The sequence below is a fragment of the Diplotaxodon limnothrissa genome, linkage group LG14, assembly GCF_057381915.1.
Source record: "Diplotaxodon limnothrissa isolate DT_005_m linkage group LG14, D_limnothrissa_male_GT1.1, whole genome shotgun sequence".
Lineage (NCBI taxonomy): Eukaryota > Metazoa > Chordata > Actinopteri > Cichliformes > Cichlidae > Diplotaxodon > Diplotaxodon limnothrissa.
The window spans coordinates 21029864-21174042 of NC_140609.1; the positions used below are offsets into that span (position 1 = coordinate 21029864).

The 144179-nt window shown below is 39.4% G+C and overlaps 1 protein-coding gene across 1 annotated transcript; it reads right to left on the minus strand.

Moving 5' to 3' along the window:
• Positions 1–41562: 41562 nt before the first annotated feature.
• LOC146618781 (leucine-rich repeat and fibronectin type III domain-containing protein 1-like protein) lies at positions 41563–115390 on the minus strand. Its single transcript, XM_085369996.1, has 8 exons — positions 115198–115390; positions 112770–112921; positions 112381–112634; positions 111981–112224; positions 111697–111854; positions 110539–110919; positions 47086–47732; positions 41563–41615 (listed from the first exon to the last, which is right to left on the minus strand). The coding sequence occupies exons 1-8, from the start codon at positions 115388–115390 to the stop codon at positions 41563–41565; spliced, it is 2082 nt and encodes a 693-aa protein (XP_085226122.1).
• Positions 115391–144179: the final 28789 nt, after the last annotated feature.

A 144179-nucleotide genomic window follows, 5' to 3' on the forward strand; every position in this document is an offset into this window, starting at 1 on the left:
GATAGATAGATAGATAGATAGATAGATAGATAGATAGATAGATAGATAGATAGATAGATAGATAGATAGATAGATAGATAGATAGATAGTATCATTAAGACAAACAAAGAAATAACAGTGCTTGAAATTTTATCAGGTGATATCACTGCTAAGGCTCTAAAGGCACCCAGAGCAAAATGAACATGATAAATGGCTTTGCCAGAGAAGACTGTCAAAAAATGCAGTAATAACAAAATAAATATACACTGTCTAGAGAACAAAGCAAAAACCATTTATTAATATTTAAAAGGTCAGGCTGTGTTCATTAATAATGTACTTTTTGTTTGCATTAGAATGAATGCAGTGTAGTTGTTTGTGTTCCTTGTATTAGTCTGTAAAATGACGTTTTTTAAAAACTTGATGTTGATGTTGCCTAAAACAGGCAAGTGTTTTTTTCTAGGTAGGTAAAATAAACCATGGTGGTAAACCCAGGGACGCAAACAACAAGAGACAACACTGAAACCATTATCAGCTGTGTTTAACCACATTCTCACTAATTAAGGTGTGTAGTAATTATTCATTTATTTGTTTATGCTGCTTGTTTTTAGTACTACTAAGTTTAATTGATGGTATAATTCCCCAAAAAAACCCATTCCATTTTTTTTTAAAAGGCCATGAGATTAAAATAACATAAAAAAGAAGAAAAATAAACAAACAGAGCTTTTTCACATCAGGCATTTTTACTAGAGTAATCATAGGACCAGTGGAATTAATGTCTCCATTAAAAGTACCAGTCAATTCTATCGCTGAACCAGCATGTACAAAAGCAAGACCTCTTCTAAGTAGAATGCAGCCACTATGAATACACCTGTGGTTCCCTTACTGTGACAATTCAGAATGCCTGCGAGGTTTAAGGGATAAGAAAAGCTATGTCAAAAAGATTAAAGTAGGAATACCATGTAATATGGATTTAACCTGATCTTTATGGAGGGAGTATTCACACTGCAGGATCACAGATGAGTTTTAAAAGGTTTGAGCAAAAAAGATTTAGTATTATGAATGTTGTATTATATGAGTGACACAGGCAGAAATAAATCCTAACTTTAGAAACATCCATCCATTCTCTTCCGCTTATCCTTTTTAGGGTGGCCAGGGGGCAGGGCTAAAACACACTCATATTCACACCTATGTGCAATTTGGAGTTTCCAATTAACCCATACATGTCTTTGGACCATGGGAGGAAGCTGGAGAGAACCCACACAAACATGGGGAGAACATGCAAACTCCACACAGAAAGACCCCGGTCTGAATTGAACTCAGGACCTTCTTGCTGTGAGGCAACAGTGCTAACCACTGTGCCACATTGCTGCTTTAGAAGCAATGTTTTACTTCATGATCATACTAATTGCTACTACATGGGCTATCTTTTTTTTTATATACAGATAAGCTTTGTAGTATCCAGTCAGTCTTTTAATTACACAAGTATCGTAAACACTAAGTCTGAAACTGGCAGACATGATATCACAGTGGATTAAACCATGCCTGCTACATGATGTGAACACAAAAGCAAAGCCTGTTCTTTATAAGAAAACTTATGTAAAACTTTCTTCTGCACTCAGGCTCATATTTCAGCTCCGTTCTCACTCAGCTACACATTGTGATTGTGGTCTGTGAGCTGCCGTGTTGAAAGAGTGATTAGCAAAAGGTTACAAAATTAGGGCTGGTACAAATGGCTTTTATACTAATTGGCAAATTTTGGATGGACGTAATGAAGGAGGTGCTGTTTGTAAAAGGAATTCATTTATGGAGTGCAGTAAACACACAACGTTCAAATTAAACACGTGATGCTGCACTCCATACAGAATGGAGGTAAATGCAAATTTCAGATTTTTCACAACAATGTTTGGACAGAAAAAGTAAAAAAGTTCATTGGTTCTGAGAACTGATGAACTCATTTTTGGTAGGCTGCCCTGTTCTCACTAAATTATTACTAAATTTCTTCTGCAGTGGCAGACATTCAGGCTTACCCAGCCAAGTTCAGTAAAGGCAGCAGTTAATTAGGGAGGGCTGATGATTAGAGAACATTTCCTAATGCTAGACAACATGATTTCAAGTCCTGCATGTGTGTGCCTCTGTAAGCGTGTATTTGCATTTGCCCCGTGAATATTACTGCAGTGTACTCATTAAGATATAATAAAGGAAAAATAGTGAGACGTTATTATGAACCAGTAATAGCTGCATGAATCAGCCTGCAATACTGGAGTGCTTTCAAACTAATAAACATAAAGAAACAAAGCAGGTGTCAAAAATCACATTATTTTGCAATGTTTTTTTCTTTGTAAACTTTAAATGCTCCTCCAGCCTGTGCTGCTATACAACAGTTATGTTCAGCCTTATTAAAAAAAAAAAAAGAAACATGAATCGATCTTCAAAGGAAAACACAGCTCAAAGAAAATGTAAAAGTGTATCTAAAGAAATTACAGTAAGATTAAATAAATAGTTGTCATGCCGGAAAAGAAACGTCTTGTCAGAGGTGTGGACTCGAGTCACATGACTTGGACTCGAGTCAGACTCGAGTCATTAATTTTATGACTTTAGACTTGACTTGAAAAAATGTTCTAAGACTTGTGACTTGACTTGGACTTTTACACCAATGACTTGGGACTTGAATTGGACTTGAACCGGTTTACTTGAAAAGACTTGATATTTTACCCCAAATATAAAATTTAACATGCATATTATATAGAGATTGAAAATGTGACGTCATTCACGGGTAGAACCACAAAGGATTCTGGGAACTCGTGGCAAGCGGTACTAGCGCACGCAGGCTTTCAATTAAAATCAGTCACACAGCGATAAAAAGAAACACAAAAATGTCAAGAAGCTGTTGTATTATTAACTGCAATAGCCGGTCGCATGACAGCCACGGGAAGCCGACGGGTAAAGAGATCGGTTGTTATCGGATTACGTCGTTGAAGAGAAATTGTTCGAGCCATGTTTCCGAAGTAACAAAGACGTGACGGGTGGCCTGGATTGCAGCCATTCAAAGATCAAATATAACGTCCCAGAACACTCCAGCTCACAGGTTAGTCTGCTCCAAGCATTTACACGAAGGTCAGTGTTTTTTAGTAGTTAATACGTCATTTTCATAACATAATTGGTGATATAGGTTACAAGCAAGTCTGGCGCTGGCCAGAAATTGTGGCGCTATGCTCCTTTATTTATTGTGCATAAATAGTGAATTGTCCTGACACAATATTGCGTTTCGCTTATGTTATTATGGTACATTGACAAAAACATATACGTTTATTCACAGGATAAAACAGGTTTTTTTGTATCACTAATTGCCCAGTACGATTACAGCATACAATATTGTTGTCACTGCTACATTTCTGTGATGAACCAGAAATTATTTCCACTACTAATTAATTACCGTTGAGCTCAAAGGTTATATTAATAAACGGTTAAGGAATGTGTATTTATGACGACGATTTGTGAGATTGGTAAACTTATGATACGTACGATGGTCTTTCGTTCTACACGGTGCATTTCAAGGTCCTGCACCCATCCGTCGGTAAACTGTACCTGGACTTGTTGCAGTGACCGGAAGTTACTAAACTTCATGAGTGTATGCACTCACTCCAAGAACCGTATGATTATTAATATGCATATAAATAAAGAAGCTATTTTGTGCAAAGATGTCAACTGTAAGAATGCTGTGCATAAACATTTACTCTGCTCCATGTATGATGATATAGTGACTGCTCTGTATAAAAGTGGCACACTGCTTGATAAACAATATAAGCATAAGAAACCTAACATCAGACCTGGCTGGAAAGAACATGTATCCATGTACCATGATGAAGCTCGCATAGCTTATAAATGTTGGGCCATGGCTGGAAGACCTAAACAAGGCCCAGAATTTGAACAGAAAAAATGTGCGAATGCCAGATATAAGTACGCTGTTCGCTTTATAACTAAAAATGAGCAAATGCTAAGAGCAGATTCTTTGGCCAGGAAAATGCTGTGTAATAATACGGCAGATTTTTGGAAAGAGGTGAAAGCTCTTAATAACTGTAAACCATCTCTACCATCAACTGTTGAAGGTGTTTCTGGGGCAGATAACATTGCAGCATTATGGAGACAGCATTACAGTGCGTTGTTTAACTGTATAAAAAGTGAACCATATGAGGACAATCTTGACATGAGTAATGACACAATAAGTGTAAGGACACATGAAGTATATGAAGCCATTCATAGGTTGTCTGATAATAAATCCTCTGGTTTGGATCACATCACTGCAGAACATTTAAAACATGCTAGTGTAAGGCTAGCTCCTCTTTTAGCACTCTGTTTCACTGGGTTTATGATTCATGGCATATTACCAGACTCAATGCTGTGTATTTTACTGGTACCAGTTATGAAGGACAAAGCTGCAAAAGTGAGCTGCTTGGATAATTACAGGCCGATTGCACTAGCCAGTATTTTATCTAAGGTGTTAGAAAGAATCTTGTTTGACAGAGTTAGTGTGTTCATCTCTTCTCTGGATAATCAGTTTGGCTTCAAAGCACGGCACTGACATGTGCATATATGCACTCAAGGAAATAATCAGTTTGTATAGGGCTAAAAATTCATCTGTCCTCATGTCTTTCATTGATGCCTCTAAGGCTTTTGATCGAGTGAACCACAGAAAACTTTTTGATAAAATGAAGAGATGGGGAGTTCCTCAGTACATCGTGAGGATTCTCTCTTACTGGTACGCTCATCAGAACATGCAGGTTAAATGGGGAAGCAGTATTTCTGCCCCCTTTGGTGTCAGCAATGGTGTTAGACAGGGTGGGATTTTGTCTCCAATTTTATTTAATTTGTATGTTGATGATTTGTCCATACAACTGAGAGCCTGTAACACTGGGTGTATATTAGGTAAAGCACTGATAAATCATCTTATGTATGCAGATGACCTGGTTGTTTTTAGTCCAAGCAGTGCTGGGTTACAGGATCTTCTTAATGTCTGTACTGAATATGGTGTGCAATATGACATTGAGTACAATGCTGCTAAAAGTGCTGTTTTGATATGTAGAACCAAGCAGGATAAACAGCTAAATTTCCCTTTGTTTAAACTGGCACAAAAAACTCTTGAAGTTCATAAAAAGGTGAAATACCTCGGTCACTTTATTACTGAGCAAATGAATGATGATGATGACATATACAGACAACGGTGTAAGCTCTATGTGCAGGCAAATACTATTGCACGCAAATTCAGCTTTTGTTCACTTCCAGTTAAAGTGGCTTTGTTTAAAGCGTATTGCACACCGCTATATACTGCCCCCTTGTGGTCATCCTACAAACAATGTAGCATGCAGAAGCTGCATGTTGCATATAATGATGCGATGAGAATCCTTTGCAGGATACCTAGAAGTGGTAGTGCCAGCCAGATGTTTGTAGCTGTGGGTGTTTGGACTTTTAAAGCACTTTTAAGGAAGCTAATGTTCAATTTTAGAGAACGACTGGATGGTTCGAGTAACAGTATAATTTTAGCACTCACAGATCCGACAGTGAGTGGTTCCCGTTACTCATCCAGTCTCAGAAAGCACTGGTTAAAGTGTTTGTGTATTTATTGATTTATTTTAAGTAATTGTGTTTTATGTATATTATGGTTTTATGTTTTTACAAATGTTTTAGATACTTATTTATATACATATATATATTTAATGGTGTATACCTTGTGTTGGGGGGGGGGGGGGGGGGGGGGGAGTGTTGTGTGTGTGTGTGTTTTTTTTTTGTTTTTTTTTTGTCTTGTTTTTATGGACATGAAGTCTGCCAATTAAGATTGAATTGAATTATAAAGATCCATTAGTGTGTTCATCATATCGTCCTATATCACTCTTAAATGTAGATTTAAAAATACTGTCAAAAACACTTGCTCTCAGGCTAGAGCAACATCTACCATTGTTAATTTCTCCAGATCAGACAGGTTTCGTGAAGGGTAGGCATGGTTTTTTCAACCTGCGCAGGTTTTTGAACATATTACACACCAAGTCAACTACAACCCCTGAAATTGCCTTATTACTCGATGCTGAGAAGGCATTTGACCGGGTGGAGTGGGATTATCTGTTTTATACTCTGCATAAATTTGGATTTGGCCCTAATTTCATTTCATGGATTCAGTTACTTTACTCCTCACCTATGGCACGTGTTAGAACAAATTCGTTATTCTCTTCTTATTTCCCACTTCTCCGTGGTACGAGACAAGGTTGTCCCTTATCCCCTCTTCTTTTTGCATTATCAATTGAACCACTGGCGATTAAACTGCGAGCTGACAGTTGCATTAAGGGCATCTTCAGAGGTGACCAGGAGCACAAAATATCCTTATATGCTGACGACCTCCTGCTGTATATGTCAGAGCCTTTATGCTCTCTTCCCCGTGCTCTTGCCATTTTTGAATGTTTTGGTAATATTTCAGGTTACAAGTTGAACCTGCATAAAAGTGAACTTCTCTGTGTCAACTCTATCTGGGGGTTAAGGTTACCCACTCATACAAAGATCTTTATGAAAGAAACTTTGTCCCGCTGCTTAAAAATACTGAGACAGATCTTCAGAGGTGGAACAATTTACCACTGTCATTAATTGGCCGCGTCAATTCTATCAAAATGAACATACTTCCCAAGTTCCTTTACTTATTTCAATGTATCCCATGCTACTTACCCAATAAGTATTTTATAACACTGAATAAGCATATCTCTGCATTTATTTGGAATGGCAAAAGTCCACGAATTCGTAAAGATTTCATGCAGAGGACTAGGCCAATGGGTGGATTAGCCTTGCCAAACTTTCAGTCTTATTATTGGGCAGCAAATATTCGTAATATGCTGTACTGGATGAGTAATGTTACTACAGAGACTCCAGCTTGGCTCCAAATTGAGTCATCCAATTGTGGCAAAATTTGCCTATCAGCTTTGTTGAGTTCAGCTCTCCCATTAGAACTATACACCTATAAACGTAACCCTTTGTTGTATGACTCGCTCAGAATCTGGGTGCAATGTAGGAAAAGGTTGGGGTTACACTTAATGTCAATTAAAGCACCTATCTGCTCAAACCATATGTTCCCACCCTCCATGATGGACTCTGCCTTTAAAATATGGGAAAGTAATGGCCTTAGAAATATCAAAGACCTTTTTGTAGATGGGATTTTTGCCTCATTCACGCAGCTCCTGAAGCAGTTTAATGTTCCTCGGCAACATTTTTTCCGCTATTTACAAATTCGTCACTTTGTAAAGAGTCGATTTCCTTCATTTCCGGAACTACCTGAGGAAACTTCTTTGGATAAAATTATTAATATAAACGTTCATAAGAGAGGGGCGATTAAAGAAATCTATGCTATACTATTAGATCTTCAATCTCCTTCTCTCTTCATCCTTAAAGCACAGTGGGAGAAAGACCTTGGGATGACTATAACAGATGAGCTCTGGCAATCTTTTCTCCAGAGGGTACACTCTTCTTCGATATGTGCCAGGCATGGGCTCCTTCAATTTAAGGTCCTACACCGATTACATATCTCCAAGGAAAAGTTAGCCAAGTTCTATCCAGGAGCTGACCCTCTGTGTAACAGATGTAAAGCAGAAACAGGTTCGCTCCTTCATACCTTTTGGACATGCCCCAATCTTCATACCTATTGGGTGTCTATATTTAACACTCTGTCAGAGATGTATAACGTTAAATATGAGCCTTCTGCTCTAACGGCTATCTTTGGGGTGATACCTCAAGACATCACTTTGCCAAAATGCTATTCGAATTCTATTGCCTTTGCTTCACTTATCGCAAGGCGCCTTATACTTTTAAGATGGAAGCAGGAAGCTCCTCCCACACATGAACAGTGGCTTGCGGAGCTCATGAGGTTTTTACATTTAGAAAAGATGAGATATACACTGGCAGGTTCAACCACCAAATTTCTTAGGGCATGGCAGCCATTCTTGATGTACATGGAAACATTTAAAATGACCACCTTATCATGACCAGATACCATATCTCTATATCGCTATCATAGCTAACTGTACGCTGAATGTCCCTTATACATTTTATTTTTCTATTTGTTTGTTGTTGTTTGTTTGTTTTTTGTTGTTTTGTAGGGGTTTCTTTGGTTTGTTTGTTTGTTTTTTCCTTCTCTATTTCTGTTATCTTTTGGGGTATTGTAAATACTGAACAGCAAACTACTGTATGTTCAATGTTTTGTTGTTAACATGCTGCTGTGACTGAAAATAAAATTTATAAAAAAAAAAAAAAAGATTGAATTGAATTGAATTGAAATAAATATGCTAAGATGAGATAGCTGACTTCATCTAACTAGCAAATGTTGTCCAGGCTATGTTGGTGATACAGTTTTTTTTAATGTGTATGATATTTTTGTCATGCGATTTTAAAGCTGGTCCTACAACCGCATCCAAGAATAACATGCAGCGTATCTCAGAACTGTCGGTGAAAATTATTCTTGGAGCTAGGTTTAATTGAGCTGCATTTTAAAGAGGTGCAATTTCACAATTTGTGTATATTTTCTAAGTTCACTATTTTGTCATGTGTTGAGAAAAACACAGATTTTAAAATTACATGGTCTAATATTTACATTTAGCATAACTGCAACATTATTTTTTCGTTTTTTTTTTTTTTTTTTAAAGACTCGAAAGGACTTGAAATTCAAAGTTTCAGACTTGTGACTTGACTCGGACTTTTACACCAGTGACTTGAGACTCGACTCTGACTTGCCTGACATTACTTGAGACTTGACTTGAGACTTGAGGATAAAGACTTGAGACTTACTTGAGACTTGCAAGACAATGACTTGGTCCCACCTCTGCGTCTTGTCAGATATCTCAGAAGTTAAGCAGCCTGTTCATCATATAAAATCCAGTGAAGCGTTGAGATTGATATGGCGGGCCACAGATACAGTCCTTTTATATAACGATAGGGATCAGAGTGAACGGTGATGGCAGATAAGAAATAGTGGCCTAAAAGGCACTCGCAAACATATATATATGTTGGCTTGAAATGACTTGTGCCACAGGCGGTCTAAAACAGGTCCCTCTGAGTCCAATCTCTGCATTTGCTATGATTGACTGACGGGATTGCTTATCTTTGACAGGATCATTTTGATAAAGTTGTCCTCTAACTAGGCTCTTCTTTGTCTGTTTTCTCTGCTTTCATCTTTTTCCTTTTTTTTTTTTTTTTTCATCTTTCATCTTTTCCACATCTGTCTTGTGAGTTAAATCTTGAAACTGCTCGCTACTGTTTATTTGAATGACTTTTCAAGCATAGCCATTGATGTGAAAGTTATTCCATTTAGCAAAATGGGAAAAAACTGAAATAAAAATCATATTTCAAAACACCAAATGTTTGAAAGATTCCCTGTTTATTGCTCTGTTGTGTTGGACAGCATATTGTGTTCTAATATTGCTTTTCTGTTACTCACAACAATCACCAACAAGATAACAAGGCCTGTCACTGTCTAAAACTATTATAGTTTAAAGCAAACATCTCTTTTTGTCTTAAATTAATTAAGAGAAAAAAATATGACTGAAGTTAAAGAATCAGTGTGAGTACACTAAACCCAGGGAGCTGGTGGAAATGTCTCACTTTTTTCTTTTTACTGCTTCCTACAAAACTGCATCCTGTACATCAGCCAACAACATGTTGCATCTTTTTATTCCTTAGTCTGACTGTAACCGTAAAAAATTTCACTCACATGTGAGATGGAGGGATTCAATTTGTTATTCAAGTAAGATTGGTGTCTGCCTGCCTCTATATTGTGCTGCACTCTGTGCTGACATCGGGTTTCACCAACTGTTGTCAAGTTTCCACTGAAGTGAAGCGAGCGGGAGCCACGACTTGATTATTTTCAGATTGTTGCAGAGAGACAAACCTGATAAAATTCCAAATTTGATGCATCTTCAGTACAGATATAGCTTTGTCGCGCAACTTTGTCAAACCAGTGATAAGTGATATTTCAAAATAACAGTGTAAAAGTAGTCCTGCAGAGAATATTCACTGGAATCTTCAGCTTTATAAGTGTCACGCCGCTGTTTTGCTAACAAGCCTTCAACTATTTTGGTTGGTTCTCACCTCCCTTACTTCCATTTTCAGTCCCTGCAGGGAGCTCTTTTTCAAAGATAATACTCTAAAAGCCACTTTTACGCTTTAGCACCAAACAGCAGAGACACAATTAGTGATTGACATAATGGGGCATGTAGCAGTTTGGAGAGAAAGTTGTGAATATTGCATTTCCACCCATCAATTGGCCAGAAAAACAACAGATATGATAAAACATATGATAACTGTTGGATTTGTAAATACTACTAATTCCATATGCAGATATATGCCCATAAACAAGAATAATTTGCATCAAAGGGACATATTTGCGATACTGACAACTTTCTGGTGTCCTTTTGAAGGAACCCTTGGAGTCGGGTGGCATGCAGAGATTGCATTTGCTGAAATGCCATCTTGAAAACAATGGATGTTATCTGAAGATGGAAACAGGGTTTCAAGAGAACCAGTGGAGAGTACCTTTGGACAGATCTTGCCTATCCCTGGCTTCCATCCTGTGGACGCGGCGTGGATCTCATCAAACCTCGCAGCCTTGCCCATGCTCTACATGTTAAGATCTACACCCTTTAAATGGCTTTGTTTGCTAGCAATCTAGCATTTAATAATTTTTTCAAGTCACAGCAGCTGGATTATCTGTATCTGACAGAAACGTGGCTTCAACGTGGTGAGTCTGTAGCTTTTTCTGAACTTCTTCCTTCAGATTGCTCATTCTTCAGGCTCCCTCGGATCTTGGGTAGGGGTGGAGGGTTATCTACAGTGTTCAACACCCATTTTCATTCTCCAGTTTCAGACTCTAGCTGTTTGAGCTACACCTGAACAGCCCTGTGCTGTGTGCTCTCATTTATTGTCCTCCTAAATGTAATAAGGACTTTATCCAGGAGTTTTCAGATTTAATGGCCAGAGTTGTTCTCAGTTTTGATAGTCTTTTAGTCCTCGGTGATTTTAATATTCATGTCTGCTGTGAGTCTAAACCTCTGGTCAAGGACTTTCTAAATGTTATAAACTCTTTTAACCTGACACAGTGGGTCACTGGCCCCACTCATGAAAAAGGACACATACTGGACTGGCTGCTGTCTCAGGGGTTGGATGTGTGCAGAAATATCTGACTTGCGTGTCTCTGATCATTTTCCTGTGCTGTTCACTATAATGTTACAATGCTCTGTAGATTAGCTTTGCACTCCAGCATGTAAAAGATGAGCGATTAATGGTTTAATGGCTCCTCAATTTTATGCCACATTTCTTGATCCTGGGATAATTAACTTAAGATGTGAAATCATCAAGGACTTTTCTGATATTTTTAATTCCACCTGCACTGATATCTTGGACTCAATCTAAGCCAATGTCAGAGCCATGGTTGAATAAATATATGCACACCCTTAGACGTGAATACAAACATGCTGAGTGGAGATGGAAAAACTACAGGTTGTATGTTTCTTTACAGATATTTAGGGACTGCCTCTCTGTTTACCAAGAGACTATAAAGACTCAGTTTATCTCAGACCTAGTGTCCACAAATAGAATATATTTTAACGTTTTTGTCTAAGTGCTTTGAATCTACTATTCACACATAGGATACATCAGCAACTTGCCCAAGGTTATTTGGCATGTAGACTGGAGCAGCCAGGGATCAAACCACCAACCTTTTGATTACTAGATGATCAACTCGACCTCCTGAGCTACAGCCACCCCAAAACCACCCTTGGAGCAGTCTGAGCCTGTTTCCTTGAATCATATAATTATGGTATTTGATCACCTAAGATCATCATGCTGTCCATCAGATTCTTCCCCCAAGTATGCTGACTTGGTTTGGGTCCTACTTATCTGGAAGGACCTTTTTATGAGAACATGGGCTAAAGCTTTAAAATAGTCCCTCTTAGTTATGGTGTGCCTCAAGGCTCAATTTTGGGTCCAGCCTTCTTTGCACTGTATATGTTGCCACTGGGGTCTATTTTTTTCAAGGTCTAACTGGTCATTTCACTGTTTTCCAAATGACTTGGAGATTTATTTGTGTTTAAAAGAAGGGATATCTTCAATTTAGCTGTTATAGGTTGCCTTGAAGACGTTAAACAGTGGGTGTTAAGTAGTTTAAAACTAAATGAAACTTATCCAGGGCCGGGTCATGGGCTGCTGCCCCTGCCGACAAGTGGAAGAAGATGGATGGACTAAATGAAAACAAAACACAAAATGTCATTTTTGGCAATTCTGTTAGTAAATATAAATTCAAATTCAAATTCAAATTTTATTTGTCACGTACACAGTCATACACAGTACGATATGTAGTGAAATGCTTGGACAACTGCTCGTGACCTAAAGAAAACAAAAAAGGAAAAGGCTATGAATAAGATAGGAAATAAATATGAAAAATTAAAAAGGGTAAATTTAACTAGGAAGGAATAAAATATAAATTAAGGTTAAAAATGAAATAACTGTACAACACAAATTAGAATGAAGGGTAAATTTAACTGGGAGAATAAGATAAAATATATAAATTAAAGTTGAAAATAAAATAACTGTACAACAAAATACACAATATAGAACTATATAAGAATGTATGAAGAAATATAAATAAATATATACACAATAACAGCAGCGTGATTTAAGTAATGAAGTGAAACAATGTCCAGAATGTCCAGTGTGTGTAAGAACTGTATGTGTGGGTCAGTACTGTGTGGTGGTGTGATTGAGAGACCGTATCGCCTGCGGGAAGAAGCTCCTCCTCAGTCTCTCTGTGTTGGTCTTCAGGGAGCGGAATCGCTTTCCTGACCTCAGCAGAGAGAACAGTCTGTTGTTGGGATGGCTGAGGTCCTTCACGATCTTCCTGGCCTTGGTCCAGCACCGCCTGCTGTAGATTGAGTGCAGGTCAGGGAGCTCGGAGCGGATGGTGCGCTCAGCTGACCGCACAACCCTCTGTAGAGCTCGTCTGTCCTGCATGGTGCTGTTCCCGAACCAGGTTAAGATGTTTCCCGCCAGGATGCTCTCTATGGTGCAGGAGTAAAAGTTCCTGAGCACCTTGGAGGGCAGTTGGAAGTCTCTCAAGCGTCTGAGGTGGTAGAGACGCTGACGGGCCTTTTTCACCACGGTGTTGATGTGACAGGACCATGACAGGTCCTGCGTGATGTGAACTCCGAGGTATTTGAAGCTGTCCACTCTCTCCACTGGGCACTCGTTGATGACGGGGGTCTGGTAGTTCCTCTCCTGCTTAGTGCTGAAGTCCACTATCAGCTCCTTTGTCTTACTGACGTTTAGAAGGAGGTTGTTCCTCTGGCACCAGTTCTCCAGATTCCTAATCTCCTTCAGGTAGGCCGTCTCGTTGTTATCAGAGATCAGGCCCACCACGACGGTGTCGTCAGCAAACTTGATGATGGTGGTGGAGCTGGTAGTGGCCACACAGTCATATGTGTACAAAGAGTACAGCAGGGGGCTCAGAACACACCCCTGGGGGGCTCCAGTGCTGAGAGTGGTGGAGGCTGAGACATGTCCGCCCATCCTTACTGCCTGTGGTCTGCCAGTTAGGAAGTTGGAGATCCACTGACACATAGATGAGCTGAGTCCCAGATGCTCCAGCTTGGTGGTGAGTGTGGAGGGAATTATGGTGTTAAATGCAGAGCTGTTTAGTCTATGAAGAGCATTTTAACATAATTCCCCCTTCTAGTGTCCAAGTGAGTGAGTGATGTGTGGAGGAGATGAGAGATGGCATCGTCTGTGGAACGATTTGGACGGTAAGCGAACTGTAGTGGGTCCAGTGTGTCTGGTAGTGAAGAAATGATGAAGTCTCTGACCAGGCGTTCAAAGCACTTCATCACTACTGAGGTGAGGGCTACAGGGCGATAGTCATTGAGAGAAGCAGGGTGGGGTTTCTTCGGGACAGGAACAATGATGGACTCTTTGAAGCATGTGGGGATCACCGACTGAGATAGAGAGATGTTGAATATCTCAGTGAACACAGGAGCTAGCTGGTATGCGCAGTCTCTTAGGATATTGACGGTGCTCTTGGCCCTTTATCTGCTCATTGTAAAACTAATGTTAAAAACCTCAGTGTGTACCTTGGCGATTCCTTTAAAGTGTGTAGGTGAGTGTAGTAGTCCAATCTAACCTTTTCCATTTCAGACAGCTAGCCAAGGTACAGCCATACTTTCCAGCTAATATCTTTGAACGTGTTATTCATCTGTTCATGACTTGCAGATTGGACTACTGCAACTCTACTTCAATTTGGACCAGTACTTTTTTTTTAAGCCTCAGTTGTTGTTGTTGATCTTAGTTGTTTTATTGCCTTATTGTATTATTCTTTCTCTTTTATATTTTTATTGCATCGTTGTCATGTGTTTTCCTTGTTTACTTGCCTTTTAGTTTATAAAGCACTATGTGCAGTATGAGCTGTTATAAATGTGCTATATAAATAAATTTGACCTTTACCTTGACCTTACTCTAAAGTCAGTGTCACTCTCCTATGCAACCATGTTATCCATATTATCTAAAGGAGACAAATTACTTGTGAAGTTATGTGCTTCCTGTATTGATAGAACTAGTTATTCTTGACTTTTAGTCCATTACACTTCACAGCTAGTAATGTTTTTTTTTTTTTTTAAACCCACTAATGCTAGCATTGACATGACACCTTACCTTACAATTCTCACAACCTTGTTAAATACACATAAAAGAAACATAACAAGCACACATTAAAATCATTAAAATATTATTAAATACGATTTGTGTGATCTTGAATTTTTTTATTTGTCACAGGGTTTTTTTAGTCATTCATGTAAAGGAACCTCATAAAATATGTTATTATTTTAAATTCATCAAAGCAGAACTCTGTCAAAATGAAAAATATGCTCTTTTATTTTCATTTTAAAGTCTTTTACTTGTGTTTTTAATATAGCGATAAGTCTGTCTTGGGCCACTGTCTATGTGTCTTTCGACACTGAAAGGAAACTGTAAGACCTCTCCCCCTTAAAAAAAATGCCTTTAATGAACATCAAGTCGTGAAGCCACACAAGGTGCAAACACATTCCAAAAAAAAAAAAAAAAGGTATGAACAGCTGCAGACAATAAGTGAAACATCTTTTAATTCTCCCTCTCAGAGTTTTACACACAATCCTAAGATTATGCACTTTCCATATTAATGTTGACAGTTGTTTTATGCAACCATTCTGTTGTGCAGGTGTGACACCAGATGTAATAAGTCCCAGTACAATGACAGAACTGCACAGAATAATGTGACACAAATCAGCATGCTGCACTGGTTGGACAGGTTTCCCCGCTGTTCCTTCAGATACAGATTTAGATCCCTGCAACCCCCCGCTACTTTCTGCCAAATGTGGACAAACACTGCATACTTTGACTAGATTTAGCCCCAATTAAGGAGTCATATGCATACAAATTCAGAAAATATTTTCAGAGTCCAACCATATCAATGTTTTTCCTTTGTGGTTTTTCTCACAGCAGCTCCCTCATCTGTAAAATTTGGGCTGGGAGAGTATGGTAACTTTGGGTTTAATTAGTTGAACTAAACTTGATGAGATCTTGTGGTGCGCATCCAAGCTAAGCTAAAACCAGGGGAGAGCTGAGTTTTCAGTTATCTTGCACCGTGAGCTGTCCTCATTAAAACACATCTGATGGTTGTCTGCAGAAGATTAAACGAAAAACACCATGAGGTGCTCTTATTATAAATACTGAGCTCTGCTGATTACAAACAATTGCCTACATCACCCCTGCTCTTTTTGCTTAGCAAGTAGATATCCTCTTTAAAGTCCATTTCCACTTTAATTATGGTTTAACTGTAGACACTGTGGAGTTTGTAAATTAAAAAAAAAAAAACAGAAAATCAGACAATGACACATTCAGAGTTATTCATAATCTGTTTAGCAAGAACAAAACCACCTATTTAGCCTTAATTCATTCAGTGACTAAACCACCAGCCTGACCCAGGTGAAATGCAGGCAGGTAGATGGAAAGACATTTTATTCATCCAGTGAGTCATTCTGTCACTTTTATAGCTCGAGTCGTTATGAAACACAAGGACACATGGGGCAGGGTGCATAAATGATGTGCATGCATAAAGCCCATACATATGCTCATTCCTCCACATAAACAGGTATTTATTAGGGAAGTCTGTGAATGTGCAAAGGTCTCGGATTCTTTAAATTATAATATTTTTTATAATATATTAATATTTATAATGATTTTTTTTAACACAACCCCAGCTTGATGTTGGGAAATATGTCAACAAAACATTTAATGTCGATTTATGTTCATTTTGGAAACTTCTTTTGTTCTTGTATTTTTTATAAGGTTGCTAGGAAAAAATAATACAAATTCTCCCTTTTGTGTGCCCACAGTTTAAGTTGGGAATCTACTGAGTGTTCAACAAATCCATCCAGCGGTGGCTCGGTTGCTTGGCTTGTGCAGGGAGTGCCATTAGTTGAACTTCATTTCAGTGGAGTGTTGACTTCCCTCCACTGTGAGAGGCAGCCTCCGTGTGATGTGTGATCTGCGTCACGTGGCGGACCACTGGCATGAAGGGGCAAAGAGGGGGAGTGCATTTGGTATAAAAACTGAAATGGCACAATGTCAACCCGTCACCATTTAATGCTCTGTTACTATGGAGACATCATAAAGGAGCGCTGTCATACCCAGTTAAAAATATGAAGTATTTACCACTCGTTGCCATGTTAGTTCATCCTCATTGTTTGGAATCGTGAAACGTAGACAAAAGGCTGAAGTCCTTGATGCAGCTAAAGCATGAGAGGATGAGAAATCCTCCGTGCAAACATGGTCCATGATTTCAACAGTTTTAAGCCTTTCTTCAAAAGATCCTTTTAAGAGAATTTAAAATGTAAAAACTTTTTAATGCAAAGAGGAAAATCATGGTAATGAAAGTATTATTTTTATAATCTTTGTAAATAATTTGGCTAGGAGATTATTTGCATACAATAAATGCAAATGACCAAGAGCTCAAAGCCTCTAGTCATTGATTGTCTTCTATACTGTGTGCACTTTATTATACTTTTAACAACTATGTAAAAAAATTAAAGCCAGCGTTATTACCGCCACTCAAAGTAAAGACATAAAGCAGATAACAAGTCAGAAGTCTGAAGGACTCTATCGCAGTTTCCTTCTAATTTCAAGCCCTGTGTAATTTATGATAATTCAAACAGATGGTAGAAGGTTTAGTAAATGTTAGCGTTGAGCAGTTTCAGCAGTGTCCTGACAGTTTATTCCTCCATGAAATTTGTGCATATATGTGGTATTTTGGTGCCAAGCACAGAACGCATGGTACACAGGTGGGAAGACAGGAAGAAAATAGGTAGGGGGTTGTTCAAATAAGGCAGTGCAAAGCTAGTTATTGGCATTCTGGCAGAAAACGTCTATTTTTGCATAGAAAATAGGAATATCAAACCTATGTGTGTTGTTGGCACCACTCTGATGATACTTTGCCAATGAATGTCTATAAAGAACGAAATCCAAAATGTAATTTGCAACGGATATGTATGGACTACAAAAATAACATTTATTGTGGACCTTGCTGAAAAAGTCTTTGCAGGAGCAAAGATTAGATCCTAGAATAGATGTTTGAAATAGGCTCTCAAAGAGCGTCATAAGAGACTATAACACTCTTAAACAAGGATTTGCAGTACTATCTAAAACTATCTGGTAATAAGGTGTAAAGAAGAGGGTAATAATTACTAAATTAACAACCAACTTATACATTGTATCACCAATGGTTAGTAAGGTAATACTAATTGAAGCTTTATTTGGGTAGCAACTTTTTAATAACGTGGAAACAGACATACAGCTGGCTAAGCACATTAATACGAGTATAGTTACATACTGGTAACAATATAATAATCTCTAGGTAATAAAACAGCAACATCTCTGTATTGGGATTTTCATTACCTGTAGTAACCTCAAGTTAATTGTGTATTGATTGATGTTTTAACATATTTGGACATTATTAGGATGTTATGAAGTTGGAATAAATGCTACCTTATGTCCACCAGCTTTCTTTACTGCTTGAAGGTAACAGTGTAAATATTATGTATTAATTCTTCTTGTTTTTTTTATTGTAAATGTTTTATTTACATGCGTTATTTATTTATTTATTTATTTATTGTTAATATGTGTTTTTGTATTTAATTTTATTTCCAGCTATGTTGCTTTTAAGGTGCTTTACAGTTGGGATGGACTGGATTGGATGATGCTGTGGCTTATCACCTGGAAACATGCGTGTTATGGCTATTTTATATTACAGCACTAGGAAGTAAACAGCTATACAGGCAATCATAGCTCAAAAAAAATTAATGGTGGGCCAATACAAAATGCTTTGGTTACATAAACACACTCTCATTAAGCCATAAGACCTATGATTGTAACCAAAAATACATTCTTTAAAAAGCACACACTTTAGCATCCTGACTATATGGAAGTTCAGTTTAGCTGCCACTGTAAACACTACTATAATGAACATATTATTATCATTATTATTATTACTAGTGTATAATGATGTCGTCCTTACTTAAAAGTAATCAGGACAAATAATCAAGTGTTGCTTTTCTCATTGACTTTGTTTTTATTACATAAGCTTAGTCCTTTGTTTTAGGTTACAAGACTAATTATAAGCACAAAATGATGACCATATGTAGGGCTTGACAGATGTGCTGTCCTAGCAGTTTTGCTAGTTTGTGCCTCTGCGAGTGCAAAACCATCTAAGTTTTCTTTATGTGGAAAATCCAGAAAAATAATGGGCAACACTGATTTGGCCTGCTTGTTTCCTGTGTAGACTGCACGGGAGAGAAGGGAGTCCTCACAGGCAAAACACATCCAGGTGTAACAATGGATGCCCCAAGTGTGAACGAGGAGGGGATGTTTAACACTTGCAAATGAGATTCCACCAGATGTCGTGGGTTTAAATCTAGCTTAGGATGTTGGCCACATGTCCTCCGATGCTTTCTTTTCCAGCATTTCTTGTATCAGTCCACTGAGACTAGATCAAGAAGGGAAAATATATTCAAAAAGAAACTCAAAACATCAAGCCACTGAGTGTGCAGGCAGTCTGGGGGAAAAAGAGGTTTCACAGTTAAATCATTCAGCCACACAAGTAGTGATGGTACATAAAGTAAATAATAAAGAAAATGAATATTAACAACCTTTAAAAATACATTTTTAACAAACCCTCATTCATATGCAAACCTTTCTCTGAATGTCTTTCCTTTCTGATTTTCTATCATTCAGGCCCACAGATGTGAGACATGAGGATCTAAGGTTGTTTATGGACCTTTCCTGTACTGTTTCTATTATACCCTACAGCACCTTGTACAATTCCTTTGAAAGGTCCAGTACAAACTTATTAATATTTATGTGGGTGTTTTTCAGATGCACACAATGCGTGGACTTCTTTATCTACTAATATGACTTGGTGTTGCATTTGTAAGAGGATTTTCAAGGCTCTCTAGTCAAGGCTAAAAGTCTCTATAAAGAAATGTTAGCATTACTATCTTTTTTTTTATAAGGTATCAGGCTTGCACTGACTCTGTGGTATATCTTCTAACCTATTAAAATTATAATTAGATTTTTTCCCTACTTTTCAAGGTTTAGATTTAACAAGCACTAGAAAGAAACACTCACTGCGGCTATGCTGATAATTTCGCGACCTGCCCAGGACACCACGATAAAAGTTCCTGCTCTTTGTATTTCTTCTTCTTCTTAATTCCATCGTGCTGACACATATCTGTGTGCACACTTTTGTTTTACTTTACTTTGTGTGAACATTAACTTGAGAACATGACAAGAATTCAACATGTACACTAAGTCTGGCCCCTGTAGAGAAGATGGTCTGATTAAATTTGGAGTGCCTTGCTGAATTGATTTACATATTAATAAATGTAAAAATAATTTTCCTGAAAGCACTAGGACTATTCAGTGTAAGATACAGTTTAGCTTAATACTTTCCCAAGAATGTTGACATGAGTATCTGCTTTGATTAATGAATTCGGCAACACAACTTATTACATTTATTATACAGTATCCTGGTAATTGTGATGGGGTGTTGTCATCTTAAATGCCTCTTGTTTTATTCATACTCCTTTCAGGAAAACTTTTGAACATGTACACATGCAAAAGTGACCGTTTATAAATAATTAATTCTTCGTGATGATAATGACTCTTAGGATGGTTTTGATTTTGTTTTGTATTGCGTTGTTCTACTCTGCTGATTTCCCGTTTTAATCACATTCGCTTCCTGCTGTAAAACTCCAAGAGTGAAACATGAATCCCAGTTTAATATTGGGTGCTTTCTCAAAAGGAGACTCCAGGTTCTACATTTTCTAGAGCCTCTCATAACATACAGGATGACATCTTTTTACCCCCTCTTTTGGCCCTTTGTTCCCTTCTGTAAATCTAGTAGTACGGATATATTTTTCTTTAACCTTCATTAAACTTCATCCATTGTAAGTCTTTATGCGTTATGAATAAAGACAAAAAAATATGGAATGGACAGGAAATAGAGTTAACAGGTGGTGATGAGAGTAAAGGAGAAGGGGGAGACAAGGATGTTGAAGAGCTGATCTGGCGATGGCTGCCTGCCAAGAACTACGGAGCAGAGAACTGAGAAATGGAGTAGATCAGGGGAGCAGAATGGAGTTGTAGAGATCAGACTGGGTATTACATATGAGAGGGAAAACAGAGCAGGGGAGAGATGGAGAGATGTGTGGCCTGAAAGTTGGGACAGTGCAGTATGAGGGAGAAAAGCAGTGGTGACTGAGGTGAATAGATGAAGGGAGGAGATAATGGGTGAGGAGGGAGAGGAGAAAAGCAGACAGATATATAGCATGGTAACAGGAAGCAATAAGTGGGATGGAGAAACGCACAGCACTTCACTTTTTGCAAATGGTCACCTCCCTTTTGAAGGTTGTAATGCTCTAGTATAATACAGTGTGTTAGTGTATTAGTCCCCATGTTGGATTAATCCATCTGTCAGCATATGCAAAAAATAATGTGAATAAATATGGATAAATTTGATTAGAATTTCCTACCAAAGCTTTGCTGATTTTTCATTTCGGACATCACAAACACTATAATTTAATACATGAAGCATTCCTCTACTCAGAAGTGCTTCTTTGTGAAGATTTAAACACTGATGAGTGTTGATCTGAAGGCATCTGAAATTTCTTTTTCTCCCTTTGCTTTTTCCTCTGAACTCAGCTGACAGGAGAATCGAATCGTGAATCTGTCTACGCCACGTCTGAAACAAAACCCTGGTCCCAACAGCAATCGTTGATCTCGGACATTCAATGTGAGCTCTAACATACCGCACTCCTGAATTTCATGCAATTGCTTTAATTAGTGTAATAGTATAGTAGTACTATTGCTTTTTGCTCAGTGAAAAGCTGGGTTAAGCTCCAGCCCCCCTCGGTGACCCTGAATTATTGGATAAGTGAATAAAAAATTGATTGGTTGAATAAACAGGTAGTAGTATTATATTCTCAGCCCAGAAATGAGAGCGAGTGACAAGAGAAGGACAGCTGCTGCTGCATTAAACAGCACACACACAAACACACAGACTCGCACAAACACTGTTTACACTGCCCAGCAGGTCTCTTGCATATATGTCAAAGTACTATAGCTCCCTCCACCTGTTATGATTACGTGTGAATGGAGAATAACAGAAAGCTCCATCTAAGACTGAATAAAATAACGCTGTACTGTCAAAAATGAGGGGTCTGTATGTAAAGGATGTAACTCTAATCCCCCCTTTATTTTACTTTTAATCTAACAGAATATTTCCTAATTATCTCATATTTTCAATCAGTAGATGTTCATTTTGTAAATGATATTACTAAATAGATTTAAAACACAATATGCCATCATATGTGCAGGTGTGCAGCATGCCCTAAAAATGTTAGTTTTAGTTTTTTAAGGTTCATTTTAGTTTTAGTTAACAACTACAGCTACAACAAAAAAATCAAATACTCAGAGTGGCCAGTCTGGAGAAGGTCATCCATTTTTGTTTAATTTTATTAGAAAATATCCACACACCATAAAAATTACATGTACAAAACTATAAGATTTGAAGTTGCTTTATGTACACATACAAAAGATAAAGCCCAAAGAAAAAAGTAAGAGGAATACAGGAAGGGGAAAAGTGAAGACAATGTGTTTTTATTTTTTTGGGTGGGGCGTGGGATGTGTTGCTTCTGGAATAGGTCAAAAGTTTTGAGGTTCTCCATCTAGTTCCTGGTCTTCTACCGATCTGCAGGGAGCTGTAATCATGACGATAATCATTATGGAATGGCTGGGAGTGCAATTCCATGCACAGATATGAATAATGCATATCCGTGATGCCGTATATATCACATATCCCTTTTTCACAAACCAGAGTCAAAGCACGAAAATGGTAAGGAGATGCTAGTAACAAGCACCTGGAATATTCTGATGATTAATATAAAGGGATATCTGCCAGACACATGAAGATGGAACTCCTCACAGATAGAACATTAGGTGAGATGTGGCCTGTTATCGCTCATGCCGTGTGCACGTAAATGCACTCCACTGTGGTAATAATGAAAGAGATAATGGAGATGTGCAAGGCCTAGATGACAACAGCTGAGCTATTAGCAATGTAAGTTGTGCAGTAATATACAGTCATACAGCATTTTTCTTCACATTAAACTATTCTGATTTGTAGTGCAGAACTCTTTTAGAACTCTTGTAAACTTATTCTGTGATGAAGGTTAAGGTTGATGATGTTTCGGATAAAAATCTTGGATGATATCAATAATGACTCATGATTTGGAACCCTGCTACTTGGCTTGTTTTCTCTTAACCATTAATTTGTCTTTCTGGACTTCAGACATGCGGCTTTCCTTCTGGTCACTGGGTCTGAAAGACAAAAAGAGAAAGAAATTAGTTTGGAATATAGACCCAGAATTGTTTTAAAATTTCAAATATACGAGGGTTTAAAATGACTTGTCCTACTTATTTCCTCACCACAAGACACGCTTTGTTACCACCTGATATGCACAGCAGCCATACTTTTAGCCTAAAGCTAAAGGAAATGTGCCTTTTATCTGAATAACAGCTGTTCTTATTGTGTCAGGGGCAACATATCTGAAATGTGTTTTTGTTTGTGTATAAAAAGATTTTTTCTAAAAGGCCACAGGGATTTGACCACTTTTTATTTTTCATTTCTTCTGTCAGTTACATCTCTGCGGATTAGATCAAGCCAAATCCACAGACGATTACACTTCAAATTGAAGAGAGCTCTTAAAAGAGGTATTTCCTGTGCAGCCCCAGTGAGAACACATCTGCATCCCGCATGGGTTGGTTGTGCCTTGTTCCCATAAAAAGAGACAAACTAGCAACTAGGTTAGTGTTAATACAATCACCACAAACTAGACAGCTTTGTCACTTTCAGTGCTCTAGAGCACATGGAAAATCAAGTGTTTGACGTGATAACAATGATAAACCTCAACTTTGTGCAGTCAACTTATCACGTACAGCTGTTAAACCTGCAAAATAGTTATTTAATATTAATGTGCGTTTCAAAAGCCCCTAATCTGACAACAGCTACAAAATTACATAATGGGGCCTCATAATCCCCTGTTTAAACAGAATGAATATGTGCGCAATACAGTATTAAATGACTATAGATTTATTGAGAAAATGTGAACAAAGGCATCATACTCTTTGTAAAACTGGCCTCATTAGTACTGTAATGTTAGCATGCTAAAATGATTACAGTAGTGGTCACACTGTAAGTATTCCATGTGGGGGAACCTGGTGCTCATTGATTGGAGTGTAGGAAAGAGACGATTTAATGGTGATGCTTAAAAATAAATACATAAATAAATATGGAAAAGGGGTGACCGACTGGACCGGTGGTTGGTGTGTGTAACACATGGGTGACAATGCCACAAGCAACGAGCAACAGGTTAGACACCTAATAAGTTACTGTGCACACCAATAGGGCCATATTGTGCTCTTTGTGAACACCTGAAAGACTCACCCTCCAACACCATCCACACCTATCCTTCCTAAGACAAGCACAAGAAATCAATCTAACGATGGGAGTTTCTCTTCTGCCTGCATGAGCAAATTATTTTCTTCTAAAAGATAAATGCAAGGGTTCTAACTTAAAGTCTGTCTAGTTGATAGATGTGCAAATGCTTTTTATACCACCGAATTCCTGCCACAACAGCCTGGCAAATGTGCGTGTGCGTAGCCTCGGTGACACCTCCTGCTGCAGGAACAACTGCAAAGATGTGTTTTAATCATTTTGCAGGTATTCATAAGCCCGGTTGCCCCGATAACTCCCCATCAACGTCTTTATCAGGTGTATAACAGTTTTCTAGTATGTAACATTAGATTTTCAAACATGGGTGCTCGTTAGCATCACAGATGGTCTCTTGTTTTTTTTTTATTGTCACTCTGCATTCAGACAAACACATTGCATGCATTATCCTGACTACTGTGTTTAAATGCTTGAAATGAAAGTTGAATTATCAACTATAGGTGACGAAGTTAATTAATGTCACACTGTATTAAAATGTATTGAATTTCTAATTTCTGTGAGTATAGTCATAGAAAAGCAATTAATCTGCATTCGCTATACTTTATCTTACTCTATGTACTAGAGCAATTACAGCCATGCAGAATTTCATTTATCGGGAAGAAAAATGCAAAGCTGTAGCTAATTACATGGAAATTGATCAAGGTGTTTTATGTTTTGAGTTGCCATTTTGTAACCTTCTGAAAAGCACTAACATATTAGTTTGTTTCTGTCCCCGACCCACTCCCCCCAAATGCATCCTGAAGGTGCACCATACATCAAACAGAGCTGTGGCCTGCTGATGAAATACAGGTACAGCTTTTGTGCGTTACTAGAGGGCGGGAGGGAGAGAGAGAGAGAAGATTCTTTTTATACACAGGACATATATAATTATATGTTCTATATCAAGTAATCAAGTAATGCTGAGCAGCAAATTTGCAGCATTCAATTATCGTTTTCCTTTTTCCAGCTACTGCTATTATAGGGATTGTCTCTCTCTCACTCGTGCTCTCTCTCTCTCTCATGTGCATACACGTTCCTCTGATGAAACACAGTTGACTTTTACAAGTCCGTGTATCACTAAATGTCAGCCAGTTTCACTTGCTATCATGTTTGATTTTTAACATGGCTATAAATATAATCACTGCTCCCACATGCGAATCACAGGCTCTCAGTGCCAATTAACGATTATTCGGCTGTCCTGAGTGCAGCGTTGTGCTGTATACGGCAGATAAAAACAAAACAAAAAAATGCCCACTGCCAACAAATCCATCCAGCAGATTTAAATAGTGTTGTCGATAAATGGTGAAACTCTGCCACGATTGCTGAGCGCTACAGTAATATTTATAAGCGGGGACCAGGTGAAGGTAAAATTACTGCTTTGCTTATTTTTAGCTCTGAAATTCATATTCCAAAAATCACTTGGTTTGATGTGATTGTGGTGGTAGGCTGTCGACACAAATTGACAGCAATGCTTTTAAATGGCTGATTATGCTACTGACCTTCACAAACTGACACTGGAGCATTTAGAGCAATCTCTTTTGCATAACAAATCCTGCTGGTGCTCAGATGTTGCATGAAAAAACCCCACACAAAACAAGAAAAACAATGGCTTTTAACATTCTGCAGCCCAGTCCTAAAAATGATTTTAGTACTGAACGTGGCCCAGAAAGATTAATTTTGTTATCTGAGGAATAGTTTACTACTCACAGACCTTGCTCCCAGGAATACAACAGGCTAAAATGCAAAAGTTTTGAACTGAATGACGCATGCACCAGTTAGCTGCGATATTAAAATGAACACAGGACCTCTGGGTATGTCCCGTGGTGTCTCATAGAGTGCTGGCAGTAGATCTTTCAGGTTCTGTGAGTTTGAAGGTGGGGCCATGGATTAGGCTTGTTCTGTCTAGCACATCTGGCATATGCTTAGAGCGGGCTCCTATTTTAAGCCATTTCTGAACAGGAACATTGTCCTGCACGTGTCATGGAATTATTGGTAAAAAAAAAAAAACTGAATAGTTGTTATATTCAATGAAGGACCTCTTCTTGGCATCACCTTAATATATTTGTAAATGTAAAAATTTCATTTTCTATACTATTAAAAACTTGCAACTCTTTTGGTTTAATTGACGAAGAGATGGTCTAGGAAACTGCAGGGCACGGCATGTAAAACCAGAGGTCAGGATGATACGGGCAACTGGCCAAACGGGCAGTTAGCCAAGCTAAGAGAAATGATGAACCAACCAATGCTGACGCTGGCCTGACAGCAGCCACTAGTGGGAATATGTATTTAGGTGGTCAGCTATATTCAAATGTTCTCATGAATGAAATGTCTGGTGAATGCCCTGAATTATTAAACTTATCTATTTTTTCAGAATTTGGTACAAATGTTGACTTAGACTCAAGAAAGAAATAATTAGGCGCTGTCAGTTAAAGATCAAGGTCAACGTGACACATCTGTCTCGTTCTTGCAAATCTCTCAGGAACACAGAGAGGAAATGTTATCACATCTGGCACATTTACCTTCACTTTGACTCACGGGTGAACAGATCAGAATTGGGAAGTCAGAGTGAGAAAACACATTTTAATAATTTTTCATTTTCTATTCGAAAAGGACAAAGACCAAGTCAACACTCTAATTTTCTGCAAGAACACATTTGTTTACCATTATTTGTTGGGAACAGAGGGGGTGGATTGTGACCATAAGTCAAAGCTGTTCAGATGTTTGGTGTCAACTTATTGCATTTTGCTTTAATTTATGTATATCAGTCTGGACAGATGTAAGCTGCAGCTTGACTGGTTGGTGGTGGCATCAGGGAGTAAGTAAGCAGAGAGCAAACTTATTTAGCCTCTGAAGTCTCATCGGACAATACACATCTTTTTTTCATCATTCACTTCTTCATCTAAACATATTCACCAGCTCTGCTAGCAATCTGTGGAGGTCTGGTGTACTTCACTGGGACATATAATTCGATATCTGTATCTTTCTAAGCATGTCTGTCTAACCACCTTAGGTGAATATTAGTAAAAAGACAAATCATCCAAGTTCACAAAAGCTGACTGGTGATTTTCCCTCGGATAACGCACTGTAAATGACTGATGTGCTAAAGTAGAACATTAGTCATCTGTAGTTTCTTTTAACTCTGTGTTGTTAATTACTTTCACCTCTGTGTAATTCCCCTCCTGTCATTCCCTCATCAGCCCTCAGTGTATAAGTAGTCCTGTCTCCCTCTTTGTCTGTCTATGGCAGTTTTTTTTAATATCTGCTTGTTACCCTTTAGAGTTTGTTTATTAGACTTTTTTTTTTAGCCATTTATTCTTGATTTTTGTTGAACCTTTGTACTGTGCATCTGGGTCCTTGCCTCTACACTCCACACACTGTGGCACAATGAGCTTCTGAAAGGAAAAGTGCTGAAGCCAATCTTTCATCCCAATTTATTGACACAGACCTGTGATGTTGCATGTTCTTTCAAAATGTTTATTTTTTTTCCATTTTGGTTACAGTTTTGTCAGATAAGCCCAACTGCTTACTCTCTATTTAACTTCCTGAAAAGAGCTATACTTCTTTCCAGAGCTTTAATCCTTCTATTGAGAAAGAGCTCGTGAATTATGACCAATATGGATTTAGGCATTAAAAATGCTCAAGATTTAAAATTTCTAACCACATTAAACACTTAAATTATTATTAGTTTTACAGTTTAAAATTACAGTTTATCAAATATTATGATTTGTGGAAAGACATCTGATAACACCACTCTCACTTTTGGGATCCTTCAAATATATTCTAGAGCTACTCCAATTCATTGTCACCTGACTGCAGCAGTACTGCCCTTCTCATTATTTAGCACTTCAAATGCAATAAATAATCTCATAAGAATCCAGCGTTTTATATTTTTAATAAAAAAGTGCCATTGTAAAACTCTTGGCTCACAGAACTTAATTATCAAGCTTTCATCCAAGTCCTTGTAAGTGATGAACCTTGGTGACAACCAAAGGTTGATAGGGAAAAATGTGTATTGCTGGAAAGCTGACTTTAGGTGCAAAGAGGTGTGAGAAGATGCACCAAAAATCTATCTAGGGACTGTTTGCAGTCAAATAGGCTTGTTCCATTCACACTACAGGCGACCAAAGCAATCTGGGAGTGACCAAAACAATAATTTGCAAATTACTCCTTCTACAACTTCTTGATGCCACCAACTAGGTTGCTGGCTATCTATTAGTTGGGTGACTGAGGTCAGGGAATATGCATTTTCCTCTAGCTGCTGGAGGTTGCCAAGGGGCTGTTGACCAAGCTCTGGAGATGTGTGATTGGGGGAAAAGTTATAAGATATATATTTAATTTTTTGGAGTATGACGTTAAAACCCTTGGTACTTATTAACTGTTTATGTATCTCTCCACTTCCACATGCCTTGATTTTACATATTTGATAGCAATGTGAACCATTCACCTAAAATATCTTTAAAAAAAGGGGGGGAATTCATTGTATTAGATTATTCTGTTATTATATGTTACCTTATATATATGTAATCAAAGTAGTTGAATTAGAATACTGCTGTAGATCATATTATACCCTTTAATATAGAGTGTGTGAGCTGTATGTAGTTTAGTTCTCGTTATACTTTTGAGTTAAAAGAACATATTCACTTATTAGTTTATTAGACAAGTGTGCATCACTCTGTATCCTTGATCTGCTGTGAATGTGTTACATGCTTAATTGTTGAATCATGAAGAGAAGATTGTAAGCAGGAGACTCTGTGTCTAAGACAGGGGAGATAGACAGACCACATTCCATACCCCCACCTTACAGAAAGCAGAGAAACAACTGCCGAGGTCATAACTTAGGCGCTGTAACAGAGAAAGAATGTGATGTTTTGGCTTTTACGACTAGATGGGGGCCACTAGAGACTATAAAAAGCTGAGCAACCCGTCACCATTTTGAGACTTGCTGTGACCCTCTTCAGGCATGTCTCCCCATCATGATGGTTCTTATGCTCTTAAGTGTTGAATTGTATGGAAATAAATGATTGTTGATTGAGCATAAATACACCGAGTATTGTCCTTCCTTCAGCCCAAAGATTCAAAGAATTGGGAGATTTCAACAACTTGGTGCCGTGACCCGGATCTTTGGTGTGCTGAGGAGGGGCAGATTTGGCCTTTGGTGAGATCGTGAGGCGAGGTGAACAGAGGACCGGTCCAAATATAAAAAGGTAAGCACAGCCTGTTGTATTATAAATACCAAATGTGCATATTGGGCTTTCCAAATTAATCTGTTCACTGAGTCACATGTATTTTCACAGTAAATTTGTCGGTGTCTGGTTTTTGGCGCAAGATACTAACAACATAAGTTGAGGCTGAATCCCAGTGTGTTAAATAAACTGCTTCTACCGAGAAACTAATAAGACACTACGTTGAGCTAGTTGCAGTAAACTGCTTCTACCGAGAAACTAATAAGATACTACGTTGAGCTAGTTGCAGCCACTTTACCTTCCACATTTAATTTTGTCTAATACTGGCTTCTGTAGCAATAATACATTAGAATTTCTTCTGAAGACGCGGCCATTAGTTCAGTACATTGAAGTCGAGGTTTGAAGTTTGTTTATGGTGTCGGTTACGTCCTGGCTCTTGCCGGCTATGAAATAGAAGTTGATTTAAGGAAAAGCAGATGCTGGCTCACGGTGCAGTTGAACGCTGGCAACGCGAGAGCGAAACACAAACTATATTTTGCCCAACACAAAAATATCTCCTCATGGTGCACTTGTGACAGAAAAAACACTGTCCCAATTAAAACTAGGAAAAATAAAGATGAGTGTTTTCTTGGGGGGGGAAACACCTATAATATGCCTCGTACGTTAGTGAAAATGCATGTTATAACATCACACAAAGAATGAAACATGCTCAGAATGTACTCGTTAAAATAGATGCACATATCCACTGCACGTGACATGACGTTTCCATAGGAATATCTCGTCTTGCTGAATGTGTGTCCACGTGTTCACACATTTGTTCATCTGTGCACATCATCTGCCTTGCAACAAGATCTTTCATTTGCCATCTAGAAGAGGCATCATACAATAAACACGCTTAAAAATAAACATGCATTGTGTGTATGCATTGTCATCTGTGATTCATACTATCATTTTTTTTCTTTCTGAGTAACCAAAGACACCCTTATAGCACAATACAGCTGTATCTCAATAGACACTGCATAATCCTCCACACATCCCACTTGCTGTTCTCCTGTCTTCTGTGTATTCTTTCTCCTTTCGTTCTCCTCCTATTTCACTCCTGCCCATCGCCGTCACGTCCTCTCTTCTCTCCTCTTCTTTTTCAAACTGTTTTTCTCCTTTCTGCTCTACAAAATCTTCATTTACGTAGCTTCTTATCATCCTCAGATTCTCCTTCTCATTTCACTCTTCTACCTAACAGTCCAGTTCAACAAGCCTTACTGGCAGGATAAAATCGTGCCTGAAGCACTTGTGTATACCAGAACACCACATTAGCCTATAGTGGAAAAGCATGCATGGATATTTTGAATTATCTCACGGAGCCCGCATTTCCTGCTGGTGTTAGCATTTCTTTCCTACATTTTCACATTATTCTCCCTCTGGTACATGTGAGCTTCTCTCACTGTTAGGACATGCTCTTGTAGGATTCTCTACTTATATCATTATGGATCAGACACCACAGTAGTACACACACACACACACACACACAGACACACACTCCATGCTCACAGCGTAGACATTTTGTGTATTAATTTTGTGTATTTTCCTTTTCTAATATCTTGAACAGCTGTTTTTAGATATGTAAGTGTAACTGACAGAGACCTCATTCACTTGTACAAATAAATCAAATATAATAATTTTGATGATGATGAATTTCTACCATTTTTGACATGCTTAAACTGATCAATATGCCTTTTTTTCACATAGAGATTATAATTAATGCACAAAAATAGGATCTTAGCATGCTATAATGACCTGAGCTTAACTTTAAACATAAAATAATGTCTTTCATTTGCAGAAACCGTCATTCACTTTAACAACTTACAGAATGGAAGGTAAAAAAAATGGCCATCGTTTTTATTAGTGAAGATAATGTTTTTTTCTTTGTTTCTTCCCCCAGCTGAACGATCTTGTCGTGGAAGGGATAAGCACTATATTCATGTAGGATGATAAACCAAACTGAGGTCATTAACATTAAACGTTAAGGATTATGTGAACCCCTGTCACATGAGAAAAAACAATGTCATAAATCAGTTTGACACGTCAGTTAACGAATTACATAAATTTGTTATCAATCATGTTGCATTATGTAACAATGCAAAAGACCAACCAATGCACTTTTGAGATAATGCTGTGCAGTCTGAAGAGGTCATTACAAAAATCAATCACTTTGTGTTTAATAACAGCGTGCTAATTGTTAATTATTATGATCAGAGCTGAGTTTGCTAGTGTCAGTGTTGCTAGTGTGCAACATTTGGCTTTTCACAAAAGCTGGAATGACATCAATACCCTTTATGTCATTGCAACAATTACAATGGAATGAATCAATTTCTGTAGTTCATCACACACTAACAAGTTGGCAAAGATTTAATGTGAATGTACAAAATAAAAAGAGCTTCAGCCAAAGGCGCTAAAGGCTAGTTGGAAGATAAAAGAAGAGAAATGTTCGCTTATCAGTTTTGTCTTGTTTCTCTCTCTCTCTCTCTGCGGACAATCATCAGCATCAATAGTCAGAGGAGATGCTTACGGGTGTCACGATCCTGGGTCTTATGACCCAGTGTTTTGAGTTTTAGTTCATTTTGATGTTTTAGTTTATGTAAGCCCTTCAGGTTCCTAAGTTCATTTGTTATCATGCTTAAGTGTTTCTAGTTCTTATTATTTCCCCCTCGTGTTTCCAACTATGGTAAATCTCCCCTGCTTTTCATGTGTTTCATGTCTGTGTCTTACATTGTGAAGTTTGGGTTGTCATGTCTACGTCTCATTATGTTTCCTGTTTTATTGTGAAGAGGTCTGGTGTTTCTGTGTTCATCGTGTTCAGTTTTACTCTTCCCCTGTGGCGTTGTTATGTTCATGTTGATCTACTGTGCCTTTCTGTTCCATGTTTCAGATCCCTATGTTCTGTCTCCCCCAGTCTGTTTAGTCCACATGTCTTGAGTTCCGTCAGTGTGTTTCCTGTTTTACTTTCACAGTCTGTTCTATGTTAATGTTTCTAGTTTTGCTTCCCTTGCCTCGTCCTGCTCAATTACTCTCAGCTGTGCTCTCCTCCTGTGGCTCATTCCCCCTTGTTATCCCTCAGTGTATTTAAGCCCCATGTTTCTCTTTGTCAGTGTTGCGTCCTCCATCATAGCTGTGTGATTTTTCCCTGTGGTTCTTTGTGCTTTAGTTTTCCCAGTTTAGTTTATTTTGTATTGTTTTTTCGTGTCCCACTTCACGCCAGCAATAAAGCTGTGTTTTTTGAGTTTACCTTTTGTCTCTGTGAGTTTGCGTTTGGGTCCTCTCCTGCCTGCCACACAGCCGAACTGTGACAGAAGGACGCAACCAGACAATGGACCCAGCAACTCATAATCCCTCCGCTGAGCTCCGGGAGGACATGATCTATGCGGTGGAGTTTCTATGCCAGGAATGGTTTGCGCTGCCCTTTGAAGAGTACCAGGAGGAGTTAGCCATCCGTTTGCAGAGGATGGTTTCTGGACTTCCCTGGCTATTTGGCACGCTAAACCCTCTCATCCAGGACTTCCTCGTTTCCACCGTACACATCCGCCCGGATCGGCCTCTCCACTATGAAGACTCGGAGGAGGTTCAGCCCGGTCCACTGGAGGATTCGCGGGCTGGCACGTCTCCTCCCCCTCCTTCCCGGAGAAAACGGCGTTCACGCCGTCAGCGATCCCGAGCAGCGGAGCAGTTTTCTTCCACTGCTGGAGGGCCCGAGGAGCCCGTCCAGCTTCATGCCACGTCAGCTGGAGGGCCCGAGGAGCCCGTCCAGCCTCAAGTCACGTCAGCTGGAGGGCCCGGGGAGCCCATCCAGCCTCATGCCTCGTCAGCTGGAGGGCCCGAGGAGCCCATCCAGCCTCATGCCACGTCAGCTGGGGGTTCAGGAGAACCGCACCAGCCTCATGCCACGTCTGCTGGAGGGCCCGAGGAGCCCTTCCGGCCTCATGCCACGTCTGCTGGAGGGCCCGAGGAGCCCTTCCGGCCTCATGCCACGTCTGCTGGGGGGCCCGAGGAGCCCTTCCGGCCTCATGCCACGTCTGCTGGGGGGCCCGAGGAGCCCTTCCGGCCTCAAGCCACGTCTGCTGGGGGGCCCGAGGAGCCCGTCCAGCACCACGCCACGTCAGCTGGCGGGCCCGAGGAGCCCGTCCGGCCTCACGCCACGTCAGCTGGCGGTCCCGAGGAGCCCGTTCAGCCTCGTGCTTCGTCAGCTGGAGGGCCTGAGGAGCCCGTCTGGCCACCTTCTGCTTCACCACCTGTGGCTGCCTCACTGTCACCTGGTTCTGCCTCTGCTACGCCAGGACCAGCTCCAGCCTGTGCTTCGTCAGCCGCAGCTCCAGCCTGTGCTTCGTCAGCTGCAGCCTCAGAGCCTTCATCCTCGCCCGGTCCGGCCTCTGCATCAGCTGCTCCTGCTCCACCTGGTCCGGCTCCGGCTTCAGTCTCAGAGTCTTCGTCCTCGTCCTCGTCTGGCCCGGCCTCAGAGTCTTCGCCCTCGTCTGGCCCGGCCTCGTCAGAGTCTTCGCCCTCGTCTGGCCCGGCCTCGTCAGAGTCTTCGCCCTCGTCTGGCCCGGCCTCGTCAGAGTCTTCGTCCTCGTCTGGCCCGGCCTCGTCAGAGTCTTCAGCCTCGTCTGGTCCGGCCTCTGCCTGTGCTTCTGCTACGCCTGGTCCGGCCTCTGCCTGTGCTTCTGCTACGCCTGGTCCGGCCTCAGCCTCTGCTTCAGCGTCACCTGGTCCTGTGCCCTCCAAGCCTCGGCCGGTACGCCTGACACTTGGGCGCCGCCGCCGCCTTCCGCACGGCCGGCCCCCTGAACGGTTCCCGCCCCGTCGCCTTCCGCACGGCCGGCCCCCTGAACTGTTTCCACGTCACCGCCGTCGAGGTCGGCCCCCTGAACCGTTTCCGTGTCGCCGCCGTTGCCGTCCGCACGGACGGCCCCCTGATCACATGAACTATGACTTTCTGGACCGTCACCCTCCGGGTCGGCCCCCTGAGGAGTCATGAACTGTTCCCTGCGCTCCTGTGATTTTGATGGACATTTTGTTTGTTTTTTTGTTTTTTGGCCTTGTTTCTGGCCCTCCGTCCTGGACCCCCACCGCCCGCCCTGGGCGGGTTGTTTTGGTTTTGTTTCGTGTTTGTTTCTTTGTTCATGGTTTTGGGCGTCTGGAATCCGCCCTTGAAGGGGGGGCTCTGTCACGATCCTGGGTCTTATGACCCAGTGTTTTGAGTTTTAGTTCATTTTGATGTTTTAGTTTATGTAAGCCCTTCAGGTTCCTAAGTTCATTTGTTATCATGCTTAAGTGTTTCTAGTTCTTATTATTTCCCCCTCGTGTTTCCAACTATGGTAAATCTCCCCTGCTTTTCATGTGTTTCATGTCTGTGTCTTACATTGTGAAGTTTGGGTTGTCATGTCTACGTCTCATTATGTTTCCTGTTTTATTGTGAAGAGGTCTGGTGTTTCTGTGTTCATCGTGTTCAGTTTTACTCTTCCCCTGTGGCGTTGTTATGTTCATGTTGATCTACTGTGCCTTTCTGTTCCATGTTTCAGATCCCTATGTTCTGTCTCCCCCAGTCTGTTTAGTCCACATGTCTTGAGTTCCGTCAGTGTGTTTCCTGTTTTACTTTCACAGTCTGTTCTATGTTAATGTTTCTAGTTTTGCTTCCCTTGCCTCGTCCTGCTCAATTACTCTCAGCTGTGCTCTCCTCCTGTGGCTCATTCCCCCTCGTTATCCCTCAGTGTATTTAAGCCCCATGTTTCTCTTTGTCAGTGTTGCGTCCTCCATCATAGCTGTGTGATTTTTCCCTGTGGTTCTTTGTGCTTTAGTTTTCCCAGTTTAGTTTATTTTGTATTGTTTTTTCGTGTCCCACTTCACGCCAGCAATAAAGCTGTGTTTTTTGAGTTTACCTTTTGTCTCTGTGAGTTTGCGTTTGGGTCCTCTCCTGCCTGCCACACAGCCGAACTGTGACAACGGGTGTAAACAATTTGTGATATCTAAACCACTTCTGCAATCACACTTTCACATAGAAAGTGAGTTCACATAGATGCACACAGACAATTACTACGGTCATAGGTATATAAAAACTGTTAACTGTGATTGAAGTACTCTTAACAGCCACTTTGGTTCTTGTGTTTGTGTGCCAGACCAAGAACACTGACTGATTCATTGCTGGTGCCATTACTGAATGAACAATGAAGGTGTCTGTGTCACTTTGTAATTGAAATGCAAATTTAAGCTGGAGACACCATCATTACTGGTTGTCCCTGCAACATCTCATAACCATCACTTACCAGAAGAAAATAACATCTTTGTTGTGCTGCCCAGTCAAAACACAGCAGAAATCACACATTTCCTGTTACATTTCCTTTAACGTTATATACAGGAGTAATTACATGTCTGTAACATTTTAAAAATTTCTCTTGTTTTTATTTTACTTACTGAATCCTGTGTTCAAACTGCAACTACATTTAGTTTCTGATGTAAATAAACTTAAACTGGACTAAGTAATTACTGTAGGAACCCCCCCCCCCCCCCCCCCCAAAAAAAAGCACAAGCACGTTCTTAGAAAACCATAGAAAAAACGTCAACACTTTCTCATATTCTTAATTTATTCTTAACTTTCCTATTGTTTCTATTGTTCGCATCTTATTCCCCAACTCATATCAGATCCCTTGTTACCTCATTTTAAGAGAAAAAGCTACTTATAGTTACTTATAATAGGAAAAAAGTCTTATTTTGATTAAGCTGGCAAGTCTATGGATGGCCATTTAACATTTTATGTGTATTTATTGCACTGTTTCCCCACAATCAAGCCAATTTCTCTCCATTTTTTATGATATTTATGATATCAAGAGCTATCCCTCACAGTGAGCTAATTTCCCTACATAAACACCACTGCAAAAGCAACTAATCAGATTGTGCTCTGCACAGAACTGCTGTTAAAGAAAATTATTGTTTGTTAAACGCAAAGGTAAATGCTCTCAAATTATGAGAGGAAATAATTCTGTTTGTATTTCATGGCAATTACACCACAGCCTTAAATTGCCTATTTTTTTGTGTAAACACAATAATTGGATCAGTTAAATTAAGACTAGTTGATAAAATGCTCTTTGTAGAATTATGAATCTCTTATAAGCAAGTTATTAAAGCAGTGTTTCCATCTGTGGCAAACAGAGAACAGTACATCTACTATTTGATTAAAATTCATTTGAAACAGTGTGGGTGCCATTGACACTACATGGCAGGGGGAAAGCCAAATTATGTGGAGAAAGATATACTTTCGATGAGCTAAAGCTGCATGACCATTCTAATCTCTGCTGTTTTTCATTTAAAGCCATTTAAGATAAAAGGGGCACTTTCTTTGTGCCTTTTTATCTTTTGTAGATTTCTGTCAAATAAAGATCAACATCGCTTTATGAAGTCTGGAACAAGATTTCTAAAACGACAACAACAAACAAATATTGTTGTGATTACCTCTAATAAGAGGATAAATTCAATCTATAAGTGAAGATCTCTTTTTAGGCTGAGCGCTGGATAAGTTCTGAAGCTTCAGACATCAGCTTCTGTGCTGACTAAGCAGATATTATTGACCCCCCTATCCTCCCATACAGGCAAAGACCATCCCCGGGGCTGTGCTGTTCACTCATAACCATATCCTCCTGCAGCATATTATATTCTCCACCAGTATTCAATCACAGGCTCAGGCGGGAAGGGAAAAAGTGATCTGATGGACAGAGGGAGTGATATGTATGAGATAAGGAGTGACTCAGACAGTAAAAGACCAAGAGACAAACAGGATGGGGAAGCATTTCCTGTCGCCTGTTGTGATATTGCCATAGGAGAGTATTAGGAAAGCAGATCGTTTAGCTAGGATAGCTCTCTAATTGTCTAGGTGACAGCAATTAGATAGGCACTCATTAAAGCATTGCCCTCATTAGGTTACAGACTACTCACTACAGGAGGAGACACTGTAGAATCTAAGTGTGTCTTAAACTCAGGGGCAGGACTGTGGATGGCCAAGGTGACTACTGGTGGCCTACCATATGTCACGCTAATTAATGAGCCTGGATCTTTGGGCTCAAGAACTTCTCATTTGGCTCCCACTTTGGCTAGGTTAATAAGCTAATTAGCAGATTACTCACCTGTTTAAGGGGGCGAGGAAAGATGTAAGGGAGGTTGGTAAGGGTTCATCAGGTCCTCACCTGTCCAGTGGAAAGCAGAAGACATAGAGGCCAGAGCTGCAGAATACACACACTAGACCCAAACCAGTCCTTGGTAATCTGGTACAGTTTAATCAGTATCAGAACTCTGATCACTGTACAGTTCTAGTTAAGGTCCTGTTGGGTCCAGGTTTTTCAATTCAGTTCAAGTTTTACTATGTACTGTTTTTTCCAAGGGTAACATTTTTATTAAAAAAAATCAGGGTCTGGTGAGTTAATGTCCATCTCCAGTTCAGCCCAGGAACAGTTTTGCTTGGTTCAATTTAATTGAATTATTTTATTCCACAGGGATAAACACTGGCGAGCGCCTTGAGCCAAGAAAGCTGTATATGTTCATGCCCAAAACAGACCCCTCCAGAAGCTTTTTTAAACTCTTTTTTTACCTGTTTATGCAGTCTATTGCATTGTATTCCTAGGCTGAATGTGATTGTCTATGCATTCATCTTGCTTGCTCACTGTTCGGCCTTTTCTGTCCATGCATGTCGAAGTCTTTGTCCATTCTTATGTTGAAACATATCCATATGCCCCTTTATACGTCTCCGCTTCAACACTGGTGCAGAGGCTATAAAGTAAAAACAAATCTCCTTCATGAAAACTGATTGGTATGTCACACTGCCAGCCAGATCTTGCACCAGCTGGCCAATCAGCAACCAAGCAGACACCAGGCCTTGACACAGTTGTCCAATCCAGAAATGAGAACCAGGAGAAGCACTCGAATGTAAACTGAAGACTACAGGTCTATAACCCTGTGATATTCATGGCGACAAATTAATGGGTACAGTGAACAGGAGATACAGGAACATAAGCTATAGGGCCTTTATTCTTCAGGTGGTTTCACCAGCTTTTCCCAGTGGGCAGCATCCAGTCTTCACACAACAACATCAGGGCTCTAAGAGAAAAGAAGATTGAAAACAAGGTTTGAAAATAGAACCGTGGGTATACAGTGTTAAGATTTGGAAAAAGCAAATTACTATCAGAACAAGAGCAGGTATAAAAATGGGTATCTAGAACCAGCAGATCTTTTTTTTTTTAGCTGCCTTAACTTAAAAGTTTAAGAAAAAAAAACTACTGATAAAAATTTCTGACAGTACCTCCTAGGGTAAAACACACATAAACTACTTTTATAGGTAGTGAAGGTTCAAATGTTATGTTGTTGCTGTCTTTGTTTTAAAATCACACCTGGCTTAGAGCCAGACATTTGAAAAGGACAAGGCTCCAAATCATGTTTGGATCAGTTTAGTGTTTCTAAAGGTTAAAGGATGCAATGTCTTCATATCAAAATGGCCCTTAAGAACAAATATGTACACATTAGTATTAAAAGCGTGTAGCTTGTGTTCTTTTGTATCTTAAGGTGCAACTGCTATTTGTCGAGAGATATAATAAATGCCCACGTAAGGAGGGTTTGCTGACAAGAAAAAGCAAAGATGAGCAATAGCTGGGAGAGTGATGAGGTTGTACTTGTTGTGGCAGTATGTTGCTGCAGGTGTTATTTGTAATGTGTCTGTTTGTCGGGAGAGCATTTCTTAACTGTATCTGTCAGCAAGAATATTTCATAACAGCATTTATGTACAGCCAGTGCTTATTGTGTCGGTTTAATAATGAAGAACAGTCTTTTTAATGCCTCGGACTGTATTCATCCATCACAACCACTGCATATCTCCACAGTTTTCTCCTCCATCATTCTGCACTCCACTCACCTCTTCTCCTCCATCACTCTTTGAGAGGAAAAGGTAGTATATGATGATCATAAAACAGTATGAGGGGTGAAACACAACCAGACAGACAGAGGTGTTATAAATTTAAAACAGAAAAGAAAGGAGACGTAATAATGGATAGAAGCAGTTTCAGCAAAACAGCAGCCAGGAGAAACAAGATGAAAGGAATGTCGGGAAGAAAGGAAGAAGGGAGCATAAAGTAAGAAAGACAACTACTTATTTATCCTGAGAATCACTCTATAGTTATACAGTACAATGCAAAAGTCTTAAGCCACCCATTATTTCTTTATATTTTGCTTCCAAGTACCCAGACTTTCTTGTAATTTTTTAATGTGGTCTTGAGCAATAATTCTCCAGGCTTTCTGGAGGCGATTCAAACTTTTTCTTTGAACATTGCCCTTTTTCCCTCTCATTTTCAGTCCAGTGCCTATATTTTACCATTTTCAGAGGACTTAACACTGACCTATAAAACATTCAAACATAAAAAGGCATCTAACTAAAGGGATGAACCGGTGTTGTGTCTACACATAACAGAAAACTTAGCAAAGTGAAAACTGGTGGAATTGGTGGAACCTATAAAAAATGCCAAAGATTGCACATGTTGACATGCATAAAATAGTATTTTTGTGCTAACAAGATGATTATGTACAGCAGATTAACAGCATCTAGAAGTCATATCTTTATGAAAAAGAAAATCCAACAATGATCCAACACACGCCCTGATAAAATGCATCTTGCTATGTAGCTGATCCATCTACTATGAAGCCTCTTAGAAATGGTCTCAGTGGACGGGTGATTGTCACGAAGCCATACTTACAGAAGAGAAGCAAAGAGAAAAGGCTTAAGTATGCCAAATTATACACCAAAACCAGGAAAAACACAAAAATCTTTCCAAATGTTCCCTGTTTACGCCAAACAACTACTGTTGTACTGCTGTCTGGGTAGAGACCATCAGCCATATCGTTCTGCAAATCTTGATTCTGTAGAAGACTGCCTATAGTTCTTAACTGCTGACAGGATGAGAAATTGTCTTCTTTTGGCGTTCTCTTTCTGGGACAGCCACTTTGCATCCTGTCTCTGAAATCACCAGTTCTATGGAACTTGCCCTTCAATTGGGGGATTTACCTAGGGCTCACTCCAAATAAAGCTGCAACTTGGTTTTGTGGAACATTAGCTTGAAGTTTTACAGTTGACCTATAGCATGGGCCCTATCCAGATTAGTCAAATATAGTATGCTTGGAGCAGATTCCATACTGTTGTAGCAGGGTCCATGCTCACAAGTGCTGGTAATCAGACACCAATAAGCCATCTGGGGCACCAGAAGCTCAAGACAAGAGTCAGTAGCAGAATACACTGTTTGGCATTGTCAGAGAAGATCTGGCAAGTTTTCATGGGTGCAACACACAAACTCAACTCTCCTGATCAACCCGCAAATGCATTTTCCTTACAAATGTCCCATCATTTAGGGGAAATACACAGGCTTTCAAGTGATTAAGATTAATGCCAAGAACGGTTGTTACAACAAATAATTTCCTTACTTTTCATAAACTAAGGGAAGTAAAGTTCATTAAATAATAAGGGATGACTCAAGATTTGTGCACATTCCCATAGCTGTCAACAATTAACCGATTATAACTAATAATTTCTCAGAATTGTTGAAATAGAATAAAAAAACGAAACAACCAAAAATGTGGTATAACTTTACTCAACAAGATTTTTCAAGTAACTGGCAAGTTTGTCCAGTAGCCAGAAATGTAGAGCATTTTCAGTTTACTTCCACACAGGTCTTTGAAAAGCAGCAGAATTTCAAAAATGATAAACAGTAAACAAAACGTGCTTACTTTAAAAATGATAATTAAGTAAAACACTATTTAAATTAAATGTGCCCTAATCGTCAGGGGCACATTTATTCGCACTAATCAGTCATCTAAGGGACTAACTATAGGTAACTATAGGTATTTTTATGATTTTAAGATGCTATTTTCAGTCATTATAATACAGCAGAGGCAGGAATTTCAAGGATACATCTCTCAAATGTCAGTACTCAAAATCACTAGATAATGAAACACAATTGTGGTTGCTGTTATTTAGCCGCAGTTGCTAAAGGGTCAGATTGCAGCATGCTGCAAAGACGTGAGGCTGCAGTAGGGAAAGACAAGTTAGGAATAATGACACAGGTAAGAGAAATGAAGAAACTGCTTGCTACAGGAGAAAACAAAAACCAGGGAGTGCTAAAATTTAAAGTGGCAGTCATTACTCTGTGTGTTGTAGTGGCGCAATCTCTTTGAGAGGCTGAGAGACCTTCAGATGTTAAAGTCCCTCCATTCCACACTACGAGGCCGCCTGTCGTCTGCTGCTGGAGGCGTCCAAGAGTCAGACAGAGAGAGGGGGAGAGAAATGGAGAATGAAACGGAGCCAAAAACAGCGAATGAGTGAAAGGACACAGAGAGAAAGAGGAAGCAGAGGAAAAACACTGATATAGATACAGCTAAACAGCAAAAGAAATAAAAAAAAAAATCTATTCAGTGGAGAGAGAGAGAACAAGCAACAATGTCAGGGCAGTTGGAAAATGGGTAAAGAAGATGAGAGAAAAGCATGTGGGAGCACTTGTGAACAGCGGGAGGGGAAGAGGCCTGGCCGATTCCAAGAGATGTATTCAGAGAGACAGACGGCAGTGAAGAATGAGGCCGGGCATATGGGATGACAGTGAAAGGAGTGATGATAGATTAAAATACACAGAGGACAGACAGGCTACAGGGTCATGGATGGGCCACGGGGAGAACACACACTTGCACTTCACACAGACTCGCACATCCTTGCGCTGTGCTTAAGTATTTTTCTATCCTGACTAACCTTGTGGGAACATATGTACTGGCTCAAGGCAGATAAACCTTGTACATAACCACACACAAATGCAGGCACAAACCTGCAGGGATTTAGTGACTGACCCTGAGCTTACATACACAAATTTTTTCCATCTCTTGTAAGGACACTGCACACTGCATTTGTTACCTGATGTCTTGTCCTTAAATTAACCTAAATGTTCAGTCTTAACCTCATAAAAGAAATGGTTTATCTGTTTTTTCCCCCCAACAATGTGTGCGTCTTTATGTGTTTGTGCTCTAACACACACACACATTCAGTGTTTGTTTGCCTGTTATTGAACTAATAATGCGTTGCTTGACATAATCATAATATGTTTGTGTCAAGCATATAATTACTACTAATCCAGATAGAAAATTCCCCACTTAGTATTCAGGTTAAAGAGCTGCTTCTAATCCTGAACCCACATGCTGCATCCTTGTACCATAGAGCTAAAAAGCAAGGTGACAACTTGACTGCTAAAATGATCTCTGATGTGCATTTCTTCTTTGATTCATTTTCAAATTCTGTGATAGTTTTACATTTTTCAAGTTGAAAGTGCCTATATTTTATTAATTTATGGAGTATTTATATACTGAACATTTCTATGAGAATATTGTTTATTGTTTTAATGTTCAAAAACCACGTTTATCTCGTAAGTGCATCTTTCCATTTAATGCCTCCCAACCAGAAAAGCCCATTTGGTTAGCTTTATTAACAGTTGTCACAGATAGTAGTAGCTTTGTTATGTTTAAAAGTGTGTCTTTTTTAGTCCAACACTGAACATTTTGTCTTTGTGCCATAATCGTGGGACTTCTCATCCATTTAATAAATAAATAAAATACTGCATTCAATTCCTATGAATATATAAGAGCAAATAGTCTTAAAGAATTAAACTACCATGAAGAAACATGTTTATTTTTTTCACAACTGCGGGCATTTAATGGGGTTTTCCTGTGTATCTGTCAGTTGCTCTGTTCCTCAGGCGCTCTGACTCACTGTGGCTCTCTGATCAGATCAATGTTGCCTTTCTCTGCAATGCAGCAACCAGTGAAACACATCACAGACACAGTTACACCCTGAGAAACTCCAACAGCCTTTGTACAAAGACATGGGTATTATCCCTCACTGTAGGTTTCCCTCAAAGTGCCAACGATCCTGGAATCAAAGGAAGGAAACAAAGAACATAAAAGGCCAACTGTAACTTTTTCCTCCTGGGTAAAATGTCAAAATAAAAACAATAATAATTGGTATGTTTGCATGTCTTTTAGTCTGGGATGTTGTTTGGAGGCTTCCCTGACTGGCATACTTCAGTTAGATAAGGTTGAGATAAGGTTAATTAGGCCTATAGGGGGAATATTTGAGTTTATGCATATGGTGTTACCTCAATGGTGCAACAAAATAAAATTCAAGGGTTTTTTTTCTTTCACAATTCCCAAAATTCTAACCAGTTTTAATGAGCGCTGCCTAACTCATCTACTTTGCAACCGCAATGTGGCCATCAACCTCCTGGCACACTTGCTGAACTGTATGTGTAAAGTTGTCGTCAAAGCTTTATTAGTATTAAAAAAATTAAAACAGCTTAAAACAATGTGTTTGAGTACAGTACGGTGCACAGCTGTGCAAAGCCTCATTTCTTCATATTTGGCTTCTAAAGATCCAGACTTTCTTGTAAAGTTTTAAAGTGAAGTTAACCAGCAGTTCTCCAGGTTTTCTGAAGGTCTTTGAACATTGAATGCTTTTTCTCTAACTTTCAATCCAATCCTTTTACCTGACCATTTTCAGAGGAACTCATAATTATGGGAAGAACATTATTTGTTTCAGAGAGACACATTTTGTGGATTTTGTTAAATCAACAAAATATGTCAGAGGCCGGCATAAAATTATATTTTTTGCACAAACAAGGTTATTTCCAAAGTGCTATCAGTACATTGTGCAGTGTATCCTTTAAACAAGTTAAAAAAATGGAACAAGTAACAGACAACAAACGTGGCAGGCCTAAATAAAAAAAAGTGTGTTAGAAAGTCATGTCCTTAAGAAATAGGAAGAAATCTAGCAAAGACCTGACACAGGACCTGAGACCTACTGTTCACTGAAGCGTGTTCAGAAATGGTCCCAGTTAATTACACGGCAACTGAACTGAAAATTCAAGAAATTCAAGAATCCTGGAGATCTATTCCTTAAAGAAATAAAAAGACTGTTCAGGCTGTGTTAAAGAATAAAGGTGGTCATATCACATATTGAGTTTGATGTTTGTTAGAATTGTGCAAACTTTTTTTTTTTTTACCTCATATACAGTATTTCAATGTACGTTATTTCCTATTTCCCATTATCCTGGCAATACAAGTGGGTGGCTTGAGATTTTTTGCACTATAATGTCCGAAGTCAAAAACCAATTAATATCAATGGTACATTTTTTGTTAATGCTGGACACAATGAATTCTGATAAAAGCAACATCTAACATTGTTGTATTAATATAAGAGAGACAACCAAACCGTCAAAATTGATGAAGGTGAAAGCGCTCCCTCACTTTGCTGGCTAAGCTCCTATACTCTGCACAGATCTCTCGTTTCCTCCCTGCTATCAACATGAGGCTCAATGACACCTCATTTCAGCTCATTCACAGAGGCCAATTGAATGACATATCAACCGCTGATAAAGTATTTCCACTCAGCTCTTTAAGCCCCTCATGTGAAATGATGTCTTCATTTATTCATTCCAATGAAACCCCCATTTCCTGAATGGATTAGTGTTAAAGGGGAAATGCACTGGAGTAGGCTTAGTACAGGGAAATTTTACTTCCCCCCAAATATCCACATGATTTTCTGGATTTATATTATAAGGGATCCATTGACGGTTTCAAGCAATCTCTGAGAACATGTGCAAGTCGTTTCAGAAGTTTGGAACAAGGAAGTGCTCTTGATTACACAAAGTAGGTTTTATCTAATAGCTGGCAAAGACTGTTACGTAAAAGCAATTTTCCACCAGTATCTTGCATGCTAAGAAAACTACAGTAGAATTATAATCGAGCAGATTTGTGCATTATTGCAATCATGTATTTTGCACTACTTGGATAATTTACTCTCTTCATTAAATGATTACAATGACAAATTATCTCTCTATCGTTCTATTTCTTTCAGACTGTCTAATAAAGCTATTTTCTGATGGCATGCCGAAGGCCACTGCTGTAAAAACTAAAAACAGTATTTTCAAGCTGGCACAAGAGGCCGATCGTTGATTAGACCAAAGAGCCCAGAGATAAAAAAAAAACAGTGAATGGAAGCCTAAAGCTCAAGTAGTACTAATGGTTCTGAGGATTTAACCAATTTCGGTTCAGCAAATTGGTCGTGACTAAGCTTAATTTCAACCCGTCATGTGGATCATGCATATCTTCGAAATGTCTTTTTCTTATTTCTATGGATCAAACAAGCACATTTAAATATTTAATCATTCATCTTCCCTCCTCTGTCCAAGGTAATCCAGCTTTATTTATTTACATTTCTTTGTTTTATATTCCTTCTTTTTGATTGTGTGTTTTAAACTTTCAATTATACATCATCATGAAGTACTGTATAAATAAACCTAGCTGTAGCTTTTGCTGAGTGTTTTTGCTGCTCACATGAGCTTGCATGCCTATTACACCAGATGAAAAGGTTGACAAGTACAAGTTGTTGTCTTATATAATTTTACATTCATTAATAATAGCTGTTTCTGCATTGATTACTTTCTGCATTATGTATAGTGTATTACTTCTATATAACACATGTGTGCCAGACTCTGATAATCCTGGAGATTCTTCAAGTAGACTTTTCATGAATCTGCTGTAAAACACATTTCTTGGATTCACATAAAATGGTCTGTTGCACGGTCTCCCCCTTTCTCCTCTCGCTCTCTGCAATACAGTATTTAAACTAATCTGGTTCTCTGTAGGGTCTTTAACACTGTAATAAATGTTTATTACAAAGAGGAAAACACAAAACTTTTATATACCCCCCCCCCCCCCCCCCCCCCCCCCCCAACAGATCTAGCATTCAGTGCTATTGAAGTCACATTTAACTTTATAAGTGACTTGGGCTTTTTCCAGCTTGATATTGAATGTAAGCCAGTGCATACAGCCTTTCTTTTGTACTGAAGTAGCTTTTTCACTCTTTAGCACTTGGGATGTGTCATTTCTAAAGGCAAGCAGGCTTTCTTGGAGTGCTTAAAGACTAATAGTTTGCAGCGCTCTAATGTGAGAGGTGTTAACTGGAATAATGTGTGACAGGTACTCCCACATGCATTATCAAATCCCTCTCTCCTCTAACACAAAAACATGAAGATTTATTTGGTTATTATCTGTTGTCTAGCCAAGCTTTCCAGAAACTAAAAAAAACTAAAATTTTGGCAACAAAGTTGCAGCATCATTCTTCATCTTCTTCACAAATTTAAAAACTTTGAGTCAGCATGTACCCCTTCTGAGCGTTCAACAGAAGAAGTCTGGCATTTGGAAAGAGCTGAAAACAAAAATAAATGAGCATGGGGAGGTTTTCAGTTCACTATAGGAAGGTTAATTCAAGACTTTTTTTCCATTCATTTTTTGGAAAAAAGGAATATGCAATCACACAGAAGAGATTTAAAAACAACTTGAGTTGCTGCTGCAGCCCTACAGACTGAAATTTGATGAATTGTCTCACCCTCTGTCTCTCTCTTACTTTCATTCTAGTGCACTAGAATGGGATCTCTCGTACTCATTTTCTCATTCACACAATGCTCTTCTCTTCATTATTATCTTACTCAGTTTTACACCCTGCATTTCACATTGTCTATTTCTCATCCACCAGCTTTTCCTGTTTGACCGAATTTCTTTGTGTCCCTCCTTTCCACGTTTTCCCCACTCCTACTCTGTCAACTTTTACTTTCTCTAAACTCTGCTCAGTTGCTTGAATTTGCTATGTCTGTATCTTTTCCACTAGCTCTCTAATACCTGCCAGTTCTTTGGGAGAGGTGGGCTCTTTGGCAACAGATGGCGGTCGAATTTTCATCTCAATGGCGACCCTGGAGGAGAAGCGGGACTTCGTGGGTGAGAGCAACTCCTCGTTTGCTGACGAGTCAGTCCTTGTCATTAGGCTCTGTCCACTGCTCTCCTCCTCGACCAACGTGACAGTGTCTCGCAGAGTGTTGCTAGGCGACATTGCCCTGGACGGTCCGAGGACTTGGTCGTCATGACTGTCAGTCATCTTTGAGGCAGAGCGAGGAAGGACTTGGACCTGACTGCCTCCTTGTCCATTGCTCTGCGGTCTTGGCGCAGTCGCAGTGATGGCTGCTTTTCCATGGCCTGCCCCTTGGTGGCTGTAAACCTTGTATCGTATCATTAAGATGATAATAAAAACAAGCACAGAAGCAACAATAATCCCTCCAATGATGATGATCATAGTACCACCCAAGAAGTGGCTGTGCAATGCTTGGCACTGGCTGAACTCTGTGTCTGTGGTAAATGACAGACAGCCCAAAGGACGAGTTGCAGTCAGCGATGTGATGACGTCATCAAACACGGCCAGGACACAAAGATCATAGCTACGTCCAGCAGCGAGGTCCCGCACCAGGAAGTCGTTGCTGCTGGATGGAATCATTCTGCCATGACAAGAAAGAAGAACACAAAGGAAAAGAAGATGTGAGTTCACCTTCACATATTTTTTCCCTACATGTAGAGCATGTTTAACTGATTTTTCTCTATTACAATTATTCATCTTACTCGCAAGTTTGTCCTCAGGCTTCATGGTTGGTATATATATGGTTAAGTGGACATGCAATTAGTGTGATACAAGCATATTTACTGATAGCTAATTAATTTCCTTGGATTTTCAGGCAATAGTATGACCAGCAAAAACGTATCAGCAGATAAACAAATTGGAGATAATTTATCTGAATTTCAAGGGTGGGACCACACCTTCCATGAGTACATATGCCTTCCTGCTCTATAGGCTGTTTATTTTGCATTTTTGTGCTCCACCCTGCTCCTCTTGTCTCAGTTCTCAAGCCTCTCGTTAGTACATGGGAATCTGCCCAGCCCAGGAGCCACTCTCTTTCATGAAACACCGTCAATCTAACTGAGGATGTGGTCCCTGCAAATGAAATGTTTGACAGAAATTGCCACAAGTGGGATACTGAAGACAACTTAAAAAAAGAGCATTTCTATTTTTATTTCATTGAGTCTGAAACTTACTTTATTTGAGGCTCTTACTTTGTGGCTTTTCACTGAAATAAGCATACAGATTTAAACAACCTTGTCTTGTAGAAAGATATTTCTATAAGCTAAAGGTCATCTCATTGAATAACTTGCATTTTTAATTACTTTGACGACAACAACAACACTGTCAGCCAGTTTATAGTTCAGACATGACATTTTGGTTTGAGTGGATAAAGTACTACAATTGTGAACTTCAGCAGAGTCATTAGGTGGTAGTTAGGGTAATTAACTTAATAAATTACAAGAAATGAACAGTTATATATTGGCTAATTGTTTACTAGTGTAAGCTATTGGACAGAGTGCCGCAATATCTTGCTTTGGTGATTTCAGTGACATTGCACAGCGCTCTCATCGGACCAACAGAAACCCGGTTTATCCAAACCTGTGACCATTTACTACTACACTGTACCAATTAAACCAGCAAGGAAGAGCCATGCAGCAAAAAAGTCCTTTCTGAAAATGATTTATGGATCTTCCTGTTTTGCTTCCTTGTATTTTTCTGTGTTATGTTATAAAAGCTGCACTGATGACACATGCACTATCATTAGATATTTCTGTGCTGCCTATGGCACAACAGTGACCTCAGTGGCCTAATTTCCCCAGAGAGTGGGAATTTATAAGTCTATGACTTGACTAACACAAAGAGTCATCCCTCACAGCTGTAGAATTCATCATTCTCTGATTAAACACTCCTGATTCTTCTCATTGTGCACTTCATAGAATAGAATAGAATAGAATAGAATAATCCTTTAATTGTCCCACAAGGGAAAATTTGGTTGTAACAGCAGCCAAAAAGACACATATACAAACAGAGAGTACACAGCACACAGAACAGAAACATACACAATTTTTCTTACATAGTTACATTAAGGACAATGGTTACTATATACAGAGTATTGTACAGTTATTAAATCAAATAAAAATAACTACAGATAAGAGGCAAACCAGGTTGTTGTGCGAATTGGTTAATTAACTTATTGCAGTTACAGCATTGATGTAAACATCTATGTTTGTTGGGAGCAGTTCTGATTGTACAGTCTGACAGCTGCAGGGAGGAAGGACCTGCGGAAACGCTCCTTCATGCATCTAGGATGCAGCAGTCTGTCACTGAAGGAGCTCTGCAGTTCACCAACATTTACATGCATGGGGTGGGAGACTCTGTCCTGTTCTTCAGTCTTTCTCTTCAGTCTTTGTAGGAGCATGGCATTGGCTGGTCCAGTCCCAATGCCAAACTCATCAATGGCATCAACCCCAACCACGAAGTACAACTTGACAGATAACACTCTGTGTGTCGTTCTATATTTGTGTGTGTGAGTGATTTCTCATGTGGTCGTGAACTGCTGTGAAAGGACCCCTGAACTGAGATCCTAAGAATCAAATCTGGAATCTTCAACAAATAATAGCATGATCTCAGATCACGCAAGGGGGTTGCTAAAAACAGGTACTTGTCCAAAGGGGCTAACACAAGGCAGAACTATCCTGGTCATGAAGGATTCCCACAAGGGCACAACACCATTAAACTACTGGATGATTACCTCCCTCTCCACAGCATATAAGCTTTTCTCAGGCATCATAGCAAACAAGCTGAGTAGGCACATGAGTCGATACATGAGCACAGCTCAGTAGGGCATTAAAATAACAACATGTTGCCAGTGCAACAGTTCTTGGTTGATAGCAACATACCAGGATTCTAAGATCTGGCAGACCAACATGAGCAATGCCTGCACTGACTATAAGAAAGCCTATGAGTCATCCACACATGGATACAGGAATTCTTGGCACTGGACAAGGCCAACAGTGTGATAACAACATTCATCAAGAACTCAACGTGACTGCGGAAGATGACACCAGAGGCCAACTTAAAGTCTGTTGTACCAAGTAAGTCACCATTAAGTGCAAAGGTACCATAGTGACGCACTGGCCCCACTGCTGTTCTTCACATCCCAAAACCCACTAAGCCAGCTCATCAATAACAGTGGATCTAGGACACAGATCTAGGAAAGGAGTCACCATCAACCACGTTCTGTACATGGATGACATCAAGCTGTATGCCAGGAGTGAAGGGCATATCGTCTCACCATCTCAACAGGATCTATAGAAAGGACATCCAGATATTATTCGGATTGGATAAGTGTGGCTGAGGCCACACTTATCCAAAGGCTGGCTTAGGAGAAATCACAGAGATTATGATCATGGCAGCAAAAGAACAGGCCTTAAGTATCAGATCCATAGATCCAGAAGTCTACCACAGTCAATAGGACTGTTGTTGCAGACTGTCTAAAGATGCACGGAGACTATCCAACACATAGTAGCAGGAAGGTTGGACCATGTACTGTATGCTAAAAGGCATAACCTTAACCATAAGTGGTGGGGATAGTGTACAGGAACATCTGTGCTGCATATGGACTACAAGACAAAATATGAGACACCAAGGTGGTTGAGCACAACAGGGCTAAGGTCCTATGGGACTAGGAGTCAGGACTAGGATTTCGGCTGTTTGTTCGTTGTTTTGTAACCTCACACAGTTGCCATGGTCAATACTGTGAGCTTGAAGACATGAGGGTAAGCCTGTGTCTGGTTTTATTGCTAACTTAATGATGTATCAGTACAGAAGCTTTAGAGAGTCATAGATTATACAGAGACATGTTGCAACAGTTTGAAAAGACTTTCTGGTGGTTTTAACTTCTTCTCATCCTATACTAGCACTGAGAGGTTTTGTCTCAGTGACAGCACCTATCATTCAGTACAATGCTGCAGCAAGTATATGCACCGTCAGTGCTGATATAAATGGTACAGAGCTGTGGCAAAGTCAGTGTTTGCACACAACACAAGCACTGCGGTATCTATGGTTGGTCTCTAACCGGCAGCTTGGCAAAGATCCTATTTTAAATTGTATATAAACTGTATGTATCTATAAGTAAATATCACCTCTGTCCACTTTAATAAACTTCAAACTACTGCAAACTGGGAGTTGTCCTCAAGCTGTTTAGACAAAATGATAGCTTTTTGTACCTTTTCTCATCTTTGCAGTGTGAGAAACTAAATCATAGATTACCAGGGGAGAAATTTTAGAAAATCTGTAGGAGAATGGGGCTGGCAATGTCCTTTAGTGAAATCCACGAGGCACATGTGGGCTTCCAATCCAAAATCTGCAGTATGACACATTGCTTTCAGTTTTAACAAGTATCTTTTTGGTTAAACTTACACCAGAGTCTAGCTGCTGTGAAAAGATGCAGCGTGTTTCACATGATGCAAACTGAGGTGTGTAAAAATGCCCTCAGGAGCTAAACAGTGTGACTCAAAACACATTATGTAAAAGTCGTGACTGATCAGAATTAAACTGTCATGGAGACAGAGGGAGCAAATTTTTAATATTTGTCACTGTATTGCTTCCAATTATAGCTGTGAACTACTTTTCATAATAATATAAAGTAGATAACAATGCTCAGTGAATGCTGAAGTTAGAACATACTAGCGGTGATATTCCTTCAAAATGAAAGTGCAGTGGAAAGTGTGAATCTCTCTGACAGAGTATAGGGGATAACTGTGCCAATATACTGTGAAACAATGGAGAGTAGTAATAAAGACACTCCAGTGTGTAATGTGCTGTGTTCTTAGCCAATCCTTGATATTTTTGGCTTTGTTGTGATTTGCTGTCATTTGTTTTTGTTTCAGTGAGTTCTTTGTCATATTGATTTGATTTGTTTTATTCTGTTTCATAATGATTAGGCTGAAAAATATGACAGATGCATCCTTCTGTGGGACATAAGCTCATTGAAAGGAAACTATTTGTATGACTTTACATTACAATAGACAGAGACATTTTTTCTTATCAATTGGCACAAATAGTAATACATGTTAAATGAATAGGTTTTGGGTTAAGCCATAGTTTGTGAAGTCTAGCTAAAGTGGATGAAGGGCAGACAGAGTACAAGGAGTAACTGATGATAAATGATCTTTAATTTAACAGAAAAAATTATATTTTTTATTAGGTTTTATCTTCACAAGGAAAACACACTGCTCAAGCTGGCTCGCAGTCTGCACTATTGAGTTAAGTCTTGAAACCATACAGACCACAGGACCAGAGTACATGTAAGGTCATTAATATTATGTTGTAAGGATCAGTCTTATGCAGCCACACTGCGTATGAATGGATCTGTGAACCTTTTCATTCCATTCAAATTCTCTTTGCCCATAATCATCATCTAGAAGGGAAAATCTATTCCAAAACACTAGGGGAATCCCCCGGTGTGTCCCCCTGCCTATAAGTGCTCTTTTCCTAATAGGAATTAATCCAGGAAACGTCAATTGCCCTGAGGCTTTGCTAAAAGGCAGCTGCATGTGAATCGTAAAGCGAGTGGGTAGGTTGAGGTGAGGCGAATTCTAGGGAGAGATGTTATTCAAACAAAAAATACCACCACCATCTTGCTATGTTAAACTTTAACAAGCAGGATTTGTTAAGTAGAGGACTATTCATCTCCGTTTTGTGTGTTGCATTTGTGAAATTGACCTGTTCTTATAGAGATGCTTTCTGACTTATTATTTATTGGGCGATCGTGGCTCAAGAGTTGGGAGTTCGCCTTGTAATCGGAAGGTTGCCGGTTCGAGGTCAGAGGGCCCGGTGGCGCAGTCTCGCCTCTGTCAGTGAGCCCCAGGGTGGCTGTGGCTACAATGTAGCTTGCCATCACCAGTGTGAATGGGTGGATGACTGAACGTGTAAAGCGCTTTGGGGTCCTTAGGGACTAGTAAAGCGCTATACAAATACAGGCCATTTACCATTTCACCATGAATGAGTTCAAATAGGATCACTTACAAAACAGTATTGGAGAAACGTAGGATTTAATGCCTTTGGCAAGGAGTCTCGCTCAAGGAATGTTTGCTGACACACGAGGGTGAACATATTCCTTCAGCTTGGAGGATAATTTTCTTATTTACCACTGCACAGTTTTGCCAGATACACAAATGGTAGAATAAACTTCAATTATATCAGAGTAAATTAACACATGGCATTTAATTTGCACATTGGCCAGCATCTGTTTGTGTTTTGTACATCCGCTATTATACAGATGCATGAGGATTGATGCAGCATTTCCAACCAATCAATAATTAATTGTGCCGCTGAGTTTTTGATCCTGTGTAAGTGTGTCATGACTTTAAAAAGGACAAGGACTGCTGGGCCAAGCAGAAATGCTTCAGCATACCCATTTGACACTGGGTTCAACCATAGTTGGACACACACACACACACACACACACACACACACACACACACACACACACACACACACACACACACACACACACACACACACACACAGAGTTAACTTCTTCCATGATTCACATTCACACAAGCACACACTACTACTGATCTACACTAATGGTCTGTATGACTGCTGCTCTCTTGCTCACTCGCGCATCACACAAACAGATTAACAGTCAGTCATGTTTTGTCACTCTTCGGTTTGACGCTCACACCCCCAGGTTAACATGGAAACACACATACACATGAATCTGCGCCTACACATAGCTATACTAGATCCATTCAAGTACACAAAAAGAACCAATCAGATTACCGGATATTATGCGTACACGTTTAAATATACCTCAAGCAAGAGACTAGTCAGATTAACGAGTCATTTGGAAATGCAGAAAATGGCACTTTTCATTTCTTTAACGTCACTAAAATGACACATGGAAGCTACGCAATGAGCTATTGTTTATATAGAGAGAGCAGTGAGACGGGGGCCACTATTCAATCCTCGTCCTTGCAAAGCAGTACTGTAGGTCTTGGGTGCACCAACTATGTGGGTGTCTCCAAGCACACCTGCTATTTTGGTTCATGTAGGTGCAGCACAGCAGTCTGATTACAAGCATATTTGTTCCTGTGAGGGTGCTAGAGTTTTTTGCTTATGTTGCTTATGAAAATTAGAAGTATATATCTTATAAAGATCAATATTTATATCAAAGTTGACCTTTTAGGTGCTATATCGTCTGTGAGACTATTTCAATTCAATTCAGTTTTGTCTAAATAGTCCCAAATCACAACAACAGTTGCCTCAGGCAGCTGCTTGGCAGTTCACTTTTTAAAGAGGTTTAAAATACCACAAGTGGTCAGAATCTCAACAGTAAGTGTTGCTAACTTTGGGTACATACAGTGGGATGATTGCCATGCTGGCTATAACTAGTTCACTGTAAATTTTATGTCATCTGAAAATTCCAGAGATCCCAATTCTTGGGGACAGTGACTTTGTTTCTAAAAATTATCTATGTGTATGTGTTTTTGAAAATAATCGTTGTGGAAAATCAGGTTTTACTACTTTGAGAAAACAGCATGTAATGTGCTTTTTCCTCACACCACAACTTTACATGGAAACACTTACACAAATCATATCGATTAAAAAATAAACAAAAAAAATCAGATTACCCCTTAAACTACTATGTGGCTGAGTGTACACATGTATAAAAATACTGCATGCAGCAGAATAATCAGAATAACAAGTTTAAGTGATTGCATATGCTTAACAGTCATTTCTACATTTCTTTATCACTTTATCACTCTTTTAAGCTTAGAAACAAGCTTGAACCACCAGACTTCTCAGGCTTGTAAAATTACCCGAAATTCAAATTCCACTTCTATATTCCCAGATCCTGGAAGTTCTCTATGGTGTCTCTAAATTCCTGTGAACAGCCTTTAACCTGAATTTCTGTAGCAAGTTACAGGCTTCTTACTGAAAAAAATCCTACTTTTCACACAGTGTCTTTGAATCCTGGTTTAAAATAATTCCTATTAATATAAAATGCACTTCACTCTCAACAGACTACTTATAATCTTTACCGAGAGCCGAGGGAGATTTCACAGTGACCTGTGATCAGTGGGGAGCAAGACATCCCCTGGGCTCTGACACAGAGCAATCTGTCACAGCACATGTATCATCCTGAATACTGAATAACTACGATAATATGGAACGCCAGGACTGCCATAATGAATTAATTAAATACACCATTAAATAATTAATTAAATGTGGCAATAATTAATTAAAATTGGAATTAATTAATTAAATAAATAGTTATGACACATGTAATTAATTAATTATTGACACATTTAATTAATTATTTATGTATTTCACATTTTAATTAATTATTGACACGTGTAATTAATTAATTATTGACACATTTAATTAATTATTTATGTATTTCACATTTTAATTAATTATTGACACATTTAATTAATTATTGACACATTTAATTAATTATTTAATGATATATTTATTTATTTCATTTTGGCAGTCCTGACGCCTGGCTCTCGTCATGAAATAATTTTATCTGTCAGCCTCACCCATCAAACTCAGGGGGCGGGGTTAACGCTGCCCATGCAGCTTCTCTAACATTTGATTGGTTGCCGTGCAAAGTAAGTCAAAACAGGTCGATCCTAGAAAATCGATTGCTTGTGTAGACTTGGGGCAGCCAGTTATCCCAGAATGCAGATCAAATCACAAGCAGCAATGGTGGTGGTGTAGTTTTAAAATACCCCGTTTTTCTGTCACCAGCTACACTTTTAACAGTGTTTTAGCCGCGAATGTCGCGACGTATGTCTGGTCAGGTTGTCAACATAGAACATGTTTGCAAAAGTGCTCAGATGTTTTCAGAGATTTCACTAGCTCTGCTAACAGTTAGCATGCAGAGTGCACCGAGGGGGTTACGTTAACCGGTTTGTTTACATATTCCACTCTCCGTGTTCCACATGTTGCATTCGCAGATTCTCATTTTCACCGAACGATCGTCTCTTTCCACCTGGTCTTGTGTCTCTGTGCTTCTGTAACATAAAGAACGAGCTGACATTTTTCTCACGAAACCAGCGATCAGCTCAGCAGACCCTCAGTTTACCTGCATGCATCCTCCTCCTCATCTGTCAGCTGTTTAACACCTGCTGCTAATTCAAGAAACACGCCTAGTTACCTGGTGATAGTCACAGTTTAACTGGGCAGCCGGTGCTCGATATAACGCAATGTCAGCGCATTTTTCTGCACAAGATAAGTAAATATAGTGTTTTCCCCGAGCGCAGAGCTGCTGGAGCTCGTTTCCTTACAGAGCACTTTATAGGCGAGCCAGCTTTATCAGCGGCTGATGTCCAATCACCGGCACACAGCTTTCAAACCTCAGCTGAGTTTTAGCTCTCAGTGGTTAAACGCTGGACTTCATTCACTCAGGTTCTGTCTGTCGGGTCACGTTTACTTCGCTGTTTTATTTACAACTGAGCAAATCGGTTTGGCTGAGGTTAAAGTTACGTTTCATAACTGCATAGTTTCACAGACGTTTAATGGTTCACTGGCACATGTGTTAGACTGAACTATCATCTAAATATCATCTGTTTTTTAATAGTTATTCAACTGTATTCTAAGCACCAGCTGTCTGTTAGAATGTGATTTTTTTTCTCTCTCTGTTGGCAGAGGTATAAAAATGCGCAGGAAAATCTGACATGCATGGCGAACTTCACCGACGATATTTAGGGAGGAATAAACACACATCAAACATAAATGAACCATTTGTCTGTCTCCATAATTGAGAGAATTTTCTCTTCTTATGTCAACACTCTCTCTCTTTTTTTTTTCTTTTTTTTTGCTTTTTCGGTCATGTTATGTTTACCTGTCAAAGGCTTGTTACAAACTATGAAACACATCGTGCAGACTTCTGGATGTTAGAAGAAAACTAATACTGCTCATGAATGAGACTAAAGGCAGGAAGGTGTCCTTTAAAACTAAACATGTTAATAGGACCTCCCTGTTTATATCATAGTTTATGATATAGCACGTGTATTTCAGTAATAGCCTGCTGAGGCCACTATACGTGCTGGCCTCATATCAAATGTGAAGGCAGACTGAGTCTATGTTTGACGTTTTTTATATCTAATCTTCCTTTTCAAACATTTAAACAGCAGCGAGTCTGCAGCTGAGGGAATACAAATTCAAATTGTCGGAACAGGTTTGCTCGTTTCTTGGATTCATTTGGTGATTTATTAAATGTATAACTGTTATTCTAATCTGCTGCTGAGTCTCTTACACTTTTCTTTATGCTGTATATTTTCACGTCTCTGGAATAGTTGGCAGTTAGATAGTCAGCTGGGAAACTTTGTGTTAACTCATGGAGCTGAGGATATCGTGGATATGCTGACCTCGCTGCGTGGTGTACAGAGCGAGGTCAGCATGATTAATATTCACAATAAAAATATTAGCCGAACATCATGAAGTCTGTATGTGTTTCATAGTGTCGAACAACCTTTGTACAGTTAAAGCCAGCAGTTACTACATGACGGAAACACCAACGTTATCTCTTTTATGTGTTTATACACAGGTCACGCTGATTACTGAACAAAAACCCAAAGATCAGATGTTAAACAGATTTATTTGCTCTCTCTCCTCCTTAAACATGTTTTTAATGTTAGTTATAATTCAGAATTGGCGACTGAAACACGTAGGACACATAAGAACATCAGGAAATAAAACATCGATAAATATAACCTCAGTAAAAGAAGTCAGCGGGGGTTACTACAGCTGTGTACCGGGGCCTGCGCTTTGTCGGTGGGATTGCTTGCGAGGCGAGCGGGTCTATCCCACGCTTTGCCGTGAGACTGGGCAGACATCTCCGAAATCATCGAAACACTTTTGCAAAGAGGCTGTATCTTGACAAACCGACCAGACACATGAAGATTAAACCACTACATTCTCGGCTAAAAAAATATTAAAACGGTATTTGGTAACACACAAACAGGGTTTTTCAAAGCTCAGTTCTGTTAGCTTCCACATGCCGGTTGTTGTGTGCTAGAAACAATGGCCACCAGGCCAAAGCAATGGTTTTGACTCGATCAGCGTTAACCCCGCCCCCTGAGTTTGATGGGTGAGGCTGACAGATAAAATTATTTCATGATGAGAGCCAGGCGTCAGGACTGCCAAAATGAAATAAATAAATATATCATTAAATAATTAATTAAATGTGTCAATAATTAATGAAATGTGTCAATAATTAATTAAAATGTGAAATACATAAATAATTAATTAAATGTGTCAATAATTAATTAATTAAATGTGTCAATAATTAATTAAAATGTGAAATACATAAATAATTAATTAAATGTGTCAATAATTAATTAATTACATGTGTCATAACTATTTATTTAATTAATTAATTCCAATTTTAATTAATTATTGCCACATTTAATTAATTATTTAATGGTGTATTTAATTAATTCATTATGGCAGTCCTGGCGTTCCATACGATAATGCTGCCATCTCTGCATATACTTTTTTTGAGGTGCAATCGGGTTCAGAGGAAATTGTTTCGACCCTTCAATCTTCTGATAGTGTGTTTTGAAAACCATCAGTCCTATTCTCTCATGTATCGCCGCATTTTTACAGAGACTTTATATTGACAAGTTTCCCCCTCCTTCATCAATGTTGTTTTCATGCCTTTTCATCTCTAACGCCTTTCAATGCAATTGCATTCAAAGACTAGTAATTATTGTAGATTGCTGTCATTTCCGCAGGTTATTCCTCGCTTGTGTACTGCAAAGCACAACTTATCTGTGCAATTCCCATCTAATGACTTGTATTCCAAAGCACACTTTGAAGATCTAGGGACAGACGCACAGTGCAGTGCAGCCATAAATGTGAGATCGCACGTATATGTATTTCAGGTTGTTACACAAAATAATTTCTTCATGGACTCGATATAAAGAAGGGGCGCTAAAAAGGTCACAAGAGTTCTACACTTCCATAAACTCACGAGATTGACCAAATCTCAATAACTACATATATTCGGTATTCAATGCCAGCAAGTAAATGTTACATATTATCACAAACATCTAGACTCAACTACCAAGTAACAACCTTATCTGTACAAAACACCAGTCAAAACATTTAAGATCAGAACCTTATGGTACTTTACAGCATCCAAAGTGTTCATAGGATGTCACAGTCTAATGCTTAGAGTCAATTACTACGTTATATAACAGACTGCAGTCGGAGTTTTTTTCAGCGGAGAATGGCACAATATTTGCTAGAAGACTTACAGCAGAGCTATAGGCCTCAGTGTCTGTAGCCACAAATAGCATTAATACATGGTAATAGACCTATTCTCAGCAGCTCTACTTTGTTAGCATGTCATTATTGTCTTGTCTCAGGCGAGAACAGTGACAGGTTTGTTAGAGGCTCTTGTTACAACAGCAAAGTGACGAGGGCCGCTGCACTGCTCAGTCCTTTGTGTGCATGTTCACGAGTGAGTGTGCCCACTCTGAGTGTGGCTGACATTTACATGCACAGTGCAGTTATGTGTACACACATCTGGGTCTGTCATAAGCCTGACATTTTCATGCTGTCTGCATTTACTTAGGTTGACTGGCAGGAAGAAGCTTTGTTTGTAAATACTGTCAATCAATCAGCCCTGGGGCACCCACAATGGATATCCACACAAGCATGCGCGCACACAGACACATGCAGTGTCGTGGAGTCACATCCAGAGCTTTGGCTTGCAACTGTTGATCTATGCAAAACGTCAAGTGAATATTTATGATAATGTGCCCTGACTGCTTTTTTAAATAATTTAATGTGCCAATTATTCAACCAGCGCAGACAGTCCAGAATAGAAGAGGGCAAAGGTTTGACAGCAAAGTCCCTGAAGTACACAAACTCTGTCCATCTGCTAGACGCACTGCAAAAAGAAAAAAAATCACACTAACTGTGTCACTGAGCAAAACATGGATGTTATATTAACTGGTGGATTCGGCAGAACCTCATCAAGCTTCACAGCAAAAGAAGCGGATTTCTTACAACTAACAAAAGTGCCTGCCAAAAATGGTATCATTTATTGAAACCAATCATTATGAAAAAAAACGGACTTTCAAAAAATACGTCAAATTACTTTCAGAGCTTGTCATGTTTTTTTGTTTTTTTTGCAGCGTACCATAGCCATTAGGTATTCACAAGACCCAGGGGCAGAATTTGATGTTACAAGCTTTAATTATGAAAATAAGTGCCACATAATGATTCTGAGTGGAACTCTCCTTTGGGAGCTGGCAAACTGAGGGCCCTGTCTAGTTGCCCTATCTTAAGAGGTGAGATGTCCCCCTGCAGCATCCCCAAGGGAACTGAGTCAGTATTTTTAAAGTCCTACTGACTGGCTCGATCTGTTCGTTTTTCACAGCAGCATTCATTTTGAAATAGCCGTGCTCTTTCTTTTCTCTCCCTCTTTTTCTCTATCGCTACACCATGCACATAATTTTCCTCCCAAATGGTCCTCAAACTTCTCTTTTCATGTCTTTCCATCTCGCTCAATCCTCTCCTGATTTATTTCTTCCATCAAATTTAATTTCTTAGCTTCTCTATCTGTTTAACTTCGATTCATTTCCTCATGCTTCGCTTACACCCATATATTGAGGCAGATTAGATGTGTTTAACTGCCTTGCAACAACAGTTTCACCTTTATAGATGATGTAAGTGGTGGTTAAACCATCAGATATTGAAAAAAAAATGTCAGATCGAAAATAAATAGCTGTCATACTGAATCAGTTTTTTTTTGTTCATGCAGTTTTGCTATGCCTATTTATCACAGTTTAGTTTCTCAAAGCTAAAGTCTAATATCTTTTGAAAGCATATTTTTGAGAGCTCATTGTTCTTCCTCCTAGCGTTATTTCCGCTCTGCGGGTTGCTTTTCTGCAAAGCCGCTTCCATTCGGCACGGTAAAGGGCGTTGTTCAGGTTGGCGCCGATCTTCTTCACGTCATCTTTAATTCAGTCCATCCATCGCCTTTTTGGTCTGCACTTTGGTCGCCGGCCTTGGGGACTGAGTCGCAGTGCTGTTCTTGCCACTGAGTTTTTGTCACTTCTGACCACATGCCCATACCATCACAGTCGTGCTCCTTGCATTTTCTCTGTGATTGGTGCAATGCCCTGCCGCTTTTGGATGTCGATGTTCATGACGTGGTCCCATTGTGTCAGGCCCAGGCACCATCGCAGCATCCGCATTTCCATTTCCATTGTGTGAAGGGTGTGTTCGTGCTTTGCGGTGGCTGGCCACCACTCTGATCTGTAAAGGGCCACAGGGCGCACTACGCTCTTATAGATCTTCGAATTGAGGCGGTCGGGCATTCGTCGATCGCACAGGACACCAGTGACCACTTAATCCAGACTGCATTAATTCTGGCTCATACGTCTGGCAGGATGTCGCCATTGTTGCTGAACATCAATCCGAGGTACTTGAAGTGAGATACCTTTGCCAGGTCTTCTCCATCGACGCTGATGGTGCTGTCGGTTTGGGGGCTGGCTTCTAAGTACTCGGTCTTCTTGGTGTTCAACCTCAGCCCATACCCACGCCTGAGCGTGTCTTCCATTGCTGCGTTTGAGAGCTCATTAACATTAAAAAATCTTCTCATTGTCGAAGTTACAGTTAGATATATAATTGTCTTCTGGATGTCTTCAGAGCTCCCCTTTAGCCCCTATATGTGTGACAAGTTGATTTTTATTTGTCAAAGCTGCAACAACTTTCCCTAGAAAATAAAATACTTCGAGAGGAAAACTATGAGGTCTAAAGAAAGTCTGTATTATTTTCATCACATGGTGATCTGAGACAAAAAAAACAAGAAATAACTCAGTTTTGTGTTAAAGAAAGTCATACAACTCAACATTATTGCTTAATTTAGCAGTAATTGCAATGCATAAATGAGCTGTGGAATCTAAACTGATAAATCCTGAATATTTAGCTATACAAAGTTTTAACAGTTTAAATAGTAGTCATCCTGAGAAGGTGAGCCTGTATACTTTTACAAGAGAATAAGAAACTGTTCTTGCATACACTTTGTAGATAGTTTGTTCAGGGGAGAAAGTCCTGTATCAAAACTAATTTAGACATTTCTTCTATAAGTCTGTTGAGTTTTTAAATGTATGTTAGATAGCTAATTGCACTGACTCTGAGACCAGAATAGGTATCGGTTCCTGTTTCTTTTTACTTTCAGTACATGTTGGAGCCACACTATACTGTTTTCTATAGTCAGGAAACAATTAGGACATACTGCTTTCATGTAACACTGCACGCTAAACTTGACCTTCTTACTTCTTACATCTCTGCTGTAATCTGCAGCACAAAATTTAAAGTAAATCGAAAACTGAAAGTGTTTGCTTATCAAATGGGTGCTGCATTACTTAACTGTCTGTGGATGAGAACAACCAGAAAAGCATACTGACTTCTGTAGTGCAATGTGGAAGACCTTAGTCTTTTAGACATTAGTAGCGGTATACAGTAGTTATGAGTGAGATTCATTTAAAGAGGGTGAAAATCTTGATGATGCACTCCCAATATTGTCCTTACACTTCAGGTTTGTTGATCTTCAAAAGGGTATATGTTTCAAATTCATTTATGTTAAACAGTCCTTAGTCTGAATTGCCATCCTGTTCCCTGAGAAACACATGTAAAAACCTATAATTACAGTGTATTGTGTTTTTGAGGTTGCAAGTATCAAGCTGCATCTGTGTTGCTAGCAATTTACTCACACCCAAATTAAATCTCCTTGTGATCCCATAATTGGGTATTGGTCATTGCTGAAATAAACTGTCTGTCTCTGTCTTTATGAATTTGCACATTGTTACTACATCACGGTGAGAATTTTATACTCCTGTTGGTTCCCTTCTTGTGGTTTCATGTTAATTTACCTAGCTTAGTAGATCTGTGGAGCTAGATGTGTCGCTTCATAAATCTCGAGCTACTCACCTCTTTACCCACATAATCCTTTGCTTCCATTTTCCTGCTTAAAATATTCTTCATAACACCTTTTCTTAGAGATGGATTATCATGGAGAAAGCAGATAATTACAGTGGAAGAGACTTTCCTATTTGTTTTCCATGGCATATGCTCATTTTAAATCAATTTATTTTATTTATGGCTTTAGAATAGGAGTTTTATTGATTAATTCGGGGCTGATGGAAACTAACATTAATTTGTTAATGAAATCCTTCTTTCATGTCTTTTTAATGACTTTATGAACATCAAGTTACAGATTATATGAATTCATTTTGGGAGCCAGAGATACTAGGAAATTTCATATTTCGCTTTTCTATGTTATAAATAAGCTGTTAGTGGATGCATAGAAGAAAATATGATTAGCTTACATCTGTACATGATGTCTATTATAAGCAAAATAACTCACTGACTCACTAGGTTAGAGATGTAGAGCAGTAAACAGCACTCGTCAGACTTTTTAATCTCTTTGACTCACATTTTCTGTCTTATTATTTACCTCTTGTCCTCAGTATGTTGCACTGGTCCTTTTCTGCTCTAACGAAATAACCCATCTGTTCTGGTTCCTCTGACTCAAAGGAAATCTTCTTAATCAAGCCTTCCATTTCAGATGTCAGCTTTAAACATTAAGCATGGTCTTCAATCTTAAATGTTCTACTCATTGCAATCAGCACCAATTTTAACTCTTACACAGATGCTGAAGTAGGGTACGGGGTAAATACAGAACATATAGTCATGAACTTGCTTCATTGTAACACCAAGTGTCATGTTTGCCAAGTTGAACCTAGTAGACCTTTCACTCCACAGCTGTCCCCGTCTCCTTTTTTAAATTCTAGTGACAGTGGATTTTACACTTTCACACACACACCTTGAAAAGTGACCAAATGATTACACATTTTATCATAACAAAGATAAATCTTGAACCTCTTCCAAGTCCAGATTTATTGAAACAGCACAATCTTGACGTGCGAAACAGAGTTTTCCATCAGAGATACTGAGTTGTGTTGTCCAATAGCCTAAAAATCTCCTAATTTGTCCCATGAAGAATATCAATCGAGTACAAATTTCTGAGGTTTGAGGTAAAATATCTTTCTGTAAATTTGATTTTTATTACTCAGTAGGGCAGAAATTCAACATGTGCTGATTCAGTTCTTTAGAGTGAAATGACACAGAATAACCCCTGATTACTCTTTTGTTCACAGATTTTGTCTCATTAGAATCTTTTCTCCATTCATGATCTCCTCTGATTTTATTATATAAGTACTAGTTCTACGCATGTCACTGGAAATGCATTGCTCATTTCTAAAGTTTTAAAAATACACAAAATACACACCTGACAATCGTATTGTCATCATTTTCTTTCCTTCAGAACAGGTATTTATGAGCACAGTATGGACACTTTCCTTTTATAGCTAATAACAATTACGGTATGCAGAATACCAGTTTAGACATTTTTTGGAAACTATAATGAGATGATATGTTTGTTTTGTTTTAGATCCCACTGGCTGCCAAAAGCAATTATAGGATGCCAGGGTCTGTGATGAGACATTTGGTCTTTATACCAACTTTCACAGTTTGAGCTAGACAGTGATAGGAAATCAAAGCTGGACTGAAGTCTGAAAGTGTCCAGTGACGATATGATGGTATTTTTGTTCACACATAACATTCTCCTTTTGCTTAACAGACTGTGATTTCCTGCGTGCATTGGAGCATTTCACTGTTGAATTTTAGATTGTGTCAGAATTAAGCACCAGCTCTCTTTTAGAAAAGGGTCATACCCATGATCTGATGGGTAGATGAAGCCGCTGCATAAATTCAAACGCTTCACTGAATGATGGCAGAAGACAATTCAGGGGAGATGCATAAATCTTTATCAGTCTGATTGTGTTTTGACCTGCACCTTAGTCAAAAGCTTTGGGCAGTGACCAACCGAATAGGATTATGGATTCAAGCAGCCAAAGTGAGGTTTGTCCACACACTAACTGGGCTTGGTATCCGTAACAAAGCGAGTAGCCAGACAATCCAAAGGGCCTCAGAGTTAAGCTTGTTCCAGTGCATTCAGACGGCCAAATTATATTGTTTGGCAGCTGGTAAGGATGCCAACCCCGTCATGTGCATCCCTTTCAATGTATACCATCTACGGCTGATTGAGAGAACAGTCCACCGTAGGCCGAGGATGGCTGGATAGGCACGCTGGAGGGGCTTCCAGCTGGCAGGAGAGCTCAGTGGGACTCCCCATAAGGAGCAGAGTCTGTAGGAAAACAAAGATGAATACACTTCCTTTTTTGCTGGTACCTCAAACATGACGTGAGGTATAAAAAGACTGGCATCGAATCATGTACTGTCTGGCATAAAACCATAAACAGTAGGCACAGCTTAGTGTGCAACAAATTGAGAAGAAAAGGGTTTTATTTTTTCAAATAATGTGCGGCAACTGAAACGGCTCCAGTTCCTTTTTAAACTACTGGATGTGTGTTTTCTGCCAAAATGATAAACCTTCTGTTTATTAATACCATAATCAATCATTCTGCAATACCTAATGATTTTGTTGAAACAGCTGAAAGTCACTGACCACTTTGTTAGGTACACCTATTCAAATGCTCGTTAGCACCAGTCACCTTGCAACTCAGTGGATTTAGGCATGTAGGCAAGACGATCTGCTGAAGGTCAAACCCAGAATCAGAATGGGGAAGGAAGATGATTTAAGTGACATTGTTTTTGGTATTTTCCAACACAACCTTATTTGGAGTTTGCAGAGAATGGTCTGAAAAACTGAAACTATCCAGCAAGCTGGGTTGCAAATGCCTTGTTGATGGAAAGGTCAGAGGAAAATGTCCAGACTGCTTTAACTGATAGGAAAACAACACTAACTGAAATAACCACTCCTTTGAAGGTCTGCAGAAGATTAACTCTTAACACTCAACACGTCAAACCTTGAAGCAGATGGGCTACGGCAGCCGGAACAGGAAAATGAAGCTACAATCCACATGGGCTCACCAAAATTGAATAAGAAAAGATTGTAAAAACCTCCTTGGGTCTGATGAGATTAGATTTCTGCTGCAACCTTCGGATGGTTAGGTCAGTATTGGACTTAACATGAAAGCATGGATCAATCTGGTGCCATGTCACAAAGCTCAAATCAACTTATACTGGTTTCTTGAAGACGTCACTGTACTCAAATGTACCCCACAGTTACCAGATCTCAATCCAATTAAGCACATTTGGGATTCGATGGAAAAAGATTTACATTATGTACGAAATGTGTAATTTCATCCCATCATAATTCTACATAATAAAGTGTCTGAGTGTATAAAGGCTTTATTTCTAAAGTATTTTCACCTACCAGAATATTTCTGATTTAATGTTGAGAGCATTGCACAGAAAATAGCACCAGGAGCCCTTAAATGCCAGACTGATGTAATTAATAAAGTCAATGATTATACACAATCTTTTAAAGCTGGAATATAGTTATATGCCCTTTTTGATCAGGTAGAGTATTGAGTCTTGATTATGGTATGCTCGAAGAAGGAAAACACCCTGCCTTTGTCATAGATGGAATTAGAATATGGCATCGCATTGCTCAATATGGCACATACCTCAGGAGGCGTTGACTGGAACTGTCGTTGTTGTTGCAGATTTCTTATGTCTAGTACAGGCAAATGGATGGCACTAAAGCACTGTTACAAGTAGGTCAGTTGTTTTATTTATGCTCTTCAAAAGAAACTGCCATGTTCCAATATACAATGGCAACAAATGCAGGTGTTGCTCCTGTTTCTTATAACTAAAACGACTTAATTTCCCCTATTACCATGGTGCCGTTAAAGATTAAATTAATCAGTTTTACTTGCCGGTAGACATATAATTCAATGCTGTGATATCTAACCTTCAGCACATTGTGTCAGAGGTTAAAGGATTACCAATATGAGATTAAGTCAGCGTTAATCCCCAGTTTTTGTCTTTTCTATAAAAAAAATAAGCCAAGACTTAGCATCCAGCTAAACCCTTTATTTTTTTCCAGTCTCCTCACTAAAGCTATCCGTCTTTGGATGTCAACAACAAGCTAAACACAGAATCCGTGGTAATAATATATGCAAGAGTTACCTAAGTCTTTATCCTGTGATTAAGGATAGAGGGAGTACTTTATGAAAAATTGCAATTATAATATAGTTAGGTTAATACTTCAAAAATAATATGCTAGCATGTTGAGTATGATTAAAAACATCACTTCATTTTATTTTTATTAACTATTTTCTTCAACAGAATATTGTCACGGTGTCTTTTATTAATGTGTCGTTTTGCGTCCAAATGTACTACAGTGTACATTTTACAACAGTATAGTGCATAGTATTAAATGTACTATATCATATTTTATATATCAGCATTTTATTTTCATATATATTGCACTCACCATACAGGGTTGGCAATTCATCCTCAGTTTTAGGTACACAAAGAAGTGTCTTGGTTTAAAAAACACTGGATGTGACAGAAATAGACTAAAAAAAAGCTATTGCGTTTTAACAGGAAAAAAGTAAATAAAAAAATATATACAAGTGGAACTTTGCTAAAGATAGAACATGATGATGTCAGATGCGATTAGTACAGGAATAATCTTCTCTGCTGCTGCTCTACAGTTATGATCTTTGATTTAATACTACGACCTAACCCCGACATTTGAGGTCAAATGATGACCTTTATGGGATCATGTTATGACATCATGTCATCTTTTATATTAATACTGTACCTCAGTAAATGCCTGTGTTGTAAGATGACGCTCCTGTCGACCTCAAAATCTGTTTTAATCCTAACTGAAGTGCAAAAAATAAATAAATAAATAAAATAGCAGCAGCATGTGTTACAACAGATTTTTGCTTCACAGTCTGGTTGTACCTGCAGTGGAACTATTTTTTTTTTAGTTTTCCTTTAACATATTTATTTTTTCATGAACATGGTGAATAATAATATCTGTAAAATACAACTTTTTTTTTCCAGTGACACCTATAATATTACCTATAAACATGAGATAAATAAGGGACTTACTGTATAAAAATTAACACATTTTTGAGGGTGCCCTACAAGGCTCAGGCCCTGCTCTGCTATATGTTATTGCTAGGCAACATGATTATGTTATAAAATGACACAATATATCACAATATTAAAGTTATGTGGATACATAAAAGATGATATTGTCGTGAAATCAAATTACACAATGTTTTTCACATGTGTTCATGGTGCACAAATATAAAAAATATAAAATAAAATCCACATGAATTCCAAAAACTAAATAAAAACACTTCAGTACAAGATTAATAGCGACCTCTGCATGACAGTTGGTACTTCAAAACAACAGAAGGGGCGTTTATATACATCGTAGACTCTTTTCTTTTTTCTTTTTTTTTCAATTTATCAGATTACAAGTAGTTGGTCAACCCAAAACCAGTAATAACTCATTCTCTCATTTCCTGTGCCGCTCTCGCTAAAGTTGTAAGTCTGATAGAGCACAGTTACCCAATCTGTGAACGTCATATCTGTATGAACTACAGACGTTACCTCATAACTGTAATCTCCCTCTCTCTCTTCCTTTCTCCCGCCCTGCTGTTTCCCATTTCATTCCCCTAGTAAACAGGAAGAGATAATCTGAGCGGAGATTATTGTAAGATTAGTTGTGTCTACTGTATGTTATTTGTTTGTAATGTGGCGTAGGGCACAAATTCATTGGCAACACATAGTCAGATGATATACGGAAGGAATGACTGACACAGGAGAGATGGACGAATTGTTTTCATGGTTAAGAAAAATTAACAACATCTAACCAAGTCGTCTGTGAAGGTTCTTAGTCATCCAGGTCATCGTAGTCAAAGGAGCTTGCAAAGAAAAGCGTCTGGACTTCTTTAAGTTACTTGAAGACGTTTCACCTCTCATCCGAGAAGCTTCTTCAGTTCTAAGGTCAAATGGTGGAGAGTCCCAGATATAAACCTAGTGGGAGTATCCCCCCACAGAGGGACAAAAGGACCCCCTGATGATCCTCTAATCGCCTGAGCCAAGGTGTGAAACTGGGTGTGGGTCCCAATCAGCCAGAGTTTCGGGTGAGTTCATTGTGAAACCTGGCCCCACCTTATCATGCGAATTCCTGAGATCAGATGGCCCAGGATGTGAGTGGGCGTTAAGGCGTCTGGGGAGGGATCTCAAAACTGGATTATAGATGGCAGAGAGTTGGTGTCGTAAACCACCGCCTCTATTCAAAGATGGTCGCTCACAGTGGACATAGATGGCTTCTTTCACTCCTCTTTCAAACCATCTGTCCTCTCTGTCCAAAATGTGAACATTGGCATCCTCGAAAGAGTGTCCTTTATCCTTAAGATGCAGATGGACTGCTGAGTCTTGTCCTGTGGAGGTGGCTCTTCTGTGTTGTGCCATGCGCTTGTGAAGTGGCTGTTTGGTCTCTCCAATGTAGAGGTCTGGGCATTCCTCGCTGCACTGTACAGCATACACCACATTGTTAAATCTGTGTTTTGGCGTTTTGTCTTTCGGGTGAACCAGTTTTTGGACAGAGGCGGTGGTTTACGACACCAACTCTCTGCCATCTATAATCCAGTTTTGAGTTCCCTCCCCAGACGCCTTAACGCCCACTCACATCCTGGGCCATCTGATCTCAGGAATTCGCATGATAAGGTGGGGCCAGGTTTCACAATGAACTCACCCGAAACTCTGGCTGATTGGGACCCACACCCAGTTTCACACCTTGGCTCAGGCGATTAGAGGATCATCAGGGGGTCCTTTTGTCCCTCTGTGGGGGGTACTCCCACTAGGTTTATATCTGGGACTCTCCACCATTTGACCTTAGAACTGAAGAAGCTTCTTGGATGAGAGGTGAAACGTCTTCAAGTAACTTAAAGAAGTCCAGACGCTTTTCTTTGCAAGCTCCTTTGATCTAACCAAGTCAAGAACACTCTGGAGATGGCAGATGCATCACGGTCAAAGCCTTCAATCAAGAGATGCCTGAAAGTAAATACATTATAACAAGACGCAAAACACTGATTGCACTCAAGACCAGGAATGCAGAATTGTACTTTTTGAGAAAATGTCAAAAAGAGCATGAAAGGTTCTGGAAAAAACAAACAAACAAATAAAAGGTGATCAGCCAGTGGCTCAAAGTGGAAATGGATAATGACCCAGAGCACACGGCAAAAGCAACCCAAGAAAAAGCCAAGAAAAAGCCTGATCTTAACCTAACAGTGTTATGAATAATGGAATACAGAAAGCCCCACAAACCATGGTTGTCTACACTACAGGTATTGGCTGCAAAACTTATAAAGATACACTGTTCCAAAAAATAGTAATGTCAAAGTATCTTACTGTATATTTTACAGTTTTGTACTGTCTTTCTAGGATATCATTAAATTTACATAAGTAGACTGTGATCTTACATGTCAAAGGTAAAATAACGTAACAGCTCTTTAAATATAGTAAAACACAATTTACTTTTTTTTTAAATATATTTTTGTACATATGCATATTTAGATTGTAAAAATACATCCAGAAATGTATCATAATTTCATGAATATTTGTCTGTTATGTGAGAGAATGATCTGTTAAGTTCAAATGTAATACTATGGAAAAATATATAAAATGATCTAAAATTAATGAGAATAATCAATAATTAAAGGAGTATTTGAATTATAATTTTGCTGAAAATTTCATGTCACCTAGGTCTGATTCAATAATTAAGAGGTAACAAGGGAAATATAATTAATAGGAATAAAAACTAAAAAAAACATATTGTGGCGTGTTGAGGGAACAGCTAGTTCTCTCCCATCATGCCTTGGGACATGTACTGCTGTTTAGATGTTCTTGTTTTATTGTTTATGGTTACGTTACTTTTAACTGTTATCTTGAATGTTGTGTTTACGCCGTGGTGCAGCGTCACTTACAGTTGTTGTTTTGTAGAGAGAGTGCTGTACCATGAGTGACTTCTGTTGTGCTGTTTTTGAAGCTTGAGGCACATCGTAGCACCAGCAAGTGTTTTAATAAAGCGCTCCCCCTACCAGCTTGGGGTTGGATAACAAGCTCAATCTCTCTCTGTGAGCTTTCTTTGTTAAGATTCCTTTGCATGCCACAATATAAAATATTGCACGGCCGCGCTGTGCTAATTATAAATTTAGAACAAGAAATGTATAGTTACAAATTGCAATTAATATAAATCTCAGAACAGAAATGGGCCTCTGCACCTGGGTTGAGGGTGTGGCCATGAAAGCAATGTGACATGCCATTGGATGTTGGGACACATAATAACATGACGCTAAGCATCGGCCAATGAATGTGAACTAACAACAACAAGGTCGCGGGTATGGCTGCGACCGTAGGAAAAAATCCTAATATGAAGATATTTTACTGTGCATTTTACAGTAATGTTCTGTTCTTCTAGAATTTCATTAAAGTTACGTAAATAGACTTTGACTTCACATTTCAAATGTAAATTAACGTTAAATCACTGTAATGTAATGAAACATAATTTTCATGATTATTAAATGTATCTGTCTGTACATATGCGTATTTAGATTGTTAAAATACATTCACAAATGTGTCATGGTTTCACAAATATCTGTCCGTTATTTGAAAGATTGAACTGTTGAATTCAAATGTAGTGCTATGGAAAAGCATATAACATGATCCCTATAAGCTTGTGTTACATCACATAAGTATTGTTATCATTGCTAGTTAGGGCCATCGTGGCTCAAGAGTTGGCAGTTCGCCTTGTGATCAGAAGGTTGCCAGTTCGACCCTTGGCTCGGACACTTTCCGTCGTTGTGTCCATGGTCAAGACACTTCACCTACTAGTGATGGCCAAAGGGCCCGATGGTGTGATATGGCAGCCTTGCCTCTGTCAGTCTGTCCCAGGGCATGCAATTCATTATTATTATTTAAACCAACTGTTAACTGTATATTTCTGTACATTTACGTATTATGATTCATATTGCCACATTCATTGACCTTGTTTATAGGTAATTTCATTGTTTGATCACGTTAAAATGTTCCTAATTTAATGTCTAAAAGCACTTGGAAAGGCAGAATCCCATGTAAAATTAGCGCAACAAACTCTATTTTCATTACTGAAAATGACCGTATTTTTATGGGACAGTTATTTTCTGTTATTTCATGGTCGTATTTTGGCGCCCCAGCTGCCGGAATATTACCGTTTTTTTAAGATGTTTTTTTTCCCTATTTATAGATGATTTCATTGTTTAATCACATTAACATGTTCCTAATTTAATGTTTAGCGGCACTTGAAAAAGGCAAGATCCCATGTCAAATTAGCGCAACTAATTGTATTTTCATTACTGGAAATAACCGTATTTTTATGGGGAGTTATTTTCTGTTATTTCATGGTCGTATTTTGGCGCCCCAGCTGCCGGAATATTACCATTGTTTTAGGATGTTTTTTTAACAGTGTAGGCTTTATATGTAAATTTAGATTTGTTTGTTTGTCCCCCTGAAATAGGATTATGGATGACACTATATAATATGAGTTTTAACCATTGACTTTCATTTTGTCATGAAAACCTGTCAAAGCAGTGGTACAGCGATCTTGGACCTAAATTTTGGCTCACAAATATGGGCCAAAACTGGTGAATTACATGTGTGGCACAGTGAAACCGTGGTAAGTACTGTAATGTCCTGAGTTTTAAACCACTGGCTCGCTGGGTCCTTCAGTGTGGAGTATGCTCTGTCTGTGCCTGCAAGGGTTCTCTTCAGGTAATCTGGCTTCCTCACATAAACCAAAGAAATGCATGCTAGGTTCACTGATGATTATAAATTGGCCGGAGGTGTTATGGTGAGTGCGAAAAGTTGCCTGTCTCTGCAAAAGATGAATAACCTGTTCAGGGTGTACCCAGCTTCTTTCCCATAAAAGCTGGGATGGGCCCCCTCTAGACACCGAACTGCATAAATGGGAGAAAATGGATGGATACGTGGATGCATGGATTGCATATAAACTAATATTTCTTGGCTGTATTTGATCAGAAGCTTCTGTTTGCTGTCTGTGCATTTGGGCACCTATGTGTGCTTTCTCCACTGCCAATCTTATATTGTTTTAAAGGGCAGCTTAGAGGCCCTGGGGTGTCTGGACTGAGGAAAATGCAATATATCAACCTGCTGAATGTTGTGCTGTTAACACTTTGGTAAAATAACCCCCTGGTCATAAAGATAGATAGCCTTTTTTGTAGCAAATTTTGCCATTCTTGTCTCAGAACACTTTATTATTTGCTTTGACTTTTAGTTTCCAAGATATAGATAAAACTGCAAATCACACTTGAAGCTTCTTAATTCCTCATTTTTTAACAAGACATTTAGGGAACGACAGAGTAGGGCGAAAAACACTCCAGTATGGGTTGAAGGTTCTGCAGGTGATCTACCAACAGTTTGCTAATTTGTAAGTAAAGTCAGTTCCTTTCAGTAATTACAGTTTGATCTAGTACACTTTGCAAGGTAAAAAACCAAACAGACCTGAGGGAGCATGCAATCTACAACAACAACAACAAAAAAATAAAAGTATCATTTTCACACAAGTCTTTAATATATCCTGATATGGGGCAAACTGATGGGTATCGTATGGCGTCTTGGGGGCTGAACAACTGCTCTCTGGATAAATTTGACAATTTGGGTGGCGTGCAGGATTCAGAGAAGCCTTTATTAAAAACAAGCCCACCTTATTTTATATCTATGTGTAACAGTGACTGAAAAACTGTACTTACTATCAGATCCTCCTGAGAGCCCCATGTTAATTAAGTTATTGTTACTGTGCCATGAAGTAAATTCAGGCATGACTTATGTTTATGTATTTATTTTGTTCATGGGGTGTTTAAGTTTGAATTAAAGATGAAATGAAATAAATGGATAAACAACCACCTGCAGACCACACCCCAACAGTTTCTGCAAAACCTTGGAATTCATGTACTGATACATGATACATAAATATGCACACTCTGAAATTGTAAAAGTACAAAAGATTGTTGTTGTTTGCACTTAGTCTTATGGCTTCAGCGAGACGTGGCACGTGTTGAAACCGGGTGTAAACCATATGCCTTTGCTATTTAATATTATTTGTCAAACTATAGACACTATGTTGATTTTGTGTTATGGAATTTGAAGACGTCATATGAAGAAATAATAAATTTTAAATAAACTGAATTTGTAAAATTTAGGTCATAGACACATAAACACCCACAAAAATCTCTGTCCTTAATTTACTGTTCATCTATACAAGCACAGAACACAAGGCCATACCACAATCTAAAATACCGTGCTTCTGAATGAATTATGTTCTTGCAACATACAGACAGATATAAGGTTTTGTAGCACAATGTAAATAAAAAAAACTCAAAGACACAAGCACAGTCACTCGTACTGTGACAGTCATAACCACGCAGGGGAAAATATCAGTCTCTTTGTCAAGCAGAAGAGCCTGACAGAATCAATTAGCAGGCAGGGAGAATGGAGAATACTGGATTCAATTAAACTGACAGCTTTCCCCATAGGCACACCACTCACTGGGCCATTATTCAACCAAACTGTGTGTGTGAATGAAAAAGAGAGAGAGCGACTAAGAAGGTGTGTGTGTGTGTCTTTGTGTGTGTTAGAGAGTGTGTCCCTGTCTGTTTATCTTGAGGATGAACTCATTTCACTCCATCCGCTCCGAGGTCAGCTAGCTCTGTTAGGGATTTAGACCAACACAAACGCAGTCAAAGTCTAATCCTGCCTTCAGCCGTCCCCACCAAGCCACACACACAGTGTCCATAGTTCAAAGAGCAGCTTTGGTATCAATACAGCAGATTCGTGGGCTACATTAGCATTAGCAGGAAAATGGCTTTCTGACACTGGCTTTTGAAGAGAGCTCCAGCAAAGGAGATATTTCTATCAGTCTTGATTATAGCCATATTTACAGTCACTGGCATGGATGTTGTTAGCAGAATTTGTGGCTTAGCCCTGAAAACTGTTTCAGAGCCACGGTAGGAGGAACCAAGGGCATTCACCCTTGCAGAAAATATAACTTTTCATAATCAATAAGGAGAATGTAGCTGGTGGTATACAAAATGTACTTTATGCATAAATGAAATAGCACAGCAGTTGAGTTTGGGTGGGTGTGTGGAGGTTGCACTTGATTGTTGGTGTTATTATTGTATGCTAAGCAATTTGTTCAGTCCATCTGTAATGCGAAGTGTTGTTAGCTATTTGAAAATATTTATCTGTAATATAAAAATGTCTTGGTGCCTGTTAATGTGTGTTTTTGTCTGGTCATTTCCATAAACACATAGAGCCCATCTACAAAAAATTACATTTGAATACAGATTATATTAATTTACAATTACAGGGAAATATTTTCCTGGATTATGTTTGTTTGCCCCATAAGTACGTCTAATCCATTTATTACTTGCTTACTTAGTGCTGGACTGTTTGCCCTTAAAACCCAGATGACAAGGTTAACAAATATAGGTTTATAAAATGCTGCACAATTAATCAAATTTACATCTTGATCACCATTTTGGGTATCCACATGCTTCACCAGCACAATGCAAAGCAAAAGCAAATCAAACCCAAACAAACAAAAACCAGCCTGGCCACATTTCTTCATGTTCCAGTCATAATAGTCCCCGCACTGTGCACGTTGAAGTTACTGGGGTGGTCTGGGCGAGTAACACTATGTTAAAATATAGCTATACAGCAAAAATCAAATGTCAGACACAGCAGAAGCATAAAAGCTTGTCCCTCAAAGCAGATCATCAAATCATAAGCAGAAAGTGCTGCACAGTTGTATCTGCGCTACACAGCTAAGTTATTCAGCTGCCTAAAAACACCATAAAATGCTGTTTAATACAGCATACAAGAAACACCGTCAAACACAATGCAGTGGTTGCTAACATGCACTCAGACATTCATAAACCTGGACCGCACAGCGCGTTAATTCAGATTATTTAACTATATGTACCTTAATGTATCAATGCATGATTCATTTAAATACTCTTCTGCCCAAATGTTGTCGTTTACAAGCAAAAACAGTTCAGCCACTAATATGACCACAATGCAGTGGTTGCTAACGTGCACACAAATGTCCAGAAAAGTGGAACATACAGTGTGTTAATCCATCCAGCTCACAAAGATGCACTGGAGTCACTAATAAAATCACATTTCCTTTAGCCATAGCTATTTGTTCACTAAGCACAGTGAGCAAATGGTCAGCATTCTGGACAAATGGTATCTCATCCCCACCCATTACTTTTGTAAAGTGGTAAAATGTCACAGAGGAAATGCAGAGTGATCTCACAGCTGTCAAAGACTTTGGTAGTGTTTTTCACATCCATTATGCAAGCACAAACAAAGTGACACACTTTATGTATTTTGCAATAGGACAGGCAGTTAGGTCAGGTGAATAAGGATGCATCTTCAAAGATATTTTAATTAAGAGGAATGCAGGACAGTGTACCGTAAAGCTGAAAGAAGTGCCCTGTTCATTAAATTTTGTGTTTGGTTTTGGTATATTTTTTCTTGATTCTTCTTGATTCATATGCATTTCTGAATTTCTGAAGGAGTTTCAGTTGTATTTCATGCAAAGATTTGGACATTACCAGAAATGTCGGACAACATGAATGTTCAAGTAGTGTTATGGTTATGTGACAGAGAAATAAAAATAATCTTTCTAAATATTTAACAAATAAAATTATTTTGGCCAAAATCATACAGCCCTAAAAACAATATAAACCTTTTCATGTGACTTGCTATCATAAAAAAATCTAAATGACAGAATTTCTACTTTCATGCTTTTCTTAGACCTTGGACCTTAATAATATAATTTTTCATCACTGTATAATATAATAGCAAGCATGCATCCATGTTTTCAATGTATGCAGCTCTTGTGTCTAATTGTACAATTTTTTGGAGAAAAAGTGACTTTTTCTTTAAACGTAATCGAGAACAACATAGAATTGTGTGGGAATGTTAGTTTGGCACAGAATATCTTAGCCACATGCATTACTACACTGTGCAATAAACTGTAGTTTGAATTCTTGCTCATCTGTTGCTATATCTGTCAATCTACCGCCACTGACATGAACAGAACCTCTAATCTAATCTTTCTCCATCTCTGTCTCAAGTCTCATTGAGTTAAACTTGTGCCACAGATAAACAAGGAGAAGAAAAGCAAGTCTGATGGCCGAGTATTTAGGTGTATACCACACGAGCACCAGTGCTGTCACCTGATATCTGGCCAGCTGGACCTTTGCAGGCCCTACATGTTAATAACTGATTCTGGCAGCCGAGCATTACACAGATCTCACAAGATATTTACGGTAATTTCTGTATTATATTGATTGTGGTAAAAGATTTTTCCAAGTTTTGTGTATTTGATACAGAACAAAGTATGAATGCAAAATGAAAATCTTAAGATGAATACCCATGACTTGACTTAATACGCCCTATATCAAAATGAACTACAGTTAGGAAACTGTTGAAACAAAAGTAAGCCTCGTTGTCTATGTGTGTGAGGTGTATTGTGGGGGCTACAGAAACTCCCAGAAGCAGCACGATGTGACTCTAGTGTCACTGTCTTTTATTTTTCTCATTCATCACCTCACAGTATACCTGGAATATGGTGGTTTCTATGTACTTAAACAAAGCATGGTTACGGAGGAGCAGCTATAGCACTAGTACACCCTTTGCTACATTGGTTTTCTAGCATGAAAAGGTGCTAGACAATACAGGGACAAATAAATTCAGTGCAACCATCCAAATTTATGCAGAGACACAACTTACACACATAGGTTTAACAAGAGCTGGAGTGATGGAACATAAAGCAGCACAAAGGGAGGAAAAGCTCTCTAAACTGGAGCTGGTGGCAACTAGTTCAAAATGAATAAGTCTAACCCATACCACAGTCTGTGTGCATACATTTGTTGTCCAGTAGGTGTTTTCCATCTTAACAGAGATAACTGACTGTCGGTCAGCTTAAGGCACATTAATGACTATTGCCCCACACCTTCTGAAATGGTGAGGAAACATCAATGTACTAAGAAAGGTGGTGCTTTCTCACACTTATAATTCTAAAAAGTAAATAAACAGCAATCAAACTTAGAGTCAAGAGCATTTTTGAAAACGTTCTTTTCCCAAATCCTGAGTAAGATGGAGCACAGCTGCAGAATACAGTTAAAAGCTTTTCAGTGGCACTGTTCGTAAATTTCATTTCATTTCAGTTATCAATATATATATATCAGGAGGTTGTCAGTGGAAGAAAGTCCTTATAGTTAGTAATCCTTGGTCATCGCTGATCTAAGGACTTCAAGCAACAACTTAGTCAAGCTGTAGTTGATCAAGTGCAAATGCCCAACCACAGAATAAGTCAAGTGCAGCCAAATGTAAGTGAGTTTGATACACTGAGGGCTTTTCTTTCTCTGTATAGTAAATAGGGCAATTTTTCTGTCATGCAAAAAAAAAGAAATGTTGATACATCTTAGCACACACCTTGTTTCTCCTAATGACAAATGGTCTTGAGACTGATAGCATTATTTGTGACTCCAGCCAGACAGCCTTGTTTTGACAGTACTTTAGAGTTTTAAGTGCATTTTATTTAACAAATTCTGAGTGTGTGATAAAGTTAGTGAAGAGCAAAGTTTTTTAGGTGTTAGCTAGCTAGGTGGGAAGCATGAGTGAGACAAAGACTCACAAAGACTCAAAAGTACACAGTAAGTTGCAGGTTGTTGGCAACACTTGACGACAGGACAAATAATAAAGCACAAACGCATGTCAACCACTATATAGTGTTACACCACTAAAATGACGGGCCAACTCATCTCCCGTGCAACATTTTTATTTTTACAGAAAACTGTAAAAACAGGAAAATGTGACATTGATCAGTTCTCTTCGGCTACACTGCCTCTTCACCACTGACACTACCTTCTAGTGTAGATAACATTACTTTTTTCGAAACTTATACAGTTTAATATTCACATGCACCGCTGTTATGAACTGCTTAAATCACAAAAATACATTTTACTATACACATGGATAACATAGTGAACTCTCATTACAGTTTTATCTTGTTCTTTACTACTGTTTTAATCTATGTATGAATCTGTCTTATTAACTGTATTTATTAAACTAGTTCTCTTTCAAATAAAGGTTTTAATATATTACTATAGCATTCACTATTCATGAACTAAACATGCAGCATTTTCTCTTATTGTGCAAACATATTAAGTGTGGCTTTAACCCAAAAAAATACCTGCAATGAACTGAAGACTTTCGGTACTGTCTAACAACTGAATTGGCACAGGCTAACAACTGGGCCAACTTGGATTTAGCCTTCTACTGCATGACTTTTTAATTTTTGAGGAAAAAAATATTTCACCTTATTTTGGGCCCCCATTAATATATCAATCATAAAATTTGACACCCCCCACCCCCCCCCCCCCCCAAATAGATATTGGTTTGTTGCTTCAAGGTAACACTATGAGACAAGGGTAGTCAAGCACCAAGTTATTCTATAATGAGCTTTATTAGTACAACAAGGATGAACAAATAAATAAACAACGTAAACATTTCACAGAACAATAAAACACCAAAATACATCCAACATTTGATCCTAACCCCATGCGCACGCGTACACACACACACATACATACACACATGTTGTGTTTCCATCACTTTTGGGGACATTACATAAACTTACATTTATTTCCTGGAGACTTATCCTGACGCTACCCATCACAAGTCCCTGCCTGAACCTAACCCTAACCCTGACCTTATCCTAAACCTAACCTTACCATAACCCTGACTCAAGCCTTCACCCTAAAATTTAATGATTTACCTTGCAATTTTTACCCATAAAGTAGGCGAGACCTCACAATGTGAGTGTGTAAACAGATTTGTGTCCCCACAACAATAAGTAATACACTTCCACACACACACACGCACATAATTACTTTACCAACTGACCCCTGAGCTCCTAAGTGTCCCTCAAACCTGATTCAGGGATCCACTACTTCACTGTCACTCCCCCAAAGCTCACTGTCCTCACTTTCTGAGGACAGAAAGTGCACATTCCCTTGGTTTCCTTCCATAAAAGGTTTTTGCGTCCGTGAACTGTAATTATCAGTAGATTGTAAAGTAAAAAACATTGACTATGATCATATAAATGCACACAAACACATCTCTACACACATATGCTAATGCATTATATTGCCTGAAAAAAATTAGGCTAACTGCGCAGTGTTGCCTTGAGGCAACGAATGAAAATTAACAGTTTTACTGTATAAATAAAAAATAAAAAAATAGAACAAACAATCAAATATGCTTCTTAACATATTCATGCACATGCAAGTATTTTTTATATACATTTATTTCACTATAAACATGTAAAATAGTGATCTTTATCTTACCTCCTAATGGAGATGTCTCTAGTGCAGCTTACTGAAAGCCCCTCCCCCCAAATGAAAGTCACACCACCTTCAACTCATCATTTTATTGGAAAGAGATGTGTCTGGTAGCATTATTTGAAAAAAAAAGTTTTGTTTTTTTTTTGAATGGCCAGTGTGAGGCATGAAAATGTCCCATATATAAATCTTATAAAGTTTGTATCTGTCTTGTGTGAAACTTGTATGAAAAGCATACAAGAGTGAAAACAGATATAAGATCCCTTAAAAAATTATATAATGAAACTTGTATGTTTTATAATAATAATAATAATGGATTGGATTTATATAGCGCTTTTCAAGGCACCCAAAGCACTTTACAATACCACTATTCATTCACTCTCACATTCATACACTGGTGGAAGCAAGCTACCGTTTGTAGCCACAGCTGCCCTGGGGCAGACTGACAGAAGCGAGGCTGCCATATCGCGCCATCGGCCCCTCTGGCCAACACCAGTAGGCAAGTAGGGTAAAGTGTCTTGCCCAAGGACACAATGACTAGGACAGAGAGCCCAGGGATCGAACCGGCGACCTTCCGGTTACAGATGTAATTCCCAACCCCCTGAGCCACGGTTGCCCCAATTTTGGATACTTACTAAAACAATATATGAAAGTAAAGAGAAAGTGGCCACTTTCATGAGTAAATCATGTAAGTTTTTACTATTTCTTTTCCATATGGGGTGGTTTGTTGCCTCAGGGCAACGCTATGCAGTAGAGGGTTAGCTCTCTAGCTTAACATTCACCACAAACAAAACATTTATCATTAATCGCCACTGCTGTCTGTCACTTTTATAACATCTGTTTTATATTATCAACCACCCAGCTTACCTGTAAAAACAGAAAAATGTGACATTAATCAGTTCTCTTCGGTGTTCTATTGTAGCGGCATTTGTACAAAAAATAAAAAATAAAAAATACAGCAGTACAAGTGTTTTAGTTTGTCTGAGGCAGTGTACTTCTGGTAACTTTGCAACCTATTTTCACTGCTGATTAATAGAGTCGGTAAGCTAGAGTGGCAGTTGCAGGTAGACTTTTCTCAGCTACAATCTGGAACATTCAGGCAGACGGGCAGGGCTGATAAGGTTTGCTGCTTTGCTCCCACATTAACAATATAATTTTATTATCAGCCATAGCCACAAGCTGTTACCTTAATGATACCAGCTAACATGGCTATCAGGTAATTGCTGATAGTTAAAAGGCTAACGTTAATATGTAAGCAGGTTTAAATTTATGAAAATGGTTTAATACTTAAATTTTGTCAAAACGGGAACTTTGTTGACCTTCGAAATTCCTCATAAAGTGTTGTTCGGTGTGGTGAACAATGACTCCTTAAGTTGCTAATGAGGGGATGGGTTCTATACCTGCCTGTCTGAAGATGTAATAGCTAATCAGATATTATTATATATTTTTCTACTTTAAATATTATTTTTTAGTATTATTTTTGTGACACTAGAGAGTGTATGCATTATTTTTTGCTCTGAGTATATTGTTGAAGTAAGAAAACAAGTGTTTCCATAGATGAGATACCTTGGTTGCCAGTCCCACCCTGCCCAGAGCTGGAACACTTCCAGACTACTAGGATCTACACTACTAGACTATTTTTTTCTTTTCTTTTCATTTTTTCACAAAACACAGGAGCAGCGTCTAGCTGTGTGTCTGGGGTAAAACCGTATTATTTTTCAGCTACAAGCACACTTGATGTTACAAACAGTGAACCGTTTGGTCAGATCTGTTTATTTGAATCTGAAAAATTGAGCTTTGTTCGAGTCTGAGTCTGAAATATGTTTTTAATGCACAAAATATTTTTCAGGTCTGGTGTGTAAAGGCCCTAACACGTACTAGGGGCAAATACCTGTTAACTGATATGAAACCCATACATTCAATTTCAGAAGAAGTCTGCAATGCATATAAAGTGTAATTCTAGACCACAGGGAATGAGATCCAGTGAGAATATTCGTTATATCTCTGTGCCAGGTGAACAAGTAAGCCGTACTCCAAGTCTGCTTGCCTGCTTCTGCCTTTTTGTAAGTAATATACACGCACACACACAAACACACGCACACACACACACAGAAAGGCGGACAGACTTTCAACCAGTTAGCTCCTAAACCAACTGTAATAGGTTAGATATTGAAGAACCACGGGCAGATTTCCTCCTATTTTTCAAAACTATCGATCCACAAGCCGCCCAAGGCCCATCAACCACAGAGAGAGTGAAATGGGCAAACAAGAGAAAAAGATACAAGGGGAGGGAGATAGAGAGAGGAGATTAAATTCATTTTAAGCGCACTGTTGACAGTGGGGGCCATGTGCTAATTATAGCACATCTATCATAAACAAAACCCGTGACGGGAGAGAATGAATGAACGGACTACAAAAAGGAAACATAAATGTAGAAGAGAAAAAGATTAACTATCATGGAATGAGCGGTGTTGACACTGGGGAGCATGTATTTAGTTCAGCTGGCGGATTAAAGCCTAATTTTACATCCATCTAAGTGGGCCATAGGGGGAGAGAGTGGGGCTGAGGGTGATGCTTGTTAATGGCTAAAGAGTCTTGTAAGGGCTGGGACAGACTTTGAATTCAATGACAAGTTGTGCTTGATACACGATAGAGGTTTTAGAGGCTTAGTTCAATAGTGTTAAACAGAAGATATACAGCAGCTGAATCGTTCACTAAATGCGTTTCTGAAACCCAATCAAAGCCAAACACCTCAAATTTATTTTCTATACTTGTGTCTCTAATCTCATAGCCAGGAAAGCTCACTGAAATTTGACACTAACCACATACTGTGATGGCACTAAATCAATCACTCTGGAGGACAGCTGACAAAACCTAAAGACGTCTGAATAGCCTTGACCTTCATGGCGATTGTGTTACATTGCTTTTACTACTGCACGTTGAAGTAGAGCCTAATTTAAAGGTATTAACTACTTGAGAATATAAGAAAAAACAAAAAAAGTGTCTGAGTTATAAGCAGAGGAATTAAGCGAAAAAAATACAAACAAAATAAGAGAAAAAACAGTGACTATAACATTGGACTGAAAGTGAAAGAAAGGCTCAGTTTTGAGCTTGCTGGATATTTTAAGCAGGGAAAACACGTAATAGTTCTGATGTTCAGCACCGACACGAGCAGACTTAGTTATGTGTTTACATTCTGACACATTTTTGCAAATGATCTACTTGGCTTATGCAACACTAGCAGCAAGTGCAACAAGATTATTAAATCAGAATGTATCCAAACGAAAAGTGCCAAGGCCCTTTAAATGCACACGTTTCAAACACATTCAAATCCCAGCCTTTACATAATTCATTCAATCCATCAATATATGCACGCCAATAATTAACAGACACTGAGATGCACTGCATGTTGTGAGCAATGAAAATGCAAAAACAATGTAATATAATACTCGTTTGCTTGTTTGTTCGTTCTCTCCTCCACAGTCTCATCTCGTTTCATCTCTTGCCCATTCCATGTTGTTGTTTGTGAACTTCATAACTTCCTCATTTTCCTGTGTTCTGTCGTTGATAGTTAAAATCATGGCCATGCAAATATATTTGGTGATTATTGATAAACCAGTCGTTACTGTGGCTGGTTAAAAATGAATATATGGTGATAGAGAACAATAACCAGAGCAGAAGAGAGCGTGAAGAAGCAAAAGAAGAAGCATGAACTAATTGACACAGACAGAGAGATGGGGCCACAGCAGGAATGCTCTTCACCCGCTTTAATGGCAGATCCCGCATGAGCTTCCATGATTTGATATGTACGGACCAAATGTACACAGGCCAGCAGAGTATAATGAACTGAAAAGGGCCAATTAAAACAGGATGCTACTGAGACTTTGTCCCATTAGCAGGGATAGGACACTGTTTTAACAATTAACAGTGACTGCTGTGGCCCAAGTGAGGCCATTAGCTCATAGCACAAAAGGGACTCTATATGCTTAGCTTTCTGTGAATATAGTAAAAGACGACCTCATTTCCAGGAGTCATGAAGTGTCAGAATTCTTTAATGTTCCATCCATTATTACTTAAAAAAGGGCACAGATGAAAAGTATTGGCACCCTGCATAGTCAGCATTTGCAAATGTCATAAACACGCTTTGAACCAAGCTAAGAAAGTAACAATTTTTGGTGGTGAAGGTAGTTGGAGGATTGGGGGTGGCGGCATTGGGGTTATATCGGTTATAATCTTTTTCTAATATGCTTCTAGTTCCATGAGACTCCTTGTTTTGATGACATTTAGAAGATTGTGAGAGGTATATCTTTAAGGGAGGTTGTGGCTGTAGATTGCGGTGTACAGGCATTTCATCCTGTTGTTGATGCCATCCTCGTTTAATCTTCAGGGTGTTTTGCTGAGGTGTGATGTTATAGGATTATGGTGTTTAAATGAATCTGTATACCAGTGAAATGTTCCCTGTGCCAGTGACTGCAACAGACGCCTGAAGCACCATCGATCTAACTCAGTGCTTAAGAGTTAGAGAGGTGCCTTTTCATTAATTTCTGCAATGTTTTTCCTTCAATCATATATTTGGTCACTGTGGCATGAAATGCCAATTTTCTTTTAGAATTTCAATTTTTGTTAATGCTGGGCTCATCTGGCTATTAGAAAGATATTCGGAAATGAAGCATAGTGCTGATAAGCTAATTAAGTTCGGAGAGTTTGGTAGAACATTTCTAAGAAGTAAATATGTACATAACGTAAATGTGGTAAATGGCCTGCATTTGTATAGCGCTTTTCTAGTCCATAGGACCCCAAAGCGCTTTACACTACATTCAGTCATTCACCCATTCACACACACATAACGTACGTACACATGTCACAGCCTGAAATGCTCTGTCCCCTCTAGTTTTCAGCCTTGTACAAGGAACAGCCAACAAGTTCTCAGTGTTTAATAGGAAGCTATTATCCATTTTGTGCTTTGTATGTAAGTGCAAGACTTTTGCACTGTCCTATTTTTTTCAACTTAGCAGACAAGAAAAACACAATCTTGTTCACTTTGTCTTTCATCTTTAACTCTTGGAGTTCGGTTAATCTCTACTCATCTCTACTCACAAAGTTTCTCCAGGGGAGTTCAAACCTTTGCAATCCATTGTAGGTACAAACAAACCACAGTAGGTAAACAAGAATCCACTGATGATGTACTGATGAGCTATATCGGGTGTGTTCAAGATCACAGCCCCACTGTGACTCTGAATTGGATAAGCAGTTATAATGGACGGATGAATGGATGGAAAAAGAATATCCCCACCAAATCGGATGGCAAGACAATTATAAATCCTCACTTTATACTGCCACTACAGATACAGTCAGAAGGCCATTAAATGTAGAACTCCTTATGAATCCTTGATAACGTTGTGATGGAAAATTTCTAGTTTATTCTGTCCAAAAGTTTAATGTCAAGGTTGAACTATATCACTTTGGACCTGACTTTGGAGCTGATTAGGCAATAGGGCAGGTAGCAGTTGCATTACACAGAAACAAAAATTTGATTCATACATATCTGAAGGAACTAATTTAAATACTATATCTTTGAGGCTACCGAATAATATAAAATGTCCCATATTAAATAAATATATTTGCTTCTAGTTATGGATAACTGTGTTTTCACGCTGTCTTCAACAATGCATTGCACTCAGAATAATTTAGAAATACCTCAATTCATCTGGATGACAACTGCATTTACATCTACGTTTGTTGATGATTTGGCATATCCTGATACTCCTCATCTCGCACCCTTCGAGCACACACACACAAATGTACGCACACACAAACACACAGACAAACAAAGAGTTGTTTAGAACCCCAGAGAAATCATTGTCTGGATATTTTTCCAAACTCAGAAAGCCAATTTTGTGACAGTGCTGGTCACCAAGAAGTCTAAGTAGATCCTTTGTTTACAAGGCAGCAAACGGAAACTCCAATATGCATTTAGCCAAAGTAATCTTAGACAAAACTGCGTGCAGTATTTGCATATCTATAGCAGACAAACAAAATTCATTGTCTTTCACAGCATTCACTGTCCAGGTATGTGTCTTCTAAATCTCAATATAACTCTAGATGTGTGTGTGTATAAGTATAGAGTTCTGTTTTCCTGTTGGTTATATGTCTGAGTGCATCTCTGAGTTTCTTCAAACTTTTTTCCATCTGAATGAATAAGTCATGGAGGTCGGGCATTCAAGAGCTCGGTGACTTAGTAGTTGTGCCTTAGAGCCTTTTCCATGTGACCCCTGAAAACAGGACCTTTGTGCTGAGGCAAGCCAGGGTCCTCACACTTAATGAGGCATCCATCTTCCCAGCCTTCTACCTTCATTTCATCTTTCTTTTATCTTTCACTCCCTTTGCACCTTTTGTATATCTCTCCCCTGTCTCTCCTGCTTTTCATCTTGCTCCTTGCCCTTCCACATTCCTTTACTGTTTTCTTTCTTTCCCCAGTCACTCTATTTCTTTCCTTTTCTCTTTTTTTACCCACCACTCTTGTCTTCTCTTTCATCTGTCCTTAACTCGAACCTGTAATGTCTCCTCTGATTCTTGCAACACATTTTTCTCTTCATTTCTCACTCTTACCTCTGCCCTACTTCTTCCCGTCTGCCTTGCATTCAAAAATATGAAAATTAATGAGTAAAAGTGAAATGAAAATGATTATATGCATACTCTTTGAAGTTAATGTAAGTCACTCCAGATAAGAGCAACAGCCAAATGCTTAAAAAATGTTTATGTAAACGAGGATCAAAGCACACTACACTCAAAGCTATATTTGTCTGCTGGGTGTGTTTGGACCAAAGAGAGATGATATTTGTGGGAATAAAGCTCCCAAATTACATCAAGTGTCGGGCAGCAGACACAACATTAGCAATGAGTTTATACATTTTGTTCATTATCAGGATTAGAGGAATGAAAAAGTCATTCAATCTATTTAAAATGCTTCAGTGAATTGAAAAATATATTTCGTGGGGTTTACATTTGTTACATAAAGTTTTAACTTGTTGTTTCTCTCAGAAAGAGAAACAAATTAAACTGCTTTTCAGAAATAATGACTGATTTCTGTGACGGGGGAAATAAATCTCAGCACGATCAAAATGTGTTTCACAAATTCCAAAGTAATACTTAGATGCAAATAACTATAACTAAATTATAACTATAAAGAGCGCACTTACCTGAACTACACTTTAACACACTGACTGTGTGGCGGTTCACACTGAGGACAGAATCCAGAATCTCCTCAGCAACACCTCAGAGTAAATCATATCACAGAATATGACGAGCGTATGTTATGTTGAGGCGAACTGAAGAGGAGGACAGGGACAGGTGCTGATGATGAACTCTGCATTGTTAAGTGATAAGAACAAGTAATCGGATGTTCTGTAATCATTATGATGCTATCATTTGAGATACAACAAATAAAATACGTTTCTGTACAAAGTATCGGTATTGGATCAGTATCGTCGATACCACCCTGAATATTACTCGGTATCGGATCGGAAAGGAAATCAGTGGTATCGCACATCACTACCAGAAACATGCTTTGCCTTCTCACATTGAAACAGACGTCAGCGCGAACGATCGCATGTCCGCCATTTCCTGCCCGAAACCGGAAGTGACGTCATTATCGCGGAAAATGTAGTTTTTTATGTGTAGGCCTTAAAAGCCTATACTGGTGTTTTTATAAGTCATGTTTGACTTTATGCTTTTCTGAATAGTTTCTGGGATGCTTAGAACTCGAATTGCACTGCTGGAAATAGTTTATTTTGATGCACGTGCTGTTTTCTTTGCAAATTTGCATCATAGGATTGTTTTTAGTTTTTCCTGCAGTATATAAAAATTGGTGTATCTCAAAAATAAAACTATGAAGACACTCAAAATTAATTTCCTGTTGTTGTAAAATATTTTTTGCAACTTTTTTGTAGTTAAAGTTTTGAGGGATAAACCTCTTAAATTTCTCCAAGTAGAAACTTACGTAAAAAAACCAAAAACGATTTTCAATTATTTTGTAGTTTATTGCACTTTTTTGCAATTAATGTAGTTACTATGGACTTAATGCATACATATTATTAAAATATGGGCTATAACAGTTGTATTGATGTATCGCAACTTGAAATGCTCCCAGAAATGGCACTACAACATGTAAAAATATAAAGTAAGCTCTGGCGGACTTGGTTCTATGGTAGGTCTTAAAGGGTTAAGATATTTCTGAGTTAAGAGAATTCTAAAAATAGCTCACTTCATCAACTATCATATAACCCTTCCATCCATCTATTGATGTTGGGGTCATGGGGGGCTGGAGCCTGTCTCTCACATTCACACCTAAGGATAATTCAGAGTTACCAATTATCCTAACAGGAGGAAGCCAGAGTAACTGGAGGAATTCCTTGCAGATGAAAAAGACCAACCAAGAGGTACGTATCAGGAACCTGTGAGGCAAGTGTGCTAACCATGGTGCCATCATGCTGCACAACCATGTATCAGCCATTCACAATTATTATCTGGGTTTAAATTTTAAACATCTACATTCATGAGACAATTCCACCCCTGGTGACTGGAACAGATTGTGGCTGTGCCTGTACCCCACTTGTACCCCAACACGATTTTTAAATGTCATTTATATAACTGTTTTGCCTTTATTAGTGTAAACAGTGGGTAGAATGACATGCAGAAAATAGCCTGGGGCAGACTCAAACCCTTGGTACATGGGATGCTGCCTGAGCCAGGAGAGCTATATTAGCATCACCACTTTTTGTTAGTTTGAGCACATGAATCTGCCAGACTCTGAACTATATTGGATACAGATCGCCCTGTTTACAGAGTATTTATAATGCAAGACACTAAAAGCCAAGCATCGGATCAAAATAGATTTAATGATCGATAAAAAAAGACGGACAGCAAAACAGAGAGAAAATGTAAGGAGCAAAGGTTTTCAGTTCACAAAAAGATGCTAACAGATAACACTGCAGGTAAGTGTTACAGCAAGCCACTTCTGAAAATAGAAAAATATGACCCAGTGCAAGATGATATTGGATCACTTTATACGTAAATGCAGAGGCATGTTTATGTGTATTTATAGAGGGAATTTAGAAGACACTAAGAAATAAAAGAAGTCACCTGGGAAAGTAACAAGAGGATAGTTATCCTTTCATGGATAATGAAGGGATCAAGAGAATGACAGAATAAGAGGAAAAATGAGTCAGAAAGAGTGTTGTGTTTCAACTCTATACCGACAGGAAAAGGAGATATCCTACTGTACACATCTCACAGAGCATAGCATCAATAACTCTGTTGTAATCGCGTTTCACTGACCCGCAACAGACATGTTTCTCATTATGGATTCACAACCATGTCCTTGTTCTGTATGATATACAAGCAGTCGTGAATAAAACACTCGTTTCAAAGGAGTTTTTGCTCTGAACAACTGAAATGCTTTTTAACAACCATTCTGTTTCATCAGTTTCAAGAGGAGTGTTTCAAGGTTAGAATAACTGCTCTGATGATACTGTAACAACTAAAAGAGTTTAGGGACAAAACAAAAACAGATGGACTTTGAATAAAAGAATTACAAAAAAGTATTTTTGTGTTAAAAAAATTCTTCATGCAATATTGAGGCATACAAATACGACAAACACGATTTCTGATTTTCTTTATTTCTTTCAGTTAGAGATATATAATGTGTTTTTTGTTTAAGGATAAGGCCTGAAAAGCACAGAGACCTGAATTCAGATTTAACTATGTGTTCATCCAATTCACCCAAATACAGTGCAGTGCTGTGTGACTGTTTATGGTTCTTCTCTTTCTTTGTTTACATAATTCCATCTTAATTGTTGTAATTAACAAAAATGAGTGACTGCAGTCATGAAAATTACAATCTAAATAGTATGCCATATAAGCTCAAGTAGCTGATGTCAAACTTTGGAGTTGGATAATGTGACCAGTTGCAGTTATTATGTGCTGAGAGAGGTACTCATGCATTTCTTAGATTATTGCTTCATGTTACTACGGATCTTTGGGTCTTTACTGTTTTAAAAAGTAAGTAAAATTTCCATGACTTCATTTAGCTAGCTCAACCGCTGCTATACCAATTAGAAGCATTTCATGAGTCGTGTGTTATCCACTTCATTAGCAACAAGCATTGCTATACTACTTTGTGTTAAAATAAACACAACTGCACTAAATTGGAGGGTGCTCAGTGGCTACAGTTACACTGCCACTAGCATGACAGCTGTTTAAGATTTTTTTGTAGCTACATTACTTATATTTCATATAGTAAAGATTTGTTGACTATGTTTTATAAACAAACAGTAAATATAAATAAATAAATAAAAAATGAACAAAAAGTGTTTGTTAAAAATGTTTAACAAAAAAGAAACGTAGGTAATATTTTAGAATAGCCTGAGTGCTCCCTATTCCACTGGATCTAATTCAGTTTCTAATGAGCTGAGTAATAATATTAGACAGACTGACAGTTGTGAAGTAGTGAATCCCGAATAATTATATACATTAACTGATGATTGATATTGCAAACTTGATTAAGATGTCCTAACCTCTCACAGCCACTGTCCTTATACAAAAGACTAAAACATAGCTACCCAAACTAAAATATTAAGCTTCTGCAAGCGCGCGATTAGAAACTCCATCATTAATGAAGAGTTTGTTTATTCGTATTCCACTGAGTGCTGCTGGATGCAATCCATCCGGCAGCTCGTCTCTTATCCCTGCTTATCATCCAAATCCCCTCTTCACCTTACCTCTCATCCTCTTCAGTTCCTCTTTTCCTCTGCTCCTCCCCCTTCTGCCCTACAGTCTCCTCCTCTATCACACTGCCTCTTTTCTCTAATGCTTACCCATCCTTTGCTCCAGCTTCTTCTCTCTTCCACTTGCCTCCCCCACTCTTCCTTGCACACTGTATGACGTGTGTTTTTAATTACTCTTCCCTCTGTCCATGAAGACGTGAAAGCTTGATGGGAGGCAAAGAGAGAGTGAGGCTGTGGACATGGGGCCGCGATGAGGGGAAAGAAACGAGGGATAATTAAGCATTGATTTGGGACGATGATGAAAATGGTAACATGACACCAAACAAGGGAATTATGGGTCAGACACCCAGTGAGCTGTGCTGCTGAGCTCAGAAAATATACAGGACATCAGAATCAGAATCAGAAACGGTTTTATTGCCAAATGTTGAGCAGGTTTACAATATTAGGAAATTGCTGCGGTGCTTAGTGCAGAGGTATAGCTATAGAAAAAGGAGGAAGAGCAGAAACAAGGGTCAGTATGGGATTATGGAATAAGAAGAGATAAGCAAAAAGCAAATCAGAGCAGGAAAGGGTAAGACAACAGAAAAACGATGCATAGAAAAGGCAGGAAATGTAAAAAAAAACATTTATAAAGGTGGTGAGTTCAGTGAGTTACATAACAAAATTGTCTTTCAACCTAACCTCTCTGATCTGACTCACTAGTGTTGTGTTTAATTGGTGTAAATACAGTAGATACTAGTAATGCAAGTTAAGTAAGGCTTGCGCGTGTTTCTATGTGTGTGTGTGTGCATGCAGTCCTTTGTCATTGTTCCTTTAAGCTCATTAGTACATATACAGTGAATCATTCAATTAAATGTCAATGACCTACAGCCACACATTGCCATGAGTGCTGTATGGAGAAGTACACACATCTCTCTGTGTGCGTATTATGATTGGGATGAGTTATTTTTCCTGATACTGTATGTGAGACTGTATTAAGCTCAATTGACTACAAAGAAATCAACTGATAGCAGTTGCGGTAATAATAACTGTAAGTGTAGGGAAATAGCTGTAAATACAGTATCAACAGTATAACTTTGAAACAGTTCTGCTGTACTAATTTAGCATTTTGCATTCCAAGATCACATGAAATTGACCAGGTCTCACACATTAAGCTATACTTTAGTGTGAAATGAGGCCAGGCAAAACACAATCATTATCCACATCATGCAACTGAACAAAGAAAGTTTATATTATAAGAGTTTAACATAGCTTAAACTAGTGGTTGTGTTATTGTTGCGCGCACATGTGTGGAAAATAGCAGCATTTACTGTGTCTGCTCGTTTATGACATGCTAGAGGAGCTGATGGCTGGTCATCCATCGATCCATTTTCTTAACCACGTATCTAGCATAGTGTCATAGAGGCTGGAGCTTCTGACCACAAAGTTAAAGGGCAAGTTGCAGGAAACAAGCCGGAAGCAAAGAATAACAAGCAAATTCTTGGACTGCAGGTACAGAACTGCAAAGGAATTTAAGTACGTGCTAAAGAGCATGTTGTTTATTACTGCAACACTGTACTGCTGTGTTATGGCAATTCTTACAACACAAATATGTTGGTAATAAATGGTAAATGAGGTTGCAAACCCACCTACTGTTACATATCAGTAGCTGTTTTCTATCGTTTTTATTGCTTTCTGTGTTGTATCAACACATTTGCCACAGTAATAAAACAATCAATATAAAAGTTCGAGATAGAACGCTACAGCTTCGGCTATGATGACATTGTATTCTGCTATTATTGTCTATTATTCAATAGAGCCGGAAATGTTATTTTCTGTATGAAAAAACTGTCATCAGTACGCTATCTGTTAGACTATGAACTAAAAATACACGAGCGATAATCCTGCGTCTCATATCGCTCACATTGTATCAACCAGTTCTCACTTGACCTGACTCAACTCGACAAGCTCAACATGATCTCTAACATTGATTCCTAAACCTAAACAAACTGTGGCAGAAAAGGAAAAGTCAAAAACCACAGGGGTGAAAACATCAGTCCAAGATGAGACTTGACCTCTTCATATTTTACATAATATTGCATGATAGTGATTTATTTAAGAGACTGAAAATGTAACCCCCCCCCCCCCCCCCCCCCCACCACCACCCCTCTGCCAACAAGTGTGTATTAAGATTAAAAAGAGACAGATGAGTCACAGATGTAAGGGCTTATTTGCGTTTCATATTCTGTACATTTAAAAAGATCTGCTATATTTACCCACCTGATCGATTACATAAGCACACATTCTCTTTTTCTCTCCTGTTCTCTTTCTCTTCCACCATGTCTTCCTCATCCGGTCTCCTGCCTCCCACCCTACTCCTATGACTCTCCAACATCCTTTTACTACCAATCAAACACACACACACGCACGCATGGACACACACTTACCATTCCAAATTCTGTTCTATCCTTGACTCTAAAACCCTTTCCCACTTTTTCACAGGTCCTCAAAAATATAAATGTGCAAAACAGAAGCACACAGAAAAAAATATTGTACTGAATTCTTTCATACTTAAGTTTGATGATGCTCCCAGTTCACTAAAATCATCATACAGTACACAGTCTCCAAATCTGATGCATATGAATATCTCAGGACTGCTCGTTAAGAAAAGAACATGCATCCATCCAGACTGGAGCGTCATACAGGATATAATTAATTAGAAATATACAATGCTTACTGTCAATAGAAAATTGTATTTAGTAGTCAGTATAATCTTTTAGTGATATAAGTTTGTATATGGTAGAATACTGCATGTAGTTATTTGTATTAGGAAATATTCAACCATGTATACTTAGAGGCATATAATCAATTGTGTGTGATCTTTAACAGGCTGCAAAGGCTTGGTGTGTATTCCACACTAGGATGCACCCCCACGTCCTGGGAGCATGAGACCTTATACCTTGTCTTATTGTTTTACGGCAGGATTAACGTAGTTACGTCTGTTCTAGTCTAAGTGCTTTAACTGCCTGACTTCCTCACTGTGTTATCTAGGGTGAACCATCTAGGGTGAGGGGGAGGCTACCCTCTTCCTGACCAAGGATGTTTGACCCTTTGATCAGCAGTAACACACACACACACACACACACACACACACACACACACACACACACACACACACACACACACACACACACACACACACTCAATGGAGTATAAAATAAAGACCAGGGGCAAAGCTCAGCGCGAGTCTCAGTCTGGAGGCTGCCCTTGCTAGCAAGAAGTTCTGTGTGTTTCTCTTCTCTGAGTCTTTACTGAAGAAGTGTTTTAGAACATTTTCCCTAACATTATTTGGTCCTCAATTGTGTGTGATCTTTAACAGGCTGCAAAGGCTTGGTGTGTATTCCACACTAGGATGCACCCCCACGTCCTGGGAGCATGAGACCTTATACCTTGTCTTATTGTTTTACGGCAGGATTAACGTAGTTACGTCTGTTCTAGTCTAAGTGCTTTAACTGCCTGACTTCCTCACTGTGTTATCTAGGGTGAACCATCTAGGGTGAGGGGGAGGCTACCCTCTTCCTGACCAAGGATGTTTGACCCTTTGATCAGCAGTAACACACACACACACACACACACACACACACACACACACACACACACACACACACACACACACACACACACACACACACTCAATGGAGTATAAAATAAAGACCAGGGGCAAAGCTCAGCGCGAGTCTCAGTCTGGAGGCTGCCCTTGCTAGCAAGAAGTTCTGTGTGTTTCTCTTCTCTGAGTCTTTACTGAAGAAGTGTTTTAGAACATTTTCCCTAACACTTACAATCAAGCAATATATTTCTTAGCAAAGAAAAAAACCTGCTTATAACAACTACATCTGCTCTGATGACTAAGTTTAACAAATAACAACATGATGATCGGATTAGTGTTATAGGTTCACATTAACTAATGTTACATAATGTGCCGAGTATCCTGAAGCTTAACAAAGTACCTGACAGAGAGGATACACATGAATGACAGTAGTCATCCTCTCCTAGTGAAATGAATGTTATCGGTGCACGATTTCATTCACCATATCCTTAGTTTGCTGGCTTTTTCATGTGCCTGTCAGTGCAAAGATGCACAAAGCATAGACAGAGCACACAAGTGAGACCGAGAGGTGTTAAGTCACATGACTGGACAGATGTCTCGATTGATGGGTGCATGTGTGTTTTCATGTGTGTATGTGTGAAAAAGATTTACATCAACCTTTTTCTGCCCTTGCCAGTGAGCATTTGTATCAGTAAATAAGAAACTGTACCTATACTTTCTGCACTTTTACAGAGCAAAATAAAGGTTTTATATATTGTTGTGTTCAATGTATAAAAGATACGTCTCACTTTAAATGCCACTTAAAAATATACACATAAAGACACAAATTAGACAATGAAAATGATCTAGTCATGTATCTATTTTTCCGTTATTTTTTTGTCTGTTAATTAGATTGATTTTAATTAATATGTATCTGGCTTGCAGTGGTTCCATAGGTTTACACATTCACCTAACAAGAAAAAGTCCCTGGGGGAAGACAAAATCCCTTTGGAGTAAGGCATCCTGTGTAAAAAATCTACCTATTTGAACATGTGGAGCTATCGCAGTAGCAACACCTTGTAAATAAAGGAGCAGATGACTGGAGTTTCATGTATCAAACTCACCATATAGGTAACAAAACAATGGGAGAATCAGAACAAATTCACTAATCTGCTTGTTCATACATTCATCCACAACCAAGTAGGTACTGATTATAAAGGAGAGTCAAGGGATTTTGAGGAGAATATCTTAAATAGAGTGAACTAATACAACAAGTAGGGCTGCCACAAACGATTATTTTGATAGTTGACTAGTCACCGATTATTTTTGTGATTAGTCGACTAATCAGATCATACATCCATTACAACGTACAGCCTATTGCACCAGCATGCATCTGCTCTTATATAACTATCATTAGCTTACAGCTTTAAGTGTTTAAGGTATGTGCTAGCTAAAAATAAAGATAAGATGATAGTTTGTTAAATTTTAATGAAATTTGCAGTTTCGGTGAAATTTAATAAACTCCTTGCTATCTAAAATATAACGGGACACCGGAGTATATTCTCCAGCATCTCACACTTCTGATAATCAGCTGTCTGCTTGACGTTTATTCAGCTGTGTAAAAACTATAACTTTAATCTCAGCCAAACCGATTTACTCAGGAACAAATAAAATACTAAAAAAAAGCCAAACAATAACATTTTGAAGTTATCTAAATGACTTATATATCATGTTTAACCTGAGTAGCTAAAGATGGCGGTGGGTTTGAAAATGATTTGCCGGGAGTCCGGTGTTCTCACGGGCTCTAGTGAGCCTTGCCCCCGGCTAGCTATCGAGCTGGTGGGTAACAGACGTCTCCGAAAACGTCGGAGCGCTTTTGAAAATATGTGGTGTCTTGATAAACTGAGCAGATATTTGAGGTTTACGCAGTTACATTCTCGCCTGAAAATATGTTAAACGTTTATTTTGTGATCCAGAAAGAATAATAAGAGTAATATTAAAACTAACTAGCTGCCGCCATTGTTGGAAACTGAGCTGGACTGCGCTATGAATTCTGGGACAGAGCTACTTCTTCTTCTTCGGGGTTTAACGGCAGCTGGCATTCTTGTACATGCAGTGCTGCCATCTTCTGTTTCAGTCTGTTATTACACTCTAAAATCCTACTACTTATTCCTGCGACTTTTGTGATCTTACAAAGCTTCAAACAACGCGTCGACTATTAAATCAGTCGTCGACGATTTTGATAGTCGACGTAATCATGACTAGTCGACTAATCGTGGCAGCCCTAGCAACAAGTACACATATGCATGCACACATACATGCTAACAGATACTTGATGTTATAATAATATTGATCATGCTTTTGAAGCTATATCAGGTATATCTATACCATTTACAGCCTGGACTTGGACTTGAAATGTTCAGATAACATGGCATATGTTCAAAATGGAGATGCCCTAATAGGACTTAAAAAGTCTGTGAAGGTTCTCAGTCAACCATGTCATCGTAATCTAAGGAGCTTGGAAAGAAAAGCGTCTGGACTTCTTTAAGTTGCTTGAAGACGTTTCACCTCTCATCCGAGAAGCTTCTTCAGTTCTAGGGTCAAATGGTGGAGAGTCCCAGATTTAAACCCTGTGGGAGTATCCCCCCAAAGAGGGACAAAAGGACCCCTTGATGATCCTCTACCTAATCACATGAGCCAACGTGTGAAAGCGGGTGTGGGTCACAATCAGCCAGGGTTTCGGGTGAGCTCATTGTGAAACCTGGCCCCACCCTATCATGTGATTTCCTGAGGTTAGATGGCCCGGGATGTGAGTGGGCATTAAGGCGTCTGGGAAGGGATCTCCTTCCCAGATGCCTAGATGGCAGACAGTTGGTGTCGTAAGCCACCGCCTTTGTTCAAAGATGATCGCTTACAGTGGACATGACTTAAAAAGGACGCCGAGCGCGGATCCTCTGGCTGATTTGACTTAACCATGAATTGAAGTTCTGTTTGTGCTAAACATGCATGTGAAAATGATACAAAATTCTAATAATGCATGTGTGGCACCCCTGTGAGGGAATGACCACATTAATATTATTTTTTGTAAAACACTCTAAATCACTCATGTAACGGGACATTTTTCATTGCTATATGTATTTATTTTCAGTTTCTTTAAGAGGATAGAAAATCCATGTAACAGGGATTCATTTTATGTTAGAAAGCAGTGAGGGCGGAACTTTGGTGCTTGCTCCGGGGTTCCGGGGTGCAGTAAGTGGAGCCCACCTTCCGCTGCTTCCTCAGACACATTCTGGAGGAAAGCAGAGACGCATCGTGTCTTCCTTACTCCGCTCTTCACCTGCTTTTACAGGTAACATATTTGTCATCGTGGTCTTCATCCTTGGGACCCGTAACAAATCTTGGGGGCTCGTCCGGGATCGGCGCCACCTTGTGGTCGGGGCTGATCCATAAATGACATCTGGGACCAGGACGCGAGCTGATGCTGGCTGAGCGAGCTGAGAGTTGGAGCCGAGACTGATCCATCGTCGTGCTGAGTGGCCCATTGAGAGGGACAGCAAGGAGTTGCAGCCATGGCCGAGGGAGGGAGGAAGAGCCTAGTGTGGGACATTAGGAGAAGCCTACTCACCCTGTCAGTGGGAGAACTCTACAAGGTCGCTAAGAAGGTGGGTCCAGCGGACCCGGGTCAGCCAGAGCTCGACGCAACAGACCAGGAGGGCTGCTTTGACCACATCAGTTCTTTCATGTACAGTAAGCCACTGCTTGAGGCAGAAGATGGTGGGATGGTGGACTTGTTAATGTTAAAGGACTTCATTGATGATGTGATTGAAAATCGACAAGTATGTGATGATAGTGAGTACGCAGATTCACCTGTTACACAGACACTTACACAAACTCTGCAACCAGCTCACCCCTCAAGTGGCATGGGTGATAGTCCTACGCAACCTGTTCCGGTGACCACGATAGCTAACATGGTTAACCGGCCGCCAGTTGCAGGTACAACTAGTCTGACTGGCCTAGCTAGCTCTATCTCTGATATCACTAACACTGAGCTGCAGGAGATGTTAAATAGCTATGAGGCGCTTGGTAAAAAACTGAGACAAAGTGTAATGGTCCCCACTGAACAGTCACCTCGACAGCCAACAGGTTTGCTAGTTCAAGCTAACCTAACACAGAGCGACCCATTTCAACCCAACCCACCCGGGCAGTCACGGGCCCAGCCCACTCGTGAGGGGATGATCTCTCTGAGAGACCTCTCTTATCTCCAGAGAAGAGAATTTAGAGTACAAGGGGGTCAAGTTGGTGACCATTCATCCGACATTAGCTACAACAACATTTGCAAACAGATGGATGAGGGGATTAGAGAAGGCTTCCCTGACGCAGAGATAGTTCGTGGAGTGCTCAGGATAATAAAGCCTGGAACTTTTAAAGATATGCTAATCAATAAAGACGATTTGACTGTACTTGAACTGAAGGGGTTCCTCCAGGCCCACCTGAGAGAGAAAAATAGTACAGAACTCTTTCAGGAATTAATGTGTGCCAGACAAGACGAGAGTGAGACACCACAGCAGTTTCTCTACCGGGTGATAGGGTTGAAGCAGCGGGTCCTCTTCACATCCAAAATGTCTGATGCAGGCATAAAGTACAGTCCAGCTACTGTTCAGGATGTTTTCTTGCACTCAGTCTACCAGGGGCTTGGGTATAAGCACAGTGACATTAGGCGAGAGTTAAAACCTCTGTTGTCCAGCGGAGAGGTGAGTGATGAAACAATTTTGCGCCACATAATGAGAATCACTAGTGAGGAAAGTGAGAGGCAAAAGAGAATAGGCTCGTCCCGTCGACAGAACACAACTAACGCACATAGTGCTCAGTCTGAGCTCAACACCATCCAGGCATGTAGTAAGCAAGACCGACCAGTTGACATAACTAAGACTGACCCGATTAAAGAACTCACAGCTAAAGTTAATGAGCTCGCTGGGCTGGTGGAGGCATACTCACAAACCCACTCACGAACCCATACTCACAAAACAGGTCAAGAAACAGAAAAGACAAAACCTTTGGGTGTCCAAACTGTGTTGAACAGAACCGTCCAGATTGTTGCCATTGCTTCATCTGTGGGGAAGAGGGTCACAGGGCGGTTGGCTGCTTAAAAAAAATCTAAGAACCAGGGAAACGTGAACCGGTCTCTGCAGCGGGGCGCCCAGTGACCGAGTCCAAAAGAGAGCCCCACAGTGAGCGCTTAAGGGAGGTGAGGACCCAACCTAGCCTTAACAGTAGCAAACCCAGTCTCCCCTCACCAGTCACATCAGGAGTTAACCGGCAGCAGGGTGAGGCACTCGCTACGTCTGGTGTTATGACACCCCACACTAAACGTGGGGCAGTTGCTAAGCTAATCGGTAAGAAAGCCCTCATACAGTGTAATTTGAATGGCTTAGCAGTGAAAGCACTACTTGACACAGGTGCTCAAGTTAGCATCATAAGTCGAGATTGGAAAGACAGATACTTGCCTGACTTAGTCATGCGACCTCTGTCAGAGATCATCGAGGAAATTGATGAGTTGAAAGTGTGCGCAGTCAATGGGGAAACCATACCATTTGATGGCTGGGTACCCATCATGATCAACTTACCGGGGGGTGAAGACCCCAGCCTCTCCGTCAGTACTCCGGTCCTCGTCAGTACTTTGCCAATGGACAAACCATTGATCGGTTTCAATGTCTTGGAACAGATCATTGAGGGGCAACCAGAGCGGTTGATACCTACTCTTGTTACCTTGGTGTGCAATGCCATCTGTCTTCCCCCTGAGAAAGCTGAGGTGGTCGTAAGCTTCATCCAGACAGCAGAGCCAAACATGACGCAAGGGCGCTTGAGAACAGGTGAAAGGGATGTGATTATCCCTGCTGGACAGGTCACCTGGGTAAAGTGCCGGGTTCCATCATTCATGAATCCACCTGATTGTTTGGTGCTGTTTGAGGCTGATGAGGGTAATCAGGCCCTAGAGCAGTTGGATGTCTGGACGGGGTTAGTTGAAATACAGAATCCAGCTAAGCCGTACGTCGCCATTGCCCTGAGTAACGACACCAAACATGATATCACCTTGACGAGGAAGACGGCCCTGGGCACCCTACAGCCGGTTGAACGTATTGTGGAGGCCGAGGCCCCAAACGAGTCCCAACCTACCGTAACAGTTCGCGAGGTAACGGTGGAGCCAGCTGAACCTCTCCCAACGTCATGGCATCCGCCAGTGAACCTTGAACATTTGGAGGAGGAACAAAAAGAGATTGTGGAGAGAATGTTGTTCGACGAGTGCAGGGCCTTTGCGAGGGATGGGAATGATATTGGTTGTAATCCTGATCTGAAAATGGTGATAAACCTAAAGGATGACATACCAGTGCAGAGAGCATATACTTCCATACCTAAGCCGCTGCTACGGGAGGTTAAAGAGTACGTGCAAGACCTCCTGGTGAAGGGATGGATAGTAAGATCCAAGTCCTCTTATGCTGCTCCCATCGTGTGTGTACGGAAGAAAGACGGTTCACTCCGTCTTTGCATAGACTACCGTCTATTGAACCAGAAAACGGTTCCGGACCGACACCCACTACCTCGGATACGCGACCTGCTTGACACCTTAGGGGGATACTCCTGGTTCAGCATCCTTGATCAAGGCAAGGCTTACCACCAGGGGTTTGTGGATGAAGGCTCCCGCCATCTCACCGCCTTCACCACACCCTGGGGCCTATACGAATGGGTGAGAATCCCGTTTGGGCTCACTAATGCACCCGCCGCCTTCCAGAGAAGTATGGAAGAGATCTTAGGTTCGCTGAGGGATGACTGTTGCGTACCATACCTTGACGACATCCTCTGTTACTCACAGTCTTTTGAAGCCCATGTCAAGGTGGTCCGCAAAGTGCTTCAGGTCCTACAGGTCCACGGTGTGAAGCTGCGGCCTGAGAAGTGTGAGCTTTTTAAAGCAGAAGTTCGTTACGTGGGGCGCTTAGTTAGCGCTGAGGGCGTCAGGATTGACCCAAAGGATCTGGAGGCTGTCTTGGCCCTGAAGACCAAGTCACCACAGACAGTAGGTGATCTGAGGCGGGTCCTGGGCTTCCTTAGCTACTATCGCTCTTTCATACAGAACTTTTCGAGGATAGCTCAGCCACTGTACGAGCTACTCCAGAGCAAGTCTTCAGAACGGCCCACTCGTAGCCATCAGAGTAAAACCAAAGGGCCCCAAATGCCATCAAGGGCGCCCATAGACTGGACTCCTGAGCATCAGAGGGTACTGGAACAACTGGTCGACATGCTAGTCCATCCTCCAGTGCTAGCATATCCAGACTTTGACCAACCCTTTGTTTTGCATACTGATGCATCCGAGCAGGGACTGGGCGCTGTACTCTACCAACAGCAGGGCGGGAAGTTGCGCGCCATTGGCTATGGGTCACGAACCCTGTCGCCTGCTGAACGGAACTACCACCTGCACAGTGGCAAGTTGGAGTTCCTGGCTCTTAAATGGGCAGTGTGTGAAAAGTTCAGAGATTATCTGTTCTATGCACCACACTTCACCATTTACACAGACAATAACCCGCTTACGTATATCATGAGCACAGCCAAGCTGAACGCAGTTGGTCATCGATGAGTTGGGGAATTGTCTGATTTCCGATTTAGCATCAAATACAGGCCAGGAAAAACAAACATAGATGCCGACACGCTGTCCCGCGTTCCTCTGGATGTGAACAACCTTGCGTCAGTGTGCACCGAAGAGTTGTCACATGAGGTGGTGAGAGCGGCTTGGGAGGGAGCAAGAGTAGCCCAGCAGAAAGAAGTTGCGTGGGCGGCTGTCCTTTTAGCTTCCTCCCAGGATGTCATGCTGCAGCCAGGCGCGGCTCTCCAGGAAGTCAAACCTGATGACCTGATGCAGGCACAAAGGGATGACCCCACGATGAAGGAGGTCATCAGACTTAAAGAGTCTAATGTCAGACTCAGTGAGAGTATCAGGAGGTCGTTAGAAGGATCTGCTTGTAAACTCCTCCGCGAGTGGGACCGATTACACCTCGAAAGTGGAATCTTGTACAGACGAACACCCGAACGGAAACAACTAGTCCTACCTCTCCTGTACCAGCCTATGGTCTTGAAACATCTTCATGACCAGATGGGTCATGTCGGTACTGAGAGGGTCCTTCATCTCGCACGAGAGAGGTTCTATTGGCCTCACATGAAGAGGTGCATAGAGGACTACGTCACTAAGAAATGCTGTTGCATTAAACAAAAGAAACCCACAGTTCATGTGCGTGCACCCATGGGCAACCTGAAGTCCAACTCACCACTTGAACTTGTCTGTATAGACTACCTACATCTTGAGAAAAGCAAAGGCGGGTATGAATACATTTTGGTGGTGGTCGACCACTTTACACGGTTCGCTCAGGCCTACCCGACCAAGAACAAATCCGGGCGGACTGCAGCCGAGCGGATCTACAATGATTTTATACCTCGCTTCGGGTTCCCCAACAAACTCCATCACGATCAGGGGCGAGAGTTCGAAAATGAGCTCTTCCGAACTCTTGGGCAGCTCTCAGGGGTTGGTCATTCTCGGACATCCCCATACCACCCCCAGGGTAATCCTGCAGAACGATTCAACCGCACCTTGCTGCAGATGTTGCGTACCCTGACAGACAAAGAAAAGGAAACATGGAAAGATCATCTCCCACAGGTTGTACACGCATATAACTGTACTCGTCATGAGTCCACTGGTTATTCCCCACATTTCTTGCTTTTTGGCTGTCACCCCCGCCTTCCGGTCGATCTGCTGTTCGGCCTGGTTGAGGAAACTGAACCAGTGTCGCACGGGGGGTATGCTGAAAAGTGGCGTAAGAGAATGACAGAGGCCTATCAGGTTGCCACCAAAAATAGCCTTTCGGCTAGTGCTAAGGGGAAGTCGTACTATGATCAGAAGGTGAGGGGAGTGGTACTGAAACCAGGGGACAGAGTGTTGGTGAGGAACTTAGGCGAGCGGGGTGGACCTGGCAAATTACGCTCCTACTGGGAGAACAGGATATATGTGGTCAAGGAACAGGCTTCGGATAACCCAGTGTATGTCGTCCATCCAGAGGGTAATGACCAGGGAAGGACTCGGACCCTGCACCGGAACTTGCTCCTCTTGGTCAATGATTTGCCAGTAGAGTTCCCACCACAACCAACTAAACTAACCTTAAGATCGACTCACAAACAGACCAATGCTCGAGTGAGGGGTAAAGACAGGGAAGGACGGATAGAAAATGCTGAGACCTCTGATTCAGATGATGACCCGGGTAGTGGCTACTGGCTGAGTTCAGAACAACCGTCCCTTCCGAGAAACAGGCTGTCAGCCAGGACAGATTGGAACCGGGGAGGCAGACGCAGGCTCAGTTTGAAGGAGGATCTGTTCTGAGCCCGAGGGATCTGGAAGAGCCAGGACGAAGGACACCTGTGATAGATGCCGAGGACATTGTTGAGAATCTGTCAGAGGTGGCTGGAGCCCACGAAGGAGGTCCATTAGGAAGAGGGGGTCCCATGGCACCTGAGAATGGAGATGAAGTTGAGACTCACCAGTGTGACCGCGAGGGGAGTAACAGTTCGGCAGCCCTTAGCTTGCCTCAGTCAGAAGTGGAACCTGAGTTACCTCGACATGAGTGCTGTGATGAGCAGGTAGGAGACTCTCAGTCTAGCTCACCTGAGGCGATCCACCCGACAGAGGCGTCCAGGCCAAATGCTCACCTATTCATCTCTAGGTCATCCAACATACCAGTCACGGCCCACTGTAAACATGGTAGATACTTACCTCGTGCCTTCGGCCACCCTGTGGCCCCCACAACCAAGCCTATCTTCATTCCAAGGCCCACCGGTCGTCCAGGTCCCATATATCTCTCTTCTCTACCCCATATGTAGTTATTAGGAAGAAGCCCTAAACTATGGTGGTTACTTAATCCTAGAGAACCAAACATTCCTAAGTGCTTGAAGTTTTAATTTAAGGGTTTGATTATTCACTGTCCGAGATTTGACGAGAATACAGAGATTGGGAGTGTAAATTTGTTTCAAGTGTCAGGAGCCACTTTTGTTGTAGGGGAGTGTGTGGCACCCCTGTGAGGGAATGACCACATTAATATTATTTTGTGTAAAACACTCTAAAACACTCATGTAACGGGACATTTTTCATTGCTATATGTATTTATTTTCAGTTTCTTTAAGAGGATAGAAAATCCATGTAACAGGGATTCATTTTATGTTAGAAAGCAGTGAGGGCGGAACTTTGGTGCTTGCTCCGGGGTTCCGGGGTGCAGTAAGTGGAGCCCACCTTCCGCTGCTTCCTCAGACACGTTCTGGAGGAAAGCAGAGACGCATCGTGTCTTCCTTACTCCGCTCTTCACCTGCTTTTACAGGTAACATATTTGTCATCGTGGTCTTCATCCTTGGGACCCGTAACACATGATCCTAACAGCAAACCTGTGTCACTCAGCAGCAGAGAGTTAAATGGATATGCTTAGCTATGGTTTCTATTTTGTAGAACACATTTTTTTTCTCTTTCCAAATATTCTGTGCTCTTGATGGTCCTCAGCACTTTATATCATCTCCTCCAGACTGCTGCCTTACCTCCTCTCTCTTCGTGGCATTGTGCCTTATCCCTCCTAATGGATATCGACCATAGAAAGACAGAGAGAAGCTGTTCACATATGGACACAGTGGGTTGTTCCTTTTTTTTTTCTTCAGCTCAAAGCTAAACTAGTGCAGCATTGATGCATTCTAATGGATGTTAATTTCACAATAACATATGGTAACATCAGACTTGGATTTTTAGCCATGATCTTATAAAAGATTTTCCATCACTCCATCCATTAACTTTTGATTATCCTTATCAGGGTTGCGGGGTGGCTGGAGGCTATCCCAGCTACCACAGAGCGAGAGGTGCGGTCTACTCTGGGTTAAAATAAAGTTTCTTTTAACAAGCAAAACAGGAAAAAAACAAAACTATTGCAATGGGTATAATTTTAGGCATACACTCACCGACTACTTCATTAGTTGCATCTTGCTAATACTGGGTTGGACCCCATTTTTCCTTCAAAACCATCTTAATTCTTTGTCCCAAAGATTCAACAAGCCTTTGGTCCATGTTGAAAGCATCACACAGTTGTTGCAAATTCATCTGTGAATCTCCTGCCATTCTGAGGGAGCGCTATTGGATTTAGATGTGGTAATTGTGGAAGCTTTTTTAGTGCAGGGAACTAAGTTTGAGATGATCTAAGCTTTGTGCCATTATATGTTACCCAGCAGCTGGATACACTGTGGTCATAAAGGGAAGAACATGGTCATCAACAATACTCAGGCTGTGGTGTTTAAATAATGCGTGGTAATAAGTGGCCCAAAGTGTGCATATCCCCCACTATTATTCCACCATCTGACCTGTTGGTACAGCGCAGGATGAATCTATGCATCATGTTGTTTATGGCAAATGTTGACCCTACCATTCAAATGTCACATGTGAATTTGAGACTAGTCAGAACAGACAACATATTTCCAATCTTCCGCTGTTCATTGTGCCTAACAAGTAACAAGTGGTTATTTGAGTTCGTCTTACCTTCCCATCAGCTCAAAGAAAGAAGCCTAAAGAAAAGCTCAAAGTCTGCCCTTTTACTCTGACCAGAGACCTGCTGCTTACTGGATATTTTCTCTTTTACTAACCATTCTCTGTAAATCCTAGAGATGGTAGTGGAAAATCCCAGTAGATCAGCAGTTTCTGAAACACTCAGACCTGCCTTTCTGACACCAACAACTATCATGCCATATTCAAAGTCACTTAAATCACTTTTATTCCTGATTCTGATGCTTAGTTTGAACTTCAGCAGGTCATCTTGACCATGTCTACATGTTTAAATACAGTCTATGCAGTCATTACCCTGTGATTAACTGATATTTAAACAAACAGTTGAACGTGTTTACCTAATAAAGCAGTATAACAATAATGTTACATAGCATAAATACATATGATGATTTTTTAATGAATTAATTATTGTATGTAAAGATTAATACTTACTCATGAATACGTACTAACACATTGGAATTAGCTGCAATAGGATATATTTTAAAAATACATTATAAAATTACAAAGTAACTGTTTTTTCTAAAGAAACAAGGAAATATTTTGGTATGATGTTTATACCTCAATGTAGATTATTACTATGCTCCTCATATGTTAAATATATATATAACTAATAGATAGTTAAATAGATAGTTGAAGCAAAATATTTTCCATAACCACGCATCTTATCTTGCTTTAGGACCTAACATAGAACCAAGTCCGCCAGAGCTTATTGTCATATTTTTACATGCTGCAGTGCCTTTTGTGGGAGTATTTCAAGTTGCTATTCATCAATACAACCATTATAGCCTAAATTTTAACAATATGTATGCATTAAGTCCACAGTAACTACATAAATTGCAAAAAAGTGCAATAAACTGCAAAAAAATTGAAAATCGTTTTGTTTTTGTTTTTTTAACAAATATTTCTAGTTAGAGTAATTTAAGAGGCTTAACCCTCAAAACTGTAAATACAAAAAAAGTTGTGCAAAATAGTTTCCAACCACAGGAAATATATTTTGAGCGTCTTCTTATTTTAATTTTTGACCGTTTAGCTATGTTTTACGGCTAACCGTGACCTAGGACAAGCTGATGGCATAAGATGTAAGTACAACTCCTCTGGTTTCATATGGAAAAAAAATTATTGCGCTAGCTTATGTGGCTGCAGTTCTGCCCGCTCCGACCGGTCTTAAAAAACAACAACATTACAAGGACATTTCTGAAAACCCCATTTCCATCTCACAAGTGTTGCAATTTCACAAATGAAGAGGAACTTTCTTTCTCCTGTCAGCACGAATGGATTCAATTCTGTCAAAGGTTCTTTCAAGACTTATTTCCCCCGAGACAGAATTATAACTGTTGATCAAGACTAAAAAGGCTAAATTGGATTTTAGATAATTTTGTAGAGCGGTAAAAACATTGTTGATTTACTTCTTCAACCACAGAAGACAGAGTGAAATATTTTACCATTCAATTTGTGGCTCACATAATAAATAAATAGTCCAAAATACGCATGTCAGATATTATTAAAGCCACCTGTCACTCACAACATTGCATCTAACATCTGGCAGATTTTCCAGACCTGTTGCCACGACAACTCCTTATATGTAAAAACCCCATAGAACTGAAAATAAGTAGGGCTTACCCAGGCTTTCAGAGAGACAGAGTTAGGCAATAATTTTGGTTTTTACACAGCAAGAGCGAATGTGAGAGATTCTAAGAGCACTTTAAAAAGAACAACTTAGAAACAAATTTAACTGGAACCCCTGGAAGTGATTCGTAGTAGGTAACTATGCGTTTTCCTTGAATGCCGATGAAGCAGTAGAGGGAAAGAAATCTCCCTCACTGAATTCCAAAGAAACATCCTGTATCAAAGGTATCAAAGAAACCCTTTATCAATAAAACTCAGAATATGAACCACCAACAGCAATGCATCCCTATATAAACCCAAGGCTTTAAACAATCAAAAAAATGATGGTGTGGTTTATACACCAACTTTTTTTCATCCTGCTGATATTTTTTTTCAACATGGCATTAAATGCATAGGCAGCACTTTACAATATGGTATACAAAATTGCAAGTATTTATCAAGGAGCAATTTTTTAAGAAATGAGAAGATCTGCTCCTTGAATGATGCAAATCAGATGTTTAATGTAAGCAAACTGTCAGTTTATATGTATCTAATTCAAAGTGGTGAATGTCTTCATTTGCTTATTTGAATCAGCGGGGATTATTTATTAAGGTCAAGGTTTTATTGTTCCCAAGTCTGTCTTAATTTTTGTCTTTTATGCCAAAGAACCAAAAGAATTAAGAGGGTGAGAGACAGAGAGGGTTAGAGAGAAAGAGAAAGAAAGTTGTTCCAAAGAGAATCCATCTAGGTTTTAAACTAAGCACTTGTAGCCAAACCACATGCAAATCTGAGTGCTGCTGACCTCAACTGAGGATACTGTCAGGTGGTGGAATGAATACTTCAAAGGCCTCCTGAACCTCACTAACATGCACTTAGTACAGGAAGTAATGCCTGGCCAATCACTGTGCCTGAGGTGTTTAAAAGAAAAACTCCCCTGTGGCCAAGCCCCTGGATGAGATTTTCCCTGACTTCCTTAACCCTTTAAAGCCTGTACCATGAAATAATTATCAGAAAGCTCAAATGTTTTGAAAATGGGGTGTTTAGTGAACCTCCCAATGAAATAAAAAATAGTAAAACAAATTAAAGATAGCATTGCATGTATGAGTTTTAAATTGTATCAAATTTGCTACATCAGACTTTTTTTGTTTGCATTTTATTCCTTAAAAATGTATTTTGCAATTTATTTTGGTTTTTCAGATTCACACTGGTGATGTTAATGTGTCAAAAAGACACGTATCTGGGAAGGTCTACATCTATGTGAGGTCGCTTCTGGTGTCTGTGGTCGCTGTTCCGCAAGTCATGTGGTTAGGTCATCTGTCTGAATTTAAGCTGATGATGGTCTTTAGTATCACTTGTCTAATTCTAATTATATACTATGTTTAGGGGCTGTAAAGCAGCCATAACAGTATTAAAGTCCATCTACCATCTGCTCATATTGTAGAATGCAATTGGATAAATGCACAAAGAGCACTAAACCTCAGAGTTGCAGCAACAACATAGGTCACATAGCCTGTCACAGTAAAAATCAATTCTGGGAGTTTTTTTGAGGTGAGTAATTTTAGTCTTCCAAGATCTCAGAAGACTAGAATTCGACCAAATCCCACTTAAAAGCCCTGCTGTCATAAGAATGAACATAATCATGATTTACTCATTTAATTTTGAGGTCTCATAAGAGTCTAACATGGCGTTACTTTTGTGTGATTAATATGTTTAACCACAAAATCAACTCCATCCATCCATCTTTGAAAGAATCTTTGATTCTTCTACAATTTCTATTGACATGACAGTTTGTTCTAAATAAACCATCAGAGCATGTATCTTCTTGATTCAGTCATTTCTTAACGTAATGTTCCTCCCTTTTCCACATTAACACGTTAACTATATTTGACACTCAGATCAAATCAGAGTCACATCTGACATAGTGCTGACATTGCCGTCCTCCTCAAACAAAGCCACAAAACATTTAATACTAACTCATTCATAAATTTATAATGTAAATGCTGACAAAGAAAGCATACAGCAAACTCATCAGGACAGCAATAAAGCAAACTAAATGACAACCGTTGTAACTTGTTCAACAGACATTTGTGACATTTGGCCCTTATTCCCCCGTATTCACCGTACCCAACAATGGCTCTGTTCCACCACAGATGTCTTTATCATTTCGCCTGATTAGACTTTTACGACTGGATGACACTATCATTATCATCTGCCCTCATCCTCATTGCATTTGCTGATGTCTCTTGATTAACTTACACAAAGCTGCAGATACACACAGAACCATGCATAGAAACCCATACACACACTTACAAACTCATAAAGGCAGATAGATAAATGCATTTTACTATTATGACACCATAGAAACATCAGACAGAAAATTTAAAGACACAAGGCAAATAATGAATTGACAGTGCAGACAGACAAACCTGTAAACGAGTGTGTCGTCCCCAGAGCTGTTGTACTGGACTTGGAACATCCTGACTCCAGATGTAGGGGTTTGACTGCTCCATCTAATGAGGGCAGAGTTTCCTGTCAGCTCCACCAATGAAACCCTCCTGTCTGCTCCTCTTGTCTCATTGTTGGGAAGTGCAACCTTGGAGGAGGTCAGGATGTCAGAAGGGGCTGGTTCAGAAGAAGGATCTCGACTGCGGCTTGTGCTGTTTGCCAGATGGGGCATTGCTGTGACGACTAGCTCCACCCTTCCCGTGGATTCACCTGCCGTGTTTGAGGCAATGCAGGTGAAGTTTCCTGAATCCTTTAGGGATGTTACATTGATCTCTAGGCTTCCATTAGGGAAGACTAATGTTCTGAAAAAAAAGTGAAATGGAAAATGAAATATCATTAAGATAGCAATCAATTGATCGATACATGAAGTCAAATGTGAATGTTACGAAAAGTAAGCTGTCTGCTGGATTCTTATTAGATAAACTGGATATTATTATAAGGAGTATCTGATACTGACAATATCATACCACCAATATCTACGGTACGTTGACAATATTTAGAATGACTGTTATGCTAATGTTTCTAACTGTGTGCTTTGGCATAACCAAAGGTGGCACTTGACAAGAAAAATGCTACTTATGTATTTTCCTTTGTAATTTGAGTAATACAAATTACAACTGCTGAATCAAAAAAGACTTTTGAAAGAAAAGAGTTACAACACTCAAAACACTGTCAGTGATTTTATAATACATGTTTTTAATGCAAAACCATAACTAGGCACTCATACCTGTGCCAAGTGGGTTACCCAATGAAAATTTTAGCAATACATTATAGGTGAGGAGATTATGGCCTTAACAAATATTGTCCTGAACCATTTCAGATTGGCCCGCACATGTCAAGTGCCTACACCCCCCTACAATATCTGACTTTCTGACATAGCACAAAACTGGAAGAGCACAATATTGTAAAAACTCTGTTGCATATGCCTGTGTGTTTGCCAGATGTATAGTGGCAAACTCAGTGGGCAAGTCATATTCCATAGATTAATACCACAACTTTAATTTTTCAATGAATTTACAATGTACAGGGAAGAAATGTAGTATACTGGATTAAACTAGACCATATGTTGTTGTTATTACCTGGATCCATTGGATATGAGTCGCCCTTCAGGGCTGATCCAGTGGACTTCAGGCTCAGGGTCACCATTTGCTTTGCACTTCAGACTGGCAGGCTGACCTTCCATAGCCACAGTATGAGGTGACTTTCGTGTTAGAACTGGTGGGTCACAAATAAACTCCTACCATGAAAAAAAGATAAGGTCACACTTCCAATGTCAAAGTGATATATTATTATTATTTTTGTTATAGAACAAAAAAGCCTAGTGTCAAACTTAAAATTATTAAAAAATTGCAAAAAGTATCACCTCTTCCGGTATAGTCCAGAAATACTTGGCACTAAGGTCTGGGGGAGAGGCGCACGTTTCCAGATCATCTTCTCTGGTTAGTCTCCTCAACCACAGAAGTTCACAGTTACAGTGAAGAGGGTTACCTCCAAAACTCAACACAAGAGAGGAGAGGGGGGAGCCTTTGGACTTGGCATAAACTGGGATTCTAAGGAACAATGGGTCTGGGGGAATTTTCTTTAGCTTGTTCGACGTCATGTCTAACCTGTTAAAGGACGGCATACAGAAAGAAGGGGAGGGACGGACAAGAGAAGAAGGGAGTTATTTATAAAACCAATAGGGAGAGGCAACAATATACCAATTCAATGCTGCATTTGTACATCACAAAAAACACACCATTTGCCCTTTTCTATGTCCTTACCTTGCCAGTTTGTGCAGGTTGGTGAATACTCCCTGGGGAACATTTTCTATGAGGTTATGATCCATATTTAGGGTGTTGACATTGGTTAGGCGTCCAATTGTGTCCCAGGGCACCTGGGCAAGGTTATTGTAACTAAGGTCCAGGTCTTCCAGTGTGGACAGAAAGTCATCAAAGGCATGGGGAGATATAGAGTGAAGCTGGTTATTGGCCAGGATCAGATGCCGAAGGTTGGTCAGACCTTTAAAATGGTCGTCCTGGTTGTCAAAAAAGAAAAACAAAAGGCAGTGAGTGGGTGTAAGTAAGAAATGATAACGACATGTGAGTGGATTATAATAAACCAGGGATCTCTCTTTTTAATTCAATGTCATCCATCCAGCCACCCATGTTACCTTTATCACAGTTAATCTATTAGAGTCTAGGTGGAGCGCTCTCAGGCGTCGCAGGTCACTAAAAGCAGAAGGAAGAATCTGGCTGATGGTGTTTCTGGACAGGGTTAGATGCAACAAGCTGGTCATGTTGGCAAAGTCCTTTCTTCTGACAGCTGGAAACAAGCGTAATAAACACATAAAAAGACCTCATCAACAAAGTAAATTAAGAATCATTATATACTGTACACAGAGAAGTCATCAGCTGGCTCATGAACTGTAAATATGTTGAGTGGGGGGCTGAAAAGTGGAATCCCCATGACATTGGGCAATAGAGTTCCTACGCGGTAAGGAGGACATTCCCCACATAGCAAAATTGGTATGTCCCCAATCTGGCCCACACAATGTGCTTACACATGGCCCACATACCACAAGGAATGATGGCCTTTTGGTGGCCCAGATCAGGTTTGCCAGAGGTGGCCCACACATGGGCCAGCACAAGACCAGCTGCAGACACACTGGTGGTCCTGTGCTGGCCCATGTGTGGATTACCTCTGGCAAACCTGATCTGGGCCACCAAAGGTCCGCCATGTTTAAGTTGTGTGCAGCCACGGGCCAGTTGCAGACACACTGCTGGCCCAGATATCAGCCTAATGTGTACCTTTATCAAGCCATGTAATAACAACATGTGCCGAAACATAATAGTGCAAAAGTAACATGACAAAACTCTGTTCGCAGTGAATGGACTGATTCTTATATAGCGCTTTTCTACTCTATTGGATTACGCAAAATACTCTATACAACATGCCACATTCACCCAATCACACACTTTCCCTAGACTGAGTGCTTCCTAATTACATTCATAAAGTAAATTGTCACTAGGTTTTGGATAAAATGTACACAATCCTGTCAAATCTGCATTTGAAATGTTGGCAACTATAGCAGTATAGTATTGCAACATGGCATTTGGGTCTTCTAACTAAAATAGGAAAATAGGAACATAAATAGTGCCATCATTGCCAGACATGGCCCACATCTGGTTGATATACACCTCGCCATGACACCGGTCAGTCAGAAGTGCCAGCTTTATGCCAGATTCAGGGAAGACCTGTTTTCTATGGGCTTGGGGCACATAACCCAAACCACAATCGAGCCAGATATGGCATGCCATCACATAGACAGTGCCATCTATGCCAGGCCTGGTGCACATCTGGTTGACATACACCTTGCCACGACACCAGTCAGTCAGAAGTGCCTGCTTGATGCCAGATCCAGGCCAGACCTGTTTTCTATGAGCCTGGGCCACATAACCCAAACCACAATTGGGCCAGATGTGGCATGCCATCACATAGACAGTACCATCTATGCCAGGCCTGGCCCATATCTGGATGACATAAGTCTTGCCAGAAGTCAACCAGTAGTGCCAGCTTGATACCAGATCCAGGCCAGACCTGCTTGCTATGTGGGTCTGGGCAAGTCAGGTCCCTCCAGACATCAGCCAACTTTTCAGAAAATATGACTCCTCAGCCATAAAAACTATTGATTCAATTCATTTTTCTGTTCAACCAGTTGTTGGTCCATTCATGCTATTAAACTGTTCATAAAAATAAACTCCATATGTGAATGTTAATGACATTAACAACAAACCTAACAGAAGCTAGGAAGGGGAAAAGAAGAAAGGTGATCGGAGAATGCAGGAGAATATACAGCTCGATAAAAGTCACAATTAATACAAGAAAAAAGTCAAATTGAAAGCAAATATATGGTGAGCAAATTCACAGAAAGATAAATAGACAAACTGACAAAATATAGAAAAAACAAAAGGCTAAATAAAACAGTTTAGGATAATAAGTAAAACCAACACATAAGAGGAAGACTGAATGTGGTTCTCTCAAACAGGGTAATGCAAAACTTAAATTAATTAAAATTTAAATGATCATTCAGGGTACTGTTAGATCTTTTTTTATAGCTTGTGTGCCTTTTGTTTTGGAGAACCTAGGAATAGAGCACTAACGGGAATCCAGATTAAAATAACAAGATAAAGCAGCACTTCAGTTCTTATAAAATAAGTATGTTTCAAAGTCACTCTTTGATATAAGCAGATGAATCATGAATGAGCTTAACTATGCTGAACCATAAATAACAAAAAAAGTATTAAAGTTAAAAAGAAATACTCAGGCTCATGAGAAAAAAATTAGTCATTGTCAGGCAGAGACAACAGAAAAGCTTCGTGACTGAAGCCAACATTTGTACTCACTATTAACAAACTCTTCAGTTACAACCAAGTGTTCTGAAATAAGATAAATATGCTGCCAATTATCAGCCAGCCTTTTAGTTCATTTTCATGTATACAGCCAAACCAAGCAAACTCGCTGCAAAAGGCTGGAATACTAGTCAAATTTCAGAGGCATATTAAAATAATGAAATGCAGGACAGACTGGAACGCAGTTACCTGTAATAAAGTTCTCCTGAAGCCGTAGCTCCACGGTGCGTCGATCAATGGCAGCAGGAACAAACAGCAAGCCCGTCTTGGAGCAGAGGATAGCGAGAGATGGGGAAAGGCTCTGGCACATGCAGCGTTTCGGACACGGCTGTCCCCTGCATGCTGCTGCCAGCAACAGCAAAGAGAACCACAGCCGTTCCATTATCCTCCACTGGCAACAGGGTAACTGGAAGACAGAAAGGAAAGAGCAATAATTTAAAGTAGATATGATGAAGAAGCAGATATACATAAAAAGGATAATGTCAGAAAGTGGCAAACTGAGGTGAATCAAAGGTGAAGTCTGTCTTTGTCAGCTTGAAAAATCAGCCAGCCAACTGCAGGACTTTAAAAATCTAAACACTATGATTTGATTCACAGTTGGCAGTAGTCACCTTGTTGCATTTCAATACAAGTACATGCAATCGTAGTCATAGTTTACCAGACTGTGTGGCAGCCAACAGCTCGTAGGTAAGGCAATCTCCAAGCAAAATTATATTGTCCAAAAAGGTTCTCTTCTTTACAGTTTGGGTTATATGAAAAAACAAATGTGGTTCTCAAAGTGTCAGCAAAGTCATCAAGGATGCACTTCTACATGTCACAGTTTACCAAAAAAAAGAGTTCCACTCTCACACTCTCACACCAAAAATAACTCGTGATTTTATATCTGTGTTTCAGTAGGCAGCGCTATGTTAGTCGTACCAGTTTGACTAACAGGTATATCTGTGCCATGGAAATTCTGTTCAGCAGGGGGTCTTGTCTGCTACTTCTCTAACCGGCTTCTACCTTGAAGCCTCAAAAACTCTAAAAAGAACATTATTAACAAGGCGTGACAGTCTACTATAGCATCTGAATATTTTAAATATCCAGTGTTTCCATTTATGTTAGAGTCCAAAGAGTGAATCTTATGAATTAAAAATAGAAAGCATAATACGATCATATCCTTTTTTAATGTACACAGAACAAAAATAGTAACTTGCTTACTCATAGATATCTACTTTTCTGCCACCCTTTTTTATTTGACTCTTTCTGTGGCATGCAATGTATTTCCTTCCATTAACTGATAATTAGTGCATGCCCATGTCCTGCTCTACTACTTAAATGCCATTTTAGACCATTGTTAGGTGGTTGCCAGGTAATATGATGGTGTCATTAAAATAAAAATGATATGATGCTTTTATCAGGCTGCATAATTCAATTCAATTTTATATATATAGCGCCAAATCACAACAAAAGTCGCCTCAAGGCACTTCATAGATACAGAGAAAAACCCAACAATCATATGACCCCCTATGAGCAAGCACTTTGGCGACAGTGGGAAGGAAAAACTCCCTTTTAACATTCAGGGTAATGAGATTGTAATATGTAATATAGATTAGAGATGGCACGATACCACTTTTTTATGTCCGATACCGATATCATAAATTTGGATATCTGCCGATACCGATATGAATCCGATATAATAATAATAATAATAAATTTTATTTATGAGCGCCTTTCAAGTCACCCAAGGACACTTTACAATAGGATAAAACACTTAGTAAAACAATGGCAGAATAAGAACAATAAAATAAAGCACAAGATAAAATGAACAAACAGTGGATTCACAGTGAATATGCAGATTTGAACAGATGAGTTTTGAGTTGGGATTTAAACTGGGGGAGAGAACCAATATTTCTTATTTCAGGGGGCAGAGAATTCCACAACCTGGGAGCAGAGCAGCTGAAAGCTCTGCTTCCCATGGTGGTGAGGCGGAAGGAAGGTACAGTAAGCTGGACAGAAGAAGAAGAACGAAGTGAACGGGCAGAACAAGTGGTGGTTAACAGGTCAGAAAGGTAAGAAGGAGCGAGGTTATGAAGGGCCTTGAAGGTGAGCAGAAGAAGTATAGTGTTTTTTAATCAACAAAACTGTTTTTTAAATATCTTGCTGCATTTTGTATAAGTTCATACTCAAGTTTAAAACAACAACTACACTAAAGCTATTCTGTTATACCTGTATGCAAAAAAAAATATTTCATAGTTCAGCAATACTGATCAATCTAATAAACTTAAACCTACACCATCCTCCCTATTCTGGTATTTTAAAGAGTACTTAGCATAAATATTAAGCAACCTAACTAATAGGGTTCCAACTCCCAGCAACAACAAAAATAAAAAAATAAAAAAATAGGGAACCACCCCTCACGCTCCACCTCATGATGCTTAATCGACGTAATCAACCTTAATTTGATGCAGTGTGAAAAAAAATGCACAGAAATCAATTATTTTTCAAGAAATATTAAATAGATTCAACATCTTTCTTCAACAGAATTGCAGACTGCACAGATGGTACCTTCCCAAAGGAAAAAGTACTATAGCTTACTAGGGTATATATATATTAGACTTAATAGTCACTATATACAGTAATTGACTTCTATTCATTTTACATCAAATTAAAACTTTGGGTGTCAGATAATTATTTATTAAAAGCTAGACATTTTAAATGAGAATAAGAAAGAAAAGTATGTCTTTGTGCCCCCTTTTCCCTGTTAATGCCCTATCGGCCCCCCTGGCTAAACTTTGCTAGATCCGCCCCTGCACAGTTACCAGCGTCAGCTACGTAGAAAAAGATCCTCGAGTAGAAAGTAATATTAAATACATTCTAACAACAGCTGATCAAGCTTAAACGTGCTGCTGTTGTTCAGCCGCTGGTTTCCTCTTTCTGGTGCAAAGTGGGCCAAAAGCAAACAAGAGACACGGACTCGAGACAGAAAAGCCGATCAGCTGATCGTTAAGCAGTTTCATGATTGAAGTAGCAGCAAGAAGAGGCAGTCGCTCCATATATCGTTTGTTAAGCTTAACGCAGGAATGCTTTACAAACATTCAGAGATGGACTTACACACTTGCTTTACTTCTCTCGGGATAACTTTGTCGGAGATGAAATGCCGGGTTGCTAGCGAAGCTCCACATGCTATCCAGACCACCGACAGGTCCCGCATGCCACAGCCGCTCTATCAGGTGATGCATACTGCTCCGACGTGCTAACGTTCTGAGGTGAGTTACGGCGTGTTGCAAGTTTTGTGAGGTGCTTTTGTGATATTTAATGGATCGGATTACATTTTTTATTTTTCTCCGATATCCGATCCAGTAATTTAGGTCAGTATCGGACCGATACCGATACGTAATATCGGATCGGTCCATCTCTAATATAGATTAGAACATAATACATTTTTTATAAGGTATATAAATTTGATGTCATCCAATTAAATAACACAATGCTTTTATAAGGTGTTATAGGTCCACAAATGCTAAAGGTGAGTCATTTTAACCCACTGATAGGTGGTTGCTAGACAACAGGATGATGTTGTTATATCTGATATACATAAGAACATTCAGAGGCCTAAGATGTACCTGTTTGCTAAGTATGGTTTCTCAACTCATCATAGCAGCTGACAGAGCGTTTGTTTATCACAGTAAGATTCTACTGTACCTCCCTCACATTTCCTTCATGCAACACATTATTCACATTTTTCTGTCATCGAGCCTTATATTTCATTTTCTCTTCACACTTAACTCGCTCCATTACTTCAACTACAAACCAAGATGAATGCATCACATGAAGCTCTTCAGTAATGTGCAAAATGTGATGTTACAAGTCTTACTCTGTCACTCTGCAGCCCACTATGCTCTAGCTGCTTGTCATTCAATATATTAATTCTATTCTGTTTAACAAAGGGGTAGAACCCAAGTCAAAACATAGCAATCATCATACTTCAAAAACAAGTTTACAAAAATTAAGAAAAAAGGAAAAAAAACAATTCTCTATCAGTTCATGTTTGAGAATATGAAACATAAGAACAGTGATTTAAATTGGCTGAAGCTACACAAAGTTTGCCTTTAACAATTGTAATGTGTTAATCTGAATCATGTATTCGTATTCTGACTATGAGTTACAGCAAAAGGAAATTTTCATTCTCTTGCTGGGACTTCAGTTTCCTTATACATATTGCCTTAATTTATCTCATGTGTACTCTGTGGCGGACAGAATCTAAACTCTGACATTGTTATTATTATTATTTTTATTTCAAGATGTTTGAAGTATTTAATTTTTAAACTGTATCAAATGTATCTTTTTTCCCTATCCAGATTGATTGTATGTCTCCTTCCTTCAAATGATATGATATCAGCTGAGTTTGGATGATACAGATCTTGATTAGAAGCCTAAAGTTTAAATGCAGTTTCTACAATTCCTGGGGCAAAAAATTGGGTTTCCCACATGGTTCTTTTAAACATGTCTCACTTCCTACCAAATTTTCATCACAGGTTTAACAGTTATAGTAATGTTGCTTACCTCTCACCACTGCCATTGCTTGAATGGACACCATGGTGACTTTTCCTTAAAAATCATGACAATAATGTATCTGTCTTTATCTACATACCACTTTCAACACTTAACAATTCTGAATGTGTCCATTCATAATAATGGGTAGCCACAAAAAAGCATTTGATCGCTCTAATACATCTCACTAGCTCTTTTTTTTATTGGCAATAAGATTAAAATAACCACGGATGGTACATTTTACATATTCGCTATACAAAAGAGACGTCCCTTGCTGAGCCTGTGTGCCTCGGGGTACTTTCTTGACAATTGAAAAGAGGCCTAAATTTTGAAAATGGTCCTCACAATAGGCTTTGTCTGAAGACTGATCAAGCTGTGAGAAACACTATTGTAAAAGTGACTGAATGAATCCCATATGTGAAAAGGGGCTCTTTCCATTTTATTGTAATGCCTCTTTAATGTGTTTATTTTCCATGAATCCTTCATGTCCTTAACCCACTCATCCAGATCCTATGTATTCATAACGTATCGTCAGTGTAATAACTGCTACACTTTGAACATTTAGATATACCTCACTTGGTTTTCTCACTCATCCAGACTATGGGGGTTTCAGGCGATTCAATTATGGATATATGTTTTTTGCTTTATGTGGAATTCAGTGGGGATGCTGGTGATGAGTCACCCACCCTTACTTACAGCCATGCCTGTTTGTCTGTAAAGAACTAATAACACCACAGAAACAAATGCAAGCTGTGTGTATTTGCTGCCACTTAGATTGGGCCATTATAATTGCTGGCAATAATTTGAAATACAATAAAAATGCTCTGCTAATGGTTTGTTAAGATACTGGTCGGAACCAGCTGAAACAGTAAATGGAGAAATTTAGGGACAAACACAAAATTAACACAAAAAAATCTGCTTTTGCTAAGTAAAACAGATCAGAAGTGATTCTAGTTGATTTCCATTTTTATTTTCTTTGTTTTGTTGGTCTTATTTCAGAACACCTGGTCGGGAAATGCTCAAAAATCTGGTCTCCACCATAATACTTTGCAGTTTACAACCACTCACAGACCAGGCCTTTCTCATCAGTTTATTCAGTCTTTTGGTGTCTGATGCTGCTCCACCAGCAAAGCACACTGCACTCGCCACAACTGACTGACAGACAATCTCCAATATTTTGCTGTGTAATTTGAAGGATCTCATCTTCCTCCAGAAAGAAAAATTCTGCTCGTAGAGCCTCTGTGCTGGTTTTCCAGTTTAGTCTGTTGTTGATAATAATGCAAGGCCACTTGTATTCCTCCAAGATGTCAACATCAACATTCTGTGTTCCAGAACAGACATACACAACTGAAATTTGGAGGCTCGGAAGCTGAATAGGAATGGGGACAGTCACTTGTGGAGTTCCTGTACTGCACACCACCAAATCAGACATGTCACTGCTAGAGATGGACTGATCCGATATTACCTATCGGTATCAGTCCGATACTGACGTGAATTACTGGATCGGATATCGGATAAAAATAAAAAAATGTAATCCGATCCATTAAATATCAAAAAAGCACCTCACAAAACTTGCGACACGGCGTAACTTGGCTCATAACCGTAGCACGTTGGAGCAGTGAGCTCACGTGATAGAGCGGCTGTGTGTATTTATAGCCTCGCTACCAAACCAGCATTTCATCTCCGATGAATTTATCCCAGAGAGAAGTAAAACAGCTTAAGCTTAACAACCGATATATGGAGCGACTGCTTCTACTTGCTGCTACTTCAATCGTGAAACTGATCAATGATCAGCTGATCGGCTTTTCTGTCGCGAGTCCGTCTCTCTTGTTTGTTTATTGCTCACTTCGCGCCAGAAAGAGGAAACCAGCGGCTGAATAGCAGCACGTTTAAGCTTGATAAGCTGTTGTTAGAATTTATTTAATATTACTTTCTACACCAGGATCTTTTTCTACGCAGCTGATGGCTGGTAACTGTGCAGGGGCGGATCTAGCAAAGTTTAGCCAAGGGGGCCGATAGGGCACGAACAGGGAAAAGGGGGGCACAAAGACATACTTTTCTTTCTTATTCTCATTTAAAATGTCTAGCTTTTAATAAATAATTATCTGTATCTTACACCCAAAGTTTTAATCTGATGTAAATTGTATAGAAGTCCATTACTGTATATTGTAACTGTTAAGTCTAATATACCCTAGTAAGCTATAGTACTTTTTCCTTTGGGAAGGCACCATCTGTGCTGTCTGCAATTCTGTTGAAGAAAGAAGTTGAATCTATTTAATTATTCTTGAAAAATAATTTATTTCTGTGCATTTTTTTCCCCACACTGCATCAATTTAAAGTTGATTACGTTGATTAAGCGTTATGAGGTGGAGGGTGGGGGGTGGTTCCCTATTTTTTTTTTTTGCTGGGAGTTTGCAACCCTATTAGTTAGGTTGCTTAATATTTCTGCTAAGTACTCTTTAAAATACCAGAATAGGGAGGATTGTGTAGGTTTAAGTTTATTAGATTGATCAGTATTGCTGAACTATGAAATATTTTGGGTGCAGTGTATTTTTTACACACAGGTATAACAGAATAGCTTTAGTGTTGTTGTTTATTTAAACTTGAGTATGAACTTATACAAAATGCAGCAATATATTAAAAAAACAGTTTTATTGATTAAAAAAACACTATATCATATTCATATCGGTATCGGCAGATATCCAAATTTATGATATCGGTATCAGACATAGAAAAGTGGTAGCGTGCCATCTCTAGTCACTGCCCAGTCTCACATACTGCAACCTATCTGTCAGACAGCGAGTAATTCATGAGAGGGAGATAATTTTACTGACTTTCTCTGTCTCTTCTCTCAATAACAGCAGCTTTCTTCTGGTTTGATTTCTCCAGCTGTTTCACAGTCAATTCAGATGTTTATCAGATATTGTTATGGGGCTGATCCACAGAGTTCGTTTGACAGGAAGAAGGAGATAAGCGCCAAATCAGTGAAGGTAGTGAAGGTGTGTAGACACCAGGGTGCATGATGAAGGAAGCCACAAATGGCTGTGAGCTGAACCTGTTGGAACTGTATTGTGTATAGTTCATTTGCTCGCTCCAGGCTACCCACTGGCTGCCTGCTACTTTAAAACCAATGATTTTCTTCATTACATTCAACACATCCTTCATGCTGTTTTGTAAGAATCACCTCCTTTTCTCAGTTTCACCCTTAGGTCATGCTCCTCTCTCTTTAGTTCATCCCTGTGCCCAGACCTGAAGGCTTTTAACTTTCAATTAAGCATTTCTTTCAGGTCAAAAGTGATCCATTGCTTATTGTTCACAAAGTAGTTGTGGCTGGTAAAATGGTGTATTCACAAAATTTGATATATTCCTTCATCCTCTGTCCTTCAGTCAAACTGTGAACGTCTTCTCGATGTGGTGCACTTTAGCCTGTGTCCACAAAGCAGTCCTGCAGTGTCCCCATAGCCCCATTTGCCAAAGTGTTTTACTGTTTAACAAGAAGAACACACTTTGGTGCTTTGGTCAGATCTGTCAGGGGATGGGAGTGGTACTGGATGCTTTAGTAGCATTTGCCTACAGCAGCAATAACATTTAACAAGCAATAATATTTTGTGCCCTATGATCAACTGGCCATCTGTACAGGGTTTACCTTGCTTCTTCAATGACAACTGGAATGGATTTTAACACCCCTGTGTGACCTTGAATGGATGGATAATACAGACAAGAGCACTTTATTGACATAGGTGTTCATAATGTATGTGTTAATTATAGATAGTGTACATGTTATCAAGACCCATCAGTGTTACATGTGCCAGATATTCATAAATGCCTCTTTGGCTAACAAAAGGTCTAAAAAGTATCTAAAAAGCATAAATGTCATAGAGCCATAAAGTTAAATAAAAGTGCCACATAAATATCCTTAACTGATTTAAATCTTTTTCCTTAAACAACCTGTTATACTGGATGTCAAATCAACAAAATCTGGTAAATTTCTTCATATCACCAGAAATGTCAGCGCTTAAAAACAACACCTAATTGCACCCAGCATCATTCTGAGATAATTACGCTACAGCTTTTTTTTTACAAGCAATTGTAAAAACTACCAGAAAAACACTGTGAATTTGTATGTTTTTGCAAAGTAAGACACAAACACACTGAGTTTCTTTGTTTTGCTTGACAGTATGATCTCTCCTTAGCAATAGGGAATCAATCAGCTGCTCCCAGACAGGGTATTTTTCAGTGTGTTTAGGCCAGATATTGTAGCAGAAAAAAAACAGGGATTTCTACTCTGTGCAAAAAAAAAGCAAGACATTCAAACACACTATCAGAATTGCTTTGGAGTGTTTAGACTTCACTTATACTGGAGAGATCTGAAGGAAGCGGTAATTAGCAATGCACACTGGGGAAAAAATCCCCAATTTCTGAGAAGAAAACCCCCTAAAAAACAAAAATCTTCACAGGTCATATTGACGCTCGCTGTGATGACAGCCCCTCGTGGTCCCTTGTGTCCTCCGATTAAGCCTGTGCTCTTCAGTCGGAAAGAACAAGACATGATCAAAGTACTCCAAACCCAGTGAACATAATGCATTTACAGCAAAATGGAAAACAAAAGAAAAACAATATTTACAGCATTCACATTGTAAATATCAAGGATGTGACATCACAAAGCAGAATTTACTAAAGGTCACACAAGCAGAAATGGATTAGTTGTGAGATTTGAGAACTAAGAGAGCAGTGTTATTACAGTCCCATCTGAAGCAATTTGCAACGCATATTACTACAGACACACATAATGGAAAAAGAAAGAGGGAGAGCAAAAATCAGCAGGCGAGAAACATCAGAAAGCACCACAGGTATAAATAAACATAACAGAAATGAAAATGAATAAAAAGCTAGTTGTCAGATAAAAAGAATGATACTGTGAATGAGCAGGGAATGAAGTGATGATGCAAAAATGCTCAAGATAAAGGTTTAGTTCTGTCTAATTTAGATTTTTAAATCTAAATATAAAATGAGTAACAGTAGGTGGACATTAGGTAAGGCTGCACTTTTTGCAGCGATCTTGTATAGAAAACTATTCGGCGTGTATATAAAACAGGTCCACGGCTCCGAACCATAGTAAAGGGACCTCTGGCTAATACGTCAGTTTCTGTGTCAGGGTCGTTGCCGAAAACTAGCTTTACTTTGTTGTCTGGGTCAACTTTGCTTGCGAGACACAGAGAGAGGCGTTGAAAGACTGCTCCAACGGAACTTATTGTTTCGGACGAAAACACAAACACAGTGTACAGTCAGGTCTTAATACCTTACTTACAACTGGGCTCCTCAGACACTCCACTCTTCTTGGTTGCAGTGGTTATTATTATATTTACATGCTTCCATCTCCTGTTTCTGCTCGGTGACAGCTCGTACATTTCCTTTTTCTCCCTCCCTTGTGCTCACAGACACAAAACCGGTATGGCAGTCCATTCTCGCTGCAGCACGGACTACACTGCCCATGAGGCTACATTCTTTAGGGCTATGCCTGTAACACTCTGACTATTGCCTTTATAATACATAATTTTTTGACTAATTTTTTAAAATATTTCTTCACGTCATTATGCGGCCTGCAAGTGAGGTGACATGGGCCACGAGATTGAGACACAGGCATTAGAGCCTCTCAACGCTTGTTTTGTTTGAGTTTCCACCGGAATTACCAAAAATAGAGAGGGGGACAGCCTAACATATGAAACAGGAAAAGACCGCCGTGTAATCCATTTATTTCAACAAAGTAACTGTATTCTAAATACCACCCATTTAAACGGTAACTGTAACGGAATACAGTTACTCATATTTTGTATTTTAAATACGTAACAGCAGTACATGTATTCCGTTACTCCCAAACACTGCTTAAAGCTAACGTTTTAAAAACATTTTATCACCATCTTCTGTCAGAACATGATGTCATGTGGTTGGTTGGTTGCGGCTGATAGACTTACGTTAGTTTATGTTAGCTAGCTAGTGACAGAATCAATAACTCAGAGAGAAATAAGGGCACTAAACCTTAAAATAAGGTCAGATTTGGGCTGCCCCTGGTTGAGTTTTATGTTAAGAAACTGAGGATATACTAGGGCTGCTCGATTATGGCAAAAATGATAATCACGATTATTTTCACTGAAATTGAAATCTTGATTATTTGACGATATTTATTTAACAATGACTTTAAAAAATAATATAAAATAGTGTGCAACACCACTGAAGTTTTTTTTACCTCTCTTTTCAACCAACAGCAGTCACTCTCCTCTCCAAATAACTTCTGCTTAGCTTTCCGAGCTTCCCTCGGGTCCTCTTAATCAGCGGTCTCCAACCTTTTTTGCGCCACAGACTGGTTTATGCCCAACAATATTTTCAAGGACCGGCCTTTAAGGTGTCGCGGATAAATGAGGGAGGGGCTAATAATCGGCTCAGTCAATTTTAATGATCGTTGAAAGCCCAGATCGTAATCTTGATTAAAATTCGATTAATTGAGCAGCCCTAGGATATACCGTCCACTTTCACTGTCTGTCTCGTTAGCAGTAATTGACTGTTGCTGTTTGGCTAGCTGCACTCGAAGAGCCTGTTTGAGCCAGGTGGTTCACTGGAGTGTACCAAGTAGTGCAATCAGCTGATGCTATCAGGACAGGTAATAAAATAATCTTTCTCTTCCCAAGAACATCGAGACAGTTTACAACATAACAGCCTACTATATGTACATGACATCACAAATATAACAAAGTTTCTTACAGGAGCAGTCGGGAATCTATGGAAGAGGATTAAGGCCACTGGGGGGCAAAAAGTAGGGATGTCTTTTTTTTAAACTTATTTCTTAAATCCAGCTTCACAGACAGTTTTAGATCTAGGTCAATTTTTGAGAGCAGGGCTCAGTGGTGTAAATTAGCCTTTACATGTGTTGCATTTCATGTCCCCTTTAAGTCATCTACAGATTTAAAATCTCCATTTAAGCATTAAAAAACATTTCCAAAAATAGCTTACTCTTCAAAATACTCAGTCACCTGGTGACTTGACTCACATGCCCCATAACACCCCAGTGAGAGTAAAATAATGACTTTTAAAAAATATATCTGAATTTATAACTGAATTTTCTGAAATGTGCACCGATTCAGGCCCCAAGTTTGCTTTCACTGGCTTAACAAAGTAAGGTCTGATTGTAACTTCTGGGTAAGCAAATGTCATCTCACTCTTCTCTTAAATGCCCATTGAAAGATATCTTTATAATGGCAGCCCCTGTCCTAGCCTCTAGCTAAGTCCTGGTGATATGATGTCATATCCTTATGAATTTCAAAAGAATCTCATTTAATATGAGGGCCTCAGGTGATGAATTTTACTCCAACTGGCAACGTTTGATCTCGCAATCAGTAAGGCTCATTCCTGCCGAAGTAACACATAAAAAATGATATACTGTATGAATATATCTTGCAGACTTTGTATATGCAAGACAGGAAGACAACGCCATTAAAATTTGTATGGTGCAATATAGTCCGCTGAATCACCAAGTTTTTTAGAGGCGAATTAACAAAAATTCACTGCTGGAATACCACGTGAATGAAAATGCTTTGAAAATCGCCAAACAATAACTCCTTATTATTCAAAACAGGTGAGTGGTTTTTGAAATCTTTATTCTTCACTGTACTCTATAGGTCATGCTTTTGCCACAAACATAGATGGAACCCATGTGTGACCTTTCGTATATCGCCACTACATCAACACCACCATCACCACATCTGTTCCTTTGGACAATCCTCAATTTTGTATTAACCAGAATAAAAAATCCACTGCAAGGCAAGGCAAGGCAAATTTATTTGTATAGCACAATTCAACAACAAGGTGATTCAAAGTGCTTTACAGAGACATTAGAAACAAAAACAAATAAAAAGCATGATTTAAAATTGATTAAAACAAGCAAACAAACAAACTAACTAAACACACACATTTCACACCTGTTCGCGCGATCTGAACCCTTATCGTAAGGGGAGCTACCAGTCCTTCTGTGGACGAGCTACTTTCTATTTTAAATTCCCTGAATTTAAAATACTCTCTAGACCCAGTCTAGACCCAGTTGGGGAGCTACCCAGAGCTCTAATCCCACACCTGTTCGCGCGATCTGAACCCTTATCGTAAGGGGAGCTACCAGTCCTTCTGTGGACGAGCTACTTTCTATTTTAAATTCCCTGAATTTAAAATACTCTCTAGATCCAGTCTAGACCCAGCTGGGGAGCTACCCAGAGCTCTAAACCCACTTAACAAACAAACAAACAAACAAACAAAACAGTATATAAAATCAAAACAGATAAAATCAGAACAGTAGATAAAATCAGTAGTTAATGTAAGTTTTGAAATTTAAGCTTAACAAACAAACAAAACAGTATATAAAATCAAAACAGATAAAATCAGAAATAGATAAGATCAGTAGTTAGTGTAAGTTTTGAAATTTAAGCTTAAAAGTGTGGATTTGGTGCTTTATTCAAATGCAGCTGAGAATAGGTGAGTCTTCAACCTGGATTTAAATAAACTGAGTGTTTCAGCTGATCTGAGGCTTTCTGGGAGTTTGTTCCAGATATAAGGAGCATAAAAGCTGAATGCAGCTTCTCCGTGTCTGGTTCTGACTCTGGGAACTGATAAAAGACCGGATCCAGATGACCTGAGGGATCTGGAAGGTTCATACTGGGTCAGGAGGTCACTGATGTATTTTGGTCCTAAACCATTCAGAGCTTTATAGGCCAGCATCAGAACTTTAAAGTCTATCCTCTGACGGACAGGCAGCCAGTGTAAAGACCTCAGAGCTGGACTGATGTGGTCCACTTTTTTGGTCTTAGTGAGGACTCGAGCAGCAGAGTTCTGAATGAGCTGTAGTTGTCTGACTGATTTTTTAGGTAGACCTGTAAAGATGCTGTTACAGTAATCAAGCCTACTAAAAATGAATGCATGGACTAGTTTTTCCAGGTCCTGTTGAGACATCAGATCTTTTATCCTTGAAATATTCTTGAGGTGATAGTAAGCTGATTTTGTTATTGTCTTAATGTGTTTTTCTAAGTTTAGGTCTGCATCCATCACTACACCCAAATTTCTCGCCTGGTTTGTGGTTTTTAGATGTATAGATTGAAGTTCTCTGGTGACCTGTAATCGTTTTTCTTTGGCGCCAAAGACTATTACTTCAGTTTTGTTTTTGTTTAGTTGGAGAAAATTGTGGCACAACCAGTCATTAATTTCCTCAATGCATTTACCAAGAGCCTGTACAGGGCCTCGGTCTCCTGGTGACATTGTGATATATATTTGTGTGTCATCTGCATAGCTGTGGTAGTTTATTTTGTTGTTCTTTATAATCTGTGCCAGTGGGAGCATGTAAATGTTAAACAGAGGGGGTCCCAAGATGGAACCTTGGGGAACTCCACATGTGATACTTGTCTGCTCAGATGTGAAGTTACCTATTGATACAAAGTATTTCCTGTTTTCTAAGTATGTTTTGAACCAGTTTAGTACAGTTCCTGAAAGACCTGCCCAGTTCTCCAGTCGTTTGAGTAATATGTTGTGGTCAACTGTATCAAATGCTGCACTGAGATCCAGTAAAACTAGGACTGACATTTTTCCACTGTCTGTGTTCAGACATATGTCATTAAACACTTTTGTCAGAGCGGTTTCAGTGCTGTGGTTCTGTCTAAAACCTGACTGGAAGGCATCGTAGCAGTTATTCTGTTTTAAGAAGTAATTGAGCTGTTGAGAAACTGCTTTTTCAATGATCTTACTTAAAAATGGGAGATTTGAGATCGGCCTGTAGTTTTTCATTTGTGTCTTGTCAAGATTGTCCTTTTTCAGTATAGGTTTGATTACAGCAGTTTTTAGTGGTTCTGGAAACACACCTGACATTAAGGAAAAGTTGACGATCTGTAACAGGTCTGACTCTAAAGTCTTTGAGACCTTTTTGAAAAAACTTGTTGGCAGGACATCTAAACAGCAAGAGGAGGAGTTCAGTTGACCTAAGATGTCCTCCAGGTCTTTGCTGTTAATCGGGTGAAACTGTTTGATGGTGTTTAAACAGTTTTTCGGTGGACACAGTACATATCCTGGATCTGCTGTTGATGTACCAACTGCTTGTCTAATCTTTTGGATTTTGTCTGTGAAGAATTTGGCAAAGTCATTGCAGGCCATGGTTGAATGAAGTTCAGCTGCCACTGGCACAGGAGGGTTTGTTAGCCTGTCAACTGTAGAAAATAAGACCCGAGCATTATGGCTGTTTTTAGTGATGATGTCAGAGAAGTAGGACCTTCTTGCACTCCTCAGTTGTAAATTATAATTGTGAAGTTTCTCTTTATAGATGTCATAATGAACCTGGAGGTTTGTTTTTCTCCATCTGCGCTCAGCTTTCCTACACTCTCTTTTTTCATTTTTCACTAGTGTGGAGTTTCTCCATGGAGACTTTTTCCTTCCAGAGATAACCTTCACCTTAATGGGAGCAATAGTGTCCATTACATTTAACATTTTTGCATTAAAGCTATTGACGAGCTCATTGACTGAACCTTTGGACAGGTCAGGTGTTAATGGGAAGACCTGGTTAAAGATCTCACTACTGTCTTCAGTTATACACCGTTTTGTGATCACTGCTGTTGATATATTTGTGTGGGCTGAGATTTTACTTTCAAAGAAAACACAGTAATGATCAGATAAGCCCACATCAGACACAGTAATGTTTGAAATGCTCAGGCTCTTGGAGATCAGTAGGTCGAGAGTGTGTCCTCTATTATGTGTGGCCTCTGTTACATGCTGAGTCAGCCCAAAGTTGCCCAGAGTGTTACTCAGGTCTTTAGTCCCTTTGTCCTGAGGGTTGTCCACATGGATGTTAAAATCCCCAACAATAATTACACAGTCGAAATCAACACAGATCACAGACAGCAGTTCACTGAGGTCATTAAAAAAGTCTGTGCAGTATTTGGGAGGCCTGTAAACATTAAGAAACACAACTTTGGATGGGGCCTTCAGCTGTAAAGCCACATATTCAAAAGACTGAAAACTTCCAGGAGATAGCTGCTTACATTGAAATGATTCATTAAATAAGACAGCAACCCCTCCTCCTCTCCTGCTCACCCTGGCCTCACTGATAAAACTGTAGTTAGGAGGGGTCGTCTCGATGAGAACAGCTCCACTGTTATTTTGGTCCAACCAAGTTTCAGTTAAAAACATAAAATCAAGGCTGTGCTCAGTGATTAAATCATTAATTAAAAATGTTTTCCCAGCTAAAGATCTAATGTTTAATAAAGCCAACTTAAGTGTTTTAGAGGCATTACTTGTCCCCTCGTGTTTGGGAGCAGTCTGTGGCACACAAGGTATGTTTACTATATTTAAAGATCTTTTAGAGTGCAGCTCTCTGTGTTTTGACCAGGCCACATGTCTCCTTCTGTCACCTAAAAGTACAGAAATTTTAAAACCTTCTAGTAAACAGGGTCCCAGCTTCTTCTGGGAAAAGTCACCACTGCCATAATCCTCGCAGCCCGGACCCTCCACACATCACACATCAGACTGCGGAGACAAAGCATGAAGGTGGTAAGGAGGAACTAAGGGGGGCGAGGCTGGGCAATGTGACTTCGATTGCTCTGTTGAGGGTGGTGCTCGGTGGCGAACCTTTGGCTGCTTTGGTGGGGGGTTTATGGGGGACAAAGAGGGATTGGGCCGGGGGGTAGATCTGAGCCCAGCATTGACCCGCTCCATCATCTCTTCAGTGAATTTCAGGTGTGGGGAGGAGGGAGAAAGGGAGGGGGAGGAGGGTGATGGGGGTGATGGCCTGTCAGGGGTTTGGGGGACTGGGGAAGTTCCTGGTCCTGGTCGTTGGTGTTGTTGAGAGAGTTGGAGGCAAATAGGGACCCCTCTTCTTGCCTCTTCTTGCCTCAGATGTCTCTCCTTTCTGAGGCTCTTCCCGGGTGGGGGCAGATGGAGCTCCTCCTCAAGGTTTCTGCTGGGCTTTGTCTGTTCTTGGAGTACTGTTTGTTCCTCTTTATGAGATAACTCCTCGTTTATCTCAGCCTTGGCTCCAGGCACAGATGGATGACGTATGGAATAAAACAAGTTGGAGGTGAACAGTTTCACCCCTGACTTGTTAAAATTAAATCCATTTGCTTTAAACAGATGCCTGCGTTCCCAAAAAATATTAAAGTTGTTGATAAAATGCACTGAGTGGTCAGCACATGCTGATATAAGCCATTTATTCAGTGTAAACAGCCTGCTGAATCTCTCGTCTCCTCCTCTGACCGGCGGTACAGGCCCACTGATGAATACAGCTGCATTCAGAGAGTTTACAGTGTTTAATAATCCAGTAAAGTCCCGTTTCAGAACCTCCGATTGTTGTTTGGACACATCGTTTGACCCTGTATGCAGGGCAATGTTTGTCACAGTTGGATATTCATCTGCAATTTGAGGAATTCTCTCCTTCAGGATGTTGACCATATCGTTAGGAAAGCAGAGGACTTTAGTGTTCTTACCGCACATGCTTTGTACATCCTTTACAGCAGAGTCACCCACAATCAGCGTTTCAGGCCTAGCCTTTAGCTTTCCCCGTGGATCAGTCAATATCTGCAAAGTATCAATTTATGCCAATAATAGTGGGTTTGTGCCTGTGTGCACATATGTCTGCCGAAGCTTGTATGCTCACTTATACTGTGTTTCAGGCCCTGCACTTATCCTGTGTCCACCATGCTTTCCTAGAGTACGCTGCACCATGCAATGGAGATGGATTACCCTGTCAGTATTCTTGCAGAATCACTGGAGAGCATCTTGTGTGTGTAATGTACTGTGTGTGTGCTAAAGCATGAACATGCGCATGTGTGCCTCTGCACATGTGCTTACTGACTGCTTATAGTGCAGCTGAATGTCTGTTTGAATAATTAACACATGTAATTTTGCTTAAGGATCTATTTAAGGGCGTATAAGCATGCACTCTTTACTATAGTGTTTACTATAGACAGTAGAAAAATACTTCCATTACAGCTCATAAGTGCATAAGTGTTCATGTACATAAGTGCATGCCTTTGTGGCGTCCTGTGTAACCACAGAAATGTATGTGCATGTATATGTGTGTATGTGTATGAGCGTGCATGTGTGTGTGCTCAGATGCCCTTTGGTGTGTGTTTCATGTTTTTGTCTTGAAGCATGCTCAATCACCCAGGTGGGGAAATCTCAAAAAGCTCATTCTGTTCATCTGGACCTAGTATCTAAAAACGCTACGTCCAGATGAACAGAATCAACTTTCTGCGAACTTTGCTCTATTGAGAAAACTGGGTTACTAACAAACTCATCTGTACTCACCATTAACACGTCATTGTGCAATGCTTTCCTGTGCTTAATCTCTGTATAATACTACAATGATTGATGGCAAAAGTGCACACTTTACACCTTCACGTCAGCAATATGTCAGCTGTCACTGCAACAAAACTGCACCTCATATACACCTATTTGTCTTTTCTCATGTCACCTCCTCAGTAATAAAAACCCATTATGCTTTCTTCCCACTGAATCAAGCGAAAGAACAAAGTAAAGTAAAAAGGTAAAACTAATAGCCGAAAGCTAAAATCAAGGCACAGAAAGGCATGAAAGAAAGTGAATGAAGGATAGGTGAAAACTGTGGCAAGAGCAATGGAAAGAGATAAAGCTATAGCAAAAACAAAGTGCTCCTCCAGAATGGGTTATGTGTCAAAACCAGCGTTGAAGGCAAAGCTTTCATTGGCTGCAAATAACTTGGTGGGGGCCTGTAGCTAAGCAACAGCCAATGACACATAGATGGTAACAGTGAGGAGGTGGGAAGAACGTGTGTGTGTATGTGTGTGTTATGCTTGTGGGGGTGTAGTGAGAGTGTGTGTATGGGGGCTGTGAGAAAGTACAAGATTGGTCTGGAGATCTCGCAAGTAATGAATCTGGAGTGTTGCCGTCAGAAAGGGTGAACGTGGGGGAGAGAGAGTCATAGAATGAGAGTAAAAGACAGAAAAAAAGAGAGCTTGTACTTGTGTGGCATTCAAAGTACACGAGCAGTGCAGTGGTCCACTGTTTATTTGTGTATGAGATACTATTTGCATTATTTATTTTTCAAAACAACTAAAGATCAATCAGAGAATCAATCCCAACCTTTTTAACAAAATAATATTTTATCGCTTCTTATCAGTTTGAGGTACCCCCTAAAGTATATCCAGATTCCCTCTAGAGTCCCTCTTCGCACAACCAAGCTTGCTTTCTTTTTCATCTGATACAAAATCACATGTCATTTAACAGTTAGTAAAACCTTGATGAAAAGATATATAGTGGAGGAAAAATGCTTGTTTTGAATCACAAAGTGCATATAAGAGTTTGGCAGTTTCCAGAGTATTGAAACAAAAAAAAATGCAGTTAATCAGTTAAACTATTAGAGCCCCAGCTGGGTTTAAATGTGTTATTTAAATGGGTTCTTTGATTAAAGACTGAAATTAAAATTCTGCTGCCTTTTATGAAGACAGTCTATCTATCTATCTATCTATCCATCCATCCATCCATCCATCCATCCATCCATCCATCCAGACAGACAGACAGACAGACAGACAGACAGACAGACAGACAGACAGACAGACAGGTAGGTTGAGGGACGAGGGCGCAACCTCTGTATAGCAAGGATCCGCCCTACCAAAGGGAGAAACTGAATTCCTGATGGCCCTGTTGTGCTGCTCTGTAGCTGACCCAGACCTTCCCATGGAGGAGAACAAGAGATGAATGAGACACTTCCTCCGTGGGCATCACTATTATTGTAGCCCATGAACTGTTCTGTTCACTCTCTGAAATGAGTTGGAAAATGTGTTCTAGTTCTTCTCCTTGCCAGGGCAGCAGCTGCCTCAGCTAGAATGTCACATGTGTTATTTCCTTGAAAAAAGGAATTAAAAAAACTATTTCCAATTAAATTTGTTTTAATTTTATTAAAAGTTCTGTGACAAATTAATGTCTTGAATAATAATTTGGGAAAATTAGCTTATTCTACACTGAGTCCGGGAGCTAACGATCTACTGTAGTAGTTAATTTTGTAATTGCTAAGTCCTCAGATTACTATTTCAAAATGCAAGGTTTTAATTTGAATGAAACGACAAAAAAATTTATTTCACTGTTTTTCTTTTAAACTTATTTTTCAGCCTTTTTTTTTTTACACTCAGCCGTTACTCCACACTCTGCCAGAGTCTGCCACAAGAGTCATTTTAATACTTTTCTATCCAGAAGTTTTATTAACCACCTAGGAGCTGGCGTCGACATATGTGGACATCACATTTTGTCTAGACCAAAACAATAGGTTTTGCTCTACGAGGGCCTGATGTCCACTTACGAGGACATTATACTGCCACTGCTTTAAAACAAATGTCCACATATGTGGATCTCATTTTTCTCAGAATTCTTTGTTTTTATATTCATCAGGTCCCAATCAGCCCAAATAGCAAAGAGAAATTAAAGATGCATGCCGTGAAAGAGTTAGAGTATTAGGAGGTAAAATTTCTACGCTTAAATTTTTACGTTTCTACAGTATTCTATAGATATGTACTTTTTCCTTTGTAGACCATTTTAGTGACACTTGAATAAACTCAACTTGGAGCTGATGTGAATAGGTCACATGCATTGTTCAACCAGGAAGTGCAACCACATTTTCAAGTTTCATATAGTCTTGGCACAGCTTGGATTCATATTGCAGTCTGCAGACTTCAATCATAATATTTTATTGAACTTATAGTTACTGAGTGAATGAGTCTTTAATGATTAATTTCTGGTCTTTGAAGGACACATGAGTCTCCCAGGGAGCACAGAGAGATCATTGTGCATTTATTTGAGTCCTACTGTACTGTCATCCTGAACATCCTAGGCCTTCTAGTAACAGTACAGTTTTGAGGGCTGTGTCCAGTAGAGTACTTTCTTTTCAAAGTGATAATCATGAAAGCATTCACATTTTCCATTAGTAAGTGATCATTACATGTGCAGACATTATATTTCTGATGCTAATGATCAAATGAGTTCAGTAAGAGGGTCTTAACTTCAGTTTAATAAGCTTTAAGAAATATGTAGTAATTTACAGAACTGAAGGAATTTCAGTTGGCTGAGATGAACTGTCTCTTCAAAGGTAAGACACCTGTCCTCTGACAGGTAATTCAAATCTGTCAAAGTACCGGATATGTTGAAAGCAAATGCCCCCCTGGGAACAGTGACTATGATGATACATATATACATACATACACAATGCCTGCTGCACTGTGCAAGTTAAATGTACCACATGACTCCAAGCTTCAAATACAGCCATACAGCACATTAAAAATGATCTTTCTGAAAACCATCACAGGTTGCTGTGTTATGTTGTGGCAAGACTGAGGCATTTCTGATCACCTCCTTTTTCTGTGTCACTAAAGCTCAAGGTTATATCAAGTGTAGGGAATGTAGTTTCATTGAAAAGCTCCATTGTCAGGTGTTATTTCTCAATTAGATACTTTAGATGCATTTCTTTTATCTAACTGTTTGTCTGTGAAATGTAAAGAAACTTCATAATCAAACAAGTTAGATAGGAAGTTAGTTAGGCAGGGTTTTTTTCTGCCTAAACTAAATGCATCCATCCCTCCATCTATCCAACATAACTACATATGTTCTTTTTTTTATTATAGTCTCAAGAGGAATGGGATTGACTTCTTTCTAACCCATTAGGCCTCGGTCACACAAGCCTAGAGAGTGGTCTGAGGCCCTCTGGTGATTGCCAGGAGGTGGTGAGGGATTGGGGAAGTTTCTGGCAGACCCTGGCATAAAGGTGTTGCTTTTTGAAATGGGTTGGTTGGAGTTAAATGCACAACTTCTAATTTAAAGGTGGCTTTCTCACTTTTTTCAACTGTCACTATAGTTTGGACAGTATTAAGTAAATGTTGAGTGTTTGCAGACAACTGAGCATCTTTCATGTAAACTGATTTCGCCCAACATCAGCCAGCAACGTCTGGCAACCACTCTTGAGCTGGTCTGGGTGTACACGTTTTAGGTCTGTGTGACTAATGCAACATGACTGAATGTGAGTGGTTAAAGTCATCACCTATATAGGAGATGATAAACAAAGTCGTCCTGGCCAACCTCTATTTTCACACACACACACACACACACACACACACACACACACACACACACACACACACACAGACAGATAGATTTCACAAATCTGAGCTGGGGAAAGTAACAGACACTTGCTAATGGCATTTTGGTTACATGAGTCCTGTTTCTATTTCTTTCTCTTAACATTTCACTTTTTAATCTCTTTTTCTCATCATGTGATAGTCATCCTCTGTTTGTTTGTTTGTTTTTCTGTTCTGTTTTTTTTTTCTCTCTTTTTTTCTTTGCATGGTTCTTGGACTCTCCTTTGTAACATTTGGTTCTCTCCTGTTAGTACAATATGTAATGAGATGATTGTGGCTGCCCGGACAGTGCATTAGTGCTTGTTGTGCTGTAATACTACCATGGCATCTGGTTTATTGTAATACTAACCATACACACACACACACACACACACACACACACACACACACACACACACACACACACACACACACACTATAGTTTCTCAGTTTTATACCTCCTTAACACCAATAGCATTTTGTTACTCTATTCTTCAATTACTTACTTAATAATTCTCAACTTTAACTTGTAATTTAATTACATTAAAAATTTCTAATTCACATTTAACTTATTATACTTTTACTTACCATTATGCTAAGAAACAGTGTCCACTGTGTAAACTCAAACACTAGACAATGTGGCTGCATATGTCATTAACTTTTTATTCTTACTTTGGATTTTCTGGTGGAGTGGAGCTTGTAATAATGAGACGCAGTAGCTTTGACAAACTAAAAATGTGGAATTGTATCATTTCAAACTTTCTCTCTCATCTACTTCTGAGTAGGATCATTTCTACCCTTACTCCCTAATTCCATCCCCAAAAGCTAATCATGCAATAGCAAAAGACAGAAACAACATTAACATGACTTCTGCCATCAAGGGAATACAAAGATGTATAAGCAATTTGGCATTAGAACAGGGATAGCCATATTAAAAGGAGCAAAACTGGGGACCTATGAAAAGTGAAATAACCAAAATTTAGAGTTACTGGATTTTGTACTAATCACCAGCATCATTAAACCAAAAATAATGGTCACAGAAGCCACGCCTCCATAGTGTTTCATTTATAACCAGAACAAATATATAAATATGTGCGCTATCAACCACAAGAATTCATTCACAATCAGGAGCCCAAGCTAAAAATATAAATGGATTACCATATATTATTACTATAATGAATAGTATACTGGATTGGATACCACAATGCTGAAAGGAAGATCCCAGATTACAACATGGACACACTGGGAGTTCATTGTCTGCAAAGGACATTATTAAACTACATTATCTTTTGTTTCTTTAGAAAATGCTCATTGCTAAATTAATTATCAACTTGGAAAGAGCTAACTGCAAGATTTAAGCATCAAGATTTAGCTAAAGTCATGAAACTGTGACGAAGACAATCATCTACCTATTTCCCTATAGATGAAAATGCAGGTTTCTGATATCATGGCCTTTGAGTAAAAAAGGACTGATATACGGTTTTATCCATCATCTACCATATATCTGTTTTCTTTCACTCTTTTTTTCATTCCGTGATTCCTCTCATGCTTTCTTCCATCTGCTCCTACCTGTCCTTGTTCTTATCCTCATTTCCTCATCCTCTTTCGTCTGCTTTTTCAAGGTATTATACAAGTTTGGTGGCGAAAGATGTGTCTCAATTTGCAGATAGCAGTACCAAGCAGTTCTAATTTAAGGATTATGGTGATTGGAGAGTAATATTATTACAGGAGAAAAGTAAAAGGTAAAAGTAAAGCACAAATGAGAAGACTGAAAGAGTAGAAGACAGAAAGAGTAAAAGAAAAGAGGACATCAGGCACATTGAGAAAGGAAGCTGATCAGCATGCAATCACTGATGAGAGAGGTAAAGGTAAACGCAAAATATCAGGAAATGGTTCGTAGAAAGAAAGGGGAGAGACATGCTTGCCACTTGGTAGTCATTACAGAGAAGCTTTCTCCATTCAGGAGCTCGGTGTGCAGCTGTCGCTTCAGGGAACTGATCACATACACCCTGAGTCACAGAGACAAACACACACATATATACAAACACACACACATGATTTCTATTACACACATGCACACATGCCTTGGGCTGTGCTTTGAACTGATCCTTGCCACTAGAGAGAGGCACTCAGAGAGCTGGCTGATAATAATATTATCCTATGGCCTTCATATGGTAATATGGTTTTATTGCTATGAAGAAATATGAATATTATGGCTTTCACAGGCAGCTTAGGGAATTACATGGCTGTCATGGTTCTCAGCTTCAATAGAATGTTTAGATTCTCTATTTATCTAAGGTCTCTGGGTGGGAAATCTATTAAGTTTTGCTCTGATATCTGCTGGCATGTTGTATATACCTACAAGTATGGATAAAGACAAAGTGCAAGACATGCCTCTCCACCAAGTAAAGGTCACAGTTTAGCACACAGACTAACACACTTCTAGACAAAAAACCCCAAATGAGGCTGTGTCATGATACAGCTGAATAAACTCAGATACAGGATCATTTATCCCAACATATTTGCTGATAAAGAGCAAATAAACCTGGTTTGTGCAATAAAATAATTATACTTTTAAATTATGTGTAAATTTGCCTCTTTTTTTCCTCAAGTCCCATTTTGGTGGTCTAATTATCCGAATAAGGGCTTGCATTTATAAAATTGCATTAATTCAGGTATAGCCTCTTGCCTTACATCATATTTTAAATGTATGGGGTGTTCCATAGTATCTGTTTAATTACTTTTGCATTAGGAAACAATTCATGTAGGAGAATTTGGAGAATATAAAGTGAATGTACTTTTTCATGGCAATTTTGAGAGTAAAGAACATGCTCTTATTTAAAGTGTCACACACATACAGCAGGGACTTGAGCCTATTACACATCTTGTATATGTCACCAGTCTGTCGTACAGTAGGGCTACCACCAAGTCATCCTTTACTATTTATTTATTTTATGTTATTTATGTTTTTATAATTACACCTGTTTAACTTCTGGTAAGCGTGTCCCTTCTCAATCAATGAGTTTTTCCTAGCTAGCTTGCTAAAGGAGTAATCAGTAATAGAAACTTTATCTGTTAACATGAGTGCTTGTTTACTTGTCAATACTAGCTCTGTTTTCAACAATGTCCACCTCAAAACTGATCCCAGAGCAGTAAAAGCAGTGCCAGGTGCAGCTTGTATTGCATGCTAGTCTCCCATTGGTGTCTAATTAAAGAACACATGTTTATCCACAATGCACGCACAAAGTAGAAGCTAATGGCTTCTGAGCCTTATAAGCTCAAACTTTTTTCAACAGGCTATGGACGTGCCCATCAAACTGACAGATACTACTGATTTCAGTGGAATCGTAGTCAAGCAGAGTCAAGCCTGCTTCTGAAGACAAAAGTCAATTATGGCCAGTAATTTAAAGGATGGGTGCAAACAGCACATTATGGTGTTTGAGATGTAAGAAGAAAGATCACTGAGAAAAGCGAAACCTGTTTTGTAATAGGTAAAAATAGCCAAAAGTATGGATATCACATGGTTTAAGGACACATTCATTAGAGTGTGTCATAAAAGTAATTAGGCAGATAAGAAGTAAGTTGTCTGACTCTATGTCTCGTACAACCAGCAAGTCAAAAGAAAGAACTGAATCTGCATACTTTGTCCCTATAGGCTTTGATGTTAAACAATGACTCAATAAAAATTAATCATCATAGGACTACTGCATTCACACAAAATTGCTGACTCTTTTATATGGTATAAACATTTCTTATTCAGTGTATAAAATCTAAATTAGCTGACCGTGCAAAACTAAAAAATTAATGTAGAGCAATTTGTTATACAAAAAGGTAAATGGCCTTGCAAGAGCGTTATCTTCCTAACGAAAATAAACGAAACATTAAAAAAATGTACAAGAAATATGCAGATGTGATGTGTTTTAAGTGTTCCTATATTTTTTTTAAATGCTGTCTATTTGAACAATATATAGAATGGATAATCATAGGTCTATAATTACTTGTTTATAGCTTTTCCTGTATAGCTTGTCATGTTCGTCTTGATAACTTCTGGTTTGTCCCTAGTGATCCAAAGGACAAAACCATTCCATAAAATCCACAGTAATTGTGCTTTGGTAACAATCCCAGACAGTTTAAAAAATTCTCCTGGCTTGGTTTCTGACAAAAAAAACAAGACATCCTCAAATAAAGGAAAACATAACAGTAACTATACCAATATTATGTTAAAAAAAAAAAACCAAAAACCCAAACCCAGACATACATAGATCTCTCTCAGGGACTTCAAAAGTATCCTTTTAAAAGACAACTCTCTGTCCTTTGTGAATTTCAACTGACAAACAGGAATCTGATGGATGCAACTGAATGACTACTGACCTGTGCTCAGAGTATGTTTTTAATCATTGCTACTAAAAACAAAAACTAATAAATAAACACTGAGGTTATGCTTCTGTTAAGCACAAACACCCTAGTAAAAGACAGTATATAATGTAAAAATATAATGGAATTTTAGATAAAGGCAGACATGTGGCAGCTAATCATCTGCAAATGTTTTACAATGAAAACTTATTTATCTCTCATCCATCCATCTATAGTCCTTCTATCCTGTATCAGGGCCAGCAAGGGCAGTCTCCCTGCTTGGCGTAGCTGTCTGACTGCCTAAAGCAGTGTGCCTAATATGCCTGCAATACAGGCAGAGAAAAATGGAGTAAAAAAAACACTGCTCTTATCACACACACACACACACACACACACACACACACACACACACACACACACAAATTACTTTACTTTCACATGTGAATTTGTGCACTCAAGGGCACATGCCTTGTTTTCCCATTCACTATGCATAAGAAAACCAAGGCTTGCAGCATGTCTCACTTACTGCTGAACTTGAAAGTATGAGGAAAAGAAACCATAAAACAGCTGAAGTTTATTTAGCAAACCTAACAAAAATGGATGTATATGTGTGTGTGTGAGCGTGTTCTAATGATATCAATTAGAGCTTAATGTAATATCCTATACTTACCCAATTTCCCAGAGGATCATTAAAGTTTTATTAAAGTTAATTGGCAATAACTGTTTATGTATGTTTCAGGTGTAATTAAAGCAAAACAACAGTGTCACAGCTCCCAAATGAGCCGCTTTTGCAACCTCAGTTAGCACACTTTAAAACTCTACAGTACAACAAATACCAGTTAAAGCTGTAGCTAAAGCCATGCCTACCTCTATCTGGTGTTCTGTGTTTTAAGACTCAACATGAAGATAAACTGAGGTGGCAGGTAGATGGACAGAAAAGCAAGACAGAACAGCAAGCTGGATCCACAGACCTGTTGAAAAGAATAAAAAAAAAAAGACAATATTAGAGTTCAAATGTTTATAGCGATATCCCCAAAGTTGACATTGGTGACAATTTAAAGCCTTTATGAAACATCTAGTTCATAGAATTGTAGCTGAGTAAGTTACTGAGAAGTATGAATGAATAATTGCTAATTATAATCTGCAATTACTACGTGATTACACTTTAGGATGCCAGTGGGGCAAATTGACAAACACAATGGCGATTGGCCATCAGTTGTTGGTTTCACTGGGGTAATTGTTGGCATCAGTTTTGTTGTTCTATTTTGGCTAATTTAGTAGCCGCATACACTGACACTGAACTGTGTCTGAGGTAAAGGGCTATTCAGGAGCCAGTAAGGGGATGTGCTGCACGCAAACCTTTGTGAACATCAGCAATCACAACACATCCCCAAATCCAGAGTAAAACTTAGCATGGAAATGTTTGCATGAATATGTTTTCCACATATTATAGTAATCCATCAAATAGTTTTTCACAAGCTTTATATGTGAGATATTAAACACTGATACAACATCAAAAACATATTTGAAATTTGCAATGTATGCATGAGTGAATCAACTGCGCCTTTTTTTATCTCAGTGTTTGGAGTCTCTGCTGCTGTCTTTAAAGAGATCATCGCTTCTCTGTCTCCTACTTTTGTGTCTTCTCTGCTTCACACCATGTGTCTAACTGAGAAGCGGGTGCTATTCTCCATTTAATTTACCTGTATTTAGAATGTTATACACTATATATGATTTTTTTTAAAAGCTCATAGTGATGTCACAATAGCTCAGTAATGTCTATTAGAAATAAGCAGGACAAAAAAGAAATCCAGTACAGGGATGGGATAGATGTCAGCAGTGTGTCTGTTTGTTCTGTAGTCCAGTGATTCTGAATGTTGTATAAAGCACCTTTAAGAAATGTCATATCAATACTACAAATGTCATTCTCAAGTAGCAGTGCAGGAAACAGCTGTGGATGATCCAAGTCAGTAGGGTTAAACCTTAATGGATCATGAATGGGAATCTATTAAATACTTGCATGTATTTAATTGATACTACTGTATAGACTAACACACTCTATGAACTGGAGAGCTAAAAAGTAGAAAACTAGTTTCCTTTTCAGGAAGCTCTACTATATTTTACTTGGATATCAGTATTTTCTTCATGCTATAGAGGGAGGCAGTTCAAATATTTTCTAAAGCTTCCTGTGACAGTAGTTAAAGACAATCCATTTGCCATTATAGAAAATATTGATTACCTTTTGCATGTGTCAGTTTTTAGTACAAATGAGAAAAACCATGGTGGGAAGCTTAACTGTCTAAACCTACCACCATCTAATGCGGGTATGTGAAATATAAAACCTCCCACGGCTTTACTTTGACTACTCTGTAAACCTATTATATACTTTAACAAGCATCTTCAGTCACACTGTGTCTCAGCCATTATAAGTTAAATATACAGTAAATTCTTTCATGTCATAAGAGGGAGGACTTCTTTCATTGCTACCCTATATTTTTTTCCACTTATCTCAAAGTTAATCTATACCAAAAGCTTTCTAAAACACGACATCAAGTTACCAATTACATCCATGACGAACACAAGCCTAGAAGTCAGGGCGTGATGTGAATGTTCAATGCTTTAACTAAAAATACTTTTGGCATAATAAAATGTGGGCAGCGATGCAGAAATTATGTCACTTTTTAACAATTCGTCCAACATTGATCAAAGTGTTATCAAATTGAAAATGACAGTGCATACTTCTGTGTTTTGGTAGTGTACACAAACACACAGACGCACACATCAAACAGGACAGAGACACTTTGGCAGTCAGTTCCCAAGCCAGCTGAGCTAACAAGCTGCAGGTTATTAGAAAATCATTACTCACATCACAGGCCCAAAGGCGTCTCATCACTAAGACATGGAACAGCAATGTGACACAACGGTGGGACAACTGATCATTTTGTAGACACTCAACCTGACTTTCTTCAGATGGAAGAATGCAGACCAAAAAGCTAAAATACCATACTAAGCTTTTTCTTGATTTGAAACATCATGTCAAAGAGCAACGACAGCATCGAAGTTTTTTCTGTATGCACAACATGACTAACACGTCAGTGTTGCAGTTTACCTGACAGCACACAAGCACACACAACA

Bases quoted from the DNA above. Each gene is read 5' to 3' on its own strand.
- LOC146618781 (XM_085369996.1), bottom strand. From the start codon at position 115,390: ATGGAACGGCTGTGGTTCTCTTTGCTGTTGCTGGCAGCAGCATGCAGG. The intron at 112,635-112,769 runs GTAACATGGGTG...TTTGACAACCAG, and splicing joins ATAGATTAACTGTGATAAAG to GACGACCATTTTAAAGGTCT. The intron at 110,920-111,696 runs GTAATAACAACA...CTTTTTTTTCAG, and splicing joins CTCATATCCAATGGATCCAG to AACATTAGTCTTCCCTAATG.